This window comes from Paramisgurnus dabryanus, chromosome 1 (genome assembly GCF_030506205.2).
Source record: "Paramisgurnus dabryanus chromosome 1, PD_genome_1.1, whole genome shotgun sequence".
NCBI classification, from domain to species: Eukaryota; Metazoa; Chordata; class Actinopteri; order Cypriniformes; family Cobitidae; genus Paramisgurnus; species Paramisgurnus dabryanus.
Genome location: NC_133337.1, coordinates 45296080 through 45440258, shown reverse-complemented (window position 1 = coordinate 45440258; position 144179 = coordinate 45296080). Strand labels below are relative to the sequence as shown.

Below are 144179 nucleotides of genomic sequence, written 5' to 3'. Positions count from 1 at the left end.
TAAACCTGTGATGGTTTTCTGTGACGGGAAAGAAACGTAAGTCATCAACATCTAATAATTTACGCAAGAGGCACTCGGTAGACGGGGGCTTGTTTGCCCGGGCCGACAGCATCAAGTTTCTGTCATGATAACACATTGACCCCAGGGGATCTTATGAAAAACTTTCCATAATTTTACTCAAAGTCAACGAAAATCGAGCAGGACCAAAACATTTTACAGCTGATCGCTGTGAAAAACATAAAGCAATGACGTCAAGTATAACCACAGCAATGACAGTGTTCTTAATATCACAAAGTAAGTGTTTTGATTAATGACATTAATGTTTATATTTTTAATTAGTGTGTACAACTAGTCAACTAAATGAATATAACATGGCAAAGATGAATGCACATTTATATAGGCGATTGATTCAATAAATTTATAGCATTTTGAATAAAAACTTGTCATGGATTTATTGCATTTTGTGGAAAAAATAATCCGTTTTTATAATAAATCTTTGAAAATCAAGATATGGATTTGAATTTTTTATGTTTTTATAACCTAAAGATGCTATGTGAAAGTTTGTAACAGAAAATAGTGGTTTTCATCTTGACACTTTCTTGGTATAGAAAACACATTTTTACCGAAATTTGTCAAAATGGATTTATTGCGTTTTGGAACCAAACTCTTCATATGTTGAAATATATTTACAAAAATGTATTTTTCACCAATATATATTTTGGCCTATTTTTTGCAAGTTTTGAAATATATTTTCTAAAAATAAAATATTTATATTTGCAAAGCTTGAAAACATAACAGGTTTGAAAAAAAGATAATTAAATATATTTTCAACTGCAATAATATACTCAATAATAATTGTATATTTTATACATACATTTTATATTTATACAAACTTTTATACTATGACCAGGAAAAATATTTTTTTGCCATATGAGTTGTAAAATTAACAATTTATCTGTTGCCCCTAAAATTCATTTTGAATAAAAAACGAAAGCCATTAAAAGTGGAGGGATGCGACTCTGTATGTGTGTGCACTTGCTCCTTAGCTACAGTGCGAAAGGTCAGACAAACTGAGATAAACTGTTCTGATTGGTTGTGTTTGTGCCAGTACAATGGCTCAAAAAAATAATAAAAAAACAGTGGGTAGAACTGTTGAACAGCAAGAAGGTCTCCAGTTCGAGCCACGGCTAAAGTCAGGTGGCATTTCTGTGTGGAGTTTAAATATTCTTCCTGTGTCAGTGGGTTTACTTTTCCCATAGGCCAAAAACATGCAATGATTATAGCAATAGATGCTGGAATGGTGTGCAGAATAAAGAAAGAAATATTGTGTCTGCCCCTTTTCCACATTCAGTATGAACAGACAGATTAGCTATAGCTAGAATCATATAGCATCGCGTCTAGTTAGGAAACGGTGTAACCCCCATTTAGACCAGCGACGTTCTTGCTATGTGTTGCCCGTTTTTTTTTAATGAGGATGTGGTTGTCATAAACAAATTAGTACCATCCACTTTAGTTACTGACATGAGATGGATGACGTGAACTCCACTGCTTCGCTCTCCCAGCTAACATGTATAAGCGGCCCGAGCTCGGCTGCCCTGCGGCACCTGCGGCTCAGACTCGGCATCGGCGTGTGTTAACCGGGCCAATTGTGCCCCGCAGCTCGATCTGGCACATGCATTTTTGTTACGGCTGTAAGCTCTGGTTCGATTCATGTTCACCGTAAGTAACCCAGCTCTGGCTGCCCAGCTAGCATGTATAATCGGCCCGAGCTCGGCTGCCCCGCGCTATTGGAGTGTGTTAACCTGGCCGATTGTGCCCCGCAGCTCGATCTGGCACATGCATTTTTGTTACGGCTGTAAGCTCTGGGTCGATTCATGTTCACCGTAAGTAACCCAGCTCTGGCTGTATGATCTGGACCACTTCTGGAAATGACTCAGCTTATGTTAAATCAAGGATGGTTTTAATGGAGGCCAAAGATGTAGGTGACTTTTTTCTTCAACACAAATGTGGATTTGTAACTCCAACTGTTTTAGTCCAAACCGAAGTGTATTTATATAATTTTTTACCCCGAATACAACGCCTTATTCTTTTTTTGAGTTTTAATGGCGGGTTGCAAAGCAAGTTCATAGTTCCATACTGCCACCTACTGTATCGGGTGCACGGCTTGAGGGCTATACAGGGCCGCCGAAACATTAGGTGGCGGTATGCAACTATGAAGTTGCTTCGCAACCCGTCATTAAAACTCAAAAGAAGAAGAAGGTGTTGTATTCGGGGTAAAAATCAAAATAAGAAGGTGCTGTGCACGGGCTCATTTGTCTAGGCATACTATACTGTGTTTGAGGTAAAAAATTTATAAATACTGTTCGGTTTCTCGCTCAAAACGATCGTTTCATTTCGGAGGACATCAATGTGTCGTTACGAGCAGCAGGGTTTAATTTGGATTTGTCTGTGCATGTTTTTTTACGGTCTGAGAGTTTCCAACAGAATGATGTTTCTTGAAAATCTAAGGTAGCAGAAAGTTTTCTGTGATGGTTGGGGTTTGGGTTAGTGGAAGGGGAATGTACAGTTTGTACGGTATAAAATGCATTACGTCTATGGAATGTCCCCACAAAACGTGTGTGTGTGTGTGTGTGTGTGTGTGTCAGAATGTGTGTTCAAGTGAATAAAAAATGCATTAAACATGAAACTAGTCTTCCTTATGCTGTTTTAATTTTAGTTTATGTTGCATTACAGTTGCTTAGCAATTTTAGTATTAACCAAACAATAAAATCAATAAGGTTTATACAAGCCTAAATAAGGAACGGGATTGGAGGGGAGCTTACGTCCTCTCACTCGGGGTTCTGCAATCGGGCCGCGTTAAAACCGAGTGCTCGGGACGCGTTATAACCGAGTGCTCGGACGTGTGTTCGGGCCACGTTATAACCGAGTGCTCGGGCCGCGTTAAAACCGAGTGCTCGGCCGTGTGTTCGGGCCGCGTTAAAACTGAGCGCTCACAGAGCAATTGGACCTAGATTCATGCCGAGGATCGGCCGACTGTTCCAGCTTTAATCGTTCCGCTTTCGGCCCGCACAATTTTTGCTAGCTGGGCTCTTAGTCGACCCCGAAAGTTACTCATCAAAGTTAAACTTTTTGCTGGACACACCCACTTCCTGTCCCCGGACACTTTTGCTCATGTCGCCAGAAATTGCCAAGGTTCTTTTGAAATGAATGAGAACATAACGCTCTGGTAGAGTTTTCTCCTGTAAAATATAACCAATGTCTCACATATCTCATTTATTACTACAGATTTTCGGATCTGAAGATTGCCAATCTTCAAAAGTCTGTAAACAAAACCAGAGATTCAAATAGGAAAATCTCATTTATGTCTCTTTTTATTTCTTATAAGATTTTAATGAAACAAAATAACATCTGAGACATAATGAAAAATATTTTCAAAGGGCAATAAAATGTTCATCTGAAGGCAGGGCAAATAATGCAACATTTGCATGACCTTTATAAAAAAATAAAAAGTAACCATTGGACAGATTTAATTTACACATCTGGCTTGCAAACCCTTTCTGGCAGTTTCCACTCTCATAGAGATACAGTGTGTTATTAAACAGATATATCAGAGGAAACCAAGCAATAGACTGTTTATTTCCAATAAATATGACCCAAATTTAATCTTGTTTTTTTAATCATTGTTCATCTGAGCCTGATTTAAGCTTGATAGTTGCCACTATTCTGCACAAACACCACACTTTTTAGACTGGCTTACTGCAACAGAAAGGTATTCTGCCCATAATGATGTAATAATTAAAACCATATGCCATTATTAATGTCTGTCTAACTCACAATTAATAGAACGGATGAACCCTGATGGTTAACTGCAGACGTATTAGTATAAAGATGATCAGTAGATGTCATTCAAAACCCGTGCTCGGTTGCCATGGAAATGCCATCAGATGCTGTGTCTGGTTCATTAAAAGTTTTCCTGGAAATGAAGATGAATTGGCTTTGTTCTTTAACAATGCCACCTATGGACTATGAAGGCTACCCGAAGAGTAACCAGCATGTTCATTTCTTCCCAGACTCTGCAGATTCAGCAGTCCTGCAATGAGCCTCTTACCTGAGATCAGTGATGCCGGGCAAAACAGGAAAAGCTCATAACACAGCCACTTTGTACCCCGCATGATGGGATGGCAGGTTTTAAAAAAATAGGATGTGCCATTGGCAATGTTCTGCGGTCTAGAGGAACAGAGGTGGTCCATATGGAAACATGGAAAGAAAATATTGCAGAAAAACATTGTTGACATGTCAATAAAAGATTTATATAGAAATATAAAGCAAATAATACATTTACAGTTCAAAATGTAAAAAGATACAGTTTATATATACAGTAAATGTTTTAATTCATCAATGCAACAAAAAGTCATTAGATAGTAAAGCATCTCAGAGTTTTAGTGTTGTATGTGTATCAGTTTTCTGACTGTTTAATATGGCCTAATTGAGAAAACACTTTTCACATCGTTTGACAAATGCACAACAGAACCGTGTAGTAAAATATGGCGTACTATTGAATTTTAATAAGCACCCTTGAGCCTTAGACAGTAGTCATAAAACACCTCTAAATGATGAAAGCGGTTTTTACAAAGATAAGTGCTTTTCCAGTTGTCAGCTGGGTAAAAATAGTTTGTGTGCTGAAGGTTCAAATGTGTACCTGGACCAAATCCACAGTTTTCTGTTTAGACTGGGCAGCTGTGTTTTGATCTGACTGGTTTAGTTTTCCTGTTTGTCGAGAGATTGCCATACAGTTATTATCAGACTTTATAAACACAATGCATCACTTTCCAAAGCTATTTCGAAAGAAATTTTTTATTTAACCAGACAATCTGGGCAAGACATATGGTTTAATTTTTTAGTTACATCCCACTGAGCAACCATGCTTTTCTATCTGCTTGTCAACTACAAGTGACAGTTGTGGTATTGTAATCATAAAACGCTTTTTTGGATAAATATGTATTGTTCAAGAATGATTATATAATAGCAGGTACTATTTTTTAGCTTTTCTCAAATGGTTATTTTGTTAATTTCTTTTAATTAAATAAATTATTTAATTATAATTTGGTACTCATTGTCAGGGGCGTCGGACTGGGGGTAAAACCAGTACTGATTACCATTGCCCCAAAGGAAGAGAGGGCCCTTGAAAAGTCTGAAATATATTATGGGGTGGGGCATGGGGGCCCATCAGGACTGCCTATGCATAGGGCCCGAGATCTTGTGCAACGCCCCTGCTCATTGTCATGGACCACAAGATGTTTCAGGCCATAACAATATCATATTTTCTGTAAAAAGTCTCTTATATAGCTAAAAATCATGACTGCAGTGGTGGCTTGTGACTGCTCACCCGAGGGGCCCAAATTCAAAATAAGTGTCTGGAGTGTCATGTTTGTTGCTTGCATTTTCACAATATGTGTTTGTTGCGTCATGTGAACCATGTGCATCACGTGTTTTGTTAAAATAAGTGCCTGCTGCACACGCGTCAAAACCATTTATACACGCAAGATACTCCACTAACAGTAAATTTTGTTTTCGCATGAAATTATGTGAATATTTGGCAAACAGGTTCGTCTTTTTTATCATAAACCCTTTAGACGTGTCTGCAGCAGGCATTTATTTTGACAAGACACGTGATGCACATAGGTTCACTCGAAGTGCCAAACACATATTTTGAAATAAGGAACCACACACATGACGGGCTACATACATGTTGTGACGTACTTCGCATCGAGCGCCCTTGAAAAAAAGAAGTCACTGGCCGCCACTGGTTGACTGTATGTAACCGAACTGAAAGTAATACAGAGAGAAACACATAAGCCTCTTTCAGACAATAATTCTGGTAAATTAAAATTAATTTACCAGAATAAATTTACCAGTAAATACAAAAATGTGCTTTTCACACACGCTTGTTACATTCCGTATCAATATCAGTATCAAAATATCGGTAAATTCGTTGAGAAAGCGGAAGTTACTTGTGGCGCCGCAAGCTCAGTGTTGTATCTGTAAACAATCCACGTCATTCATATCCACCGTCCATATTTTGTTATTTTCACGTCTGTGGTAAACGCTGACGGTCGCAAAGTTGCTCCACTGCATTAGGCAACGACAAACCGAAAATGCATCTTAAACAACAGTACTGTTTGCAGTAGCTTCACGGGGGGCGTGCTAAGGATGTCGGCGGTTCGGCAAGTAGATGGTAAGCTGTTTTACACAACTTTGGTGAAGAAATGTGAACGTAAACTTCAGGTGTGCTCGACTTTCAAGCTGCGCGTGTGTGGAAACTTCCGATCATCTGTATTAAAAATACATTGTTAAATAATTTCTGTGTTGAATAATATTTGTGTTGCATTGGCCCAGAAGACGACATTTTATGACTGTAAATCTGCTAAAGGTAAATTTTGTCAAAACCTTTTGTCAAAATTAACCCTAACCATAGATGGCTGCAAAGCATGGGCTTTTAATATTTGGATACTTCATAACGGCTGTGTGTAGTTCGGATTTAAATTTAGGAAGACGGATTTAGTTAGACTTCCAGCGTTTTGAATCATTAGGTCATTTATTATGAGATTTCTGCGGTTGAAAGAAGGACACTGTATCACATTATGATGGAGTGGCTATACCCAGTAACATTATATTAGCTAGTCTTAGCGGTGTATATATTCCTCACTGCCATTCGTATGCTACAGATCTAAAACATGACAAATGTCTCCATGTGTTTCAGACTCAAGTGTTTCTATAGATTAAGGCAACGTAGTAGAAAACAGATAGCAAAATATATCCTATGATTACCCTATATTTTTTCCTCCTTGGTATTCCGAAGACCTTTAAGAAAACAATATACATTTCAAATAAAGATGAAGGTGAAAGAAAAACAGCATAGGAACGAGATGAATGACCCCTGTGAGTCTTTGCAGTCTGGAACGTAGCAAAGATGGACAACCAGCCATGAGCCCTTCATTCCCAACATTTCTCAGTGTGTTTTTCTAAGTATGCTGCCTACCGATTTATCCCGATCCGTGAAAATCCCCAATGATCACCCCGGCCTGCTGACAGGGCGAGCAAACCGCTCCCTCTCCTTAACCACATCTGAGAAGAGGATTCCTAAGGAGACTCATTTTTAGTATGGACCTGTCGTCAAGCACGGGATGAAAAACACCCACGGGCACTCGCGGCTGCCAGAAATAAATAAGCCGAGCTTATTCAGGAAGAGGAGGGGAGTGTGTGTATGTTGGTAGTTGTCAAAGTCATTTGTCTAGTCACCTGCTGCTAGCGTTAATGTCCTGATGGTGCGCTGTCGCCCGTACGGTTCATACATCTATGCATGACACCACAGGCTTTAATACATACATCAACCTGTTCTGCTTCCTGATTGGCCTGTCATGTAATCAGTCACGGCAGACCTGCAGTGACCTAATGAGGGCTTGACCTCAAGGTCATGATCTTCACTGACCTTTAACATAGCCCTTGGGTTTGGCAAATGATCAGGATGTCCATTTTGTAAGATATATTGAGCTACAAGACAAGATAAATGCATAGAGTTAGTAAGATTAACAAAACTGCTTAATTTAGTTAAATTAAAATTAATTTTTGTGGTGCTTTTCATCTTTTCATTTACGCACTAAACACTATGGGGCGGTTTCCCGGACCAGGATTAGCTTAATCCAGGACTAGGCCTTAGTTTAATTAGGAAATATAACTAGTTTTAACAAACATGCCTTACTAAAAACATTACCTGTTTGCATTTTGAGGTTAAACAAACGGCACTGATGTATTTTAAGATATGTCAGTGCAAGTTGTTTTCAGTTTGGAGAGCTCTTAAAAGTGTTTAAGTCTAGGACTAGTCTAATCCCTGTCCGGGAAACCGCCCCTATATCCAAAATAACTTAAGCCCGGAGTATAGTTTTTTTTATGTGTACGCAAATATGCGCACAGTCGAATGCACAATCTTGCAAATTATAGTTTATTTGATTCATACGTGTACACAGACGTTTAACGCAGGTGCATTGCGACAAAATGCAATGCATACTCTGGGCAACATCCTACACTGTAAAAAATACTTTGCTGCCTTAAAATTTTTTGTTGAATCAACTTGGATTTACAAGTCAGATCAACTTACTATTATTTATCTTGACTAGAGATGAGTTGCTATAACTACAGGTGAGTTGTTATAACTTATAAATTTAAGTTGACTTTTCTCAACTATATTTTATAAGTTGTGACAACTAATTTCTGTTGACATGACTTGTAAATCTGCGTTGATTTAACAAAGAATTTTAAGGCAGCAAAGTTTTTTTACAGTGTACATTCTCCTGTAGGCACATGGGGTACCCCGTCTCAAGAAATTATGTACCTATAGTCACGTAACTTTTTTTTATTCTTTTTAGTTATACTGTCACGATTTTCTGTTTATGTGTCATTGTCACATATTGGTTACTCAACTGTTTTTTGCATTTTCTCACCATTGTTGCTTCGGTTTAGGGTTAGATTTACATAAAATTACATCCTTACTCAAACCCAACTCTAACCCTAACACCTGGCGACAATAATTTAAAAAGCAGAAAATATAAAAAATAAAAAAATAGTATAAACCAATACTTAAAGTGACATCCTAACGCAAACACCAAATCTAACCATAAACCAAAGCGATCATGGTTTGAAAATAGGAAAAAGCAGTTGAGTAACCAATACTTCACAATGACACATAAACAGAAATTTGTGATACGATCACGAAAAACTCGGAAATCCGTGACAGTATCACAAATAAGAATAAAAAAATTACATGACTATAGGTACATAATTTCGTGAGACCGGGCTGACATGCGCGACCCACGCGTTCAATGTATGTGGGCTTTCAATGTGCACTCTTACCGTGGGTTCACACCAGCGTTTAAGGCGTCAAAATCGTGTCTACCACGTCTAGTTTGCCGCTTGAGCAGTTTGAATGCGTCTAGATTGAAGTAGACGCTTGGAAAAAGCAAGCATTTGCGCGTCAGAGGCGAAATCCGCTTCTTGTGGGAGGGGCAAGTGCTATGCGGTTGTCTGTTTGCAAGATGGCTGATGTTGATTGTGCATTCATCTCGAGAGAGTTACCGGTTTGTATTTGGTCACCTTACTATAGCGGGAAAATAGTTTAAAAAACGGCAGGAATGCCGTGGGTCGATAAACGTGACGTGACTCAAAAGTGAACTGTGTATTTACAACTTACCAGGTTGCCCAATGTCCTCACTGACTCTCTTCCAAGCGAGGTCCTTTTTATTCCTGTCTCTAGATATAAGAAATAAGAACTTGTGTCGTAAAGCTCCGGATGACTGCTCAGGGACAATATCAAGCGTTCCTCCATGATGAATGAGTGACTCCGGCCGGGGCTGCCGCCACAGCAGCATCAGGATCCTGATTGGTTAACACAGCGCGCAAATCCGCCAAAGTTAAAATTTTTCAACTTCAATTCACATCAAAAGCAAAATGGACCCAAAACTATCATGCCGTGCTAAAGGCCTCATTCGCACCGCGAGACCTCCAGACATGCGTCAACGCATCTTCACATTGACTTAACATCGAAATCACTCGCGCTTGACGCCTCTACTGCGGCTGGTGTGAATGAACCATATTGATGACAAAAATTGGGTCACATGCATGGTACGTGGACCCTCACATACCCGTAAAAAATGGACCCTACTTTGACTTTAACAGTGCTTTTAAGTTATCTGTGTTCCCATATCAAACCTATGACCTTTTGCGCTGCTTCCGCAAAGCTCTACTAGCTGGGCTACATTTTACAATAACATTATATAGATTTTATTTTATATATTGCTTTTAAAAGAAAGCTGCCCTGCTATAGCTAAACCCATGAACACAAACACATTTTTCTAAATGCAATCTCGTGTAAATGCTACCTTAATAACTGCACACAATTGGGGTCTTAAGATCCCAAAACCAGCCTAATTATTTATGGGTTTCTTAAGACCAATTAGGTGGATATCCAGACAACTAACCAAAAATATTTCGTTTTGAATTCCACTACATGCTAAAGATTTACTGTGATGCCACTAAAGTCTATCAGAGTAACCACTGTATAACTCCATAAGGAGCCTTTGGTTTTGGCCACATTATCCTGACAAACTATTTGAGCTCATGTCACTGTCTCCAAATTGTTCCAGTAAATTCCAGCTTTCTAAAAAGTTTCATGCATCTCCTGGCAGACTAGCCGTCTCTCGGAAACCAGACAAAGCTACAGCCTTAATTATTCCAGACACCCTATTTGACTAAGTTATACTGCTGGACAAAAAATACCTCTTAATTACATAATAATGAGAAGCCCTGCTGTCACAGACGATGAGGGACTAGACTTCATCCCTAGATCCGCTTACGGAAAACCCTACGCATCAAAGACATATTAGTGGTTCTGGCTCTGTCCGCTTTCAGGAATACAGCATCAAAATGTTGTTTCTCCGTGAGATGGATTAGACTAGTGCACGGATAATTTGTCTCTTTCTATTTGTTTTGATACTCTGAATATCCTTAGTGATACAGAGATGGAAACGAGTCAAGAACAACATTTTTGTGTCATTAAATGATCATTAAAATATTCCTTCCACCCCCAAAGATTAAAATATAGTTCATATGTAGGTTTCTGTTTTGTAAGGAAAAGCTGCTTTGTATTTTCAATGTATTTTTAATAGAACTTCACGGATAAATGAAAACAAATCTGATTTTGTTGATGGCACCACAGGAGCATAGTTACATGACTTTAAATAACAACTGTCTTCAGCTGTAAAGGGAGCAAAATATTTAAGGCAATATACAGTATTGCAAAGGTTTATGCAGTATATGCATATAAGTATTATACTGTCATATAAAAATGGTTTAAAAAATGGTCCCTAGTTGTCACTGGGGTTAAAGTATCAGTAACACCTAAAAAAAATAAGTTTTTTTCAACTTATATGTTTAAGTAAAAATACTTTAAGTGAAAAATTTAAGTTGAACATTATTTCATAAAATGTAATTACACTAAATATTAGGACCTTTTTAAAGGGTACTGCCCCAGTCAGTGGTGGCGGTTCTAGGATTTTTCTGTAAGAGGGGCCATTAATGTTACATGTTAATGGCCACATGTTACATTCAGGGGCCAAGTACAGGGTACATTCAAGCACACAAAATAATTTATTCAGTATGGTGCGAATACATTTTGGCAGTCATTCCTTTATCAAACGCTCTAATAAAAAATGAGCCAGGAAAGTTAAAAAGTAAAAAGCACCCGCCCGCCATCCGTTGATTGGGCGATGCAAGGCGCGGAATATCAGCAGTGAACTCCATCTCCGATCGGCGCACAGGGACAAAAATAAATAAATAGCCTAAATTAAACGCACAAATTACGTAGCCTGCACTGATGTCATCCTGATTTACCACTTTGTAAAACTTATTCCAGGCAACCCTTTTCTGACCTTCAATTTCCTTTGTTTTAATTATAAAGGGTGCTTAAAATGAAGCCTCAAAATGTGTCCTTATTTCTCAGCGCTGTTAAAGGAATAGTCCATTTTCTTAAAAAGAAAAATCCAGATAATTTGCTCACCACCATGTCATCCAAAATGTTGATGTCTTTCTTTGTTCAGTTGAGAAGAAATTATGTTTTTTGAGGAAAACATTGCAGGATTTTTCTCATTTTAATGGACTTTAATGGACACCAACACGTAACACTTAACTCAACACGTGATGTCTTGGTTACAGATGTAACCCTCGTTCCCTGAAGGAGGGAACGGAGACGTCACGTCGTGACCGACGAATTGGGAACTCGCTTAAAGAGACCAATCTGCTTCGAATACTACTAAAACGCCAATGAACTTGGCATTGAGATATTTGCATAATGCTGGCGCCGCCCCGCCAGATGCGTATATAAGCAGCAGGTGCAAATAGGGAAATTAGCTTCTTTTTCGCTGAGAAAGCCGGAAAGTGTGACCGGCCGTAACAGCAGGTGGCAGCAGCTGTGGCGACGGGACGTGACGTCTCCGTTCCCTCCTTCAGGGAACGAGGGTTACATCCGTAACCGAGACGTTCCCTTTCAGTCGGTCACTACGACGACACGTCGTGACCGACGAATTGGGAATCCCTACCAAAACGCCACTAAGGGCTGACCTCTTCCAGTGTCTGCAGAAAAACCCTCCAATCCCCTTAGGGAATGGAGAAATAGGATAGGGCAGAAAGGCCGGGCACTAGATGTTCCTTTAACCCCACAGAAGTGCCGGCGACTGGGAAGCGCCCTACCTGAGCGGGATAGGAACGCTGCGGAAGCCACCGCCCCTCTTAAGGGCTAATGGTGGACGATAAGAATAAAGACAGCCATGGCTGTGTAAGCAGAGCAGTGCTCTGCTAAGGGAAACGTGGGCTGGTAGGATTAACCCCACGGAAGAATACTCACAAAGAAACCCGGTGGGACACAATGTGGAGCCCGAGCCAGACACGTAGGTTCGCGAGGATACAGCTAGTGAAAGGCTGACAGCCAATGCTCCGCAACAAAGGCTGCCAAGGCAGCGGAGGAAGAACAATTCAAACCATTACGCATTTTTGCTCTGAAGGCCTTCCATACTGACACAGTAATGACGCATCAGTTGGAGGCTGCAAGCCGACCTGCGAGACTGCTCTCCATGCTCCCCTTGGTGAGGAAAGAACACGAGAGGATACGGACTCGATACGAACACTGTAGAATCTAATGAACGTATTAGGTGTCGCCAAACCAGCAGCTCTGCAGATGTCTGTTAGCGAGGAACCACGAGCGAGAGCCCAAGATGAGGCAACACTCCGTGTGGAGTGCGCTCTCAAATTAAAGGGGCAAGGAATACCCTGAAGATTATAAGCCAGGGCGATAGTATCAACTATCCAATGAGACATCCTCTGCTTAGTGACAGCTTTCCCTTTCTGCTGGCCACCATAACAAACAAAGAGCTGGTCTGAGGTCCTGAGGCTTTGCGTGCGGTCCACGTAGAATCGCAGTACGCGTACGAGGCACAACAAAGCCATGGTTGGGTCTGCCTCCTCTGGGGGCAGCGCTTGCAAGCTCACCACCTGATCTCTGAAGGGAGTGGTGGGAACTTTTGGCACGTAGCCTGTTCTGGGCCTCAATGTTACACTCGAGGCAGCAGGACCAAACTGAAGGCACGAATCGTCAACCGAGAATGCATGTAAATCCCCTACTCTCTTCACTGAGGCCAATGCTAGCAGGGTCAGAGCTTTCATTGACAAAAGCTTCAGACTTGCAGACTGCAAAGGCTCGAAGGGGGGGGCCTGAAGGGCTTTCAGCACCATGGACAGGTCCCAGGGAGGAATAGAAGGAGGGCGCGAGGGGTTTAGCCTACGAGCGCCTCTTAAAAATCTAATAACCAAATCATGCTGGCCAACTGATCTGCCGTTGATAAGTGAGTGATGAGCAGAAATAGCAGCGATATCAACTTTAATGGTGGAGGGTGACAGCCTACTGTCTAACCTATGTTGAAGATATAAAAGCACGATGTTAATAGGGCATTCTCTGGGGTCCTCGCGTTGCAAAGAGCACCAGGTGACGAAAAGGTTCCATTTAAACGCGTAAGCCCGTCTTGTGGACGGAGCTCGTGCCGCGTCGATTGTGTTAGATACCGCTTGTGGTAAATCACCTAAACCTTGCGCGTGCTCAACGACCACACATGGAGATCCCACAGGTCGGGGCGCGGGTGCCATAATGTGCCCCCTCCTTGAGAAAGAAGGTCCTTCCTCAGGGGAATCCGCCAGGGAGGGGCTGTCGCGAGGAGCATTAGTTCTGGAAACCAATTCCTGCTCGTCCAGTATGGGGCGACCAGTAAAAGGCTCTCCTCGTCCTGCCTGACTTTGCACAGTGTCTGTGCGATTAACTTCACTGGGGGGAATGCGTATTTGCGCATCCCCCGAGGCCAGCTGTGTGCCAATGCGTCCACGCCGAGGCTGCCCTCGGTTAGTGAATAAAATAGGCGACAGAGGGTATCGTCCGGCGACACAAACAGATCTATTGGCGCACGACCGAACTTCTTCCAAATTAGCTGGACCGTCTGGGGGTGGAGTCGCCATTCGCCGGGGCGCGCAGCTCGAGAAAGCGCGTCTGCCACTGTATTGAGCGAGCCCGGAATGTAAATGGCACGAAGGGACCTCAGATGCTTCTGACTCCAAAGGAGGAGATGACGAGCGAGATGCGACAGGTGACGGGAGCGCAAACCACCTTGACGGTTGATATACGCAATGGTCGCAGTGTTGTCGGTGCGTACTAGTACATCCTTCCCTCGCATCTCCGTAGCGAAGCGTACAAGTCCCAGATATACTGCCCAAAACTCTCGGCAATTGATATGCCAGTGCAACTGTGCCTGTGTCGGACGCATCTGTGTGTACAACAGCATGCCGAGAGATCTGTCTCATGGACACACCGGCCCTGAGAAAAGCGGGGTCCGACCACGGGGGGAATGTTAGGCGACACGCAGGTGTAATAGCTACACGATGGATGCCGGCGCGCCACGCTCTCCTCGGGACTCGATCGTGAAGCCAACGCTGAAGCGGTCTCATATGGAGCAGTCCGAGTTGTGTCACGGCCGCTGCTGCTGCCATATGCCCCAGGAGCTTCTGAAATTGTTTCAGCGGGACCGCATTCTTCCCTCGAAATGAACCGAGGCAAGTCAGAATTGACTGGACGCGCTCTTCTGTCAAACGCGCCGATAAATCGATCGAGTCCAGTTCCATACCGAGAAAAGAGATCCTCTGCGTGGGGCAGAGTTTGCTCTTTTCCCAGTTGACCCGAAGACCCAAACGGGCAAGATGCCGAAGCGTTAAATCTCTGTGCTCGCAAAGCGTCCGCCGAGAATGCGCTATTATAAGCCAATCGTCGAGGTAAGCCAATATGCGAACACCGCTCTCTCTAAGGGGTTTTAACGCCGCCTCCACTACTTTCGTGAACACACGGGGAGAGAGAGACAGCCCGAACGGTAAAACTTTGTACTGGTATGCCCGGCCCTCGAACGCAAACCGGAGAAACGGTCTGTGACGAGGGAGAATGGACACATGGAAGTACGCGTCTTTCAGGTCTATTGCCGCAAACCAATCTTGGGGGCGAATTGAATTGAATATTTGCTTCGGTGTTATCATCCTGAAAGACCTCCTCTGCAGAAATTTGTTCAGAACGCGCAAATCCAAGATCGGTCGTAGCCCACCGCTCAGACTCCTCAGGACATCCGCTGGCGATAGAGGAGAGGGAGGAAGAGCATGTGAATGCCCGCTCACATCTCTCTCGATCCTCTGGAGACCTGGAGAAGGAATAGGAATGCACTCTTTTTGTGGTTTTGTGGGTGCCGGCTGAGAAGCCGGCGGAACAGAAACAAAACGAAACCAAAGATTCTCCACCCGGCCCTCTACCGGTGGAGGGAGCGGTGCCATCACCGTCTCCCGTAGAGTGATCCCATCCAAATCCAGGTCGCCCGTCTCAGGGCCGCTTCGATTTCCGTTTGCAACGGGAAGCGGGTGGGGCGGGCGGGGCGGGCTGCCGACGGCTGTTCCCCCTCCGTGGCCTGGAAGATGTTCTAGCGGGGGGGGGTGGAGGCAGCCGCCGGAGGGCGCCCTCGGCGAGGAGCAGACGGGGCAGCCGGCGCTGGAGGGCGAGATGCAGGTCGCTTGCGCCGGGGCATGATCTGAGCGATCGCCTCCGTCTGCTTCTTGGCGGCGGAGAACTGCTGGGCGAAAGACTCCACCGACTCACCGAATAGACCAGCCTGGGACACTGGAGCATCCAAGAACTTGTTCTTCTCCGCATTCAACATGTCCGCCAGACATAGCCATAAGTGGCGTTCCTGGACCACCATCGTGGACATGGCACGACCAATCGCCTGTGCTGTCACCTTCGTTGCGCAAAAAGCCAGATCAGTGGCAGCTCCGAAAGGACAGGCGAGTCGTGTCCTCCCTCGTGCAGATCCCTCAAGGCCTTCGCTTGGTGAACCTGCAGCAACGCCATTGCGTGCAGGGCTGAAGCCGCCTCTCCACATGCCTGGTGGGCAGCGCCCGTTAAACCTGACGACTGTCTGCAAGCACGAGAGGGGAGGGTTGGGCGGTCCTTCCAGGAGGGAGCGGTGGCCGGACACAGTTACATCGCGACCGCACGCTCCACGGGGGGGATCCCCGTATAACCCTTAGCGGCTCCGCTGGTGAGGGAGGTGAGGGGGAGGGCTGAAACGGCTGTAATCTGGTAGAAAACGGCGACTTCCAGGTTCTAGTCAGCTCCTCGTGCACCTCGGGGAAGAATGGTACCGGCGGAGAGGGTTGTGAAACCCGGGCAGCTCCACAGATCCAATCATCCAGGAGGGACGGCTAGGGCTGAGGGGGGTTAACCCACTCTAATCCTACGGTCTCCGCCGCTCGAGCGAGCACGGCCACCATCTCTGGATCGAACTCCGGCATCCCAACCCGACCAGAGGGAGGAAGGGCGTCGGGGTCCACGTCAGGGGGAGGAGGCCCACCCTCGGATGCTGCGGCTTCTGTGGATTCGGAAGGCGGCACAACAGATTCTAGAGACATCGTAGAACACGACGCTGAAGTCTCCATTGGCACATCAACCGGCTGTGGATGAGGAGGCTGAGAGCAGGAGGACGAATCCCCCGACCGGCTCAGCACAGTGATGCGGAGGTCGTCTTTTGAGAGCTTCATAGCCGCCCCGTGGCGGCGCTCAGCACTCGCATGACGAGGGTTGCATTTTCCCGAAGGAAAGACAACCGTCTCCGCAAATCCACAAGGGACATGTTCTCGCAGTGAGAACACTTACCCCCAGCAAACGCTGCCTCAGCGTGCTCGATGCCCAAGCACGAAAGACAACGCTCGTGACCGTTTTTCAGACCCATGTACTTGCCGCACCCAAGATCGCACGGACGAAAAGCCATCCTGAAAAGGACGCTGATCTCCGGATATACGAGAGAGTGGCTGCCTTTAACAAGGCACAAAGCTCTCTCGTATCACTCTTTTAGGGAAATTCACTCAGATGCTCAGTTGATGATGCGCACAGGGAAGGCAACGCACACACTAAACTCAAAACAAACAAACAGATGCAGAGCCGTGGAATAAGCGAAGCGTCCGCTGTGCTACTGCCAGTCCAACCAACTTCAGCAATCGAATCCCAACAGAGTAAAGTAGCTTCTCAGTAGCAGATACTGCCGGCTTTCGAAGCGATAAAAAGCTAATTTCCCTATTTGCACCTGCTGCCTATATACGCACCTGGCGGGGCGGCGCCAGCATTATGCAAATATCTCAATGCCAAGTTCATTGGCGTTTTAGTAGTATTCGAAGCAGATTGGTCTCTCTAAGCGAGTTCCCAATTCGTCGGTCACGACGTGACGTCGTAGTGACCGACTGAAAGGGAACAGTTTTTTTTCAACAGAGTTTCAAAGGACTATAAACCCAAACGAGGCATAAGGGTCTTATCTAGCAAAACGATTTTCATTTTTGACAAGAAAAATAACAAATATAAACTTTTAAACCACAACTTCTCATCTAGATTCAGTCCTGAAAGCGTCAGCGTGACCTCATGCAATACGTCATGACGTCAAGAGGTCACAGAGGACGAACGCGAAACTCCGCCCCAGTGTTTACATGTGTGTTGGAAGAGGACCGTTCCGACGTTGTTGTATGTGGAATGATACTAATTAATGTCTTTTTGTCAGTTTATTGTTTACAATGGTCCGCAAATGTGCGTTTTATATATGTAACACGTGACCTCCCTACGTCACTACGCATTTACGTTAGGTCGCGCTGGACCGGTTCTAGACGAGAAATTGTGGTTTAAAAGTGTATATTTGTTATTTTTCTTGTCAAAAATGAAAATCGTTTCGCTAGATAAGACCCTTATGCCTCGTTTGGGATCGTTTATAGTCCTTTGAAACAAAAAAACTGTTACGTGTTGAGTTAAGTGTTGGTGTCGATTAAAGTCCATTAAAATGAGAAAAATCCTGCAATGTTTTTCTCAAAAAACATAATTTCTTCTCGACTGAACAAAGAAAGACATCAACATTTTGGATGACATGGTGGTGAGTAAATTATCTGAATTTTTCTTTTAACAAAATTGACTAATCCTTTAAGTCTAGAACGAATGGACCCTTAACAGCCGAGGCTATCGCAAGATTTATTGCACGCATGCAATGGCTGCATATAAAGGCTGGATATTCTAAAGTAAACAATTAAAACCTTTATTAAATAAAAGTGTGTATTTATTAGAAAACTTTTTCTTGTCACTGTTTTAGTATTAAAGTTATGTTTGTGTTAATATCATTCTGTTTATGTTGGGTATATTTCTAAGGTTAATTAATTTGATATACTGTTGAATGGTTTAATCTACATCAACGTGTCATATTTTCTAAAATAAATTAATAATTTTCTGATTACATGTTTATTTTAATAAGTCAGTTAAGTAAGTTAACTAAGAAACTTTGCTAGCGCTATCTTAGCAAAAACATGTAAGCCACTAAACTTTTTGGCCATGTTAACAAATTTAGCTGTAGTTCAGCTAAAATATTGTCAAAATCAAACGTATGGTTTAAATAGACCAAGAAAATGTTCATATTAAACTCAGCCATTAGTGAAAAAAAAATAACGTTGCGGTTTTTGCAAAAAAAATTATATTTCCTCATAATACACAGCTTCTTTGCAATAGCTGTCAATAGAGATAAGTCCCAGATTACAATGTTACAGTATATCTACCAACTATAGCAAAGGAATGTGCTAACAAGCCGAACCCTGGACCACTTTAGTTTAAATATACAAACACTGCAAATAAAATGGAAAAATATTTAAGATGTGTAGTTTGGATAATGTATTCTCAACCTCTAATGTAAGCTCCTGCAGTTAAAAAGGCATGAAAAGTACAATGCTCAAGAATTTAAACTGCTGCTGCAGACCAGACCGGCTGTGAGACTCAATAGTGTCTAATTAGTTACCATTTTACAAAGCTGCTGTTGAATGTCTAATGGACCCCATGAGATGTTCTCCCTTCATGCCTTCCACAGCTTGTCAAAAGTGTTACAAGTTCCATCGGTCTCTTGGGTAAACTTCAGTCCTGAGCTGTGGCCTTCTCAAGTTCATTCTGAAGCATGTTCTCCATCATCTACTCTTCATCTTAAACCAATTAGTCTCCTTGACTGTAACCATTGGCTACTGAATTTGTCCAATGAAAAGGCCGGCACCCACCTGTCGCGTCCAGCTGTTGGAGGACAAGAAAGTTATCTGGTCATGTGAGAAGCATGTCTTATGAAAATGAAATCAAACAGACAAGCGAAGCCTCTGTGCAGTCTTCTCTGATTCCCCCATGTGGGATTTGAAATGTGCGTGCTGTATGGTGATCCACGCTTAGAGAGACAGATATGTTCTTCTTCTACTGTTTGTTTTAGTTTGTCACATATAATTACTGGTCTGAGAGGAGATGAGTTTACAGTGAGACACATGAATGATTTTCTGGTGTCGCTTTTCACACAAAGCGGCCTCACTCAGCTGTCTTTATCAATGCTTTTCCCATAATGCACCAGTGAGACCCGTTGGCACCTGTTGATTTAAAATCAGCGTTATAGTGGAGTAATGGGCACTGTACATGTAGAATGTGTTTAAGACCTCACACACGAATGTTTTCAAAAGGTCTGTTGTCATTGCATATTGTATGATTTTGACTACAAAAAGTCAATGTTGAACAGCAGGACATCCATTTTTCTGACAAGTTTAGAGTGAATATAACGTTATTGTATGCACTGCAAAAAATGACTTTCTTACTTAATTTTTTTTTCTAATAACTTACAGAGCACCTATTTTAAGATTCACGCTTTTAAACATCCTTTGGTGTGTAAATGTGTATAAGTACATGTTAATGATATGCAAAAGGTACAAACCTTAAAGTAAACGATGACGCCAGTTATCGTCTCCAACGTAAATCTCTTTTCTTGGACTACAACAAACACACGGATTGTAACACACAACAGTTTACTTCCTGGAGACCAACATTATTATAATTTCTCCCACTTTGACTCATAGCCTGTAAGTTAACTCTTTCCCCGCCAGTGTTTTTTTTTAAAAATTGACAGCCAGCATCAAAATTTTTCATGATTTTCACAAAAATTGCCTTCCAGAAAATGTTCTGAAAGATATAAAATTATTATTATAATTAATTATTAATTATATAAACATACAATATATCAAATGAAAGAACAGACCCTCTGCTTTCAAACTAATAAACAAACAAACAAAAAACTTTCATCCAACCTTCATTTGTTCTCTTTTTATAACCTCTCAGATATGGGTACTGTAGGTTTCTTCTAAAACACCAAATTTTAAGCAAAAAGCTGAGATAATTACATTTTTGTAAAGGTCTTTTGATAGAGATCAGATGCAGAGCGTTTATCGAAACTTACACGGACATACAGCTGTTTGCCATAGGGAGATACTTCGATTTTATAAGTTGCACATAATAGTGCTATTGTGGAAAGCTGGAAATACTCGTGATTGGCAAGGAAGCAGTTTAATTGACGAGTTAACTTGTCAATGGCGGAGAGAGAGTTAACTCCTGGCAGCATTGCATTGTGCGTAAATCTTTTTTTAAACATGGTAAGGAGCGTCACATTTCCAGATGACGTCAGAGGTATTCAGATCAACACTGCAAAAAATGATTTTCAAGAAAAAATTGTCTTAGTATTTTTTTATTGTTTTCAGTAAAAATATCTAAAAATTCTTAAATTAAGATGCTTTTTCTTGATGAGCAAAAAGACCCAAGAAAATAAGTTTAGTTTTTAGACCAAAAATATCAAATTTAAGTGATTTTTTGCATAAATCAAGCAAAAAAATCTGCCAATGGGATAAGCAAAAAAATCTTGAACGTTTTTCTGAAACACTAAAATCAAGAAAAATTCAAACAAAATGTGCTTACCCCATTGGCAGATTTTTTTGCTTGTTTTATGCACAAAAATCACTTAAATTTGATATTTTGGTCTAAAAACTAGAATTATTTTCTTGGGTCGTTTTGCTCATCAAGAAAAAGTATCTTAATTTAAATTTTTTTTGATATGTTTACTGAAAACAAGACAAAAATACTAAGACAATTTTTCTTGAAAATATTTTTTTGCAGTGAATTGCAATGTACAGATTAGCTGGCCAATCACGGACACATGCTTTTTAAATCCGTGCGTTTCAGGAAAAGACTAAAATCTGTAGCAACAAAAATGTACGGTATGTGGAAAATAATGCAAAACCATGCAAAAACATTGTATTAAAAAAAAACACAAAATAACGTTGTTTTTTTAGCAATGAAATAGGTGCTCTTAAAAAATCTTACATTATAATGTATTTACTTGATGAGCAAAATGACCTAAGAAAATAAGTCAGTAAAATGTAAGTAAATTTGTGTTTAAACAAGCAACAAAAAATTGCCGGTGGGATAAGAAAAAATTCGTGAACTTTTTTCTTAAACACATAAGAAATTTTCAAGAAAACATATCTCACCCCATTGGCGGATATTTTTGCTTGTTTTAAGCACAAAATCACTTAAATTGTATATTGTTTGTCTTAAAACTATACTTTTTTTTCTGAGGTCATTTTGCTAATCAAGAAAATACATCTTGATTTAAGAATGTGAGAAAGTGAGAAAGTCTTTTTTTTTTGCAGTGTGTTAGTGTAAACACTAGTATAGTTAAAGTTATCATATCATAATAGTGTAAACGACCCTTTTATTCTGAATTGGGTTTTCATCCATCAGACTACAGTAGTTGTTTTGGTCATTGTTTAGTTACAAAAACCAACATGGCACTTATGAGAATGGGCATTTTGCCCAAAGTTTATAGACACCCGCTGATCATCGTTTATTTTTTCCTCCGGTCCGTCTGTATGTTTTACAGGTTAATAAGTAATGCAAGACAGAAAGAAAAATGCCCTGTAAGAGGTACCTGTTCTATAAATCTTGGTAAAATCCTATGTTATGAGACAGGCTGTAAATGACTTATGAAATATCTCCTGCACTTTTTGCTTTAATGCAAAGAAGGCCACGTCCTACTAAAAGTCTGTTCCTGCCTGACTTTTGCGGGAAGACTAATAAATGTAGGACCGGGAACAAATTAGCATGCAGTGTTTTAACTGATCTTACAGTATATTTACAATATATATCTTGGATCTTATTTGTTATAAACTGCAGACTATTATAAATGTCTTCATTTAGTTTCTCACTCTCCCAGACAAAAACAAATGAATATGATATATTGGCCAAACTAAATAAACAGTAATGCTGTACAGTAATATTTTTATAATGTGCAAACGTCCTTCCTTGTCTGGGCATAGCACAGTTTATAAATTTCAGCAATCTGTGGCGAAAACCGCAGACCCAAAATCAACAGGATTAGAAGTAGCGGGGAAACACGAACTTACAGAGTAAGCTGGCATGAATCGTACCACTAATATTTAAATGTCACCTACAGTAATTTTGCATAAGTAGGATTTGCTTATGTATTCGAAATGTAATTTGCTGATGTGATTTATGGCCCCACAAGATACAAGTTTAAGCTATAGCTTCAGTGAATATTGAACAATTTTTAATATATCAAAACAACAAAGAACACACTCCTCCTCTGAATAACACACAAGGCCCATATGTTTGACATTTGCAGATGAATGGATAAAATTCATAACATCTTTCTTCAAAACTTAACTATCCTCGATTTAATACCTTCCCACAGAATGCATGAGGAAGTGGACTATTGGCTGTCTGTGGGCAGGGGCTGCATTTCATTTGGTCCAGGATGTGGTTTTTAATGACCCAGCTGGATATAAGCAGTTGTCTACTGTAGTTTCAATGTGATGCACCGGTGTCTGTGGTGGGTCGAGGGAGTGGAGAGGTGTTAAAAGGCCTACACATACTGTAGCGTGACGCTCGCCCTTTTGGAAAAAAAATGCACAGGGAATGGGTAGAAACCAGAGGGGGAATCCTTTCATGCAACATGCAAGTCACATACAGTTAGTTTGGTAATAATGGCATGTTTTTGTGCTGCTTTTCAGTCACAAGACTTGGAAAGCCCTAAAAGCAAAACTGGCTAAGTAGCAGCATTTCAATTGGATTTGTTGGAAAGCGTAGTTGTTTCAAAAAAAAAAAAAAATGACATGAATATGAAATGTATACTGACTCTTTCGCTCTCACTCTTTGCATTGAAGCAGGTGATAATGTGAGCACTCGAATGCGCCTAATGAACAACAGAGCCGCAGTTTCAGTGAGTTCCAACAAATGACTAAAAATGTAAACAATCCAATTGTTCAAATTGTTTGGAAATTACACTTTGCCATTGCTCAAGATTGCAAAAACTTCAATCGAAAACATATGCCGTTTGAGATCTGCCATTATGGTGTAATGTTTCCAGTACACATCTTATCGGGGCAAAGCCTGAACTTTTTGAAAAAAATAGAAATTAAAAGCTCGCTGAACTGCTGTGGTTCATCAGCATTGATGGATTTTCAGGGGGAGAGGACTTTAATAGAACCTATAGAGAACTAAAACACTCCTAAAACACAGAAAGCTCTTTTACATATGAACACACTGTCAAATGTTTGCACATAACTGACCAAACTTATGTGTCTCATCATGATCATGTGTCCAGGATACACAAGAACTTCTGAAGCATCTAAGAATGCACCTCGTGAAGTAACGAAGTTATCAAAATATGTACCTCAGCTGTAAGTGTGTGTGTATGGGGGGGGGGGGGGAACAATACATAATCTCACGGAAAGTCGGGTTATAGTCACAAAAAAAATTATTAATATATTTGTGTCCATGGCATGAAATTCAGCTTTTTTGTGCCTTGAGCACGAATGTCGTTTTTGTGCAGGCGCACACATTTCTTTAAATGGTTTTTTTGTGTCCGTGGCACTATTTTCTTTTTCATGTAATTTTTTATGTATTGTTTTCTCATTGTTTTTTTCCTATTTTCTTTCCATTGTCACTTGGGATTAGAATCACTTTCTGTTAAATTTACTGACATCCTTACAGCGCATTCACACGGGGCGTCAGCGTTAACGCTTCCCATTCACTTTTAATGGGTGATGTCATGCGTTGCCGAACTGAATTGTGGATGCGCCGCGTCGGTGCCGTTGCTCGCGGCAGAAGTTGAACATTTCTCAACTTTTCAAGCGGCAACGCGTGCGTCAGCCAATCAGATCGCCTTATGCAAATAACATAGGCAGAGCCAGCCAATTACGTTTATGGAAGAACGGAGCATGTGTAGCGGCCACTGTGATTGGCTGTTGGCCACGCTTCAGACAAGCCTTCCGTTAAGCGTTTACGCTTACGCCCCGTGAGAATGCGCCGTTTCCAAACCTCAACTCTAACCCCAACTCCAGGCAAGAATAGTTTTAAAAGTGACGAAAAACATCTAGAAACCAATATATAAAAGTACATCCTAACCCAAACCCCAAATCTAACCCCAAGCGACAATGATTTAAAAATAGCGGAAAAAATGAGAAAACGATACATAAAATGACATGAAAAAGAAAGTCGTACCACGGACACGAAAAACTATTTATAGAAATTAGTGCGACTGACACAAAAAAAATAATTGAAAAATTTTGAATATAACACGACTTTCCGTGAGATCATGTTGTCATTTACTCACCCTCAGGATATTCATCAGTACTGATATTTCTCCTGTGCAGAAAACTGAGGAATATTCCCACATCTCTAATGGTGCATTCAGACCAGCCGCAGTAGAGGCGGTAGTTGAACGCTTCAACATTTTGAGTTAACTCGCTTCATTCGCGCGTGAAATTCTAGTCATGGGAGGGGCTTCTGCGACTCCGCTGAGATGCCGCTCGCTTCCTGTAATCACGTCACTATTACAGCAAGGTCCTGATTGGTTACCCACGGCACTGAAATCCGCCAAAGTTTAGATTTTTCAACTCACGCATTTCCCTTGGCAACACTTAATTCGCAAGAAATGCGCTATTCGCACCGTAGGATGCCTATTCGCGTCTTTGCATTGACTTAACATGTAAATCACTCGTGCTTATGCATCTGGTGTGAACCCTGCAGTAAGCAATGAGGTCTTTGAAGCTGTGTTGTATCGTGAATAAGTCACGAAGGACATTTTTAGGCATGCCATTAAGCTGTGACTTATGATACAGCACTATCCTTGAGTACCTTACTGATTTGATGAAACGGCAAATAGTAAAGTAAAAAATAGGTAACTTTATAAGGTAAAATCACTAAAAGTCTTCCTTCCGCTGGAAAAAATAGTGTCTGACCGACTATGAACAGCAACAGAATGTTTCATACGTTGCTAAGGATGCTGTGATACACAGAATCAATGGGTGGAGCGGTCCTAGCTGTGTTTTATCATAAATACAGTGTATGGTGTGGAATGATAAACGGTAACGCTAAGTAAAAACAGACAGATTTTTTATTTTTGCATGAGCTGTTCCTTTAAGAAATTATTAGATTAGCTCAGGTCCTTGTATGCTACATTGTCCATCAGCAGGGTTAAAGGAACTTGACACTGTGTCCATTATACATGTCAGGGAAAGGTAAATTGATGACTCATTTTATCAGAGGAAGCCTAAAATATAAGCATTTATCTGTAGGCCCCTGCTATATGTGTGACCGATCCCTATAGTCATTGAAAACGACAGAGACGACAAGCTCAAAGGACGGGCCAAAACCATGGATGAGTGATGGGAGGCCCAACCAATTGGAGCCCCCTGCTTTTGACATAAGTACCTGTTTGAATCCCAAAACTCTTTTCATAATTCTCATCTTTAGACCTTCACTTCAGTGTAGAAAGGTGAATATTAAAACTGATGGTTATTTTAAGTAAATAAACAGATGAAATGCAATTGGCTAGCATTAAGAAAGGACATGAGTGTGTGTGTTTTTGGAGATACCATACTAAAATATCTCAGCGGGAGAGATGGTGGCCCTCTTCTCAAATTCTGACACAAGTGCCATCACTGTCATCAGCTTGTTTTGATTTCATTTTATCTCTCAGCGGTGCCATTGTAGGCCATTTGGGCCTCTCCAGTTACAGGAGCCCTTCCTGCATTGTTTCCATGGGAAACTGGGGACCGCCAATCCACAATATGAATGTACATAAGTAGACGCATAAAACCATGCCTAGAAGATTCAGAACCATTTGTCTCTATCTTCAAATAGCATCAGAGGCTTAGTAAAGAGCTTTACAATCCTTAAAGGAGTGTTGTACAAAGTCTTTGCGACTATTTCCTAGAGATTTTTGGAACTGTTTTTCTAACTACATAATATGTTGTGATGTGTGTGTAAAACTAGCCAAGTAAGATGAATGTAGCTATAAGTACGTTATTTACTAGAACATTTACAAAGCTCTTGTATTCAATGTCAGCGCTTTAATAGGCTGGGTGTCATGTTCCCACACTCATGTGCCCTCTGCATGGGCAGATTAAGGAAAATGGACCCGAACATTGTTTGTCTGATCAGTTTAATTGGAGAACTTGAAGGTGTTAACCTACATTAGCATGTCTAGTCAGAGGGATTAGGAGAGGGATCAAGCACATTTATAGCTAATGGTGCTGCTTTGTCAGGTTAGCAGAGTGTAGTATAGCCAGACGGGGATAAATCCGCATTAAAACAAAAATGCTATTCAAAGCACAACACTGAGACAGTTTATACCCACAGACTATAAATCTGAATTTTTAAACAGATCCATCTAGTGTATTTAAAGATGCAATGCATATCGCAATCTCTATTTGAAATATTTTATATCTTTACGTAGATTAAAGCAAATGATGTCAAACTGACATTTCCTATAAAAAAAGTTATAAAAGGTATGGATTGTGGCTATGTATTGTTAAATATTTTTAAAACATTTAGCAACTTTTATTTGCTTACGCATTGTTAGCATCGCATTTTTTATATTTGGGTCAATGACATGACATTCATTATTTTGTGTCCGTATGGTTCAATTAAATGTAAAAGGGTTCAAATTTAAAAATAAATTTGCTGATAACTTGCATGCATTCTCTTTTTAGACCAAGTCTAAAATTTCTGTTTTTATTTTATTTTGAATGATGGTGTAAATGTGGTGTAACCGGTCTGTGTCAACTGATGTAACTATTTTTTTTTAATGAAAATATAAATATATTAACAAAAAATGTGGAATAAATATAATCATCTAGTTTGGTGTAATATGATTTTTTTTACATACATTTTTACATAATTTATCAAATATTATTTAGAAAATAGAACTGTTTTCATCATATGTCAGAACAAATATTACAAAAACGCATAAAAATTTACATTTAGAAATAACTAATACAATTTACAATTATTATATATATTTTATAGGCTATATATTTTTATATATATATGATGATGATTACGCTTACATGTCATCAAGGTGGATAAAATATTTAATATTTCTTACTCTTTGGCACAATTGGCGTTTACACCATTTGACATTTTCAGGTCCATTCAGTCTTAACTTTAATAAAAATGGTGCAAATTTAATTTCTTATTGCATACAATTAACATAAATACACTATGTGCATTGAAATAAACCTGCTGCATGCTTTTAAAACAAGTTTTTAAAAAGATTTTTGAATTTCACATCTTGCCAAACCGTGTTTGTCACTGACCCATTTAGAGATATTTATTTTTATATTATTGGGTTCAAACCCAGTGAACACACAAACTGATAAATATGTACATCAAATGCACTGTGATTCGCAAAAGTATCTGTGAAATGCATAAATGTAAAAGTTTGTAAATTTCTCTGCATGCATAAATGTAAAAGTTTGCCAAAAAAAGAAGTTCAACAAAAGAATTCATGGGCTGCATGGGTAATAATGTTAAAGAAAATGTTTCTAAATATCTGATGTTTCAGCTTTTCATTTAATGCCTTAATAAATCTCAGCATATCAAATAGCAAACATAAAGCATATTCAAACATATGAGTATAAAAGTTCACTCGAAACTGAATTTGAATATAGGTGATGCATCAACATACAAGAGCTGTTGTAATTAACTCAAAGAACCAGAACAAATGGCAATGGCTTCTGTTGCCAGACAGCTGCCAACTCCCCCTGGCAACAAGAGTCACATAAACATGTGAAGGTCACAGTCACTGGAGAGTGGCCTCTTCAGTGCCTATGTATCCCAGCATGCATTGCCCCATGGTGCCCAAAACCCTGTGACCTTTCAAGATGGCAGCTGAGAAAGATGAAAGGGTTTGCATGACAGGTCAGTTAAGATAAACAGGTCTCCTGTGACGTTTTTGCTTTAACCCAACTTTTCTTGAAGACACCGCTGTGACCGCTTGTGAATAGATGACGTGAAATAGCCGGCTGCATGTTTACTTTTGAAAGTGATGCATTGTCAGTCAAAGCTCTAAGATGTTCTGTTATCTTAAAACATTTTGTACCCTTCAGTAACAGTTATTCTGGATCCTAAATTCATTTTAAAATTGTGTAGATGCCATTATTTTTACCTTATAGACACTTGATCTGAAATACTGTAAGAAAGAGTAAACACTGAAGCGAATCCCTCTAAAACATTAATAATGCATGTTTACAAATCCTCAACTTCCAAAGGAGTCCACAACTACACAAAGCCACATTTTCAGCATCAGCAAGCATTAGATGATGGTTCAAAGTCATTCTGAAGACACAGGGTTCACACAGAGGTGATGGCTCATTCAGTCACGTGGATGAAGAACAGTATGATGTCAAAATAAAGCAGGTGGCAAAAGAAGACAAAAGTACCCAAAGTCTACTTGCATGTCTGATCTGAAGAAGTATATAGACATAAAGAAAGATGCACATATCTTCTTGAAATGTACAACTTGTATGGTCATTTTAAAGAATGCATGAATAAATCTGAGACCAAAATCTCTGGCTAATGTTCGCTAAAGTGGAAAACAGATAAACATTGTTTGTCCCGCCAATGCATTTTGTGGATGGTTATTGTGTTAGTATTCCCGAGATAAAATATAGTTAAAGAGTCAAAAAATACATTGGACATATGTTACTGTGACTCACAATCAGCGTTTGGACAGTAGGTATGTTTCCATTGCAGATTTGCGCAAAACTTTAGCGTTATTTTCTAAATGTTGACTTGCGAAATAATAATTTCCGTTAATCAGAAACATATTTTTTCTCTCTCGTGATAAGTCATTCTAAACATCATGTTGAATGAGAATTTACTTATATCATATCGACAACACTTTGCATAATTTTTTACCGAAGGAGACATAAGCGTATTATCCAAACATTAATGCCAAGGAACAGAGGCGTCAGTTTGTGTTGAAAAGTGGTGGGGACAAAAGATCAGATGAAAAAAAACATTACAGCAGGACGGGAAAAATTTTAAATAACGGCGCATCAAAAATGGGCATAGTGTAGGCCCAGTCAACAAAACAAAAATAGTCAGCATAAAACCCTCAACAATGTCAACTACTGCGCATATAACTGCAACACCAGCTCAACCGAACAGTGCCAAAGCACCATACTGTAGAAAACAGCAGCACGTTAAGTCAATGATTACAATGAAATTCATTACATATGTAAAAGAAAACACACCATAAGCACACAACGCAACATATGTGTCCCTGCACCACAAAACCAGTCGTACACTGAAAAAAATGATTTTCAAGAAATTGTTTTTGTCTTGTTTTCAGTAAAAATATCCCAAAATTCTTAAATTAAGATGTTTTTTTTTTGATGAGCAAAATGACCTAAGAAAATAAGTATAGTTTAAGGCCAAAAATGTCAAATTTAAGTGATTTTGTGCATAAAACAAGCAAAAAAATCTGCCAATGGGGTAAGCAAAAAAATCTTCAACATTTTTCTTAAACACTAAATTTAAGAAAAAAAAAATGCTTACATTGGCAGATTTTTTTTGCTTGTTTTATGCACAAAATCACTTAAATTTGATATTTTTGGTCTAAAACTAGATTTTTTCTCATCAAGAAAAAGCATCTAAATTTAAGAATTTTGGGATATTTTTATTGAAAACAAGACAAAAATACTAAGAATTTTTTCTTGAAAATCTGACTCTCTTTCTTAGTCTTTTTGTCCTGTTTTCAGTAAAAATATCTATAAATTCTTAAATCAAGATGTATTTTCTTGATGAGCAAAATGACATAAGAAAATAAGTCTAATTTTTAGACAAAAACTATACAATTTGAGTGATTTTGTGCTTAAAACAAGCAAAAATATCTGCCAATGGGGTGAGAAAATTTTGCTTAAATTAAGTGTTTAAGAAAAAATTTATCTTATTTTTAGAATTTTTTCTCACCCCATTGGCAGATATTTTTGCTTGTTTTAAGCACAAATTCACTTAAATTGTATATTTTTTGTCTAAAAACTAGACTTATTTTCTTAGTTAATTTTGCGCATCAAGAAAAAGCATCTTGATTTAAGAATTTTTTGATATTTCTACTGAAAACAAGACAAAATTACTAAGTAAGAAAGTCATTTTTGCAGTCTAAGCTGCACAGGCATTGCTTGATATTTAAGAACATTTTAACCAAATGCTTTCAAAAAGTGGTGGGGACAAAATCAGCCATTTCAAAGAGTGGTGGGGACATGTCCCCAGCGTCCCCAGTGTAAATGACACCTATGCCAAGGAAAGCCCCTTATTCTTAGGAGCGCCAACATATAGTTGTTTCTTGGAGGTAATAATACACCATTTCAAAATTAAAAGAGATGTAGGAGTGTTATCCAAACATTATTGGCAAGGAAAGCCTCTTATACTTGGGAGCAGACCTGTATTGAAGTGTTTCTGGGAGGTTTTAGTACATACCGCGTCATCTTCAAATATTAATTATGTGACAAATTACATCAGGTGACCTGAAAATGCGAATAAACCGTTTCCATTGCAGTTTTGCAAAATTCACCTTTACCGAATTGAACAAAAAACTACCTCATGTGTGCGTAAAAACGTGGGAGTTTTTGCAAAATGTATGTTTCCATTGGCCGTATTTTCAATTTCCAATGTCAATTTGCACAATTTAAAGGGTATTGGAAACGCAGCTACTGATACAAGCCAAACTCAGACAAGCTTGAATCTGCCAGATGTGCCTTGTTAACCCAGATCACTGACATTCATAAATGTATGGATAGTTTTGACAGGTTAAAAAGGTGTGCTGAAAAGCCAACAAACATTTAACGGCTAAAAAAGACGGCCAATAGGTGCATTTATGAGTTAACCATTAATGTAAAAATTTTCAGTGTTTTTCACCTCTGGGTTTGAATTTTAATACTCTAATAAATGTCATCACCGCAAAATACAACAGTTTACATATATCTGCCTAAAATCACATCCACATGGGATGAAAGCTTTAGACCAAACATGATGGAGGGCCATCAATCACACCGATACAAGAAACTCCCCAAGAAAACCTTGAAAATTCCTTTCCCTCTCTGTAATGGACGTCCTGAATAAAGATCCCAGCCATTGAATTGAAAAAAGAAACAAACTTACACTGTATTACCACATATGGTTTAGTACTGTGTGGAAAAAAGCAAAGGACAAGGGATTAATTCTGCTGAAGAGCAGGTGGTTGGGGAGTTCAAAGTATCCAAAGATGAGGCAGTGTTTTCTTTAGCACGGCACTCTGCTTGGCTTGCTGGTTTCCATTTTTTTTCTCTTTTACTGTTCTGTGGGACCTTGTTCTTCAGTCAGGAGTGGCGTTATTATCGGTAAAGTGCTTTTAAATCCACTGCTGCTCAGCACCAGGATGTCTTCAGCAGGATAATCCCACAGGATAGACATCCGTTACCAGTCTATGGATCCATCTCATGCCTGCCATGTTTTTAACAGCTGGAAAAGCAGTTCGGAATTTAAGATCCATAGAACGGAGTTGAACACCCTCTTTGTCCTTACAAAGGTTTATTGTAACTTAAAGTACTGTATTTTTATTTTCATGAATATTTCATAAAGCAGAGTAAAAACATTTAAAGCGTGCAGAAAATATTTGTCTTGGTTTCCAGTATAAATAGTCTATCCAAATATGCTTATGACTATTGAAACATGCACACCACTACAAAACATCTGTGGGGAAAACAAAAAAGTAGTTTTGACACTGATGAACAATTCTTTCATTGAAAAACATCCCAAGAAATGTATTAAAACTTTTTAAATGTAAAATTAGTCTGCCTTTGGCTTGCCAACCATCTAACAAACAGACATTTCTTACTACAGGGTAAGCATGAATTAAATGAGCTCTTTGATTCAAACAAGAATAAAACTCAAAATGTGTAAGCTTACTAATAAAGTTATTGCTCTTAAAAAATAAACTATGAAAATTCATGAAGCAAATTTATTGAAACAGCTACTTGATGAAGTACGGGCTTGGGTACCTGTTATGGAGGATTAATGACACAGCTGAGGGCCATATTAAATTCATCTGTCTGCAATGCTAAAGACATGGCTGTACTGCTATGATTTATTTCAAATTTTTCGGATTGAACAGCTTGGCCCTGCAGTTTCAAACTGTGATTACATGGGTATTTATTATTTACTGTCAGTTCTACTCTTATATCGGCCCATGTGCGTTCAAAAGAAAAACATATTGCACATTTTTACAATACATCTCCTATGTAAATGTGCCAGATTTAGCCAGCCTACAAATTTTAATCTGCAGTCCCAAATACAGTCAACACTTTTAGCTATATGTCATTTTTAAATAATGATTTTTTCCTGTAAAATGCACATTTATACACTGTAAAATGAAATTCATATGAGCACATTTTTTACAATAACTCAAGCTAAGTTATATAAATTATAGCAAGTCATTTTGAGTTAAAATAACAAGTTGACATGACTTTCACAGACACTTTGATTTAACATAAAAAATGTTAACGTTGTAAATCTTGACGTCTTGACGTCAGATCATTGTTGGGTTTTGACGTCAGACCAACATTGGATTTTGATGTCAGACCATCGTTGGGTTTTGACGTCAGACCAACATTGGATTTTCATGTCAGATCATCATTGGGTTTTGGTGTCAGACCAACGTTGGTTCTTGACATCAGATCATCGTTGGGTTTTGACGTCAGATCATCGTTGGGTTTTGGTGTCAGATCATCGTTGAGTTTTGGTGTCAGATCATCATTGGGTTTTGGTGTTAGACCACCGTTGGGTCTTGTCGTCAGATCATCGTTGGGTGTTTGTGTCAGACCACTGTTGGGTCTTGATGTCAGATCATCGTTGGGTTTTGACGTCAGATCATCGTTGGGTTTTGGTGTCAGACCAACGTTGGGTCTTGTCGTCAGATCATCGTTGAGTTTTGGTGTCAGATCATCATTGGGTTTTGGTGTCAGACCACCGTTGGGTCTTGTCGTCAGATCATCATTGGGTGTTTGTGTCAGACCACTGTTGGGTCTTGATGTCAGATCATCGTTGGGTTTTGGTGTCAGACCAACACTGGATTTTGACGTCAGACCAACGTTGGGTTTTGATGTCAGATCATCACTGGGTTTTGGTGTCAGACCAACATTGGATTTTGACGTCAGACCAACGATGGATTTTGACGTCAGATCATCGTTGGGTTTTTGTGTCAGACCACCATTGGATTTTGACGTCAGACCAACGTTGGATTTTGACGTCAGATCATCGTTGGGTTTTTGTGTCAGACCACCGTTGGATTTTGACGTCAGATCATCATTGGGTTTTGGTGTCAGACCAACATTGGATTTTGACGTCAGACCAACGATGGATTTTGACGTCAGACCAACGTTGGATTTTGACGTCAGATCATCGTTGGGTTTTTGTGTCAGACCACCGTTGGATTTTGACGTCAGATCATCATTGGGTTTTGGTGTCAGACCAACATTGGATTTTGACGTCAGACCAACGTTGGATTTTGACGTCAGATCATCGTTGGGTTTTTGTGTCAGACCACCGTTGGATTTTGACGTCAGATCATCGTTGGGTTTTGGTGTCAGACCAACTTTGGGTTTTGATGTCAAGACCCAAGTTTTATTGTAATAAACTTGAAAATAACTTACTACACTTGCAGGGAATCTACAGGTAAGTACAAAACGAATCAGCACAAAACAGCAAACATAAGGGCATTAGGGTGACCAGACGTCCCGAAAAATTTGGGACCGTCCCGAAATCTAAGCTGCTGTCCCAAATCCCGAATGTGTTCAAAAAATACTTATACGTATTATATATATATGTAAATGCATATGTTATATTAATAAAAATATGTTTAGTTCAGTAACTTCAGTTTGAATTTCATTATCTTTTATTATTAAATAAAATAAAGAAAACTATTATTGGATGATCTAACTATTATTGTATGAAGTATAAAATACTTCTATATGTATTATATCAATTTATTTATATGCATATGTACTTATATTTATATGATTGGTTCAGTTTGAAATTCATGATCTTTTATTATTAAATAAAATAAATTAATTAAACTATTATTGGATGATCCTCCACGACTTTCTGAATTTTATCAGTGTTTTACATTCACAGGATAAGAATGTAAGTGCACTTTTGAACCATAGGGGGCAGTATACACAAGCATAAGTGGGAATAGGCTGTATTAGAGGTAATAAAATCCCTTGAATTCTTGCAGATCTGCGTGTTTGAATACTGTTTGTTACTGTAGTATCATATAGATAGAGAATTTCATATATTTGTCAATTTAATAAAATGTCAATATAAAACATTGGGGCATGCTGAACTGCAATATAATGTTCACCCGTAGGCCCAACAATGCTAACATAAATTTTAAATTAGCCTACATTTATTCTTTCTCATTCTTATGATATTAATATGTAAAAAGCACATATTGTGGATTTGCACTATGGAGTACAAATCACTTTTGGAGGAGAAATATGTAATCCAAATGCATAGATGTTTTCTTCGGATATAAAAAATGTCCATCACGAGATGATTGGTTTTTGAAAAATGTTGTCTTTTTGTGATCCTTGTTTACTCATACAGTACATACGTCAACTCCCAGAGGAAACAATCCTTCAAGTATATAAAATATTGTGTGTTTTGATTCTCTCATGGTTTTGAATGCAGGGTGTTGATGAAAAGAGCCTGAGGTTGAGCTCTTGTACACGACTCACTGATATGAATGCTGTAATTGCATTTAGCTTTTTACGTCCACTTTTGGCTTCAAAGAGCAAAACCTAATTTTACAAGATCATGTTGTATCTTTTCCCACTTTTGCACTTAAAGGGCAATAATAGAAGGTTTGTGGCCTTAGGGAACCAGTCTCCGTTTTTCTTGTTTTAAGTATCTTTCTGACATGATTTATGACTCTGTATGGGGTTATTTTCTGTTTACATTAATATGCAAACAATGTTTTTGTATTGATGGCATTTAAATAGCCTCTTCGATCTCTCTTTTTCTAAATTAGCCAAAAGCAGAGGTTTCTCTAACTCTATAAAGGATGCACATCATCACTGTTCCAGGACAGAAATAGTGCTTAATAATGAAAGATGTATATTGAGGTAGCTTGTAATTATATGCCACAGCAGACAATTAGGTGCCTCCCAAAAAAAGCACTGACTTTTAATAGCAGACAGCTTTCTATCTGTCTGCCTGTCTGAACCCAATTTGCATTTTTGCATTTGACAGACACCTAAGTGCATTACAAACTATACATTTTAAGAGTATGTGTGTTCCCTGGGACCCATGACCTTGCTAATGCAATATTGAGCTCCAGAAATAGTCTCAGTGCGAGCTGAACAGGTTGTGCTTAATACAACAAAGACTGACAGCCATTTGTTAATGCTCGACCAATAGAGAAAAAGTGTCTGGTTACAGTCCTCTTTGGCACTGCTGCTCAGACTGTACCTGTCCATGTCAGCAGGCTGCTTCACTGACAGCTCAATAGGCTCCTTATTCCCCCTGCTATCAGCTTACAGCTGGTAATTACACACAATCATGTAGGATCAGAAATGTGTGCATGAGTAGTCCAGTGTAACATCTGCTGTCCCGGTGTGCTGCTCAGCTAGTGCACTTAGAAGTGAGACAGCTGTGCCTTATACACAGAGTGAAGTGATGGCAAAGGTAGTATAAATATTGACTCTTGAATGCAGGTCAGTTTTGGAGGAAAAAAATCGCTATTGCATCTGTTTGTCTTTCATTGTACCTGAAATAAGGCCGGATAAACTATGAGTATCTTAAAAAGAATGTTTTTTTTTAAGGTTAGTAGACATTTTTAGTTTGCAGTATAATCATTTGCAGAATAAAAGTTTTTGTTTACATCATATATGTGTGTGTGTGTGTGTTGTGTATAATAATTATGTTTATATAAATAAATACACACACATTTTAAGAGATATTTACATGTGTATACATTTTTATATTTATATTATAAATATAAACACGTAAAGGTGTAGCGGAGGATTTTCTCGAATTTTAGAAAAGAACCGCCTTCTCCACTTTTTAAAAAAATGCAATTGCGCAACTGATTGACAACTAGGAGGACAAATAGTCTAGATGATCCACCCGAAAAAAGAAAATCCTCCGCAATACATTTAATATACATATATATTTTTTTAAAGGGACACTACACTTTTTTGGAAAATATACTAACTAAGAGTTAAACACTTAATTTTAATCGTTTTGGAATTTATTCAGCTGATCTCCGGGTCTGGCTGTACCACTTTTAGCATAGCTAAGCATAATCCATTGAATCTGATTAGACCATTAGCATCACGCTAAAAACAAAAAAAGCTATTTTTCTTATATAAAACCTTGACTATTCTGTAGTCACATCATGTACTAAGACCGACAGAAAATTAAAAGTTGTGATTTTCTAGGCAGATATGGCTAGGAACTATACTCTCATTCCGGCGTAATAATCAAGAACTTTGCTGCTGTAACATGGCTGCAGCAGGCGTAGTGATATTACGTAGCAGCCGAAAATACTCCCCTGCCATTGAAAGTTACTAAGGGGAGTATTTTCGGCTGCTGCGTAATATCATTATAGTATCTTAGTACACTTGTAACTACAGAAGAGTCAAGTTTTAAATAGGAAAAATAATCAAACTCTTTGGTTATTTTTAGCATGATGCTAATGGTCTAATCAGATTCAATGGATTATGCTAAGCTATGCTAAAAGTAGTACCGCCAGACCCGGATATCAGCTGAATGGTTCCAAAAAGGTAAAAATCTAATGTTTAACTCTAGGGGAGCTGGATAATAAGCATATTTTCAAAAAAAGTGGAGTGCCCTTTAAAATTATACATTCATGTGTGTGTATTTATATATACATAATTATTAAGGGCGATTTATAGTCGTGCGTAGGTCCTACGCCGTAGCTGTTAAAATTTTTAACAGCGCGCCAGATCTACGCGGACTGCAAACGCTGTGATTGGTCCACCAGAACCCCTCCCGTCAGGTACAAAAAACTGTGTCATAGGTATTTCCGTTTGTGACGGTGAAAACAAAGATGAGCCAAGTTGAGAAGTGATTTAACTCAAACTGCATCAAAAGTCGCTGTTTATTTACTTCCATCTTTGCTGGTCTTCTCAAATTATACACAACAAGTTGCTGTTTCTTCTTCGTTTGTGGGTTAACTTGCTTAGCTTCTTCTTCTGTGACTTCTTCTGCTGCTACTGTGGTTACACGCGTGATTACTGCCTACCAGCGGTCTGCGGGTGTGTTTGCACGTCGACGCGGACGGCGACGCAAAAGCATAAATGAAAACCGACGTGGAACCTACGCCGTCGGGGCTACGCCATAATAGGACCAACGCACGACTATAAATCACCCTTTATACACAATACACGCACACATATATGATGTAAACAAAAACTTTTATTTTGCAAACGATTAGTTGCGATTAATCGTTATGCAGCACTATACACTTTATATTCACACATTTGGCAATTACTTTTATCCAAAGTGACCTACTGTATAATGCATATACATTTATTAACAGCATGTGTGTTTCAAACCCATGACCTTGAGATTTGTCTAGTACTGTACTTTGGCCATTTGTATGTTTGTGTTAGGAGGTGTCAGAGGGCTTGGCAAAGTCTCAGGTTTTATTTTCATACCATATTTGCTTTTTAAATTAGTATCTGTCCATGGATCCACAACACAAGCGATTGAAACCTACCATCCCTAACAGACTAGACAGGGCTAAACCTTAAATCTGTCTGACAGAATAAAAAATCACAGCTTCCTCATCTATGAGATTATATCAAGAATTCTAGCAAAATGTAACCAGTGAAGCTGTATACTGTCAACCAAAGAGCAAGCTAGCTCCCTCCTCTCTGTTTTGGCTCTGTGTTGTAGATTTGATTTGGAAATTATGTGGAAGAGGAGAGGGGTGGGGTGATGAGAGAGCATAATTACATAGAGAAGCACATGAACAAGTACGCCGTCACTTCGGTCGCCACAAAACAGAGGCGGGGCCCTGTCAACCCTCTCTGCTACCAGAAATCTCTATAGATCATGCAGATCTAGTCAGCGACCACAAATGACGTACAAATGGAGTAGGAAAAAGTGGGATGTGAGGTCTACAGAAGTCTTGATGTGCTCTCTTCTGTAGTATCTCTACATATTTTCCAAAATTATTTGTGCATAGGCATTATAGGCACGTGCCTATGTTAGCATGTCAGGGGGAGATTAGGGATGTATAGTAATAGTTATTATGATTATTTATTGCTATTAATATCAATATTTTACAATTATACAATTACTATATACATGTAAATTAATATATAAATATAAATTCCCATGAACTGTATATTATTTTAGTATGCATGTGTATATATATATATAGATGGATAGATAGATGGATAGACTAAAAATGGTCTTTTTAGAGATCTGAAAGAACAGCATGGAGACACACAGACTGACAATCACACCCAGCAGGCAACTTTTGGCCTTGACCGCTCGCAAAACGGGACATCTCATTGAGTAATGGCGGCAACTCCATTTCACGCTCGCTATGAATCCGAGAGTATGGCGACAAGAGACGGTTCCTGGCTGTGACGGATAGACATGTTGTGCTTTTTCCAAATGTCTGGCACAGGAAAATTCACAACTTTTACTCTTTAGAAGCTCTGTGATTTATTTGTTTGTTCCTATTATATTTTTGCATTATTTTCTGGTAATGAACATTGTAATTTTTGCCCTTAAGTTGTCATAAAGGAGATGTGAGATTTATTAGGCTTACTACATATAATTATTACTGACATATATGTTTTAGAGAGTCCCAGGATTTGTAAACTACAGCAAAATACAAGAAATCATTTTGGCTAGTTGTCAACTCTACGCTTTTATTTAAACTCTGTGTAAGTAATTTCAGAGAAATGTATTCATGAAACACATTACAAAGGCTACTGTATGCAGTACTGAATTGAGGAGTTACACCATTAAAATGTTTTTCAACATTTCTGTGTTCAAGGTTATTTGGGCAGGGCTAAAACGGTGGCTCAATGATGCACTGAAGCCACCAAGCATGGCCCCACCTCTAAGAGCGCACTCATATTATCCAAACCAAACCATGCCCCATCGCAATTGTCCCCCCTCCCTACTCCCCCAGATGCACGCACTCACACTGTACTTTTATCGATCTGAGCCCGGGCACGCTTTCGTCATAAGAGACGATTGGTCTGAGAGAATTGTCACTAGAGTACCAGAGTCATCGCTATAATGTAAAAGATTAGCTTTACCTTCATGCTAGCCTGCGCTGTCTCGAGCAAACATGTTGTCATCTGTGCTCTGCTGTAAGATGAAAAACATCCACAGGTTGAGAATCAGGAACACCATACCAGTTTTTTCCAGCCTTCGCGATGCGCACGTTCACATATATGCTTAAATGCAACTGAAAAATGAGGCTCAGCGGAGCGCGTCGACCGACGCGACGGGTGTTTGTACAGAAACTGTCATATTATATATCTGGTGGCCAATTTTAATTTTGCAGCAGACTGAGAAATAACGTTAAATGTATGGGGATGTACAACGACGCTCTCACTTGTATGATGTCACAGCAGTAGGCAGCGCAAATATAACGACACACCTATAATCCCTACCACTTTGAAGTGTTACTAAACTCAATGGAAAAGCTAACCAAGTCAAAGTGAGTTGAGCTGACCCGACCTGACCCAAACCAAACCGTAAGATACTATGCAATGGAAAAGCGCCCTTCAATCCAATCACATTGCTTAGTTGAGCTGTCGTGTGTGCAGTGTAGACATTCACGCAAACCAGCTGTGCGCATAATAAGATGTTAAGGAAGGCAGATGAAGGTAAGTGGTCAATTGATGTCTCTCTGGCACGATTAGCGATCACACTGCACCTGAGCCCAAGTGAACCTCGCTTCAGCCCACCTCTGCAACCCAACCAGGGCGCGATTAACCAATCCGCTCTCGGGTGCGGTACAGAACGATAACATTAGTCAAACGAACCAGGCTTTGAAAGAGATGCCGTGGTGTCAGCACTGACAACGGACACACCCCAGCATTTGAAAGCAGAGAATCCTGACTATTATTTTAAGATTTTAAAGGAGCCATGTTCTTTTTTAAGATGTCAAATAAATCTTTGGTGTCCCCAGAGCACATATGTGAAGTTTTAGCTCAAAACACCATATAAATAATTTATTATAGCATGCTTAAATTTCCACTTTGTAAGTGTGAGCAAAAATGTGCCGTGGGGGGTGTCCTTTAAAATGCAAATGAGCCAATGAAATTCAAACACTGATCACAATGATGGTGGTTTGTTGCAATGAAAACTCAATTGTGCTTTTCTCTGCTCTAAATGGCAGTGCCGTGGTTGGATAGTGCAGATTAAAGGGTGGTATTATTATAATAAGAGCTTCTTATAAAATCATAAGGAGAGCCACATTTCAACGACCTATTTTTTCATGTGCTTGTAGAGAATGGTTTACCAAAACTACGTTACTGGGTTGATCTTTTTCACATTTTCTAGGTTGATGGAAGCACTGGGGACCCAATCATAGCACTTCAAAAGTCCGATTTTCATGCCATGGCCCCTTTAAAAATTTATTTTTGAATTTGTATAATTTCCCTGGGATGTTAATAATACATTTTTCTGTGGTTTAACAAACTGAAAACATTTAATATCGGACAATAGTACACAGACTTTAAAGCTTGCGTTTAAACCAACCCATTCTCACCAAAAAGCGTACAAAGACACGCAGTGTGATTATCGTGCAATAGATACACCAAATTCCGATTTTGCGTGCATATGATTCGCCAGTCCTTCCCATTAACTTATATGGCTAATCGTTTCATGTCGTTATATTTATTGTTTTCTCATTTGTTTTCTGTTTTTTTTTTACCATTTTCGCTTGGGTTTAGGGTTAGAGAACCTTTTTGTTATATAAAAATGACATCCTAACCCAAACCCCAACTCTAACCCCAACTCCAAGCGACCATGGCTTAAATCTAGACAAAAACATAGAGAAACCTGTATATTAAATAACCTACTTAAACAAATCTGAAATCTAACCCTAAACCCAAGCGAAAATGGTTTAAAAAACAGAAAACAAATGAGAAAACAATAAATAAAACGACACGAAACGATTCGCCATATAAGTGAATGGGAAGGACTGGTGTATCATATGCACGCAAAATCGGAATTTGCCGTATCTATTGCACGATAATCACACTGCTTGTCATTTGTACGCATCTTGGTGAGAACGGGTAGGTTTAAACAGTATAAGGATAATTTAAATGTCAGAAAATATAACATAATATTTCATAAATGTTTTTGTAGAAAGAACTGTGAGCCTTCATTTATTATTTATAGAACTGAAGCTTGGGATTTCTATGCATTTTTCCAGAATTGTGCTTTTTTAGACTCTCTTGCTGTCTTTAGCTCCCTGGATTTCCAGGTAGTCTGTATTGGAAGTCTTTCCAATGTTTTTTGGCCAACCAGTTGTCCAGCGTGATACCTGGAGGCCCTCCAGATACATCAGCTTGGCTCAGACCTCAGTCTCATACATTCATTGTTTTACTGCATCATAAAAGAAGACATCTTTAAATTATTACAGTGAATACGCCAATTCAGTTTTTTCTTATTTCAGTAAATTTTTTAGCAGACGTGCTTGCACTGCTGGTAGCTTGTCGCACCATCTGCCCCACCTCTAGTTTTCTTGAGCATCAAAATAACACTTTCTCAATTTCAGATGACACGTTGCTCCATGTCCTGTTTTGTCTTGGAGGGGGTCATTATGACTCTGCTGGCCATGTAATGTAATGATAACGTTTTACCGACTCTGTGGACCAGAGCGAAAACAGAGTTCAGAGACGCCCGTTTTCATTTGGGGCCGGGTGGAGGCTCTGCGTTTGAGGAAATGATGGTTATCACGACACCTCCGAGACAATGATATTATGACGGTGGAGACGCTGGACTAGAGCTGATGACATCTCTGGGTGGCTGAGTCCTGTCATCAGGTCCAGGGGTGCTGACTATGTTAGTAATGGGTCTCTGCTCTCTGGTGTGGCCAAGATTGAAACATTTCAGGAGGTTAATAACCTCTGTGAAACCAAATCTATAGTTGTTCAAACGCAACTATTCCTCAAAACATCTGTGAAAATCTTTTCGATTCGACTTAGTGGATTTTATGCAGCTTCAGCACGGTCGTGTCACTTGATCCCATAGACATCTGAAGGACAAGATGTTCTGTTTAAAGAGTAATGCTTTCAATATGGCCATTAAATTTTCACTTGCTGTACTGTACCAACAAGCAGTAACAGTGAATGCTAAGATGTAAATAGATGAATTCAGGTTCTGGAAATTGCACTCGGCATTTCTTTATTCCACCGACAAAAGCTATAAAGTAAAAAATATCCAGTTTAGATACAGACTACTTCATCTTTGGCGATGAGAGGTTCTGTTCATCCACAGCGAAATTGAAACTCATTCAGCAGGTGGTACGTTTCATGTCAGGCTCCTTCCTGTATGATGCGTTCATCATAAATTCTGGTGCCTGTTGTTTTTCCACGGTCGGGTCCCTGCTTGTGTGGCTCTAATGAAGAGTAATTTGCTTTCAGCTTCTTTGTCTTTGTGGTAAGGGATTCTGCGTGAGGCTGGCTCCTCCATCCCTCGTCCTAAAGCACTTCCACATGCTTTGGCTCTGTGGAGCAGACTGCAGGCATCGTGCCAGTGCGAGGTCCACCCTGAACTTGGCCTTTGGCCACCTGTAACCCAAAGGGTTTTGAACCACACCACCCTGAATTTTTTTCAGCGTGACCACAGGTATGCAGACTCCATGTCACTGGCACCCACATACCCCCACCCGGTTTATGCAAAGGACCACGCTGGGAGTGAGGAAAGAATATGCTGAATAGCACTAATGTGTCTATTCATTACCTAAGGGTTTGTAATTCAAGAAAATTCCTGGCATTGGGAGATGATGATTATCATCATCTTCTAGTGAACTTGATATTTATGTCCTATATGTGCATTCGGTAGAAAGGGAAGGGGATGCAGCCATTCATACGCACTTGGTGATTTTTGTTTTACTTTTTTATTTTATTAAATGTATGCATTTGGCAGTGCTCCTGTATGTATCTCTAGTGGTAAAAAGATCATGGGTTGAAGACAGGGAACACACATTTACTGATAAAAATGTATACCTTATAATGTTTGTAAGTTATAAGTTACTTTGCCAAATGCGTAAATGTAAATACAGAGGCTTTTATCCAAGGCAACTTACAGTACATTCAAACTATACATTTTATCATTAACTGCGGTTCATAGAAATTGAATCCATGATCTATACACTATGTGCTGCCAAAAATCAGCTTATAATTCAAACCTGTTGTCATGTGTTTACATGCAAATCACAAACCGGCTATGCAAAAACAGCTTTGGAGATTTGTCAGGTTTCTTGCAGGCAGTGACATCATCAACCTTCAAGTATAGTTCACTATAGTCTTAGTCAAATAAGCAGTCAAAAACCCGGCGGGAAATCTGTCAAAAGCGAAACCTGTTGAACCTGTAAACCTCTCGAGAGCAGATTTGGTTTTGCTTTACTTTACGCTTACTTCCGTTTCTGACGTTTATCTTCTTCATGTGGAGAAATGCACACATGAACAAAAAACAGCAAGAAAGCAGGTCAGGTGTTTGGATGCAACTCGAAAATGGGGTAATGGGCAGAAATCTGTGCTTATTAAATTTTGCTTTATTCGTTTATGACATTTCCTCGACAAAAGAAAACTGTTTACAAGTTTACATGACCTCACGTTATCAAGGGAATATCATTATCATTAAGGGAATACTCAGATAATTTACTCACCCCCATGTCATTCAAGATGTGTTCAGTCAAAAAGAAATTTCAAAAGAAACAACATCCCAGGATTTTTTTCCATATATGCGACTTTAGTGGACCTTAAGTCGATGTTTACAACTTCAAGGGGCTCTAAACAATCCCGACCGAGGCATGAGGGTCTTATTTAGTGAAACAATCATCATTATGAGTAAATGACTATGAGTGATCAGAGTAAATGCACCATTTGTGTCTGTAACGTCTGTTGTAAAATGTCCTTTATAAAACGGCAGTTCTGGTTCTTCATTCTGATTGGTTGAAACGCGTTCTAAGCCGTGTTAAAATACCCTGGTAAACCCACGGTTCAGACTGCATTACATAAGTATCACTGTGCCACTGTTGCTGTGTACTGATTTATGAAAATAAACACCACAGTGTTTAATCATATTTTTAATTTGTATACAATTGCACAATTATGGCGATATCCAGATAACTGTCAATAAATATTGTTGAGTCATATAATCAATAAAGAGAAAACGCTCCCTGAGGAGTTTACCTCAAATTCATATTTCCGCTAACCACTGGGTGGCGATCTTACCCAACTTAAACACTGACGCATTCACTCAACACTAAAAACAGCGTGTTTTGATCAGGCTCTGAATCTGATCTCTTACAAAAGTTTTTCACATAAATGGAATTATCTCCGCTTTTAGCTAAAAAAATCTGAGTGGTGATAAGAGAACAAATGAAGGTAGGATGAAACGTTTTTTTTTATTGTTGTTGTTTGAAAGCAGATGGTCTGTTCTTTCACTTGATATTTTATGTTTATTTAAAGAAGATGATTTTTCTTCAAGGCATGGACATATGCGATGTTTTTTTAAAGTTCATACTCGCTTACAGAAACGCGTTTAAAACAGAAGCTAGACGATGAGGGGATGGGCATCTGAAAACAGTCATCTGAAAACAGCTTTTTATATAACTAATCATTGCAGATGTTTATCTGAGATACTAATTTAGTTTATGATAGTTTATCTAAATGTAGTGCTATCATTTACCCATCAGTTATGTATGTAGGGGTATTTCTGTGGACAATTTATGCTAACAGCTGTTCATAACTCTCTTACAGGTCTGCATCCCTCTCATCAGTACAAAACTATGAAGTGGAAAAACATATTCACACTTTTTGGACATAGTTATATGGTAACATGAGCCACATGAAGTTTACAGCTCTGTTGTTTATCAGTTTCTTATACAAGTTAACTTTTTAAATAGGGTGTGTTCCCAAATAAACTGAAAATGTCCTACTGACCTTCATTTCTATTTTGATTATATTGTTAACTTCTTAATAAACCTCAAACAAACATGTATACATTTGTCCTCACATTCTTTACTGTAGTTCCTTCCTGCCTCATTTTGAAGCTCATTATGCAGCTCATTATGCGAGGCTTTGTTTGCTAGCTGTCAATCAATCCTTCTCGCATACGGCCCCTCTAAACAAAAAGTGTCTTACAATTTCTAAATCAATATATTGGTTTATGTGAATGAGTAGGCAGGATGATTTTCATATCATTTTAAAGAAAAAACTCTAGACTACTAGATTCTGTTCAGGAAAGTCTTGTTAAAACATGTTTAGTATGGGTTTTGTGGACTTATATCAGTGACTTAAAATGTTTGCTTTTTAAAAAACCACGCATAAACATTTTTCTCTCAAAAATACAAACATGTACATACATGTAGCTCATATAAAATTTTAGCCCAGTTTGTGCTGAACACAGTGGTATGAGACACTTGCCATTATTATGTTTTAAAGCAACTGAAAAAATACCAAATGTAAGAGCAACCTCTGACAGTGTCCCAAAATGGTCGGACCCCAGAGGGTTAAACTAAAACTGGGTGGCAACTTAAAAAAAAAATGCTGACGGGGAAAGAATTAAGCATGCTTTCAAGCATATTTGATCATCACTTCAATAGTTGCACGATATAAATGTTAATGTATAAATTAAATTAGATGAATGTTGGTTTATAAAATAAACACCACAGTCTTAAATCATATTTTCATGTCTTTGCCGCGTCTGTGTTGGTTGGGAACTGCGCTCTGTTTTAGTCACACTTGATTCTGAGGAACTACTTTGTTTGGCGGAAGAGTAATATTTGTACTAATATAATTACAACTTATTTGTGTTTTATTTTATGAAATCCCGCTAATGTTATGCATATGAAGTAACCGTTTTATAAAAGCAATAACCCCCGCGAAGCAGTGGGGTTACAGCGCATTTTATAACAGCTAAGGGGGTTTCTCCGCTTCGCGTCGTGTCTAACAATGCCCCTTAGCTGTTATAAAATGTGCTGGTAACCCACTGCTTCTTGGGGCTTATTGCTTTATTCCAATGCGCATAAAGAAATCATCTATTGTCACATGTAGCATAACCTATACTGATTATTTCAGATGTCACTGGAGTGCATGTTTACAAGCATTGAGGAACAAAAAGTGATTAAATGCCTTAAAGATAATTGAGGAGCTCAGATGTAAAACCCTTTAAGTGTGTCTGACATGTGTTCCTGCAAATAAGCATTTTTTTATCATACTCTTAATGGATTCTGCCAAGAAACCAATATTTCTGAGTTGCCTGAGGGTGGGATTAATCGGATTTGAAGTGAAAGTATTTAATGAACGTATAATACATGCCAGGAGCATTCTGTTAATATCATCATCTCATTTTTGACGGAGATGCCATTTAGCAGCTTTTGCATCTGAGCTCCACGATTGCTTTACAATTGCACAATAATTTCTACTTGTGACTTTTATATTGAATGAAGCTTTTGAACAATATACAGTATAGCTTTAAACACAACTGCACTGCAAAAATGACTTTCTTACTTATTTTTTAAGTATTTTTGTCTTGTTTTGAACACTTAATTCAAGAACAATTCAAGAAAAGTTTTCTTGAATAATGGCAGATTTTTGTACAAATTCACTTAGATTGTATCTTTTTTGTAGACTTTTTCTTAGGTCATTATGCACTTCAAAAAAAAAACACATTGATTTAAGCATTTTTAGATATTTGTACTGAAAACAAGACAAAAATAATAAGTAAGAAATTATGTTTAAAAAAGCTTAAGTGGCTTATGTCTTAATTATCAGAAACATAAACATCTCTAAAAGTTTGTCTTATTTAAACCCACAGTGGTTTGTAAACCAAAAGACAAATGTCTGTCCTACACACGAGCACAAACAAACATCTACACTCATTTGCAAGCTAAAACAGATGTGTCTAAATGAACTTTACTTGGCTAGTGTTGCCTAAAAAATGTATCCCAATCCCTTTGTAGTCTGTGTAGGGTCGGAGTCTCTTTAAAAGGATGTTTTAAGCAAATAAGAATAGCTTTTCCTTAACATATAATTTTGACTTCTAATTTTGATTTCATTTGTATTTTTTTAAGCCCGATTTATAGTCGTGCGTCAGTTCGGCGTAGGCTATCCGTAGCCTGTGCGTAGCTCTGCGTATAGCCTGATGTGCACCTCACAAAATTTTTAACAGTGCGTCAGTTCTACGCGGACCGCAAGCGCTGTGATTGGTCCACCAGAACCCCTCCTGTCAGGTAAAAAAACTGCGTCATAGGTATTTCCGTTTGCGATGGTGAAAACAAAGATGGGCCAAGTTGAGGAGTCATTTAACTCAAACTGCAACAAAAGTAGCTGTTTATTTACTTCCATCATTGCTGGTCTTCTCAAATCATACACAACAAGTTGCTGTTTCTTCTTCGTTTGTGGGTTAACTTGCCAAGCTTCTTCTTCTCTGACGGTCGCACTGCTACTGTGGTTACACGCGTGGATACTGCCTACCAGCGGTTGGTGCGTGTGTTTGCACGTCGACGTGGACAACAACGCAAAAGTATCAATGAAAACCGATGCGGAACCTATGCCGTCGCGGCTACGCCGTAGGACCTACGCACAACTATAACAAGCCCTTAAAGTTGTAGCGGAGGATTTTCTCGAATTTTAGAAAAGAACCGCCTTCTCCACTTTTAAAAAAAATGCATCTGCGCAACACTCCTGATTGACAACTAGGACGACCAATATTCTTGATGATCCACCGGGAAAAATAAAATCCTCCGCAATACCTTTAAGTGTCATTTTGAACATTGCTTTCAATTTATAGAGAACTATTGTAATGCAAAACATGTAGAAACCATCCTCCACTTCTGTTACGCCAAACTTCTGCATTTACCCTTCATGATTACGCATCGACACACTAAAATCATGCTGAGCTATTTTCAATCCATGGTTGAAGAAAAAATATGAAGAATTTCCAGGTTGGGTTTGTTGATATTTTGAGCAAGCAGTTTTAATGTGAGATCATGTTAATAGCCATGACATCTGCAGTTACTGTCAGTACAGGCATTACACAGAAAGGAGGCTTTCTTCTTTGAAAAGAGCAATGATAAGAGTAATAAAAACACCATAAGACACAATCTGGAGGTTTTGTAACAGAGATGTTGGAGAAAATTGCTTTGTGAACTTTATGAATGTCTTTGCTCAAATCTTATTTGCTGAAGCCAACACTGCATGTTTGTGAATGACTAAAGGGTCTTGTTCTTTCAAAACCGTTTTGTGTAAATGTCAAAGACTATTACATTTCTAAATATTGTAGTGAATGTTTTATGCTTCAGAGCTGTCACTTTAATGCCAAAGACCTTTATAACGCAAAACACCCGCACGTTAGCTGCTTCTTGTATCAGCATAAGACAGCCCACCCGCTGATCACTAAATGTCTAATGTCTAATAATGACTGCATACAAATATAGAAAAAGATAATCCACTTTGAGCCACAAGAGCCCTTTATAAGAAGAGACAACGAATGGAAAATGTATCTGGGATTTGTCTGGGATAGTTAGAATTTTGGTTCATTCACACTGCCAATGATTTTCCAGAATCTCTACATGCATTAACACACATATTGTAAAGATCCCATAAAGACACGTGTACACGTGACATATTTAAAGTCCTGCACTTGATGGGTTTTTCCACAGCATCTGCAAAAAAATATTTTTTTTATACTTTTTTTTTTGGGGGGGGCATTTTTGCCTTTATTGATAGACAGTAGTTTTGAGAGATGACAGGAAAGTAGAAGGTGGAGAGAGGGGTATGTGATCGTCAAAGGACTTCGAGCCGGGATTCAAACTCAGGTCGCTGGAAGTGCGTTTGCACCATACAGCATGTCGGAGTGCTGCCCACTACACCATCGGCTCCGACATTTATGACAAGATCTTAAGGAGCGTGTGATGCGCTGTTCTGTCATGCCGGTGAATGATCTCAGCTTGAGCATAGATTGTGACGGGCTCCCTGATCTCTGCTTTAGTCCAGTTTGCCAACATTTCTTGTCGTGAATATTAATCTGCATTTAAGTTTGGGAACTAACAGCAAACCACAGATGACAACAGGTTTGGTCGAGACAGGGCAAGCTAGCATGAAGGTAAAGCTAATCTTTTACATTATAGCGATGACGCTGGTAGTGACGATTCTCTCAGGCCAATCAGTGATCTACAGTGTTTTCGCATCACGTTTTGGTATCAGCTCGGGTCGCTTGGAACCCCAACCGAGGTAAAGGCCCCGAAAAGTAAGCCTACCCAAATCAAACCGTAGGGTACTATGCAATGGAAAAGCGCCATTAATGTGATGAAAAATGTTGACCAGAATTTATGCCAGTCGTCAAAAGTTTGGCTGCTTGAGTCTTAACACTTATGTCGTAACCGCAAAACATGAAGCACTGCTGTGCTTGAGAAATCGTACCGACTCGGACTCATCATCAAAACTCAGTTTCTCCCTCCTGTCTTATAAACAAACCACATAGCAGTTTCACTTCAAAAGACTGCAAAATACTTTTTGTCCAGTCATGCATCAACAACAAGAGAACAAAAAAAGAGTATTACTTCAATTATTCTGTGACCAAAATGGGCGATAGACTGTAAGAAGTGATAGATTGTGATATATTAAAATGACATTTCTCATATTTAGCAATGCACTGTTGAATATCATTATCTGCCAGCAGCATTGAAGCGCTGGTGGACATCTGCTCTTGGACCTGCGGTGTCTAACAGTCAATCTTTTTCTGCCCCATTAACCCCCATTATTGGAGGAAGGCCTGGACAACATGTGCACATAAAGATTAGAGACAAGACAACTACTATTTATAGGTAAGATAACTGATACACTGCATCACAAATTATAGTGATGCATAAATAGAATACAGGCTTTTTATGAATTCTAATCATGTTTACACCACTACTCAAATAATGTATTGTGTTTTAAAGCACTCAGTGGCAGAAATTACATTTTACAATGACATTTTGGCGTATAATGGCTATTAGTGCCAAGGATAACTTTAAGGCTTTGAGAGAAAAGTTAAAATCAGTTTTAATAAATCAACCCCAGGGACATTAAAGTGCCTTTATATAATTCAGGAAACACCCACGTGTGTCTCAGTGGAGAACATAGAAAATACTGCGGTTGATGGTTTTACTGTGGTTTTAATCGAATAATGGATTGTGCCACTGTGAAAACAGTTCTGTGAAGGTTTTAAAACAAAGTCAGATGGTAGATTTTAACTCAGGTTTGCTTACTGCCCTATAAAGAACGCTTAGATTGTCAGATTTACTGGACAGTTATTTGAAAAGGCTCCTAAAACTATAAGCACCATATCTGAAAATCATGCTCACTGCTTTATAAATCAATAGAGCTTTCAATGGGATTGACACAAGAACACTGGCTCTTGATAAAGAGCTGAAAGTCTCCAACTGTCTGTTGACAACATCTCTGTGAGTCCATCGCTCCAGGGTAAAATGATTTAAAAACCTTGATAACTGTTATTGGAGACCAGCAAGTCAACTCTAAAAGCAAGAAGAGGTTAAAAGCAAGCCAACAGACTTAGGTTTTTAGGAAAATTGATGTTTGGGTGTAATTTATCGTTTATTTGTTTGGAGTATCTTTGAATCTGCAAAAATTTCACATGAACAATCCATTCTGCTTTCTCTATGTGTCTCTGTCTTGACCTGTTGCTTTTCATCCTTTTTTCTTTTTTTTAAAGATAAAAAATACCTTTTCTGTTTCCTTCCCATTTAGTTTTGTCTCTTGATTTGTTAAAATCAACTTGATATTTAAAGGGCCCATATTATGCAAAATCCACTTTTACAAGGTGTTTGGACATATACTGTACAATGAAATATATCCACCCACCTCTCCTTTTTTTTTATTAAACCAGAGCAGTCTCATTAGACATGCTGTTTTGATTCTCTTGGTTTTGTGATGTCACACAAACAAAGCCCCACCACACCCACTGACTGAGTGGTTAATTACACAAAATCTTTTCTAAATGTGTTTGTTAGCACGTTGTAGCACAAATGTGGCTAAATATACTATTGTCCCAGACTGTATTAACAAGAATTAAAGCTATAAATAATCGAAAGCAGTAGCTCATTTGCATTTAAAGATACACACATGAAGACAGCACTTTTTACTCACGCCCTATTTGGGGCATTTTGGACATGCTATAACAAAAGATCTGTGGGTATTTTGAGCTGAAACTTCACAGACACATTTCATTTATAAAGCATGGGTATGCACAGATTTGATCATAAAGTGTGCGTATGCAAAAATCCACAGCAAAGTCTATATTTATAGAAACTGTCTTTGACATGGAAAAGTGCTTAGCGCCACGTCAGGGTCTGAGCAGACGTACGCACTTTTACTTGTCTGATTGATGCAGGTTTTTGGAAACATAAGCCATTCTTGTTGCTCGAAAAGGTTTAAACATTGACAAGCGCTCTTTTATATGTCTATAACATTGATTAGGCATTGTTTAAAGATGGAGATCTGAAACTGCTCAGCTGCGCCAAGTTCAAGATCATTTGCGATTTATAGATTTCACATTTGAAAGAAAGGGGTACCCGTGTTCTGTGTGTACATTCGTTTTATGAATCACACGTACGCATTGTTGATAAATGCTTGTAAGATCAAATGTAGGATGGTTTCTACGAATCATTTTATAAATGAGGCCCCAGAAATGTATTTCATAATCTTATAAAAATGGGCATAATTTGTGTAATTTGTGTAAATTCACGAATGCCAGAATTAAACTTGTTGCAGAGGAGTACATCATAAAGGTGAATCAAACTTTCTCATGTGATTTCTCAAATCAAATTATCATATTCTCTGTTGAAGGATTTTCAAGACTTTTGGCCACATATGTTTATTTTTGTTTGCATATGTTCTATTTAAATCAAGAATAAATCTTTTATAGTCTTGAATGAATTAGATCCCTAGCTCTAAAATATGTATGTGTTGCATATTCAAAGTTTTAATTAACCCCCCCATTCTTGTGAAATGCTACTAGTCAATAATTTCTGGATGTGAATGTGTCTATTTTAACCTGTCTGTTCTGGGCTGAGAGAGAGAGAGAGAGAGAGAGAGAGAGAGAGAGACAAAGAGAGAGAGGGAGAGAGCGAGAGAGAGAGAGAGAGAGAGAGAGAGAAAGAGAGACAAAGAGAGAGAGAGAGAATGTTGATGTTAAACCAATCAGAAGCACCACTGACTTCTACACTGCAAAAAAAATGATTTTCAAGAAAAAAAAATTCTTAGTATTTTTGTCTTGTTTTCAGTAGAAATATATCAAAAATTCTTAAATTAAGAAGCTTCTTGATGAGCAAAACGACCCAAGAAAATAAGTCTAGTTTTTAGACCAAAAATATAAAATTTGAGTGATTTTGTGCATAAAACGAGCAAAAAAATCTGCCAATGGGGTAAGCAAATTTTTCCTGAATTTTTTGTTTAAGAAAAATGTTCAAGATTTTTTGCTTACCCCATTGGCAGATTTTTTTTTTTTGCTTGTTTTATGCACAAAATCACTTAAATTTGATATTTTTGGTCTAAAAACTAGACTTATCTTCTTGGGTCGTTTTGCTCATCAAGAAAAGCATCTTAATTTAAGAAGTTTTAGCTATTTTTGCTGAAAACAAGACAAAAATACTAAGATTTGTTTTCTTGAAAATCATTTTTTGAGGTTTATAGTAGAAAAAAACTAATACTATTGAAGTAAATGGTGCTGCTGATTTGGTTACAAACATTTTTTTAAATAATATAATTTTTGTTTTGTTTTCTTCGGAACAAAGAAATGTATACATATTTTTTGGGGTGAACTATCCCTTCATTCCCAATTCTTCAACCTAATCTTTAGGACTTCCGTCTACCATGAGAAGCATTACATTACTGATGTTTGTGGTTTCAGAGATTCCAGATATAAAACATGTGCAAATAAAAATAATTTAAACATGTACAACTACAACCTATTTTTTGGTTAAACAAGCATAATCTTTCAATACTGGGTTTTAATTAAGTCAGAGGAACTTGTTGAAGGAATTTTTAGAGAAAATAAGAGTTTAAATTGAAACGTATATTATTATTTCTACACATACATCACCGGATTCTCAGGAACCCCAAACATATAAATAGTACGGTCAGTTTCATCAAAACATGAGGGATAGTAATTTGAATGACTAAAATGAAACTTTGTTTACCCAAAGAGAATAACTTGGTCTCTACAGATGTCATTTTGTCACACAGTCAGAAGTCTAAACAGTCCAGAGATTATTATTCCGATATAGACCATTCCAGTAAATGTGGATATTATCACAATGTTTAATATAAAAGACTTAATTTCAAAGCTCATGGGAAGATGTTGTTAATGTTTGCACTGGGAACACGGTACTAAACCTTTCAATCACAGAGAGTGACAGTTTCACCACAAGAAAGGAAAATGTTTAAAGTGAGTATGGAGTTGATCCAGAATTTTACCAACACCCTACACCCCTGGACACCTACTAGGATGTCAAGAACTCGACTGTTTCTATTCTTTATTTTCCCCATCGAAAAAACACCACACCAACTGTCATTCTCAGGGGCTTTACTGTAACCCAACTATGTAACCTCATAGAGAAAAATAAATTTTTAAGCTTTCCCTTGGTGAAGAAATTATGGGCTGTGTTTTTGTAAGCAGTGTAACCTTGTGCTCCGTTCTTCGTTTGGTAATGTTGTTCCTGTAATGGATGAAATCTGTCTAACAGCTTGTTGTGAAAGCCTGTAATGAATAAAAAAGAGTGCTTGCCAATTAAACAGAAGGGTTTCCCTTTCTTCATGAGCCAAAGTCTCGGAGCAGCCGAGAGGGAGAAGAGTGGTTCAGAGATAAGAGAAGGAATAAGTTATCGTCATTCAATAAACAGCAGGTATAGAAGATATGTTATTGTGACCACATGAAGCTTTGATAAAACTTGACAAGCTGTGTTTAGTAGTAAGCGTTTGCATGGTTTTCCCTGGTCACTCGAGATCTCTGATGTGACTTGAGAAATGTATTGTTTGGCAGAAAAAGTGTTTCCCTAAAACTTTTCAGAGGTCAGTTGAATGAATCTGTCAAGAGTAGAAGGGGAAGTTAGCAATTACAGTCTTAACCCTACACTGTAAAAAATAAATTGTTAGCTCAATGAATTATTTTTTAGTAACTAGTTCCACAGAAATTTTACGTTCACTCAATTTCTGTCACCAAAGTGTTACCTGGATTGATGTTTTTTAGTTGGCCCAAATTTGGCTCAAATATAAAAAAGTATGTTGGCTCAATTAGCTTTATAGTTCATTCAACTAAAATGTTTTAATCAGTTGAATCTTTAAAAACTTACAGCAAAGACTCTGTCAATTAAAATTTAAGTATTCACTCAATGTTTTATGTGTTACTTCAATTAATATTTATTATTTGGGATTTTTTAATAACATTTTTAAATTATTTATCAAATAATTTATGCTGGTGTTGTAAACAAAATAATTAACTTCAGTCACATAAAAACAAAAGCTTTTTATTCACTTATCATACAGACTGAACATACAGAATTAAGTCTTCTTTAAATAGAGGGCATAAAACAGTCCAAAAAGCCTCCAAAGTCAGTCAGAACATCTCCAGGGCCATTTAGGAGACTTTCCTCAGCCAGTCCAAGCGGAGACTGTCTCGCTATGTCTCGGGTCTGCCTCTCACATCATCTCCGCTCTGGTTTGATAAACAGAGGAATATAAACACACACACACACACACACATACATAAATAACATGTTTAATATAATAAAGTTTGACGGTGAAAGACTTTATTCCCTAAATAACGTTAATGTTAGGCCAAATTTCCCTCAGACATCACACATTAAACACTATTGGGCGGTTTTCTCGGACAGGGCTTTTCACTGACTAAAATAACTTACTGACATCTCTTAACATATGAGTGCTATTGTTTTATCTCAAAATGCACGCCAGTATTGTATTATATAAGGTTTGTTTGTAAAAATGTCCCAATTATAATAAAGACCGAGTTCTAAACTCTGTCCGGTAAACCAACCCTATAACGTTATCCAGGCTTTTTATCTTAACTAAAATAGCTCCACTTTACTTCGGTCACATAACATAACACACTTCTAATATATCTTTACAAAAATATAATTACAAAAACGTCGAGTATTTGCGTCTTTGTCAATTAATATATTCTAAAATTAACATTTAATTACAAACACTTACCTGACGTGAACTTGAGGAAACGGCTGACTTGTGTCCTCCCTTGTGTGAATCAGTAAGTGATTCCAGCTGTTGCGTGCGGATTGATCTCAGATGAAATGACCTGTGATCCAGATCCTTCCGAGATAAAACATTTTAAATTTAAAATACACAGACGCACGCGCATACATACATACATACATACATACATGTACACGCGCGAGCACGCGCGCGCGCACACACGCACGCACACGGGTACACACACGGGTATATTTAGAAGTTTTAAGATTGTTATGATATTGGGACTATTTCTCCACTCGCACCTTCAGCTCTGAAGTTCAAATTCGCAGGCAGTACGCAGCCCAGTTATAACAAATGTGAAAGATATGAAATATCATTCAACAGCGATATCATTTAAGTGCAATCCTAAAATATGATTTAAAACATACCGGTAAACCTTTTATTATTAAGTATAAGAAATTAAAATGAATTAAATCGCATGTTTAAACGCCACAGAGATATCAGAGCCAGCAGTCGATTTCTGATGGGCTTGCCGAGGCGAGGCTGCGCTGGGCGGGGTGTAAGCGCTTAAGTGTCTGTGATTTTCTGGAGCTCATCTGGAGCTCTTCTCCGTCCGAAATGTTCCGAGCACATTTTTAAATAGACGCTATCTATATTAACCGACCGCATATTTAAACTTAAAGCACATACATTCACGCCTGAACAAATCTTAAAATTACATTTTGTTACCAAATAACAGTAATATTATGAGCATTTTGTTGTCAGGAAACATAGCTGTCATAAGTCCACATATTGACCAGATTTGTCTTAATTAGTTCAGTCAATATAGCCATTCTGAATGTTGACTGAATTTGGAAATAACCATTCACTTAATGTTTTAAACACAGATTTATCTAGACTTAAAATAATATGTCTACTCAACTAAGCCCAAACAAGAAAATTGGTTCAACTATATATTTTTGCCCTTCCAACATTTCATTAATTGGATTTTTTACAGTGTAGATATAAAGGCCTGCAATAATGCTTATTTCTCCCTCATGCATCAACTTCTGAGTTTAATATTAAAGGCAGATGCACTTATCCAGATCTTATTGAAAATGCCTTCTGGTAAATGCATTGTACAAAATATGCAGCGTTTTTGTCAAATCAATCAAATTCCTATGAAGAGTTCGGTTCCAAAACGCGATAAATGCCTTTTTTTTATTACGGCCCAAATCAGTATTATATCAGGTCAGTATTAAAAAGTAAATTCTTAAATTTAAGCAAAATCTGATATGCGCCATGTTATTCTGTCATCTTTTCTCCCTTTTTTCCCAAAATACAATAAACACCAGTCCTCCTTCCCTGCAGAATGCAATAAATCTGCTCAACCAATCGCAGCGCACCATTCCAAGCATTGTAAACAATAATGGCGTCACTTTGAATACACACATAATCCTAATTTTTCTTGTCTACTTTGTACTTCGTGATCAATAAACAAACAGAAACAAAATATTAATTTTGATGGCATTGATAAACCTGTGGTGGTTTTCTGTGGCGGGGAAGAAACATAAGCCATCAAAATCGAAAAATTTACGTGAGAGGCACTCGGGCGCAGGAAAAATGCCGGCTGTTGCTTGTTCTCACACGACAGCATCAAGCTTTTGTCATGCTAACACGCTGATGCCAGGGGATCTTAAAAAAAACTTTCCATTATTTTACTCGAAGTCAACCAAAATCGAGCAGGACCAAAACATTTTACAGCTGATCGCTGTCAAAAAAGTTCAGCGACGACGTCCCAAGGATGACAGCAGCAATGACAGTGTTATTAATATGACAAAGTAAGTTTTGATTCATTTTTTTTGCCGTTAATGTTTATTTTTTTATTCAGTGTATACCACTAATCAACTAAATTAATATAAAATGGCAAAGATGAATGCACATTTATATATTGATTTAATAGATTTAAAGCATTTTGAAAAAAAATCAGTTTTTATAATAAATCTTTGACAATTAAATTATGGATTTAAATTTTTACCTAAAGATGCTATGTGAACGTTAATAGTCAATAGAAAATAGTGATTTTCATCTTGTCATCTTGTATAGAAAACACATTTTTACAGAAATCAAAGGATTTATTTTATTTTGGAACCAAACTCTTCATATATTTTTTTGTTACTTTAAAAGGGATATTTTACAAGACTTTTTTAAGATGTCACCCAGAGTATGGTTGTGAAGTTCTAGCTCAACATACCATATAGATAATTTATTATAGCATGTTAAAATTGGCACTTTGTAGGTGCGAGGAAAAATTTGTTGTTTTTGGGTGTCCTTTAAAATGCAAATGAGCTGATCTCTGCACTAAATTGCAGTGCCGTGGTTGGATAGTGCAGATTAAGGGGCGGGATGAACCCCTTCTGACATCACAAGGGGAGCCAAATTTCAATGACCTATTTTTTCACATGTTGCAGAGAATTGTTTACCAAAACTAAGTTACACAAGTTTTTCACATTTTCTAGGTTGAGGTAAGCACTGGGGACCCAATTATAGCACCAAAACATGGAAAAAGTCAGATTTTCATGATATGTCTTCTTTAACTTAAATAATTAAACGATTTCGACTTGATTTTGTAAAATATGTCAACGTTTTACAAGCCAAAACATAAAATAGTAGGTTGAGACTTTTTTTTACAGTGTGTGACACCTGATGCAGTTTTACTTTAATATCATTCAAAGCGTTGACTGTAAGTACTTGGGTGGTTAATTCTTCATTGTTACTACTATTTATATATCGTTCTTAATGAATTCAAGTTTTGCATAGTCCAAACTTTCAAGAATCATGCATGCTTTGTGAGATCATCGTAGCCCTTTTATGCAATAAATAACTTCCCTGCACCATAAACTTTGATCCAGGTTAAACCAACAGGTGTTGCATAGAGATGCATGTAGTGCACAGGGAACAGATGTGCTGGATGCTGTAAAGGCCTCTTCCCAACGGAGCAGATGAGTAGTGATTTCATTAGCTTCAGTGCATGGTATATTTAGACAAGTCACTATAAACAGGAACCAGTATGATTCAGCAAACAGACTAATGCGACACAGATGCAGCCAGTGGGCAGGTCGCATCAATCAGTGTTTAAAACCATTGCACATATTTGGATTACTGAGAGAGATGAAGTATCACTTAGTGTTCAGTTATTACGTTTCTTGAAAGACTACATTTTTTAAGATTGCTGTATGTTTATTTAGATGACCAAGTTGACCAATTTGTGGTAAGCAGCTTGACCCGGAATGTCTTGCTGGGTATGTTAGTTAGAGAAGCTGTGCACAAATTCCCAAAACATGTGCCTTCATCCTTTCTACCAGCCCCTAAAAATCTCTTCCAGATCTCCTGTTTGTTCTTCATGCTTTCGCCATTTCTCCCCATGCTTTAAATGATCAGCATGTTTCCCCATTTCCTCCACATGTGCTCCACATACACATGCCCAAATTGTTTTCACAGCCTCCCTCCTCTGCACTCTAGGAATCACAAGTGCCTAGGCCCGAACCTGAGCCCTTCCTCCTCTTCCTCCCCATCTCTCCTCCTCCGGAGTGCTGTTGCAGCTGCAACACAGGCATGGTTTGATTAAAGCTTGTTCATGTTTTTGGCACAGGTTGTTAATGCTCCGCTGTTAACAAACGGCTTGTATTCGGCTGCCAGGGTACATACCCACAACCTGCTCAAAAGATCCCACATCCAGACCTCTCTGCACTCATCCAAACAAGCAGACTCATTCATCCATCATGTCTACTGCTTGAATTTTTATCTGTGGTGCATGGTTTGCTTCTTTTCTCTTGGTCCCATAATCCACTAATTTATTCAGCTGCTTTGCTTTTGTTTTCACATGATTCTCTGGTTCTCTCTCTCTCTCTCTTTTTGTCCGTCTCTGTCTGTTGTTTTGCAATCTCTGTTTGCTCTTATCACATTTGCACACAGACCCCATGACGTCTGGATCGTTCTGGAGGAATGAAAAAAGAACCAATGAGAATGACAGAGAGCATCAGCATTACCACATCTGTTGTAGCGTTGCTGCTGAGGGCTCTAGCACTGCAAAAAAACAATCGTGCTGCATCTAGAAGGAGAGAGAGCGTGCATGTTTGTTCGTAGAGGATGCATGACCTTTTTATATTCTGTTGCAGTTGTGTCGAGACCTGAAATTACACAATCAATAGTTTAACCAATAGATGTTATAGCCAAAGTTTCTTCAAGCAAATCTGTTCTCTTTTGCAAAGTTTGGGAATTTCGAAAATATTCCAAGTTGAAAAACATTTTAGGTCATTTTTATAAACTGTATCACATACAAACATTAGCTTCCTCAGCATCCAACTCATCTTCATCCATGCCACAATTCCCATATATCCATGTGTATTTTCCATGGAAAGTTTCCAAAATTTTGCAACCATACTCTTCGGCCATTTTGGCATCATCTCCAGTCTGCCCTTTTTTTGGTGATTTGCATGCAGTTGGGTAGTTCACAGGAAATGTATGATGTGGTTTAAGTAATCTTGAACTGTTTAAAATAAAAAATCTATTTTTTCTATAAGTACCAAGCTTATGACCTCACATTCACTTTCATTATATTTGTTCATGTGAGTTTCTACAGTGATAAACATTCATTCGACCCCCACCATCTTTCAGCAGTATGTCCTGAGTATGTCTGACATTGCATCTCAGCTGACCTGGCGTCGTAGATATTGAGAATACAGATATGACTGTGATCGGTATAGCAGATTAATGTGAGAATCGATCATAAATCCATTAAGAGAGGGCCGGGGAACGGTTTCGGTTGAGAGATCTAAAGGCAGACTAAACTCCTGGTGTGGATTGAATACGTGCTCCATACTGTGAGTATTATTCATTATATTTCAAATATTTCTTTTCCATGCCGTCAAAGGAATCCGTTCCATGGCGCTTGCTGAAGGTTCGTCTTGAAGCTACTAATAAATCCGCGGTCGAAAAACAGACTGAGAAAATGTTTCTACAGCTGTTCCAAGCTGTGCTGTAAAGTGCGTGCCGGACCCATTTCTAAGCCACTGGATCAACTCTCAACAGCCATGGTCATTCATAAAATACACTTTATACCCTAAGAGCACCAAACCGTCTAGGAAGTTGTCACCACAAAACCATAACAGTATACAGCAGTCAACACTTTGCAATTCATGAGCTGAGAATACAGGGATTCAGGCAGCTATTGATATCACAACAGCATTGCTCAGAATGATTTACTTTACCTATTGGACAGACACTTTTATCCAAAGTGACTTCAAAGACCATTCAAGCTATACATTTTATCAGTGGCAGCCAGTGACTTCTTTTTTCGAGGGCGCACAATGCGAAGTTTGTCACAACATGTATGTAGCCCGTCATGTGTGGTTCGTAATTTCAAAATATGTGTTTGGCGCGTCGAGTGAACCTATGTGCATCACGTGTCTTGTCAAAATAAGAGCCTGCTGCAGATGCGTCTAAAGGGTTTATGATAAAAGAGAAGCTTGCGTTTGCCAGATACTCGCATAATCTCGTGCGCAATCAGAGTTTACTGTTAAGGGAGTGTCTTACGTGTATTTTGTGAATGTGAGCATCTCTTTTATCATAAATGGTTTTGACTCATGTGCAGCAGGCACTTATTTTGACGAAACACGTGATGCACATGGTTCACATGACGCAACAAACACATATTTTGAAAACATGAGCAACACACATGACACTCATATTTTGAATTTGCGCCCCTCGGAAGAGCAGTCACAAGCATTTTATCAGTATGTGTGTTCCATGTGAATCGAACCCCTAATGTTTTGTGCTGCTAATGGAATGCTCTACGTATTGAGCTACTGAAACACAGAATCAGTAGTATAGATAAAAATACAATGACGTTCCTTCTTGATTTATCAGTCACCTGGTGTAAAGAAAAAATAAAACTGATATCCGGAATATACTGAAGCTTTTCAAAGTCCCTTTAGGGGACTACACCACTAGGCAGCCATGTATGTAACACCTCTGGGCAGTTATTTCAGTCATGCAAGACTAAAGTCTTATCTACTAGAATGAGGAAATACAAATATCTCTAATATTACGTGCCAAAAAACAAACAATATATTCTGACCAAATTTGTTTTACTCAAATTGTGCAAAAAACATATTTTTAAGGTCATTTCAGCTACTTCGAATGTGCACAGTTTGGAAACCTCTTGCCTGACACTACAGTGACAGTCTTTATTGATTGAGGATTGGTTCTTTTAACTGGAAGACGGGACTTCCTTCGCTAGAGTTCCCATATTGAGCGTTGCATCATCCCTTGCGTTACATTCACACCGTTAATCCTTCTCATTTACTTTGAATGGGTGACGTCATGCATTGCTGAACTGAATTGTGGATCCGTCGGCATCACGTCACTGCCGTTGCTCACGGCAGAAGTTGAAAATTTCTTAACTTTTCAACGCGTGTGTCAACCAATCAGATCGCCTTTTGCAAAAAAACTAGTGCAGAGCCAGCCAATTACATTTATGCAAGAAAAGAAAACAGAGGAGCATGTGTTGCGGCCACTGTGATTGCCTGTTGGCCACGCTTCAGACATGCCTTCCGTCAAGCATGAATGTTTTATGCCCGTGTAAACGTTCCCTTAAGCCGCATTCACATTACAAACAACAAAGTGGCTCTGTGTCGCTCGTCTCTTTCAAAGAGGTCGTTAGGAGGCGTTCCTAAATCTGGTTGTCATAAAAAAATGAGTAACGTCTAGTCCAGTAACAGACGAGAGACGGATGACGTGAACTCCCTTGCTTCGTGCTAAGTGTTAGTCGCTCAAGAAAGTCACTCATCATTTGCATAAAGTTTAACTTTTCTTAACTTTGTCTCACGACTGGACCCACTCCATCCGGTCTCCCAAGAGTCACTGTCACTCGTGTCGTCGAAAGTCTCCAAGCTTCCATTGAAATCAGTGAGATTGCAACACACATTAGAGTTTAAATCAGCTCAACTTTATGGTAATAAACTATAAAGTGGTTTGGCGGCAACCAAACGGAAGGCGGACACCAATAGAAGTCCTCCACTTAAGAGGATTCCAGAGAATGCATTCAAGCGTCAGATTGTTCACTACTCTTTATCTATAACAGGGGTGGGCATTCCTGGTCCTGGAGGGCCACTGTCCTGCAAAGTTTAGCTCCAACCATAATCAAAACAGGTGTGTTTGATTAGGGTTGGAGCTAAACTTTGCAGGACAGTGGACCTCCAGGACCAGGAATGCCAAACCCTGATCTAAAACGTCATTGGCAGTTTAGAGATTTTGAATAACCTTGTACATTGGCAAAATAAGGTTGTGAGGATAAAGTAGAAGTGCTTTTTAAAATTCATTCTGATGCTTCATCGAGCGTTCCACACTCTACACTTAGATTTTTACCTCTCTATATTAAAATTAACAATCTTGAACTGCATGAAATGCTCTGAGCCCCAGAAACCCCAGAGCATAACCTACAAAGACAAATTTATGATGGTTTTCCTTAGCGTTACCATAGCAGAAGAATGTGTGTGTTCAAACATAAACATTCAAGGTTTTGTAAAGCTCTGTACTTTCCTGAAAGTTGGAAGCAAAAGTTTAATGTCTATATGTTAAAGAAGCATTTTGGGTTTTTTAACTGACATGCAGTTAAATGGTTTATTGTGTGGGCTGAATCACTTTTTAATGCCTTTAACCATGGCATTTCAAAATGTGGCAGTTCACATTTGTCTCTGATGGCACCCAACAATTTTTAATGGTTTCTGTTTTTGCTATGGTGAGCAGACCTCCAAGATAAAATAGAAGAAATGTGTTTTTTTACTGGTATGTGTGTTTCATGGCTCCAAAGATACCAAAGACTTGAAAATCCCAGTAGAGTAGAAATACTTAGAGTAACCTAAAGGATAACTGCACTTTAAAAAAAAGATAATTTAGATAATTTTCTCACCCCCCAACCCAGTCTCACCCCATTTCGTCAATATTTGACGACACTTGACCATTCGTCATATGTTGACGTGAAGGGTATACCTTTCGCGTCATTTTTTGACGAACTGGGGACTTCAATACTATTACGTCCGTTGCATTCTCTTTCCTATTTTATTACCATTTGCGCGTCGGTTTAGGGTTAGATTTACATAATGACATCCCTACCCAAACCTAACTCTAACCCCAACGCCAGGTGACAACTGTTTCTAACCCCAACGCCAGGTGACAACTGTTTAATTTCGCGTACACTGTTTAATTTCGCGTACACTGTTTAATTTTGCGTAATCTAACCCTAAACCGACGCGCAAATGGTAATAAAATAACGTACGTATTGAAGTCCCCAGTTCGTCAAAAAATGACGCGAAAGGTATACCCTTCACGTCAACATATGACGAATGGTCAAGTGTCGTCAAATATTGACGAAATGGGGTGAGACTGTGTTACACCCCCCTAGATTTTTATGTCTTTCTTTGTTCAGTCGAGAAGAAATTAAGTTTTTGGAGGAAACCAATCCAGGATTTTTCTCCATATAGTGGACTTTAGTGGACCTCAACAATTTACAGTTTCAATGTAGTTTAAAATTGCAATTTCAATGCAGCTTCAAAGGGGTCTAACCAAGGCATAAGGGTCTTATCTAGCTAAAAGATGATAATTTTCGCCATAAAAATAAACTTTTTGTTTTACAAAAGCCGTGTGACTCACCAGCTCGACCTTACGTATTACGTATCACATCGAAAGGTCACGCGTTACATAAATGCACGATTTGCATTCACAGACATTGTTTAAGTAGATGTGTCACACGGGGTTGCTTAATATTTTTTTGTCTTCAAAGTGCTCTGCCGTTATTTCTTCTCAATGCATAATGTTGGACTCTGCTTTCAAGATGTTTCATTCAGGCTACCTGGCACAAACCCTTTAGGAGCTGTCTGAGAAATGCACACACCTTGTTGAAGCATTGCCACTCTTAACATCTGCTCTTCATATGTTTCAGCAAAACTTTTCTCAGCATCTGTTGTTGAGTTGTTTTTGCACACGCATATGTTTTTAAGAATGATCATGTATTTTATATTCCTATGAATCTTGCACCTGTCTCATCAAAAGGAAGATAAAGATACATTATAACCATTAAGGAATAGTTCAAACCAAAATGTAGTTCAGAATTGGAATGTTTGGAACCCCCTTGAACAAAAAAAAAGATAATTTTATTATCTTCACACACAAACAAGTTTTGCACCAATTATCTGATTCACCATTTTACATTTCCTTTGGCGTGTAGGTGTGTTCTAGTACATGTTAACAATATGTAAAAGGTACAAACCCAAAGTAAACCCAAAGATGACGATTATTGTCTCCAACGTAAATCTCTTTTCTTGGAATACAACAAACACACAGATTGTAGGCAACAGTTTACTTCCTGGGATTGGTGATGTAGACAAGACCGACTACTGAGTCCAGATGCCTTATAAAAGTTGGTAATTTAATCCTTTTAAGTCAGTTATACAAAATAGTAAATTCTTAAGACATGCTGACTTAAAGGGATAGTTCGTCCAAAAAATGATATTAAACCCATGATTTACTCACCCCCAAGCTGTCCGAGTTGCATATGTCTATCGTTTTTCAGACAAACACATTTTCGGATATTTTAGAAAATGTTTTAGATTTTCAGTTGATTATGTAATGTTACAGGGTCCACGACCTTCAAGTCCAAATAAAGTGCGTCCATCCTTCACAAAATAAATCCAAACGGCTCCAGGATGATAAACAAAGGTCTTCTGAGGGTAATCCACTCGGTGTTGTTGTAGAAATATCCATATTTAAAACTTTATTAACGAAAATAAATACCTTCCGGTAGCACCGCCATCTTAGACTCCTCTGTATTCAGGAGAGAGTATTGGCGTAGTGTACGCACTTTTCTTAGTGACATATTACAAATTCGGACGGCGGGGGCACAGAGCAGCAGCAGAGTAGCCTCAGTAGGCTGCGTAAGCTCTCATCCTGAATGCGGACGCGACTAAGATGGCGGCGCTACGGGAAGGTAGTTATTAACGTTGATAAAGTTTTAAATATGGATATTTCTACAACAACACCGTGCGGATTACCCTCAGAAGACATTTGTTTATCATCCTGGAGCCGTTTGGATTTATTTTGTGGAGGATCCCACATGGAAAAAACATATATAAACATATATGTTTCAATATAGGTTTTGATATAAGTTTTACATACATGTGACATATATAAAATTGGCCGTTTTCCTATATTATATGTACATATATTTACATATACCGTAAAACTTCAAATAATAGCCCGGGCTTTTATTTTCCCAAACCTATCATCACACCAGGCGTCTAAAAGAGACAGGCGTCTATAAGAGACAGGCTTTTAATTTAATTGTTCCAGCATGACAGCAGGAGATTACCACATATTACGTTTTATTTTTAATTTGAATGTGTTTAACAAATTAGTTCGTGTAATAACAACAGTCTTAAATTATTGGCAGTATAAATAAAGCAAACAAGGATATGTTTTTGTATTGGTTGTTGTGTGAAATCTTACACGGATACAACAGTGCTATTTTCTGATTGGCTATTGTGTACCCTCTTTCTCTTTTTTTTGTATTGGCTCGCTCGACTAGAACTCTAGGGAAGACGGGGTTGATAGAGAGAGAGAGCAGTGCGGCCAGATACATTTTGGGCGCTGCAGCATATTAAATATGATAAATAGTGTTTCTGCGCGAGAAATACAATGTGTGGCGGGAGTGCATACATGACAAAAGACTGAAAGCCCGGCTATTATCAGCGGCCTCAAAACACTACCGGCCCACCGGCAAAAGTCCCGTCTCTCCCGATTGCCACTTCGCTACTGTCATCATCACTTCAATCCTTGCGACGAAGCTTGTTGTGTTGTCATAGTGATGAGTAATGGAACGACTGCGTCTGTCACGTGACATCTACCGGTAAGCAAAAAAAAACTTTAGCGTGTTCAATCTGCACCATAGAACTGTCTTAAACAGACTATCTGACGGGTTTTAGAAGATTAAATACAACCCGAAACTAAAAAACAGACCAGGCCTTTATTTGAGACAGGCGTTTATTTACCCAAACCTGTCGTCACACCAGGCGTCTAAAAGAGACAGGCGTCTATTTGGGACTCGGCTATTATTTGAAGTTTTACGGTATGCACATATATGTTAACCTATATATTGGTAAAATTGTTAAAATCTGTAGCTGCTAATAAATTAAACATAAATAAAGGTCCAACCAATGACAGTCTGCACCTGCAGGAGCCAGGATTCAAACCTCCAACCTTCCAATCACAAAAAAAGCAATCCCACACATCACTGCTGGGATTTGAACACCCAACCTTCCGATCATTAGACAACTCACTTTACCATCTGCGCTACTGTCGCTGTTAAATAACACTGAACAGTAGCTGTTAAATTAAACCATTTTGTTATACATGTCCTAGACAGATCTTGTAAATGTTTTAAATGTGCAGACATCATAACTTTATTTAATAATTCACATAATTTATGGCCTGTATATGCACATATATGCACCTCAATTTTGCATATATGCAGCATATATATTATCATATATGGACATATATGCTGTATATGTGCAATATATATGTGCATATAAGCTGCATATAGGTTTCATATATGCACATATATCCACATATAGGTTCTTTCCATGTGGGATGGATGCACTTTTTTTGGACTTGAAGGTCGTGGACTATGGGTGGACCCCGTAACATTACATTTAATCAACTGAAAGATCTAAAACATTTTCTAAAATATCCGAAAATGTGTTTGTCTGAAAAACGATGGACATATGCAACTCGGACAGCTTGGGGGTGAGTAAATCATGGGTTTAATATCATTTTTGGCCGAGCTATCCCTTTAAGATACTGTCTTACTTAGTGGCTATTCATGCAGCTGCCCACTGGTGTACAAGCTTTAACCAGACCATTTTTAATCATGGTCCACCAGCAAGGTCAGCATAAACCTGTCTGAACCAGCATGGAGAAGTACAGTCAGTGTACGCAAGCTGCTCTTTTCAGCAGGACACTTTCTGGCTGTTTCAGATGTGTCGGCCAACCCTTTGCTCATTTTACATACAACTCCATTTGCAAGTAAAAGTGTCCTTGAACACTGACACTAAATCCAACCTTGTATGTAACCAAAGACTAATCTTTCCCTAGTTCAGTTTCACTCGTCTCATACATACCACTGTCAATGACTGGTTAGCCCAATGCTTTTTTCTGCTGTTATTCAGATGTTATTGCTTCCACAGGAAGACATCCCACTTTTACATGATTGATGACATTTCTGCCCAGACGAAAATGTTATTGTTGAAGGGTTGCTCCTCTAATCCTCAATTTGAGTACCAACTTTGTCTGAGATGTTTCTTCTAAAAATCCTTAGGAGAACATTTTGTTTACATAAAGAATTTTAGAGGTCACAAATAAATGCATAGTGCGAAACTACTCTGAGATCATTTGTGACCCTGGACCACAAAACCATTCATAAGTTGCCACAGTATATTTGTAGCAATAGCCAAAAATACATTGTATGGGTCAAAATTATCTATTTTTATGCCAATAATCACTAGGATATTAAGTAAAGATCATATTCCAAGATTATATTTTGTAGATTTCCTGCCGTAACTATATCAAAAAATTATTTATCATTAGTAATATGTGTTGCTAAGGACTTTATTACCCTGTGTTCACACCAGCCGGAGTAGAGGCGGCAAAAATGCGCAATTCGCGCGTAGTCGGATGCTTAAACATTTTGAGTTTACTCGCTTCATTGAAATTCTAGTAATTTGAGACATTCACACGGATATTCGCGTCATGGGAGGGGCTTCTGCGACTCTGCTCGCTCCCTGTAATTACGTCACTACTAGAGGAAGCTCCTGATTGGTTAATGTGTCGTGAATATCTGCCAAAGTTTAAATTTTTCAACTCGCGGCAACACTCAATTCGAGCGGAACGCGTCCGCAGGATGCCTATTCGCATCTTTGCATTGACTTAACATGTAAATCAGTCGCACTTGCCATCTCTTCCGCGTCTGGTGTGAATGCCACATTAGGACAACTTTAAAGGAGATTTTCTCATTTTTTGCACCCTCAGATTCCATATTTTCTGGAAAATTGTCATATCCTTACAAACCATACATCAATGGAAATCTAAATGAATCAACTTTTAGATAAATACATCTCAATTTCAAAAAATTAACCCATTTGACAGTTTTATGTTATAATAAAGAAATATTTGGACGTTTGATTGAAGGCAAATCTAGGCATAAGACATTGTTGAGACACATGTAATATTTCTCTGGTCTTTTTTCAAAAGAATAATTTTTATAACAGAAGATGTAAGCAAAAGTCTAATTTAAGATATTGAGATATTAATGAAATTTCCTTTTTATTTCCTTTTTTCAAGATTTTATTAGTTAAAATGGCACCACTTAAACCATTCCCAGTACCATTCAACTATAAGATTGCTCCGTGTGTCCAGAGGCGAGTGCTTTTAAAATGGATCTGCTACTATTCAGCTAAAGCCCTCTGAAATACATCCTATATACGACCCATCAGATTGACAAAAAGCAAAGCCTTAAAACGGAGCTGGACTGGCCTGGTGATCCAGAATCAGGAGCAGGGAAAGGTTAAAAGCGCCTGAGCCACACAGAGACATTCTTCAAGGGCGGAATAATGGGATCAAGGCTTCCATAACTCTCATGAAGAGCCAATCCTCCCTCGATTTGCCTGGTTAGGCCTCAAAGGGGAAGTCTGTGTGTCAGTGAAGGCTGGGTTGAGATTTTAACGGCTTGCTGCTTTTTTTTGGCCTGAAACTCGATTTCCATGGTGTGCTGGAGAGGACACGATTTGAGACCAGCAAATAAAGCCCTTTTAATATGGGCCATATAACCTGCTCTGGCATGAAGAGATATAGCTGCGATTGAAGTGGCTGAAATAGTCATCTCTCCAATGAATACGAAGAAATCACGCAAGGTTTTCGGCATGGATCACGTAAGGTCCAGATTAGTTATTTTTCACACTGTTATCTTCTTTTAATAAATTGAGAGACATGATCTCAAGTGTAAATATTTAAAGAGATTTCAGGGTGAGCACAACCATCATTTTAACATCATTTCTAACCAGTATGACTTTCTTACACTTTTACACTGTCAGAGAAAATGGTCCCTTGCTCTCACTAGCGTGGTACCCTTTCAAAAACTACATCATTTCATCTAAAGAGTTCATATTAGTAACCAATGTATTCATATCGGTACCTACATGATAAACATTAGGACCTTTAAAGGAAAACAGCACCGTTTTTCAATATTTTGCTATGTTCTTACCTCAACTTAGACAAATTAATCCATACCTATCATTTTTCAATGCGTGCACTTAATCTTTGTACAGCGCATCGTGAATGTGTTAGCATTTAGACTAGCCCCATTCAGTCCTTAGGATCCAAACAGGGATGAATTTAGAAGCCACCAAACACTTTCATGTTTTCCCTATTTAAAGACTGTTACATGAGTAGTTACACGAGTAAGTATGGTGGCACAAAATAAAAGGTGGCAATTTTTAAGCAGATAAAAAATAAGAACTATATTGTATGACGGAAGAGCACTTAGTTGGCCGCACTTTGACCTCAGGTGAAGTAATATTGACAAAGTTTGAGCAAGAGGGGGAGTAGTCAGGAGTGATGATGTTACTGCGCACTGAAGTTGAAGTGCAGCAAACTAAGTGCTCTTCCGCCATACAATATAGTTCTAATTTTTGTCTGCTTAAAAAATCACCAAGTTTTATTTTGTGTTAACATACTTACTTGTGTAACTACTCATGTAACAGTCTTTAAATAGGGAAAACATGGAAGTGTTTGGTGGCTTCTAAATGCATCCCCGTTTGGATACTAAGGAATAAATGGGGCTAGGCTAAATGCTAACACTTCACGACGTGCTGTACAATGATCAAGGGCATGCATTGAGAAAAGATAGGCATGTATTAATTTGTCTAAGTTAAGGTAAGAACATAGTAAAATATTGAAAAACTGTGGTGTTTTCCTTTAAATCTGAGTACTGTCCCAGTGATAGGTTGGGACAAATTTTGACCATTTCTTCTGACAGTGTATTTAAAATGTTGTAGTTACTCTTTCGCATACAATATTGAATGGTGAATTAAGTTGTCAGTCCCTATCATTCTGTTTAACGTCTACATGTCGTTCAGGTTTGTAATGGCATAATACTTTTCATGCTGTAAAAATATAGAAATATTTGGGTCTCAGAAGATTTATTACTCTTTCCATCCTATTTCTGTCTAGGAGTTTTGTGTTATTTGTGGCTTTTCTGTCCCGTTGGTTGATATATAGCTCACACCTTACAATTTTTCATTTTAAATTTCCCAAACTTGTTGAGTGATCGAAAACAACTCCTCCTCTTGTCATGATTCATATCAGCATCTTGTTTGGCCTTCGTTCTGGATTGCTGTTCCCCAGGCAAAGTCGAGCTGCGGGCCTGAAATACTGCCTGAGAAAGTCCAGACAGAGTCGCCATGATAGACAAACTATGAGAACATGTGGGCCCGTTTGGTGACACCGTGCCAACAAAAGTCACCCTGGACTACTGTATTCATGTGATGATGGTTGACATCACCTCACCTCAGAACCTCAGGAAAGACCCCATTTGTACCTTATTGGCATTTGTTGCTACTTTAGACCCTCATTTGTCATAGTGGTCCCAGGTGTTGTACACAATAGAGGGGGCAGGATTTAAGATTTAAGTGCGGTCGGTCCGCTAAACATGGAAGATGGAGAGCCAAAGGCCCAGCAGGCGTGTCAGACTTCCGCTGTTGAAAGAAGTCATAGCGTGTTGCTCATTATGACAAGCTGTTTCAGTAATATGGGCCAGAGAGAGCTTAAACAAACACAGACTCTCTCTAACCTGGAGGTTAGAAGCGGTGGCGTGCTCGCTCTGTGCAAAATGTCCAAGTAATTGATTTAAAACATTTTTCTCCTATGAAGAAGAAGAACCCCAGCCTTCATTGCTGACCGCCCATATTTAGATTTCTGGGTTTTAAGGGAAGTCAAGTGTGCCAGTTGCAATACAGATATGTTGTCCTAAAACACATGAAATATAATTAATAAGTTAAAGTCAACATAGTTTTGACTATGATAATTTTTGATCATTTTTCTGAGTAACAAGATATTCAATGTGAAAAATGGAGCATGAAACCATTTTGGATCCTAACAAATGCTGTAGGTGAGCTCCAGAATGAAGTGCTTTGAGGCAAAGGGCTAATAAAGTATAACAGTTTTTTTACTTAAACAAGAAATTAAGAAAGTTAATGAAGTCATTAAAAAGTAATAGGGTCCATTTGGAGTTCATGTTCACTTTAAACTTCTCGAAATCGATACTGATGGATTTCAACTGATAAAATGCGCGACAGAGCAATTACTGTACAGCCCGTTCTGGTGACGCTCGCCTTTCATCGGCTCCTCTTGAGCGAATCCCAGCGTTGCTGCTAATTAAAAGGGCTCTATTGTGCTGATCTGATCCTTCTTTTCACCTCACCTTGGATCAGGTGACGCCAACACGGGAGAAAGGGAATGAGGGACCAGCGATGTGAGACGAAGCTAGCATGTCCCCAGGGTGATCCTGGTTTCCCACCTGGACTGGATATCTGACCCAGGTAGATGCACATGCATGCCATCACGCATACTTGGATCATGTTACTTACATCACCTTCAGCTAAAGTACACTGTCAGAAAAAAGAAACTGTATGTAGCCTTAGGTACAAATGTGTATACATTTGGTACCATGCACCTTTGAGATAATAATATGAACGCTTAATGTGCAAAGGTGTATTTTTTGAAAGGGTACCGCCCTAGTGACAGCTAAGGATCATTTTTTGTAAAAAAAATTCTGAAAATGTAGGGGTTACGGGTAAACACTGTTATGACACATTCCCAATTAATTAAAGAGCACCTATTTCATAGCTAAAAAACAATGTTATTTTGTGTATTTGTATAATACAATGTGTTTGAATTTTTCGTAGCTTCAGGTTTCCCTGTCTTCCTGAAACACACGGATTTTGTACAAAACTGACCCTGATACGTTGTGATTGGCCTTAATACCTCAGACGTCAGCTGGAAATGTGACGCTCCTTACCATGTTTGAAAGATTTGTGCACAATGCAATGCTAACAGGAGTTAACTTACAGGCTGTGAGTCCAAGCGGGAGGAATTATGATAATGTCGGTCTTCTCTACATCACCAATCGCAGAAAGTAAACTGTTGCCTACAATCTGTGTGTTTGTTGTAGTCCAAGAAAAGAGATTTACGTTGGAGATGATAACTCGTGTCATCATTTTCTTTTGAGTTTGTACCTTTTGCATATCATTTACATGTATTAACACACACTTACAAACCAAAGGAAATGTAAAATCATGAATCGGACCATTGGTGCTCTTCAATCATTTATTGCGGCGTGTGGTGTTTGTAAAACTCACCCTTTTATGTGCATATCCATAATGAAGCATTTGTAAAAGGCTTTGTTTGCTGTAGCTTGAGGTTAGTCACCAAAATACAGCAACATTATTGATGTCGCACCGCAACGGCCAGTCGATCTATCTGTAATTGTACATTACGTCTTATTGTAATTCCACAATGTACTCCATAAATAAATATGTCGTGTAACTCATGTAAATGTCTCAGAAAAACCTGGAGCTAAACAATGGCGCATTTCAGCCCAAAGCTTAACGTGAAGTGACTGAGTGAACCTACCTGGCAACCATTGACTCAACAGACAGCTCAGACGTAATGTACCCTGTTTACACTGTCGACCCGTTTGAAATGCATTAATCATAGAGAGCGCGAGGCTGAGAAAACCCAGGCCTGTGAAAAAATAACAAACTGTCATACCTGTTGTATTTATAAGGGGACTGGGTCTTTTAAGACTCCTACCAGCAGCATTTGTCATTGCGGGAAAAAAAAAAAAAAATGAGGAAGTGACACATTATGGAGAAAAATGACTTCATAACTCAAAGGATTTACTTAGGAGACAATGCCATTACATCTTTTGAGTTACTATACTGTACAACTCGGATGTAATGACATTGTCAATCCGTTTTTTTAGGGAGTTAAAATCTTAAAACAAAATTGAAAATGCAAGACTAGGATGCCATGTGTCATTTTAGGCTTCAAAAATGTGGTTAAAAGTCCCCCATCTGCTGCCCCTATGGGCTCTCAATACAGACTCAATACAGGTCAAGAAATGGTCCCTAGCTCTCACCGGGGCAGTACCCTTAAAAAGGTCCTAATATGTATCATTTAAGTACAGATGTATACATTCAGTATCAGTATGTACATTTGGGGTACTATTATTCACCCTTTGGTACGAATATGTACCTCAGGGGCACTAATATGAACTCTTTAGGTGCAAATGTGTACTTTTTGAAAGTAAAGGGACCATTTTTTACCTTTTTTTTGACAGTGCACCTGTCACCTTCATACATTACCTGACAGGGAGCTAAGGGTACCAAAAGGAAAACGCTGATATTGAAGATAGCTTATTTATTGTGATTTCCTTTGGCATTGGTTATAGGAACAGGAAAACACATAAGAACAGGGTGGCAAATTGAGATTATTCAGCCTGGTCTCACTATTAACATGTAAGTTTAAAAAACACAAAACATATTTTTTGTATGTTTAAAGCGTACAATATAGAAGTGTTTGCAACATTTAATTGTAGCATTATTACGTTTTTACAGCTACAAAATGTAAAACATTTTTAAACCTTTCGTACCTTAAAGATTGCTGTATAATTTACCTTTAACCTTTTTTTCGATAATGTTACCACCCTTACCCTACCTCAAACCTTACCCTAATCCCAAACAAAAGAATTTATCACAATAACTTATTTAGTTTCTCTCTGTCAAGGCGTGCATTTTGAATTTCAAACATACATCGACTGAGAGACGGAAATGTCGCAAATCTGTGACGTAGCACGCAAGAGCCAATGAGTGTTTGATATCACTGCCATGTGCCATGTGTCAAAAAGCTTCTTATGGTGCAATGTTTGAATTCAAATTCATAATCAACACAAGATTTGACGTTTAAGGTCACTGATGAGAACTGGGATCAAGATCGCTGGATGAACAGCTGAATTTGGATCTGTTCCTTGCAATCGTATGAATGTTAAAGATGTGGATTACAGCAAATTAATAAAATTAACATCTTTTGTGTTTATTACATCTTTTATCATTTCTGTTTTGTTTTGGAAAAATGCATTTTTGGGTGTCATGGCAAACAAACTAAATATTAAAAACTGGTTCAAGACTGATCTCACGGAAAGTCGTGTTATAGTTTACGAAAAAATTTGATTCAAATTCATAATCAACGCAAGATTTGACGTTTACGGTCGCTGATGAGAACTGGGATCAAGATTTTTCGTGACTGTAACAAAGACTATAACACAACTTTCTGTGAGATCATGTTGGTTAAATGATTACAGAAATATTATTCATTCTAGGCTTTAAATGTGTAGTCATTATGAAATTCTCTAAAATCCATGAACATTTTGTTAAATGAGTAAACTCAAATAAGTAAAAAAATGACTGAAAACATGTCATTAATATGAGTAAAAAACGTCAATGCCCGCAATTATTAATTTATTTATAAATGTATAAATAGACATACTTACAAATTTGTTCGTCTGTAAAGGTACATTCACAGTAGCAGTAGCAGTAGCAGAGTGACGCGATCTCATAGATTTCAACGGAAGCTCTGTGGCATCTGGCAACATGAGTAACATATGACCGTTGATGGCTGGATGGGCGTGTCCAGTCGCATGTCAAAGTTGAGAAATGTTTAACTTTATGCAAATTATGAACGACATTCTGGAGCGACTACCAATGAGAACAAATCAGTTAAGTTCACGTCATCCGCATCTCGTCTAGAGTGGACAGTACTCATTATGACAACCAGATATAGAAACGCCTCTTTTGAAAGAGATGAGCGACACACAGCCACAAAGTCGTTTAATGTAAATGTACCTTGAAGCTGTTAATACGTAAATAATTAACATATTAGTCCTGTCAAAACGTCGATATAATACTTTTCAGTGTTTTTTAAAACATAATGTATGTGTGGTGCAAGCAAACACACTTATGTAAAAATACATATGTAATCACGTTGAATAATTAGACTCCCAGGCCTTTTATTTCTTTCCCTCTCGCTTTTTCAAAAACAAACACTTTCTTATAGTCTTTTAACTTCTCAATAGAGGTGTATTGATGCACTTTTGCTGCTCGAGTTGAATTTATAAACTCCCACATTTTCCTAACCACACACGACCTTCCCCACTTCAGCCTGATTTATCCAGGCAAAATGTGCAAAATCCCAATAAATCCAGAGCAAGCTAATTTTCCTCATCGTTTTTCTCCTAAGTGAGTGTGGTCCTTTACCATAACCGAACGAGTGCAGTATTTAGGTGGCGAGCTCTTTATCAGCCGTTGGTTCTCCCAGCAGTGCATGCGGTCGTCCAGTGTCATAAATAATTCCCGCCTGTGTCACTGACTTTGTCCCGCGTCTGTTTGCGTGTCATGTCTTAGCACGGCACTTTGGCACTCGGACGATGTTAAATATTTATCGTCTTCATCATCACTTGCTTTGCTTGACTGACCTGTGTTGTTCACGTGTGTGTGTTAGTGCATTTTTAATTGTGTGTGTGGTTTTCAGCCTGCGCGTGTGTGGTAATGTTTGAAGGTTCTGCCCTTTGTAATGAGAAGACTGACACACTGAGCGTTTCATTAATTTATAAACCAAACAACCCGCCCACTGAACGAACAAACGTGTCCATTACTTATTTAAACCATTTGTTGCAGGCCACCAAGAAACAAGACAGTACGCTAGTCTCACGCGGAGCTCCCTTACTGTCCATTTAAAAGGGTTGGTGCTCACTTCACTTGAGGACAAAGCGTTTAATATCGCAGGCATTTATTTTGACTTCTGGGTGTGTTTAAATATTTGTGGGTTCATTAGCAAGTATTCATAAGTCATCCTTAAATTCTACAGATTGGATTAAAAATTAGTGGTTGAGCTCAACAGCTTAGAAAAAAATAGTACGAAACCCAACCTGTGGTATTTCGTTTTACTCTGTGTCAAATTAACACTCAGTTTAGGTTGATTATAAACGCTGTCAGATTCCAACCTGACTATGGAGACTCTTTAAACAAACATATGGAGTGGATTGACGGCACTCGAGGGAGCGTAGAGGACAGAGAAAGAGATTCCTCAAGAAAACTAAAACAAACAGAAATCCAGGGGGGTGTTAGAGAGCTTCGCTTTAAAAGTGCAATTGTCTGTCAGGAGCCTTAAAGTTCACTTTTACGGGCTAAATTGCTTCATTCATTATATTAAAAGTATGCTTCCCCCACCATGATATTAGCAGGTTTTAGCAAATTTGTCCTTGGAAACGCACCTTGTCAGCAAAGAAAGGGACATGTGAGAAAGGGAGAGATAAGGGTTAGATTAAAAATTCAATTCTTCCTCAAGCAGTTGTTGTGGTTGCCAGTGCTTGTGCACTTCATCCATGTCTTACCGTTGTGGTTTCCAGTTGTGCTAAACAGACAGCCGATACCCAGCCAAATTAGCCTATGTGCTCACTGAAGACCAAACTCCCAACAGGCTTGCATAATCCACAAAATAATAAACCAACAGCGAGAAGCATCTTCTGGAGCGCTTCAAGCATCCGGCAACCGTCTGGCGTAAAGGAGAAACAGAGATAAGCTGAGACAATGAGACTGAATGGAGTGGAACAGATAGGAGAGAAGCCAAGGGCTGGAAAGTGCAGGAAGATGAGGGATGGGGACATGGTTTTTATTGTTTAACATCATGTTATTTATATTGCAAAAAAAACATAATAGTAGCACATAAGGTAGGACACAAGGACATAATAAAAAATATGACGAAATTAATATATTTAAAGGACAAGTTCGGTATTTTACACTTAAAGCCCTGTTTTCAGATTGTTTAAGATGAAATAGAACGGTTTTGACTGAAATTTCGACATATGCGGCTGCCCCGAGAAATTTCGGATGTTTGTTTTTCACCTCCCATCTCTACAATGGGTGTATACTGTAGGTGCACTGGAACAATCCTTCCTAAAATGCATTAAACTTTCGTTTACAAAGACGTGAAACTCACCGAGTGGTCAGGGGTGTTCACTGATATGCTCACACAAAAATCGCTGCAAAAGATGCTTTCCAACAGGTGTTTTAGCATTCGTTGTAAACTTGTGGCCTATTTTTCCAAACGCCTCACACCCGTACATTCTTCCTCTGAGAGCTTGAATAATAAACACTCCAGCCCAGGTGGTGGCGCTAATCCGCCTTTGCCAATTGCAAGAATAGAAACAAAGTTCCCAGCGCGGAGTAATACCGTACCTCACAGCACATCTAATACAAGTCAATGGAGTTGGACAAAACTACGATAAAACCTGTTGGAATGCGTCTTTTGCAGCGATTTTTGTGTGAGCATACCAGTGAACACCCCTGACCACTCGGTGAGTTTCACATCTTTGTAAATGAAAGTTTAATGCATTTTAGGAAGGATTGTTCCTGTGCACCTATAAAGCCATTATAGAGGTGGGAGGTGATACAAAAAACATCCGAAAATTCTCGGGTCAGCATCATATGTCGAAATTTCAGTCAAAAGCGTTCTATTTCATCATAAACAATCTGAAAACAGGGCTTTAAGTGTAAAATATCGAACTTGTCCTTTAAAGGGAAGTGTTTCTGAAAACTGACACGTTATTTTTGATTTTCAGACAGATTTCTGAAATACTCCTGTCATTGTTTGGCTAAACAGATGTGCTAGGATCATCAGCAGGTTGGATCACAGAGATCACACTGTTTAAACTTTACGTACCAATGCACTGTCAAAAAAAAGTTACAAAACCATACCGTTTCTTTACCGTCAAAGGTAGCTTTTTGTACCTTTATGGATATACAACATATTGAAATGACCTTTTGGGGTACAATATTATACCCTAAGGACCAATTGTGTTCCTTTAAGGAACAAGTTTGTACCAGTGAAATGTAAGGGGTACAAACCATTTAATGGTACCTTTAAAGATACAAAATGGGTCATTAAGGTACAGTAATGTACACCAACAGGTACCGCATTTTATTATGTTATTGTTAAGTTACAAAACCAACATGATCTCACAGAAAGATGTGTTATAGTCATGAAAATTCTAATTAATTTATTTGTGTCTATGGCACAAAAATCAGCTTTTTTTCATTGCCTTAAGCACGAATGTCTTTTCATGTCATTTTATGTATTGTTTTCTGTTTTTTTCCCCCTATTTTTAAATCATTGTTGCTTGGGGTTTTGGTTAGGATGTACTTTTATGTATTGGTTTCAACATGTTTTTCTTTCGCTTTTAAAACTATTCTCACCTGGAGTTGGGGTTTGAGTTGTTGTTTAGGTTAGGATGTCTAAAAATGTAACAGAAAATGATTCTAAAAAGAAAGTTGTGTATTGTTTTCTCTTTTTCTTCCCTATTTTTAAATCATTGTCGCTTGGGCTTGGGGTGATGTACTTTTTTGTATTGGTTTCAACATGTTTTTCTTCCGCTTTTAAAATTATTCTCACCTGGAGTTGGGGTTAGAGTTGAGGTTTGGGTTAGGATGTCTAAAAATTTAACAGAAAGTGATTCTAGCCCAACCCCAAGTGACAATGGTAAGAAAATAGGAAAAAGAACAATGACAAAACAATGCATAAAATGACATGAAAAATAAATTTGTGCGCCTGATACGAAAAAGATATTCAGGCTCAAGGCACGAATAAAGCTGAATTTCATGCCATAAACACGAACAAATTAATCAAATTTTATAACACGACTATACGTGAGATCAGTCTGTATGTTACCTTATGGTACCACCCCAGTGACAGAAAAGGTATTTTTTTTTACCTTTTTTCTAACTGTGTTTTATCTGTGTTTTATTGTCTGTCCTCAAAGTTGTTGAATTGGTTTGAAATGTGGGGGGTGTTGAAGTATTAACTGTACATATTTTTTCATTTTATGTATAATTATATGTAAAAAAAAGAGAGGGGGTTGTAATTGCTAGTTTAGATAATTAGGGTGGTTACCTCCCCATAAACCTGTCTGTCCTTATTAAGCTAGAATAGGAAACTGAATGGATAATGGATAAAAGACATTACAATAAGGTTGTATTTGTTAACATGAGTAAATGCATTAGCTAATATGAACGATATATTGTAGTTTTTTAGCATTTATTCAATACAATTGTTCATATTAGTTCATAGTGCATTAACTAATGGTAGTTACAACTTTTGATTTATAAAATGCATTAGTAAATGCTAAAATTAACACGAAATAAGATTAATAAATGCTATAGAAGTATTATTCATTGTTAGTTCATGTATGTCATAACTAATGTTAAAAAACACAACCTTATTGTAAAGTGTTACCAAATGTATTTTAACATAACAAAATAAAATCATATTTCAGCTTTAACAATCATTTTATTTATTAAACAGTCAAATATAATGTTTTTAAGAAATTCTTCCATTAAAAATCCATAATCTGCATTACATTAATGACTAATATTTCAAAATTTTTAAATTTAATTGCTGAATTAAAATAAAATCTGAATGTGTCACTTTGAGACAAAGTCTCTCTTACACACAAAGCAGACAGCTTTGTGAAGTGGACCTTGGCGAGAAAAAGACAGGAAATGACATCATATGTCACACGGTGGACCATATTCCTGACTTGAGATATTTTTTGAAATTAGATTGTTGTCTTGTCTTCCAACCAAATATTGTCAATAATTGTAAAGAAAACAATATGTGTACGTTTTTGTCCACATGGAGGTTTTACATAAGGCATTGGTTCGAAATTGCTTTTCCTCCACTCACGCAAAAGTGAAAAGAGGTATTTGTGGAGATTTTTCAAAATAGGTCAACTGTATGTGTACATATATTTAAAATAAATAACTTTACATTTAAAAAATACACTTATTTATCTTTAAATTTTGCAAAAGTATTTAAGCATCTAGCATTTTCCACATCAAATATGGCAGGAATAGTTTGATCTCCAACCACATACACACAGTGGATAATTCACAGTTTACGGTCCCATTGAGAGATAATGCATAGAGGACTTCTCTTTAGCTTAAGTAAGCAGAGTTTCTCTTCAATACATGGCTTTTAAATGTATAAATATACAAATAACCACATTAAACCACTTTGGGGATTTTGCACGGACCTGTCCTGAAGCTGGTGAGGTCACATTGAGGTTATTTCTCCCTTGTCTTTCACATGGTCTTAGTTGTTCAATATAAATCATCAGTCATCCTCCCAGCCAAATTTCCTGCCAGTCATCTGGTAGAACTTTATGTTAAAAGGCCTGTAAAAGTCTCTAAGTCTTTGCACCACCTCAGGGTCAATGTTTGGGTGGGTCCGCCCTTTGGTTTTGCCCAGGCAATGGGGTTTGCTGCTGCCCTCTGCCTTCTTAAGACAAGGAAAGCCCTTGGTCTGATTGAAGTAAAAGTGTTTGTCTGTGATGATTCTTTTCAGGCCCAGGAAGTCTTGCACACGGCCCAGCTCCCCGGCCGGGTCGGTGATCAGACGCTCTCCGCTCACGAACAGAATCTGGCGCATTGGGAAAAACTGCAGCCAGTTATCCAGGTGCTTGGCGTAGATGCCGATCTGAATGGCGCTCCACGAGGTGTCAATCAACCCTGTAGTTCTGTTTTTGAACGCCAGGCTCTCAAAAGTGGGAATGTCAGGTTTCTTGGACAATGTCTGTGTGTAGTCGGAGATGGCTCGTGTGACGGGGTCCCGGACCACCACGATCACCTTGGTGTCGCGGGACATGGCATAGATCCGGGCCGGGGCCTCACTCGTCACAAAGTAGCTTGGGGTTTTCTCCATGGTGATCTGGCCCTCCAGGGTCTTAGGCATCAGGTCTCTGTACAGAAAGACAAAAGATAGAAAGTAAATTCAATGATTCATACTTAGTCTATACTTGCTAGGTTTGAACTTAACTCTCCTTCATTGATGTATTTGATTGTAAGGGTGCGGCCACACTACACTTTAAACATGCAAATTATTTTTCGGACTTTGCTGCGAATACAGACGGAAAGCGCTTCGTCCATCTTTGCTTTTCAGTAAAGAAAGGTTACACTGCGAAGTACAGATTTTCTGCTGGTCACGGCTACACTTGAAATGAATTCGCAGGTCAGAGCTCACCAGACTTTGGTACGCAGCGGAATGCAAAATATCTTCGCACAAGCTTGCATTTCGATGTGACATAATCACACCTATAAAAAATGAAGTCAATGGAACGAAAACTGTAGTGTGACCGGCTCTTCATCTAAATCACCCAAGCTTTGTTCCACCTTCAAATCAGCATCAAACACTCAAAATTGTTGTCAAAGTTGACCTCTGTTTATGTCTAAGGGGATGTACACACCAGAAGCGCGTTTAACTATTAGTCGGTAATACAGGTGTTGGTCATATAATAAGAATATCCGGCTGAAACCGATGTCTTGCATACATCTGTGAGTAGTGGTTCTAGAAACACTGACTCCAGCTGCAGTCCACTCTTTGTGAATCTCCCCCACATTTTTCAATGTGTTTTGTTTCACAATCCTCTCCAGGGTGCGGTTATCCCTATTGCTTGTACACTTTTTGCTACCACATCTTTTCCTTCCCTTCGCCTCTCTATTAATGTGCTTGGACCCAGAGCTCTGTGAACAGCCAGCCTCTTTTGCAATTGCCTTTTGTGTTTTCCCCATGATTGTGTAGCATACAGAACTTGAGTGAAGGACCATTTAAAGGCCTTTGCAGGTCCAGCTCCAACACACCTATCTGTAATTATTAAGCAACCCTGAACACCTTGATTAGCTGCTTCATCTGTGTTCGATTGGGGTTGGAACTAAAATCTGCAGGACGGTAGCCCTCCAGGAACAGGATTGGGCACCCCTGATCTAGAGCGAGGAACGTGATGCTTTGCGTATGGTGTACACACCCCATATGAAGGAGAATGCATTTCTAATAGGCTTTTAGTACAATAGTGAACCCTATAAGGGATTTATGAAGCCTCTATTAAAACATTGACCAATGGCCCCATGATTACATGAGCAGAAACATAAAAGAATCAGATTTGAAGAGCAATTATAGAAAATATTTGAATACCAAAATAACTCTAGAAAAGATGATTTATTGTCAAAATAGTCAATTATGTTCATAGACTTACTACACACATACTGCCATGCTAACTTTAAGATATTTTAGCCAGCCAGCAGGAGCTGCCATAATATTTAGCTTGCGTTTTTTCACCCTTTCTTTCTCTGGGGGTTTGCTTTGCATTCTGGCTGTGTTGGGCATTGAAGATGAAGAAAAAGTCTAATCTGTTTGTCCATGGCAGTCTTTTTCTCCCTCTCACTCACTCTATCCTTCCAGTGCTCTTCAATGCCTTCAGGACAGTGACCTGATCCAAAGAGGATAAAAGCAGTGGATTAATGATTTACAGCGCTCTACTTCACCATTTAGAAGCTCATAAGGCCTGTTCACTTTAAATTCAGTCCAAGTGCAAAATGCAGCCCTCAATTATTTATCTTCCTCCACCGGGGGGTTTATGTTCTGACAAAATGGCCTACTCTAACCCTCGTGGTGGTTTATAGGCCATAATAGCACTAGTGGTCTGCGGTCAGCAGGTTCAGATTCATTCCACGATGGCCATTCAGGTCATCCCGAAATATGCTTCCATTTGTATTACTCATCATATGCCATTGCAAAACCATGCCACGTGATAAAAATGCACACATTAGCTTTCCAGCATGTAGTATTGATGTGTCTATGTAGTGTTGGTGTGCTATGCAGCTAGTCAGATGAAATTCCAAGTTCTTTACTTAGTTTCTATAACTATCATTAATTATCTGAATCAGTTAGGTGACGGTGTAGTCTAGTGATACAAGAAGTCTCACATGGTTATAAGTCTCAAAACAATATCAGCGAGAGAAACTAAGAAACAAGGAGGCTTGGGAAAACGAGAAGACATGATGGACAACCCTCAAAGTCTTAATGCTCTCTTAGGACTCGTATAAAAGGGAGTATGCTGAAAAATTTTCCTCCATCCCCTGGCAGGGGAAAGTGAGTCTCTCTAACAGATGTTTATTGGCAGTGTAAATGATGTAACACTTGAAGTAGCTTTGCCTCCGAGTACATCTGATTTACGGTCCCTTTCAGAGCAACGTTTGATGTCTTCTTCATGCCGTAAGAGTATGACTCCCTGTACACGCATTCGGGCATTTAATACAGGCGGAAAACCGCAGCCTTTAAACACATCCGGATCATTGCAGGGTCTGACACGTACCGATCCAACCACGAAGAATATCATCCAAACGCTTGGTCTCGCATTTAGACAACGCACTTTAAGCAAATCCAGTTAATGATGTGTAGATTGGATCTTGCCATGAAACGCATGAACAACTCCGGGAATTTTTTTTATTGCTTTTTAAAAGGCGGTATGATAGATTTAAACTTATATCATGACTTGATTGATAATGTATGTTTTTTCTGACACACCCATTTCAGCGAACTTGACTGACAAGCTGATGAGTTGAATTCTGGACAGATGTCCAAAATGTGCAATACCTGGCGTTTTATTGCACCAGACGAGCAGGACTAAAAAAATGTGCTTGATGCCCCTAGGGACGGATAAAGGGTGGGTTGAATCAAATGGACGGTAATCACAAAAGACACGAGGGTACCCAGGCCACACTGCCGTCGAGTCATGACTCCCAGTAGAGAGGAAAAAAGCCCATAAATATCTCCCACAACGCTATAGTGGCATCCTGAGCAGATAATCGTCATCTAATTGACTCAATATTTCTTCCCTTGGTCCGACAGACTTTCATCCTCTAGATTTCCATCCTCACTCATCATTTTTTCAACCGGTGAACTCCAGGGTGAAGGGGTGAAAGGAACTTGTCTGTGATTTAAAGCCACTATTAAGTCAGTGTGTTTGGAAATAACACTGCTGGCCCACAAACAGGGTGCATGAGAACACGTACCAAAGCACCAAATGCAAGTACATTTTGGCTTTGTTTATTAAAAAGATAAAACATTCTAGATGGCTGATAGGTTTTATAAAGAAGTACAAAAACAAATGATTTTCTGACTGTTACTGATGTTAGTTATGCATAAGTTAAATTATGCATAATTTAAATCGAAATCGATCGAAATTAAGATAAAAAATGGAATTGTCGATGCTGCCACACCCCCATGTCACGTCCGGTCGGCTTGCCATGTGGGAAAAGAAAATGCACTCAAATGTTGAGTGCTGCAAGTCAACCTCCTCGAACTTAAGCCCGATTTATAGTCGTGCGTAGGTTCTACGCCGTAGCCTGTGCGTAGCTTTTAACAGCGCGTCAGATCTACGCGGACCACAAGCGCTGTGATTGGTCCACCAGAACCCCTCCCATCAGGTAAAAAACTGCATAATAGTTACTTCCGTTTGTGACGGTGAAAACCAAGATGAGCCAAGTTGAGGAGTGATTTAACTCAAATTTAACGCAACAAAAGTCACTGTTTATTTACTTCCATCACTGCTGGTCTTCTCAAATCATACACAACAAGCTGCTGTTTCTTCTTCGTTTGTGGGTTAACTTGCCAAGCTGCTTCTTCTCTGACGGTCGCACTGCTACTGTGGTTACACGCGTGGACACTGCCTACCAGCGGTGTGCGCGTGTTTGCACGTCGACTCGGAGGACGACGCAAAAGTATAAATGAAAACCTACGCGGAACCTACGCCGTAGGACCTACGCACAACTATAACGAGCCCTTTAGCTAGCTTCAGCCAGTTAAAGATAGCATGGCAGATGCAGGAGACACCACGTGAGCTGTTCTTTACATGGGAAACAAAAAAACAGCAAGTGCCTTTCGCCTTCAGCTGAACTGAATGGGCACGCGTGCACAGCAGACCGGCGCTGCGACAGGACCGGTCGTTTCTCTGAACTGAGATCTGTTTATGTTTCACAACAACTTATTTCAGTTGGTTAAGAGTTATGAAAACAGCATTTAAACATGACTTATTGGGGTATAGTCTCACAATCTTGTCTGATGGTAATAAAAGCGCGTTTTTAAGGTGCAAATTACTGAGAGATGTTCATCTGACAGGAAGTTTCGTTTTATGGTAATGCAGGACTGTAAGTGGGCGGGGCTTTATCAATGTGACCTCACATTGATACAAGAATCAAAACGGCATTTCTAATGAGACTGCTTTGGTTTAATGGGGATTAAAAAACATGGAGCGGGTCGATTTTTTTCATTGTAGGGTGGTTGTGTTCACACACTGCCAACAAACATTGGGCCCTATCTTGCACCCAGCACAATTGACTTTGTCAGTGACGCATATATCATTCGTATTTTGCACCGGCGCACAGCAGGTTTTTCCCTCCACAGACGCACGTCGGCAAACTAGGGAATGAACTTGCGCTCCCTGGGCAGTTCAGCGCAAAAAAGGAGGCGTGTTCCGGCACAAATCATACCTAATGCTATTTTGCTGTTTCAAAAAAAAATTGCGCCACTGACCAGAAAAAACTAGTCTAAAGTCAGTGGCGCGTTGCGCGTTGTTCATTATGCTATTTTAAGGGCACATGCTTGACCATAATGTATAGCGTGCACAACGTGCACCAATTTGCTTATCTAATCTACACAGATGCAACAGTTATTTTTGCAACTCATAAATTGTTACAATAAAAAATATTAACACATGAGATAAGGGGAATCATAGTGGTGAGCATTGTGGTGATAGTTTTTATTTATTTTGTGTGGCTGCGTTAAAAAATTATCATGCAAATAATGATTAAAATATTTTCATAAGTTTGTTTTGTGGCTGTATTAAGTTTATTTTATGTAAATAATAATTAAAATGTTTTCATAAGAAACCTTAATGTATATGAACTTGATTTGCAAGTGTGCTTTGGGGTTGGACTGCTTGCGTTTCTTGGCTTTCAGCTGTGAGGGTGGACGCAGCGATGTCCTCTGCTGGCGTCAGGTCATGTGTAGAGGCAGATCCACCTCCCGTTACACGGCGTGCCCGATTTATGCTGGCAAGCTTGGGATTCCCCCGTCTCCTGACATCATTGTAGCTCTTGTGGCGCAACGTCCTGGGGATGCCATCTGATGAGACAATTGTGGCCATTTCCTCCCACGCCTGTTAAACCTACGCTGATTTGGGCGGGTTTCTCCTAACCCCATACAAAACAACTTCTCTGTCTTTGACTGCTCTTACAAGAACGTCGGTCTCCTCGGCTGTGAACCGCTCCTGGCGTGCACCTGGTAAATCAGTCATAATTATAGCAACCCGCCATAGAACTTGCGCACTTGCGTTTAAAGGGAATGTTGGATGACGTTCTGATTGGTTTATTTGACGTTACGCCCAAACCACACCTATGAATAATGAACCTACTTCAGACCAACCCCTTATTGATTTGCGCCTGGCGCAAGAGTTATTTCTCCCGCCGGGAAAATAGCAACAGTGCCCAAGATCCGCCCACAAAGCCACTTGCGCTTTGCGCTTCGCACTTGCGTTTCAGATCGTTAAAATAGGGCCCATTATGTCCAGACACCTTGTAAAAGTGGATTTTGCATAATAGGTGCCCTTTAAGTACAGATCATATTCCAATTTCCTACCATAAATCTATCAACAAATGTATTTATCATTATGTGTTGTTAAGGACTTCATTTGGACTTTAGATTTTTTGCACCCTCAGATTCTAGATTTTCAAATAGTTGTATCTCACTTTTGGCCAATTTACTGTAAATACGCATTCATATTTCTGTCCAGAAACTTCATTAAAGATTAACGGGTGTGACACAAAGTACATTTTGCACCCTGACCACAAGTGTCTGGCTTTATGACCCCTTTAGTCATACACAGTCGCAGTGGTTCACCTGCCCTGAGGCGGCCAAGGCGTTATGATCTGTGACAGGTATGTGAGTGCTGATCATTGCTGACGGACCACAGCGCAGGTGAGTGAGATAATGTTGGAAAAAATGTCTGGGTTTCCACTCTGAGATCACTCAACCATCAAGTAAGCTCTGGCTTTTGAGGAAGGCCATGGCATAGGGATCATATGTAAATGTATTGTCTGTGACATGTGTATGTGTGTGAGCTGCTGCTATAAGCCATCCACATAGTTTAGAAGTTGTGATTGTGTTTTTTGTGCTTTAAAGTAAAAATTTAAATGGTATTATTCTTTACAGAACATTTTATATTTATGCATTTGGTAGATGTTTTTTTGCATTCAATCTATACATTTATTTTTTGTACTCTGGCATCTTACCAATGTGACCCGTGCTGGCAAAATGAGTTGGAATGAGCAATTTTTCAAAAATGAGTTATTTATATTTTGTTATTCTCTATTACAACCTCGAAACAAGCAAAGTCAATTTTGAGAAAAGTTGAATTAAATATTTTTGATGGAAAAAAATAAAAAATTTAAAGCATCCCTACCTTAAAATCACTGCTAAAACTAATAGATTTGGAAAAAACTAAGAGATTTTGAAAAAACTAATAACCCTAAACCGAAGCATCAATGGTTTGAAAATTTGACAAAACAGTTGAGTAACAAATATGTGACCAGTCACGGAAAGTAGGGACACAAGTCGGATCTGGGCATTTTGAGTTATTCAAAGTGCAGTTTCTAAGCTTTCCAATGATGTGTAACACATGGAAATCTGATAAGATTTGGAGAAGTTGTGGCCATTTGAATGTAACACATTCAAGAAAGAGAATGCCGAGAAATTTGAGAAAGAAGAGTTAGCACTTTTACCTGGCTGGAGAGACAATAGGGCTCATTTACATCTCATTTAGCTAGACCATGAGTTACAGATGTTCTAGCATCATATGTTGTATTTTATGACAGAAGTCCGGATGAAAAACAAACAGAACTTTTTACCTTTGTGGGTATCACAAGTTGAATCCAGTCTGTTTCAAATGTGTGAATAATCCAATGACCATTTTTGTCCACAAATGCGTATAATCCGTGAAATATAGATATATAGTCTATTGTTTACATCGGATTTCGCATGACCGTCTGGTAATAGAATATAATATACAATCTGAGGACTATTTACATCGTAAAAAAACAACTAACAGAAGTGATACGTAACTAAGAACGTTTCGGAAAACACGTATTAGCGATAAGGTACAGCTTAAGGTACAACTTAAGAACGACGTAACGTTAAGGTAGTTTCGGAGAACGCAGCCCTGTTTTCTTACAATATACTACTCAAAATTTCATGGTCAGCTGAAAATATGGTGATTCAGATTGATTTAAGAATAACAAAAAGTAAGAGTGCATTATATTAAATAGTATAAAAGCTTTGGAATTCAAGGAGAACAGCTGCAGGCTATTCTGGTAAATGTCCCGAAAGGTTTTCCATATTTCATTTCATATAGCTGGACAAAACTATAGGGACGTATTTCTAAGTAAGACTAAATAAGAGAGATGAAAGTTTTAAACAAATGCCTCATTTCATGACATATTCAAGAATGCGCGCACACACACAAGGATCTTTTACAGGGACCTTATGGTATTAATTCACTGATCTAAACTCCTGCCGTAATCCAATAAAATCTAATTTGGGCATTCGAGCAAAGTTTCCAGACCTGACACACGCTGTGCTTTATTCAAACCACAGTCAGACTGATCCGGTGCAGGAAAAATTCATACCAACAGAAAGTTACACACATGGGCAATGTTCTTTTACTGTAAGCCTGTACAGTAATGTTGGGGAATTTCCCATTGCATCAGGAAAAAGTAAACAACTAATTATTTTTACTAACAAAAATTTACTGTTTATTCCATTTCATCAAAAAAGATGAAAAGAGAGTTACTGCAATGGGCGAGCAGGTGTTTTCATATCCTTTATTTTCATCTTTATTTTTACTTCTGCACAATTTTGTAAATTTGTCATAGAGTTTGCTTTACTGTCTGTTCTTATAAATTTATCAGCAGCATTTTAGTCTCTTGTCCCAAATTCACTGCGTAAAAGAGGTGAAATAAGCTGTTAGGGTGGCAACCTTCTTGTAAATAATTCACAATAGAAAGATGGAGAGAAAGCACACTCATAGTCAACAGAGGTCGAACGCACCATTATCACCACATGCACTCCAGAACGTAGCGTTACAAGAGGGGAATCTTTAATGTTGCGTTTGCTTTGAGGGAAAACTCTAACCGCTCCCTCTGATCCTACTGGCGGCTAAACTGGGGTGCGGATTGAAAAGTGAATGCTTGAAATGAGCTGAGTGCCACTGACATTTGTGGATTTAAAGTCCTGATATCCCACCCGCTGTAGTCACAGAAACAGACGTAATGGCACGAGTTACGACTCAATGTGCCTGTGTGTGTCCTGGACTTCTTGATCTGCTCAAAGGCAGCAAGTTGGACCCAGAAATGCATGCTTAGAAAAATTTTACGGTAAAATAGTCTTCAATAAGTGTAATAAATCATTGCATGTATATGTGATCACAGCTGAGTGTGATATTGTGATGACTGAATGCTGTATGTGCATGTGCATGGTAGGATGTGATGCTTGGGTTTTGATTTGAAACATTTCAACATGGCATCTACACTGTCAGAATAAATAGTTAAAAATGGTCAGAATCTGTCCTTGGGACAGTACCATTAGACCCAAATAATGTATGCATTTGGCACCAATATGTGCCTCAATGGTACTTATATGAACTCTTTAGGTGCACAGGTGTACCATCTCTTGACTTTTTTTCTGAACCATTTTTGGTTCCTCAAATAACCACTTCTTTTATACATTTTTATAATCGAAAGAACCTTTTGTGAAACAGAAAGGTTCTTCAGATGTTAACAGGTTCTATATGGAACCATTCAGCCAAAAATGGTTCTTCTATGCTATGGCATTGTGAAGCACTTTTATTTTTTTGTACATTTTTTATTATTCTACTGACCCATTTGTTTCTTAGTTGCTTTGAGGTGGAATCAGAAGCTTTTAGATCACATCCAGTGACAAAGGTAGTTTGTATAAGACAGCATTTTTCTTCACATACAGTATCTCAATCGCTCAGAAACACTCAAAGCAAAGTCAAGAGGATCTCAAGAGCTTCTGAGAGATAAGACACTTCGACAATCAATTCAGATTTTCCAGATCGATTCGATTCACAAGCTATCAAATCGATTCGATTCTCGATTCAATGTTCAATTCTGGTTTTTATGCTCGATTCTCGATTCAACTCGATGAATATAGATTTAATACAAATACTATATTAATAAAAAGAACAGTGAACAGCAGGTTACAAAGGGTAATTCATAAAATCGATGAAGCACCTGAAACCGCCATTTTAAGCACTGAATGAATGAATGACAGGTTCGCCTCTCTCTCCTAGATAACATTGCGCAAGGCACAATAGAGGGTGACATCTAGTGAAGAAGACTAGTAATTCGATTAACGTTAATCTTTTGTTCACTGTTTGCAGAAATAAATATGAAAGAAAAAAAATCGATTCTGCTCTTTGAGAATCGATTCTGAATCGACCAGGTTTAAAAAAAAACGATTAATCGAAAAATCGATTTTTTTGCCCAGCCCTAGTTATTATAGTTTATAAAGTTTAAAATATAAATATTTTTCATACAATATTGCATTGATTTCCCGCAAAAGACTTTTATTAACCCTTTGGAGCTGTGTGGATTACTTCTTTAAAGGATGGATGCACTTTTAGGGGCTTCAAAGTCAGAATGATCCCTGTTTTTTCCCAATAAAAGCTTTGAAAAGCAAGGACATTTATTAAAGATGATGGACATATGTATCTCGGTTGCTTGAGGGCGAGTAAATCACGGGGTATTTTTTGGGATGAGTATCACTTTATGTACATTTTAGCTGATTTCGGAACTGAGCCATATTATATTTTTTAATGCAGTAGGCATTCTTCATGTGCCATCACCTGGAGTAAAATCCCAGATGATCTTGTGATGCTTTATTTCCACCAAGGTTAAAGTTTCAGGAGATCAAAAGAAGGTTGGTATGCCTTTGGAATCTGTTCTCATCATGTGTTATACATACAGTTCATAATAAAGTTGCCAGCCAACTTGTAACTCAAGTTTTATTTACTCACCAAAGCCAGTTTTTGAGCACACTTGGCAACCGACGAGAATTAATTTAAGACCCTGCTTGGCTGTTTAATAAAAGTCAGCACTGCATAGTTTACACCTCAATGTACTAAATACAGGCTATGTGTTGCATTGCTGAGCCGTGCAGAGATTTGTTAGCATTAAACAGCCTATTCCTCAGTCTGTCTTCTTTACTGTAAGCTGTTTAAAGTCACCGATTCAGTGGCTGATTCATTCTTTCTGCCAGGCCTAAATGTGATACCTCAGGAGGTTTCTGGGGATGCATTACTGATCTGAGTGTTTGTGCGAAATGTTGTGGGTATCAGAGAGGTCCATAAAGTTTGTCTTTTACCGATATTAGGGCAGAGAAATATTAGACACAAAAATCTATGAGTATGAAGGCAAAAGGAATGAAAACCCTGTCCTCTGCACACCTTTTGATCTTTAAATTGTATTGGTATATGCTGAAAATAAAATGAACTAAGATTAATAAATGTTATACAGTAGAAGTATTGTTCATTGTTAGCTATACATTAACTAATGTTTACAAATACAACCTTGTGTAAAGTGTAATCAAAATATTAAAATATTTTACGTGTTTATGTGCGAATGTCTCCAAAAAGACTGCCTTATATTCAGGGCACAACCTCTTGTTTTGAGTGGATTAATGACACTTTTTTCATGGCTTCTTTTTGACTTCAATGAATACAATTAAATAAATAAATAAATAAATAAATGCATAATGAAATAACCCACACTTGCCTTATTCTGTATTCTGATCTCATGCCAAAACTAAGAAACACACGTGCAGACAGTATGTCCCTCTGTATTCATTACACATGTGGCAACCATGCACTGTGTTAAGCCTGGCACTTGTACAGAAAACCCCGCAGGTACTTCCCCACTGACAATGGGAAGTCGACTTTCAGACGGTTGGGCTGTGTTTGTTTGGTTTGCATGTTATAAAAAGCACAAAGGATTCACTCCACATGTCAGTTTTTACTGTTAATTGTGACGGTGTGATTGAAATAGTTTTTATTAAGTTTATTTTACATCAAAGGCACGGAAAGATGTTTTATGTTCAGGGTGCTATATGGCCGTAACCAGCCAGTACATATCCCAGTTAAGTAGTCAGTAGTACTCTGGCTTCAGTGTAAAATTCCAAGCTCTGAGCCCTCTCCTCGGACAGCATGCCAAATATGCTTTATTATTGTATTTTTCATAATGCAAACAGTTAAAAATTTACAGAGGTTCCCTGATACTTGCCTCTGCATTTTAACCTCTCTGTCTATACATATGCAAGATGAAGAATGCATGTAATATTGCTTAAAATAAAGCAAATAAAGTATTTATATATTCATGATTACAAATTTAAATGTGCAGTTTAAAAATAGACATGCTTTAAATTGGTTGCACTTGAAGCTATTGTAACATAACTGTGCCATTTCTACTTCTTAGGACCAGCTACTGTATGTAGCAGGATTCTCTGAGGGAGAGAGAGAAACATCAGGACTGCTATAAATCAAGTTGTGCCCGACTGACATGAACAAGCTCCTCTGTGTTCAGACTCCTCTCCTTAGTGCATGACTTCGGTAACACGGCTATAAATTAAATTTTGCACCTTTCACTGTGTAATATAGACCAGCGGTTCGGAAATCAATGCCCTGTGACTGTGTAATCGGCATGTTCACTGTTCACTGCCAATCCGATGAAATACAGTTGCCCTTTGTCACTGCAGAGAAACCCAAGTAAAAACCTGGTGTAAATTTGGTTTTTTAATAAAAGGGGGCGTGCTTGTGTGTACCAGCGAATGTCGAAAAAAAGCGTATCTGTTTCTGGCACCTGTAGAACAGCAGCTAGGTAAAGAAAGACAACCATTGTTCTTTTTAGGTGTGAATATTGTCTCTTATATCTACAATAAATTAGATTGCATGGGTGATTTGCATGCTATTTTATGCATACCTAATGCATGCATATACGCATATTTATGTAGAACAATAATATGCAAATTGTGTAAAAATTCAGCCAAATATAAAACTTCTGTCATAATTTATTCACCCCCAGACCTATATGACTTTGGGCACAAATAATATTTTTTTATTAACTAGTTCTCATATGCACGTTTTGTCACGAAACACACAGGAAACAATAAAATTCACTGTTTGAACGCTGATCTGTATGTTTACATTAATATGCAAAGCATCAATCACTAAAGAAACGCAACGTATTGTTTTCTTGTTTGTTCAGAAGACATTTGAAGAGTTTGGTCCCAAAATATAATAAATCCATTAAGACTAATTTGGGTAAAAATGTGTTTCTATACCAGGAAAGTGACAAGATGAAAACCACTATTATCTGTTACAAACGTTCATAGCATATTATTTTTCCCGCAAAATGCAATAAATCCATGGCAAGTATTTTTCCCCAAAATGCTATAAATCTATTGAATCAATATATAAATGTGCATTCATATTTGCCATGTTATATTAATTTAGTTGACTAGAGGTATACACTGATAAAAAAAATATTAATGACATTAAAACCACTTAACTGTCACTGTTCCTGTAGAGGAACACCTAGGTTTACTTCAATATTTTGGATGTAAATGTTTATTGAATCATGACAAACTATATATTTTTGGAAAGGTCTAAGCCTCTAGAATACATATTTCAGCAGTGTTTTATAAAATAAATTATGTAGGGAGAGTAATTGATTCAATTTTAAAGAGAGTGCGCCTCAAAACATTTATGTACTGCTAAATGGCATTGTCCCACCGGTGGGATGCCTACAATTACTTCAGTGTTTTGCATATTAATTCTTATCCAATCATGACAAACTGTATATCAATGGAAAGCTCTAAGAGTGTAGTTTTCATTTGTCATCATCATTTTGGGAAAATATTGACATAGTGTGAGTCATTTTCTAAAAGGTCACGGGCCCTCAAGCGGGCCCACATTGTTTTTACATATTTATAACACTAATACCCTATCCTAAACCTAAAAATCTTGACAAACTATATCTTTGGAAAGCTCTAAGAGTGTAGTTTTCATATTTCATCACAATTTTTGGAAAATTATGACGTAGTCAGAGTCAGTTTCTAAAATGTCACGGGCCACAGGTGGACCCAATTTGTTTTTACATATGTATAGCACTAATACCCTGTTCTAAACCTAAAATATCTTGACAAACTATATATCTTTGGAAAGCTCTTAGAGTGTAGTTTTCATATTTCATCAAAATTTTGGGAAAGAAATGACGTAGTGAGAGTCAATTTCTAAAAGGTCACAGGCCAACATGTAGGCCCAATTTGTTTTTACATATGTCTAGCACTAAACCCCTACTGTAAACCTAAAAAATCTTGATAAACTATATATCACTGGAAAGCTCTCAGAATGTAGTTTTTATATTTCAAGGTCATCTGATGATAGAAATAATGTAGTGACAGTTTTTAGATACATGACCCCACCCCCCATAGGAATGCATATTAATTTTATATATTCATAATTCTAATATCATATTATAAATCTTCAAAAATGTTGACAAACTATATATCATTGGAAAGCTCAAAGAATGTAGTTTTCATATTTCAAAACGTTTTAGCAGTTATAATAATGCACTGACAGTATTTCATCAATTTGTGACAAGAGTATGCAGCAAACCGTTGACATCTAGTGGCCGTTGTTGGTAAAACCACTAAAAGTGTTACACAAACCTCATTTTTTGTGATTTTAACTTAAAATTTGGATCACAACTGCTTGACACATATGGCCTCATGTTTACATTATTACTTTTGTGAAACATTTTCATTTTTATAATTTTATTTATCAAATTAATATGTTATTGCATTATTTTTAATTATTATAATAAATTTAAACTGCTATAACAATTTTTCTGTTAAATATTTTCACATCCAGAAACATCAGTGAAAAACCTTACATTGTCTTCTTTAAAACAAGACCAAGATTTGTCTTTTAGACCAAAAAATGCCAAAGTTATATTAATTTGAAGCTACACATCAACTTTTCACCCCCCACTCAAAAGGGTGGAGTGACAGGTAAGTGGTTAACCAAACACTTCCTTTGTCATATTAATAACACTGTCATTACTGCGGTCATCCTTGGGATTTCTTCACTGAACATTTTTGACAGCGATCAGCTGTAAAATATTTTGGTCCTGCTCGATTTTCGTTGACTTCGAATAAAATAATGAAAAGTTTTTCATAAGATCCCCTGGGGTCAATGTGTTAGCATGATAGAAGCTTGATGCTGTCGTGTGAGAACAAGCAGCAGCCGGCATTTTTCTTCGCCCGACTGCCTCTCACGTAAATTATTCGATTTTGATGGCTTACGTTTCTTCCCCGCCACAGAAAACCACCCCAGGTTTATCAATGCCATTTAAATTACTATTTTGTTTTTGTTTGTCTGTTGATCACAAAGTACAAAGCAGATGAGGAAAACTAGGATTCAGTGTGTATTCAAAGCAACGCCATTACTGTTAACAATGCGTGGAATGGTGCGCTGTGATTGGTTGAGCAGATTTATTGCATTCTGCAGAGAAGCAGGACTGGCGTTTGTTGCGGTTTGGAAAAAAAGAATGAAAAGATGACACAATAACCGGATTTTGTGTAAAATGAAGAATCGACTTTTTAATACTGACCTAATACAATACTTGATTTTTTATTTATTTATCGCGTTTTATTTATTACCCCACTGAAGTCATCTGGATTACTATGAAGATGGATTATGTGATTTTTGTTTGTGTTCATCTGTAGAAAGAAGTCATACACATCTGGGATGGCATGTGGGTGCGTAAATGATGAGAATTTTCATATTCGTCTGAATAGCCTGTCTCAAACACAATACTGCATGCATACTATCTGGGGTCATTCTGGTCATCGTATTTTGCAATAGTCAGCAGTTTAATTCATTTTTATTAGACTACAGACACTTCAATGTCTGCACAACTTTTATTGAGCTATTTAGGCAAGCTTCTATGAGCCGAAGGAGGGAGAAACTGGGCAATGCGGTATGGGCTGGGAGATGATAAAAGAAAAAATGAAAGCTTAGGGATGAACCATCAAGAATTTTGCGGAAGAGTGAAGAGTAAAGCTGATTACAGCGAGTCTGCTCTCTCTCTCTCTCTCTTTCTCTACCGGTTGTCTCAAACTTTCTTCTTTTACTTTAAGTTGTAATCTTTATTTCTTTCATTTTCTGCTCTCTCATCAGCCTCCCCTAAACTTTGCTCTCTCTCTCTCTTTCTCTCTTTCTTTCTCTCTCTCTCCATCTCTTCCTTTCTTCCTGAGCTCCTTCCACATGATTATGCCTGATTCTGTTCTTCATTGAGTTTCTGTTCCTCATCAATTCTCCCTCTATTTCCATAATACTTTGAGCCCTGCTAACACAAAAGACTCCCATCCTGTTCTGCCTGTCATGATGCCAAGCTGCAGCGAGAGACAGAGCAGCCGTATGCTCATAACTCTTCCCTGTGCTGCTATGGCTTCGCTGCTTAGATTAGCATGTTTACAATTGCAATTTCATCCCGTTTGAATATAAACTTATTACGAAGCTTGCAAGGCAACACTGTATTGAAATTGCTGAAACAATCAGGTTAGGGTTTGTTAGTCTCGCAACAAACCTTAAGATGCTTTTTGCATCTTAAACTTAAAGAGGGGGTTTCCCAGACAGGTATTAAACTAGTCCTAGACTAAAATAAATGTAAAAGCTGTCCAAACTGAAAACAACTTGCACTGACCTATCTTAACATACATTGGTGCCCTTTGCTTAGCCTCAAAATGCACACAAGTAATGTTTTTAGTAAGGCATGTTTGTTAAAACTAGTTATATTAAAGGAATAGTCTACTAATTTTCAATATTAAACTATGTTATTACCTTAACTAAGAAGAGTTGATACATCCCTCTATCATCTGTGTGCGTGCACATAAGCGCTGGGGCGCGCTGCGACACTTCGATTGCATTTAGCTTAGCCCCATTCATTCAATGGTACCACTCAGAGATAAAGTTAGAAGTGACCAAACACATCAACGTTTTTCCTATTTAAGACGAGTAGTTATACGAGCAAGTTTGGTGGTACAAAATAAAACGTAGCGCTTTTCTAAGCGGATTTAAAAGAGGAACTATATTGTATGGCGTAATAGCACGTTTGGGAGTACTTCAACTCGCCTGAAAAGTCCGCTCCCCTTCTCCCTCTCATAATGGGAGAGGGAGGGTGTTACTGCGCTGAGTCGAAGTACTCCCATAAGTATAAGTATAAATATGTCAAAACCGTTCTATTTCATCATAAAAAAAATCTGCAAAAATTGTAAAATACCGAACTTGGTAAAATGGAGTTATCACGTTTTGGAACCAAACTCTTCAAAAATATTAATCCACATTAATAGTTCAAAATGAATTAGTGCAGCACTATTATACAATAACAATAAAAAAATCTAGATACATATAGACCGTTTCAGCAGTAACAACATAAACAAGCGGCTGTCGCGGTCCGCACGTAACTTCCGGTAAACTCCGCTAAGAATAAATAACAACAAAGTTCTTTAAACGTAGTTTATTTATATAACAAGCAAAAAAACAACACATAGATTACCTAGGAAACCAAAACATTTGTTATTTTCGACGAGGCATTCGTTCAAGAGATCAGTTTAGTAACTAGTTAAACCATTAAAAAAAAACGAAACCGGAAGTAAGGTTCGGATCCAGACGTGTATCACGTGCGTCCGATGAATCCGTCTATATTTTCCATCTAAAGTTCACAATCAAATAACCACCAGTGTGTGTCCCACAAGGTGGTTTGCTTTAAATATTTGATAGGATTTTGTCCCTTTCTTTCACATATTGGGCGTAACAAGTAACATGCCTCATAATAACATGTTAGCAAGCTCATTTATCCGAGCGAGGTAAAGGGAGTGAAGCAGCAGGGCTGGAAAATGGGAAAAGGAGTGGGTTAATGTGCCATTTCCATTTCGGAGGCCTTCTTTGCATTAGCCATTAAGTAAATAGCCCAAGGAAAAATGGAGCGGCACGCTTTCCGTTTACAACCGTGGACGGCGGGGCAATTGCGAGGCACAGGTGAATGTAAAGTAGAAAGAGAAAGCTATCTGCAGCGGCTGTATTAGTTAGGCTAATATATGAGAAAATTGAAATGGAGTAAGAAACATAAATAGTTGATGGAGAAGACGATGAAGAAAGCCATTGTAGTTTGTAATGGTGAATGAACTGATTTGAAAGGCAAGTAGACCGTGCCGCGGTCGGACTGGGCTCGAACCCAGATTCAACAGAACCGAAAAATATGCGGTGAACCGGGATTAAAAGAAATATGTGCCCTTGGAGGATAGACGCATGTACAACTACGTCCTGAAGGTTAGAGTAGAAACAGGCCTTGTATGGATGGAGGGCGTTATTGAGGGTGTTGTGAAAAGCTGTCAGCAATGGTTAGATTTCTATTCGGCACTGTTGTTTAAATGAAGAGGAATGGATTACAGACTGACTTTAACAAAGGATCTATTGAACACTCAACCTTTGTTTTTATACAAATGGAAAGATTGATTTGATAGAGTGACTGTGTTTGTAAAATCAGCCATGTTTGCAAATAAGAAAAACAATGGGAGCTTTTAAGCTTTGAATGTTGGCAAGGGTCATGCAGTGTATGAAAATGAAAGTTGATGATTTAAACACAAACTGATCGCTATATAACAGCTGCTGTCTGTGTAAATGATGGCACTTCTTATTTCTTTACAAACAAGTCTGCCGTGTATTTATTCACAATAATACTGCCATATTCAGCAGCCAGACATAAGTCTGAGTTATCTCTCTTATTACTAATGTGCTTATTCCAAAAAAAATAACTCTGACGGATTGTCACACACACAGGCACACTCCTCGCACACCCATCATGAAAGTGATAACGAATGAATAGTTGTCTACGTGTTGCAGAGTAATGCATATGGGGGGAGGAGGTGTTGGGGGTGAGGTGTCACCTAATCAATCAGCAGGACTTTACGCGATTTTTCATACCGATGCAATCGCGCTCCGAAGCACATTAGCATTACGCGAGAGTGCTGAGGGAAGATAATGTGTGAACGTTCGGCAGAGAAGATGCCGTGCTTGAATAACAGATGCCATGTACATACCAAACAGAGTCTATGAATTAAAAGAGAGCGGGGAAATGCCGATTAGATAATGAAGTAGATTGTAATGAGGTGCATACTGTAAATCACTTAACGTAAAATGTTTTGCCGAAATATATACAGTATAAAATGTGCATTAGCCGCATTCATTCTCTCAACGATTTAACGTGCAGTATGTATTTGCCATTTGATTTGCATATGCATTAGCAACAGCCTTATGAGCATTACGATGCATGGAAGTTAAAGTGAATGCGGATGGTAATTTAGCTTACGCTTTTATATGGCAGATTAAAAACAAGCAGAATCATGTTTTTCTCGCAATTATGCTGCATGCGACACCACCAGCGGCAGCTCTCAGTGCAGCAGTTATAAGTAGCTTACCATCAGCATGCATGTTAGTGTGAGAAAGCCTCTTGAGATGCTTGTGACCCTGCATCAGTACCACATAGCTCCACAAAGACCAATCACATCTATTTGCTTTTATTAGACAGCAGTGGAGAGGACAAGAAATCATATGGGAGAAAGAGGAGGAACAGGGGGCGGGACTCAAACTCAGGTCATCTGAAGAGCACAGACCATGATGCTACTTGGTATAAATACGGCTCAAAGCAGAAATTGGTACAGGTGGGAAACACATATGACTTACCATCAGTGTAAACTCACATCTAAATGGTTTTGCATATAAATACATGCATGTACTGATTGCATTTTAGAGATAGATTTGACATATTTTATAAGAATGTAAATACAGTGGTGCATTCCCATCCAAAAATCACACAGTAAATCCATTATATGATGACATTACTATTGGATATTAGATTTTATTATTTAACTTAAGATTATTATGATTATTGCATAATAATTTAAAATCAAATGTTTCTTAACAATGTACATTACAGCTGTTTTCCACCAGCACACACATAATTTATCTCTATAATAAAACGTATCACAGTATTATTAACACGTATATTTCATCACTTGCAGTTGTGTAGACTAAGCACATTCTTGGATTTTCTAACAAAACATACAGAGCGGCCTTCTTCCCCCAATCCTCTAGCCAGGTTTACATTTCTCCAAATTTCACATTTACATTCATGCATTTGGCAGACACTACGAAGCGACCTACAGTGCATATGATCTATACATTTTTCATCAATATGTCAAGTGGTTAGAGAGTTGGGCTTGCAGCACGAAGGTTGCCAGTTCGAGTCTCATAGCACAGAAAAATACAAATATGAGTCAGAATGAGCAAATTGAGGTATTCATATTTTGACATTCTCCATTAAATTTTTTTTTTAAATGTTTGTTCAATGATGTATGCTTTGTTGGAATCAGCAAAGTGTCAGCAAAGTCAGTTTTGAGAAAAATCAAGTTAAATATTCAAAAAGTACATGACCGCATCCATATCTTAAAATCATTGGTAAAACGAATAGATTTAGCACACACAAAGTCAAAAACAATACTATAAGAAAAATATATGTTCAACTTTTGTCAACTTGTTTGACATTGAGACAGACGCTTTAAGATCTACTGTAATGCAAGGATCTAATATATATATAATGTTACACATCAGATATTTTTTTTCAACAGTTAATCAAATAGTCACTAAAGAGATAAGAGATCTGCGTAAATTCTTGTCAAAACAGATATTTTTAAACATAAATTCTCTGTATATGTGTATATATCTGCAAATAATATACAATTTAAGTAAAATTGTCCTTAAAACAAGCACAATTATCTGCCAATGGGGTGAGAAAAAAAATTGTGAAATAAGATTTCTTTTTTCTTAAACACTTAATTCAAGTAAAATTTTCTCACCCCATTGGCAGATATTTTTGCTTGTTTTAAGCAAAAATTCACTTAAATTGTATATTTTTTGTCTAAAAACTAGTATTATTTTCTTAGGTCATTTTGCTCATCAAGAAAATACATCTTGATTTAAGAATTTTTAGATATTTCTACTGAAAACAAGACAAAAATACTAAGTAAGAAAGTCATTTTTTGCAGTGTATAATTTCTTTTGGCCATGGCTCCAAATAAGAAGTATGCGTTCCAAATTTTGTTTTGCTGAATACAAAAGGAAAATATTTTGAAGAATGATACTATGGAAGTAAATGGTGCCAGAGATCTGTTTGGCTATTATCTTTTCATAATAACTTCGTTTGTGTTCAGCAGAACAAAAAAATTTATACATGTTTAGAACAATGTGCAGATAAATTAATAATCACAGAGTTTAAATGTTTTTGGTGAATTATCCCTTAAATCGCAGTTGCTTTCCTGTTGCTGCAACCTCTCCTCCCCCATTCCCAACAGCGGAGGTTATTAAGTATCTCGGGTCCTGACCTGGCCGGATGTCAGTGCATGGACTTGTGGGATTGCTGTGTACTGCTTATACAAGAGCGACATTAGGTGTGGTGGGAGAGCCTGAAGTCTCATTTGTGTTAATAAAATGTCTCAAAATAGTTTGCGTAATGGAATTATGGCTGTCGCAGAGACTCTTGGGGACATCAATTAAGACGATAAAGTAATGAAAATAAATCACCCACAATGGGCCTGTGTATACAGTAAACACCGGGAGGAAACAGGAAGTGATCTTAGTGAGAGATTTAAAACGACGACATAAATCTCAGTGATGCGGTATTGCGTACTCCTAAGTTGTTTTCCCAAAGGTCTCTCGCTCGGAACAAAAGGAAGATTTGAAACTTCCTCCCCAAAGATAAGATGACGAAAAGCAATGTATGCTTCCAAAAGACCATGGCTAAAAATAACTCGAGTTATGTGAGTTTAAAAGACTTATGTGGACAAGACATTTGGATTGATCATAGCTGATGATTCTGAAGTTTCTGACAGTTTGGCTTGTAATTTCTTCTTGCCCTTCTGCTGTAATGCTTGCTATTCTGTGCGTGTATATCTGAATGAGTACATTTATGAGATTTTGAGTGTACATAATTAACAAATATAATTTAGACTAAGTACGTTGTGTCTTCTTTGCCAAAAAATATTCAAGCAAGATAAATTAATTGATAAAATTAATTCAGAAGCAAAATAAATATTCAAAAAATATCTAACAAATTGTTTGTCAACAAACAAAAATAATACCATAATTTAAGAAACATAATTAAAAATAAAGTTTTGAATATTTGTATGTAAATTAATATTTTTTATTCATGCTTTAATATTTTTGTTGAAAAAAAAACGGCAAATATATGACCCTGCCTATGAAATCCAAACTAAAGTCTTATAATCTAATTGGAGCAAAGCTCAATTCAGCCTGATCTCTCGAGAATTTGTACGTAGAGTTGGCTAATTTGTATGATTTCGTACGAAGTGAATTATTCAAAAATGCACAATTAGATTTTTTTATATTTATATAAAATATATTATATATCTCATTTTTAAAGGAGGTGGCGCTTAGTGGCATTTGCATCTGACCTCCTATATACAATATATAGGAGATGTTCTGGTAACAAGTATTAACTACTTGTATCAGCCAGAAATGGAGGAAACGTCAGTACTTAAGACAGTAGCTTAAGGGTGTGTCTCTCAAGAGGATGAAGGAATGAGAGATTTGAAGAAGCTCAGAACCATCAGTAGTTCTCATGGTGTCTTGTTACAGAGGATGTCATTAAAATCTCTTATCCTGTCTCATCTGTCCAAGCTTTTTGAAATATGCTGTCAAAAGAATGACATAGACCATGCACAAGTATTGTATATCTGAGAGTTATTAAATGTTTAGGGTTTGTAGCTGAGGTCGCGAAGAGGTCGTACAAGTCAGAGGTTTCCATGTGACCTTTGTTTGACTCCAACTTAAGGAAAAACGGTTCAAATAAATATGATTCATGTGGGTCAAACAATTTGCAAATCGCAAAATAGACAAATGTCCAATGTTTTCTTGTAAATGAGCAATTTTTATCAGGCTGTTATGTTCAGGTTCAGTAATTTCACTTTAATGGCAATAAAAAGGTTAGTAGAATTAAAATATTTAACTCATGGGTATTTAACAAAAACAAACTTGTTTCCCAATTCCACCACATCTCTCGCAGTGGCGGCCGGTAACTTCTTTTTTCGATGGGGCCTGATGCTAAGTTCGTCACAACATTTCAACATGTCTCTTTTATCATAAACAGTTTTGATGCGCTTATTTTGACAAAACACGTGATGCACACAGGATCACTCGACGCGCAGAACACATATTTTGAAAACACAAGCAACACACATGACACTCCGAACACATATTTTGAATTTGCGCCCCTCGGATGAGCAGTCACGAGCCGCCACTGCTCTTTAGTGACGTCTTTTTTGAATAAAAGTAAAAATTCAGTCAATATCACTAATATGTTCGGTAAAACTCTTGCACCTTGGCGTATGCCTGCCCTTGTTCATCCAATTCTTCCCCGCACTTAGAGGACTTGAAAAATCTGTGTGGATTCTGGCAACAAACAGGTATTCCTGAATGGCCCGAGGCCGGGATTAAGCCTATCTGATGAACATATAATACATACGAGTGCATTCGTCAATGCCATTATCTAATTTTTCAGAGAAGAATGTTGCCATCTCAGTTGCCTGGCCACACACTGAATCCAAAAAAGTTTTCACTTTATTGCAATTCATTTAATACATTTTGTACTTTCTAGACTAGGGCTGCAACTAGCGACTATTTTAATAATCGATTAATCTGTCGATTATTTGTTCGATTAATCGATGAATCGGATAAAAAACAAAAAACCAGAAAAGCATTCATTTCGAATCCCTTATTCAAAACAGAACTAAAATCTTTAGAAATTGCACAAACATGTTGCTCCTTGAACACACCTGAGCTGTTACAATAACAATAAAATAAAATAAAAATGGACCAACACAAAAAAATAAACATGTATGCTTTACATCTGCCAAATATATAGACTTTTTTATGATGCATTTCCCATCAAGAAGCCTCTCTTGATGGGATCAAAAAGATAGTATACGAGTACACTCTCAGAAATAAAAGTACAAAAGTTGTAACTGGACAGTACCCTTTCAAAAAGGTACACCTTTGTACCCAAAAAGTGCATATTAGTACTTCAAAAGTACATATTGGCAGTTCAAAGATACATATTTGTACCTAAATGGTACATATTAGGACCTTTTATAAAGGGTACTGCTCCAGTGACAACTTTGTACCTTATATTTGACTTTATGTGTTTTCTCATTTGTTAAAACTGTTCCATGAACATTTGGCCACATAAATGCGTCTTGTGAAAACGGAAACTGCGTCTTCTACTCCCGCGCAAAATGCAAATACACCATTCGTTACTTCGCCTTAAAAAATGTAAGACGATGTTTATGCAACAAAAGCACTTTTTTATGTTTTATGTTTATGCACTTACTGTATGTTTTACTGTATGTTGGGCCGGGTACGCGCGTCTCCTTGCTCGTCATGAGCTGGAGCGCGCAGTACAGAACAGCAGGAGAGTGACGGCGCGATGATTTAACATACAGGTCCATGACGGGGAAAAGCGTTCATACAACTCTCTCTCAACATTTTATTTCTTTCTTTAATATCATTGAAGTTTGTCATTGAAGTTTTTCATTCGTTCTAGAAACTTTTTTTACTCGCTGTCGTCGCTCCATAAAGCATAAGTGTGTCGTCTTTGTTTGTTTAACTCTTTGCCGGCTAACTTCCAGGTGACGCGCTTACGTTTGGAAGGAGTAAAACACTGACATGTGGTTTTCCTCTACCTTTGCTGTTTTTTATCTTTTCTCCGCCGCCCTGTCTTTTCTCCGCCCTGTCTATGAGGCGCCAAACTCTGCAAGCAACAGTGCGCGAGAGAGACCGACGCTCCGTCCCAAACCGCATACTTCCATACTATAAAGTATGCGAAAAGCACTACTTCTCGTACTCTTTGCCTACTATATAGTATGGAATTACTATATAGCGCTTAACTGAAGTTTTTCCTTTTTTTTTAATTAAACGTCTCTGCGTCACGCGACACAACGAATCGATTATGAAATTCGTTGCCAACACTTTTAGTAAACGATTTTTTATCGATTTAATCGATTCGTTGTTGCAGCCCTATTCTAGACTTTTTCAGTCTTTTTGGATTTAGTGTGCGGCCAGCAATTATCAAATTTTTGTGACGTTTTGCTGCTTTTGCATCTAAGCTCTTTATTTATTCACTCTCAATGTCTTTTAAAATCTCTATGCGACTCTTTTGTGGAGCACAAAACGAGATATTTTTGAGCCAGTGTTGTTTGGCTAGGAACGTTCTTCAAATTATCTTTATTTGTGTTCTGGAGAAGCAATAAACTTGAAAAGATTTGGAAAGACATGAAGGTGTGTAGATGATGAAAGAATTTTCATTTTTTTAAGTAAGAAACGTCTCGGTTACGGATGTAACCCTCGTTCCCTGAAGGAGGGAACGGAGACGTCACGTCGTGACCGACGAATTGGGAACTCGCTTAGAGAGACCAATCTGCTTCGTATACTACTAAAACGCCAATGAACTTGGCATTGAGATATTTGCATAATGCTGGCGCCGCCCCGCCAGGTGCGTATATAAGCAGCAGGTGCAAATAGGGAAATTAGCTTCTTTTCGCTGAGAAAGCCGGAAAGTGTGACCGGCCGTAACAGCAGGTGGCAGCACCTGTGGCGACGGGACGTGACGTCTCCGTTCCCTCCTTCAGGGAACGAGGGTTACATCCGTAACCGAGACGTTCCCTTTCAGTCGGTCACTACGACGTCACGTCGTGACCGACGAATTGGGAATCCCTATCAAAACGCCACTAGGGGCTGACCTCTTCCAGTGACTGCGTAAAAGCCCTCCGGTTCCACTTAAGGAGGAGGAGGTAGGTTTTAAGGCAGAAGGCCGGGCACTAGATGTTCCTTTAACCCCACAGAAGTGCCAGCGACTGGGAAGCGCCCTACCTGAGCGGGATAGGAACGCTGCGGAAGCCACCACCCGTCTTAAGGGCTAATGGTGGGCGAAAGTCAACCGTAGTTGAGGAAAAAAGACAGCCGTGGCTGTGTAAGCAAAGCAGTGCTCTGCTAAGGGAAACGTGGGCTGGTAGGATTAACCCCACGGAAAAATACTCACAAAGGAACCCGGTGGGACACAATGTGGAGCCCGAGCCAGACACGTAGGTTCGCGAGGATACAGCTAGTGAAAGGCTGACAGCCAATGCTCCGCAACAAAGGCTGCCAAGGCAGCGGAGGAAGAACAATTCAAACCATTACGCATTTTTGTTCTGAAGGCCTTCCATACTGACACAGTTATAAAGCATCAGTTGGAGGCTGCAAGCCGACCTGCGAGACTGTTCTCCGTGCTCCCCCTGGTGAGGAAAGAACACGAGAGGATACAGGCTCGATACGAACACTGTAAAATCTAATGAACGTATTAGGTGTCGCCCAACCAGCAGCTCTACAGATGTCTGTTAGCGAGGAACCACGAGCTAAAGCCCAAGATGAGGCAACACTCCGTGTGGAGTGCGCTCTCAAATTAAAGGGGCAAGGAATACCCTGAAGATTATAAGCCAGGGCGATAGTATCAACTATCCAAAGAGACATCCTCTGCTTAGTGACAGCTTTCCCTTTCTGCTGGCCACCATAACAAACAAAGAGCTGGTCTGAGGTCCTGAGGCTTTGCGTGCGAACCACGTAGAGTCGCAGTGCGCGTACGGGGCACAACAAAGCCAAGGTTGGGTCTGCGTCCTCCGGGGGCAGCGCTTGCAAGCTCACCACCTTATCTCTGAAGGGAGTGGTGGGAACTTTGGGCACGTAGCCTGGTCTGGGTCTCAGTGAGACAGCAGGACCAAACTAAAGCACGAATCGTCAACAGAGAATGCATGTAAATCCCCTACTCTCTTCATGGAGGCCAATGCTATCAGGGTCAGAGTTTTCATTGATAAAAACATCAGACTCGTAGACTGCAAAGGCTCAAAAGGGAGACCTGAAGGCTTCAGCACCATGGACAGGTCTCAGGCGGAAAGAGGGAGGGCGCGAGGGGTTTAGCCTACGAGCGCCTCTTAAAATGTAATAATTAAATCATGCTGGCCAACTGATCTGCCGTTGATAAGTGAGTGATAAGCAGAAATAGCGGCGATATCAACTTTAATGGCGGAGGGACAGCCTACCATCTAACCTATGTTAAAGATATAAAAGCACAATGTTAATGGGCATTCTCTGGGGTCCTCGCGTTTGCGAAGAGCACCGGGTGACGAAAAAGGTTTCATTAAGCGCGTAAGCCCGTCTTGTGGACGGTGCTCGAACCGCGTCGATGGTGTTAGATACCGCTTGCGATAAATCACCTAAACCTTGCGCGCGCTCAACGACCATACATGGAAATCCCACAGGTCGGGGCGCGGGTGCCATAATGTGCCCCTTCCTGAGAAAGAAAGTCTTTCCTCAGGGGAAATCGTCAGGGAGGGGCTGTCGCGAGGAGCATTAACTCTGAAAACCCATTCCTGGTAGTCCAGTACGGGCGACTAATAAAAAGGCTCTCCTCGTCCTGCCTGACTTTGCACAGTGTCTGCGCAATAAAGCTCACTGGAAGGAATGCGTATTTACGCACCCCCCGCGGCCAGCTGTGTGCCAACGCATCCACGCCGAGGCTGCCCTCGGTTAGTGAATAAAATAGGCGACAGTGGGTATCGTCCGGCGACGCAAACATATCCATCTACGCACAACCGAACTTCTTCCCATTTAGCTGGACCGTCTGGAGGTGGAGTCGCCATTCGCCGGGGGCGCAGCTCGGGAAGCGCGTCTGCCGCTGAATTGAGCGAACCCGGGATGTAAATGGCACGAAGGGACCTCAGATGCTTCTGACTCCAAAGGAGGAGATGACGAGCGAGATGCGACAGGTGACGAGAGCGCAAAACCGCCTTAACGGTAAATAACGCAACAGTCGCAATGTTATTGGTGTCGGCTAATACATCCTTCCCTCGCATCTCCATAGCGGAGCGTACAAGTCCCAGATATACAGCGCACCGCTCGCGGCAGTTGGGGTGCTATGCACACCCCTGAGACTGCAAGCCCGTCATACGTGGCTGATCATCCCGTGCTGAGGGCATTGCAATATACAGAATGCCAGGAGACCCCTCAGGGGCATATCTTCTATCGGAAATGCCGGGTCTACCACGGGGAAAAATTGAAATGACACGCAGGTGCAATGTTTACACGGTGTATGTCGGTGTGCCACGCTCTCCTCGAGACTCGATCGTAAGCCAACGCTGAAGCGGTCTCATATGAAGCAGCTCGGGCGGCGTCACAGCCGCAGCATGCTGTCATATGTCCAGGAGCTTCTGAAATTGTTTCAGAGGGACTGCGTACTTCCCTCGAATTAAACCGAGGCAAGTCAGAACTGACTGGTTGCGCGCTCTTGTTAACACGCCAACTAGTCGATCGAGTCTTATTTCCATACTGAGAAAAAGGATCCTCTGCACGGGGCAAAGTTGCTCTTTCCCAGTCGACCTGAAGACTTAAACGAGCGAGATGCCGAAGCATTAACTCTCTGTGTTCGCGCACGTCTGCCAAGAACGGGCTATTATAAGTCGACGTAGAAAAAAGCAGAATGCGAACAACGCTCTCTCTCTGACATTTTAATGCCGTGACTAGCACATGGAGACACGGAGAGAGAGAGACAGCTCGAATGGTGTACTTAGTATTAATATGCCCACCCCACGACGCAGAGCGAAAAACGGCCTAAAGCGAGGGGAGATGGACACATAAAGTACACGTCTTACAGGTCTAAGGCTGCAAACCGATCTGAATATTGAAATACGAGCCTCGGCGTTATCATCCAAAAAGAACATCTTCGTAGAGCCGGTGCGTAAATCAAATCGATCGTAACCCGCCGCGTATTTTGGGTACTATGAGATAAGGCTGGAAAAACCCTACCATCATCATCATCTCGGTAAGAGGGACCGGCTCGAACATCCTTCGCCAACAGGATATCGACTTTTGCACGCAGTACATGTGCATCGGACGCTTTCACCACAGTGAAACGAAAGCCCGAATTTTGGGGTGTGCCGGATTCGTAACCGAGGCGGATCGTGCGTAAAACCCAACGAAACGGGCTGGGAACTGAAGCCAAGCACCCAGGCACCGTACGAGGAGAAATAACGACACTACCGAAGTACCCGCGGTGGGGCAGCGAAGCGAGACAGGTGGGACTGCCGGTGCGTCTGCTGTGACAGCATAAACATCTACAGTATGTGTGTGTGACACTGACCTGGGCCCGCTGAGGGTAACGGTCGTCTGGTCTCCTCTACGGAGAGTGCAGACTCCGATGAGGGTGCTGGTGGTCCGGTCTCCTCAGCGGAGAGCTCGGACTCCTCAGGTCACCCGCTGGCGATAGAGGAGAGGTAGGGGAGCTGGTGTGTACCCGCTCACGGCTCTCTCGATCCTCCGGAGACCTAGAGAGGGAAGAGGAATGCACTCTTATGTGTGGTTAAGTGGGTACCGGCCGAACAGCCGGTGGAACATATGCAAACCAAGGATTTTCCACCCGACCCTCTATCGGGGGAAGGAGCTCCATCTCCTGAAGAGTGATCCTCTGCCAATCCGGGTCGCCCTTCACTGGCCACTTAAACTCCCGAATTTCACGGGAAGCGGCTAAGCGGGCGGGGCGAGCTGCTGACGACCGGTTCCCCTGCGCTGCCGAGATGGGGTCCGAGGAGGGGAACGGAGGTGGTCGCCGCAGGACGCCGACGGCGAGAGGCAGACTGAGGAGCCGGCGTGGTGGACCAAGGGCAGCTCTCTTCCGCCGGGGCGTGACCTAGGAGATCGCCTCAGTCTGCGCAGCGGAGCTGTACGACTCCCCTGGCTCGCCGAAGAGGCCGGTCTGTGAGACAGGAGCATTCAAGTTGTTCTCGTCTGCGTCCGTCATGTCAGCCAGACACAGCCAAAGGTGGCGATCTTGAACCACTGTGGTGGACATCGCACGACTGAAGGTCGCGGCCTCCCTCGTAAATCCTTGGTGAGCCTGCAGCAACGTTATTGCGTGCAGGGCCGAAGCCGCCTCTCCGGCATGCCTGATGGGCAGCGTCCGTAACCGGACGACTGTCTACAAACACGGGAGGGAAGGGTTGGGTGGTCCCTCCAGGAACGCATCCCGCTCCACTGAAGGGGTCCCCGCCCTTAGCGGCTCCGTTGGTGAGGGAGGTGAGGGGTGAAAGCTGAACGGCCGGACGGCCGCAATCACGTCAGCTCTTCGTGCCGTCGGGAAAGAAAGGCACAGGAGGAGAGGACCGAGAGGCCCGAACAGCTCCGAAGTACCAATCATGTGGGCGGGACGGTTCGGGCGGAGAGGGGTTAACCTTTCCAACTCTACCGTCTCCGCCGCTCGAGCGGGCACGGCCGCCATCTCCGGAACGACTCTGCCTCGGAGGAAAAATGGACACCCCTCTGATGCTGCAGAAGTGACGGGACCAGAAGGAGGTCCAATGGATTCGGCAGACATCGTAGAACACGACTCTGCAGTCTCCACCGGAGCCTCAACCGGCTGAGGATGAGAAGGCCGGTAGGTGGAGGACGCATCCTCCGTCCTACTCAGCGTAGTGACGCGAAGGGCGCCCTGCGAGCGCTTGACAGCCGCACCATGGCGGCGTCAGCACTGCAAAGGCGCGGACAGCGTTCCCGTAGAAACGACAGTCGTCTCCGCAATCCAAGAGGGTTATGCTCTCACAGAGAGAACAGAAACTCTCCACGAACGCAGCCCCGGAGTGCTCGATGCCTGAGCACGAAGACAGTGCTCGTGACCGTCACTGGAACCCTTATACTTCTCGCATCCAAGATCGCACGGCGAAAAGCTATCCTGAAAAGGACGCTGATCTCCGCATATACGAGAGAGTGGCTGCCTTTAAAAAGACACAGAGCTCTCACGTATCACTCTTTTAGGGAAATCACTCTTTAGGTGCTCAGCTGATGATGCGCACAGGGAAGGCAACGCACACACTAAACTCAAAACAAAAAAGATGCAGAGCCGTGGAATACTGCGAGCGTCCGCTGTGTTAGTACTGCTTGTCAATCAACTTCAGCAACCGTTCCCAGAAGAGCAGAGAGTAGCTTCTCAGTAGCAGATAAAGCCGGCTTTCGAAGCGAAAAAGCTAATTTCCCTATTTGCACCTGCTGCTTATATACGCACCTGGCGGGGCGGCGCCAGCATTATGCAAATATCTCAATGCCAAGTTCATTGGCGTTTTAGTAGTATACGAAGCAGATTGGTCTCTCTAAGCGAGTTCCCAATTCGTCGGTCACGACGTGACGTCGTAGTGACCGACTGAAAGGGAACATTAATTGTTCTTGATTAATTCTTCCCCTAGGCATTGCACTGTTTTTCAACAAATACAGCCTCCTTTTCATTTTGTTGAGAGTCTAATTGATGCCCGCAATGAAAATAAATGTTCATCGTAGTATGTACGAGAAAGCAAAACATTGGAGGAAGTGATTCTCGTCCATCATTCGGACACGTCGTTTTGTAAGAGTTCCTCTAGACTGTTTAATGAAGAGACAGGTCTGGTTACATTAGCAATTACAAGTGTTTCGGTTTGGGACTCATTAAATTACTTGAGCTCGTCTGAGGACTCTGTGGTTACAAGATTCATTGGTAGATGTTCGGAGGTGTAGTTTATCTTTATGCAAAAGAGCTGAGCTCTGCCAGTGGGCTTCATTCATTTCACTTGGCTGCCAGAGAGGGACGATCTCTCCCAATGACTGATCTGTCTGCTCGCAGCACCTAGCCGAAATGTAGGGTAGCTTACGTCTTCCTGTCGCAGCTGAACGTACATACTTTATTGTATATACTGGCATATAACTTTGATGCCGAACATATGCTGTGCACATAGATGGGTTGTGTTATCCATCTAGATTGTGAATTATAAGCAAAAGAATATCTGGCCCGAAACGAGTCCAGGAAAATGTGTGGAATGTCTCCACAGGGAACTATAGAGGTTTATAAATCACAACCAAAATCATCACTTGAATACAAAATCAAGCATTTTACACAACATAAATCCATTTTATATTCAGACTGACAGCCCGGCTATACTTCACTTTATACGCATATGTGAAGGTTAGCGTACGGTGCACGTAATGCAAATTTCGTATAGTACACGCATACTGTACGCGCCAGATTTTTGTAACCGCACATACTTTGCATACAGGAGTACGTATATAGGCCAGGAGAGGTATTGCAATTTGTCACAATGCACATTCATCGAATGCCTTTGTACGCGTTTGAGTCAAATGAATTATACTTTGCATTCGACTTTGGTATGTTCACGTACACTGTAAAAAAAATTCAGTAGAAATTACAATGTTATTGCAGCTTGCCTGTAATTTACCGTAGATTTAAATTTATGTTATTTACTGGTAAGAGTTTGTTCAAATTTAAATAAATTTTAAATATTAAAAAGTCTTTATCTTTACAGAATAAAAGTATACAATAACAGCCTCATGCAAAGCATTCTGGGAACCAGAAATCATCATCAACCTTTTTCTGTTTTTTGCTTCAGATTTTGTTTTTCCAGAAGGTTTTGCTTGATGCTGTGTTTTTAGTTTTACTATGTAAAGACAAAGACTTGTAAATGTTTAATGTTCATTTAACTTTGAATAAAATGTTGGCAGTAAAAAAACATAAATTTAAATCTACGGTAAGTTACCGGCAACCCAGCTGCAATTTCTACGGAATTTTTTCACAGTGTATGCGTAAAAATGAAGTATACTTGGGCCTTTACACCTTAAAGGATTAGTCCATTTCGTTAAAAAAAAAATGAATTTACTCACTATCATGTCATCCAAAATGTTGATGTCTTTCTTTGTTCAGTCGAGAAGTTTTTGAGGAAAACATTCCAAGATATTTCTCACTTTAATGGACTTTAATGGACCCCAACCGTTCACAGTTTTAATGCAGTTTAAAATTGCATTTTCAAAGGACTCTAAATTATCCCAAACGAGGCATAAGGGTCTTATCTAGCGAAACGATTGTCTTTTTGGCAAGAAAAATAAAAAATATGCACTTTTAAACCACAACTTCTCTTCTTCCTCCTCCTGTGTGACGCACCAGCCCGACCTCACGTAATTGCGTAATGACGTCGAAAGGTCATGTGTTACATATATGAAACGCACATTTGCGGACCATTTTAAACAATCAACTGACACAAAGACATTAATTAGTATCATTCCACATACAACAACTTCGGACTTTCCTCTTTCTCCAAACTTGTAAACACTGGGGCGTAGTTTCGATACGTCATCTGTGACCTCTTGACGTGATGAAGTATTACATGAGGTCGCGCTGGTGCGTCACACGACCGGAGGAAGACGAGAAGTTGTGGTTTAAAAGTGGATATTTTTTATTTTTCTTGTCAAAAATGACAATCGTTTCGCCAGATAAGACCCTTATGCCTCGTTTGAGATCGTTTAGAGTCCTTTGAAACTGCAATTTTAAACTGCATTAAAACTGTTAAGTGTTGGGGTCCATTAAAGTCCATTAAAATGAGAAAAATCCTGGAATGTTTTCCTCAAACATTTTGGATGACATGGTGGTGAGTAAATGTAATCCTTTAAACATCTAAATATTTTTGATTGCCCCATACGCAGCCTTTGCTGTCTGCACACTATTTGTTTATAGACAGTACCCACCTAAGACATTTCACCACATTAATACTCAAAGCTTACAGTAGTATTCATATTACAATATAGCTTTTTACCACAAGTGTAATAAATCTGTTAAGTGCTGGTCTTTCTCGCTCTGTTTTGCCTGTTTATGTGGGATTTCGGCCGAGTCGTGCTGAGGTTGCCAGCCCTCAAGTGTCTGTTACTGGGGTTGTGGTATGTGAAAGTGTTCTTGTGTGTTTTTGGAACACAGGATTAGACTGCAACTGCCATAATACATTTCCCAAATTCATTTCTGAAGTCCAAACAATACGGCTAAACACGAACACATCAGTGGCTGACAATGAAATCAATCTGTGCATATCTTAACCGCAGACTGTGAATTACGTTTCCTGCCAGTTGAAATTTAACAGAAATATGACAGGGCTATTGTACGGTACTCTACCGTTGTTTATTCTCATTCATGTTTTATTATAATTGATAACGTCTCAATACTGTATAATTATGAGATTGTACACAGCAAAATCACCAGTGTTAAATTTACACTGCTGGTGTTTAATGGTACCACCAGACCTGGTGGTACCCATATATACACCAAGAGTGTACATTTAACACTGGTGAATTTGCTGTGTAGAAACTGCTTCTACACATGCTAAAATGGATCCATTTGTTGATATCTGAAATAATTATTAAAGAACTACAAAGGTACAAACGGTTATTTTATGTATAATAAACATCATAATACAGTATCAATCCTTAAAAGTGATTTACTTCATAAAATCATCCTACAAAATGCAAAGATCGTTCTGTGAAAATATAACCTTGATATATTTAATATTAACTGAGTAAGGTCATGTCAAAGATTGAAGATGTGAAATCAGTGATTAAAATCAAACTTTGATGCCCCTAATCTCATCCTGGATTTCACAGATAGGGTTTAGACGTTGCAAAGTTGTTTTTAACAGCTAGAAATCACTAATAATTGTGAGACTGAACCACAAAACCAGTCATACGTAGCATGGGTTCACTGAAAAAAAATGATTCATTCAATTAAATAATTTTTTTTAAGGTAAGTGGTTGCAATCAATTTATTTAAGCTACATTTAAACAAAGGTTTTTTGTTTTGTTTTGCCTTTCAATTTTTTTTTTAAATGTAGCTTAAATAAATTGATTGCAACCACTTACCTTAAAAATTGGATTAAATTGAATGAATAATTTTTTTTCAGTGTATATTTGTCGGAATAGCCAACAATACGTACATTCTATGGGTCAAAATTATAGATTTTTTTATGCCAGAATCATTGGGCTATTAAAGAGCACCAATGGTCCGATTCACGATTTTACATTTCCTTTGGTGTGTATTAGTACATGTTAACGATATGCAAAAGTTACAAACCCCAAAGTAAACGATAATGCGAGTTATAATTTCCAACGTAAATTTATTTTCTTGGACTACAACAAACAAACGGATTGTAGGCAACAGTTTACTTCCTGGGATTTATGATGTTTTAAAGACCGACATCATCATAATTCCTCCCGCTTGGACTCACAGCCTGTAAGTTAACTCCTGTTAGCATTGCATTGTGCGCATATCTTTCAAACATGTTAAGGAGCGTCACATTTTCAGTTGATGTCGGAGGTATTTAGACCAATCACAACGTACAGATTAGCTGGCCAATCAGGGAAACAGAGCTTTTCTAATTTGTGCGTTCCAGGAAGACAGTAAAATCTGGAGCTACAAAAATGTACGGTATCTGGAAAATAATGTGTTTTTTAACCATTAACCACGCAAACACATTGTATTATACCAAATACACAAAATAACATTGTTTTTAGCAATGAAATAGGTTCTCTTTAAGTAAATATCATTTTCCATGAAGATATTTTGTGAAACTTCCTGCCGTAAATGTATAAAAAGCGTATTAAGTAGTAATATGTCTTTAAACTTCATTTGGGCAACTTGTAAGTCGATTTTACCAATATTTTAATTTGTGGACCCTCACATTCCAGATTTTGGGACAATTATTGACCTATCCTAACAAACCGTACAAAAATTCTTACTGATCTTGTGCCGTACATCTCTCAAACCAGTACAAACGTCAAAATCTTACGTGCCTTTGAATGAGGAGATTTCTGCAGGTCTGGGAGTGAGTGGGTTAAACTGACCAACATCCAAATATTTATTTTTCTTGGCCCAGGTTTCTCTTTCTCTCTGTCTTGTTTTCACTGTGATTCACGATGGCAAAGGGACACCACAGGTTTGGCATGGATTGTACTGCTGGCGTGGGTCACAGGACACCCATCGTGTTAAACGCTTAACAATAACAACCACATCAACGCTAGTGCAAACTAACAATTTTAAAGTGCTCTTATAATATATCAAATGTGGTTGAGGAACAAAGTGTGCCGAAGACGCAGGAAATAGACTACTTACGTGTACGCTTGGCATTTCAAAAGAGATCTTTGTGCTACTGTAACTGGAATAAGTGGTTACAGTGGGTGGTTACAGTATTTTGGGTCTGCACTTTATTTTCACCAACGGCTTTGGATAACATTATTAATTATTATTATTATTAAAACCATTACAGAACGATGGGGAATGAAAATTCTGTCTTCATGTACTCACCTTTACGTCATTTCAAACCCATATTCATACTTTCCTCTAGTAACACTAGATATTTTAAAGAATGTTAATGTTTTAAATCAATACAGTGTTTGTAAAAAGGATTTAAGGCTATCAGTCCTTAACAATCTGCTTAACATCTCCTTTTATATTACACAGTATTAAATTGGTTTTCATTTTTGGGGGAACTAACCCAAGGATAGCAAAAATGTGAAGTGAGGGCTTCCTCTATTTTACGGTTTCCTGAATCTCTCTTACGGCTGTCTTTGGATGGAAAATTGCTCTTTCCCTTTCCCGTGATAAAGCTGTTGCCTGTGTGCAGGGAAAGTGAAATTTATCTTGTGACAGAGAGGGTTTATTTCACCATTCCGCCCCATTGAGGCCCGTAACACATCTATGCTCTTGTTATGCATCATTTACACACAACACCCCCTCTCCCTCTTTGTTTCTCCACCCGATTGCTTCTGTACCTTCTTTGGCTGGCTATAGCACCAGCATATCTCACACATGAGATTGATGCATTGCAGTTTAGTTCACAGACAACAGCCACTTATATTGGCAAGACCCCCTTTGAATCGTTCATGCAGGCTCTACACAGATTTAAACCCATATATGTTTCTACTGCCAAGTGTTGGGTTTACTATTTCAACTTCTTTCTGATAGTATAACAATGTTTTACCACTTTCAATGTTTGTCTTTTTTTGTATTTGGATAAATACAGTTCTGGACCTGTTAATGTATACCCAACTGGGCTTGTTGCATTACTTAACAGTCATTTTACAGGTGTAGAGGATTGAATTAAGATTTTGTGATAGTGTTTTAGTTGTTTTTCCTCCACAATATCCAAAAACTTTCAGATGCTGTACATGTATTTGGTAGTCACTGTATTGTGTTGCAGCATATTTGCATACATTTGAATTCTTCTTCCAGAATGCTTCCTGTCTCGGTTTCTCATTTCACCTAAAATCACCAAATCTCATTTTTTTTCATTTTATCATTGTGAATCTGCTTTCTAAAAAAAATCTCTCTGTCCAGCTTTTAAGGGCTTTTCACATTTCACGTCTTTTGCACGCACAAGTTTATTTTAACATGGTCACCATGCGCTGCAACACATTTTTCCAGGCGTTAAAAATATTACAATTTTTGAGAATGCAGCGTCCGAAGGTCATGTGACAATAACCAACCTATCAGCTTCATGCTTTACTCTAAAAACAAACGGTGCTATATAGCACCAAAAGTGGTTCTTTGCTCGTAATCATAGAAGAACCGTTTTTAGTGCCATATAGCACCGGTGAAGCACCGGTGAAGCACCTGTGTAGAACCATATAGTGCTATGTAGAACCAAATGTGGTGCTATAGTGGTGCTATATGGCCCCTATATGGTTCTACACAGGTGCTTCACCGGTGCTTCACCGGTGCTATATGGCACTAAAAACGGTTCTTCTATGGTTACGATTCAAATCAACAGTTTTGTTTTTTTAGAGTGTGTATCATGTAAACATCATATCATTCAGATTCAGTGGCGGCTGATGACTTCTTTTTTGAGGGCCCACGATGCAAAGCTCGGCACAACATGTATTTAGCCAGTCGTGTCATTTCAAACATATGTGCATCACGTGTCATGTCAAAATAAGTTTATGATAAAAGTGACGCTTGCGTTTGCCAGATACTCGCTTAAAGGATTAGTCAATTTTCTTTAAAATAAATCCAGATAATTTACTCACCACCATGTCATCCAAAATGTTGATGTCTTTTTTTGTTCAGTCGAGAAGAAATTATGTTTTTTGAGGAAAACATTCCAGGATTTTTCTAATTTTAATGGACTTTAATGGACCCCAACACTTAACAGTTTTAATGCAGTTTAAAATTGCAGTTTCAAAGGACTCTAAACGATCCCAAATGAGGCATAAGGGTTTTATCTAGCGAAACGATTGTCATTTTTGGCAAGAAAAATAAAAAATATGCACTTTTAAACCACAACTTCTCGTCTTCCTCCGGCTGTGTAACGTGCCAGCGCGACCTCATGTAATACGTCATCACGTCAAGAGGCCACATGATGATGTATGCGAAACTATGCCCCAGTGTTTACAAGTTTGGAGAAAGAGCACCGTTCAGACGTTGTTGTATGTTGAATGATACTAATTAATGTCTTTGTGTCAGTTTATTGTTTAAAATTGTCAGCAAATGTGCGTTTCATATATGTAACACGTGACCTTTCCACGTCATTACACAATTACGTGAGGTCGCACTGGAGCGTCACACAGCCGGAGGAAGAAGAGAAGTTGTGGTTTAAAAGTCCTTTTTTTATTTTTCTTGCCAAAAATGACAATTGTTTCGCTAGATAAGACCCTTATGCCTCGTTTGGGATCATTTAGAGTTCTTTGAAACTGCAATGTTAAACTGCATTAAAACTGTTTTGGGGTCCATTGAAGTCCATTAAAATGAGAAAAATCCTGGAATGTTTTTCTCAAAAAACACAATTTATTCTCGACTGAACAAAGAAAGACATCAACATTTTGGATGACATGGTGGTAAGTAAATTATCTGGATTTTTTTTTTAAGAAAATTGATTAATCCTTTAATCTCATGTGTAATCAGAGTTTAGTTTTAAGTGAGTGTCTTGCGATTATTTTGTGAACGTGAGCATCTCTTTTATCATAACTGGTTTCGACGAGTGTGCAGCAGGCACTTATTTTGACAAGACACATGATGCACCAGCTTCACATATTGTATTCGCGCCCCTCGGAAAAGCAGTCACCAGCTGGCGAAGTCTGTTCAGAGTTGTACGATCTGTCAAGCGGCTATTATTTTGACACAAATAGAAAAAACTACGCAGGGAGACGCATTACTGAATCTATGGAGAGTGTGGTTCAGGGTTGCTTAGCAGAAACGCAACTGCCTGAGTGCTTTGGAAAGAAGGAGGAAAGTGGCGTGGTCACGTTTTCCGTGAATGCTTAAGACACGGTCCCTTAATTGTGCAGGTGTTTTTTCTGTACTTTTTTGTTGTGCCACACAGCACAAAAAAGTAACCATCACTGCAGCTAAATATAGTGCCTGAATGTTTTCTGTGGATCAAAGCTTGCACAAATCGAACAACATAAACACTTGGTGACACTTGACTTGTGAGTAACTGATCCCTCGCATTCCCATCTGCATCACTTTCATGGCGGAAAGTTCAAAGGCTTTACGGATATCTCCTGCCCTATAGGTCCCTATGACCTGCAAATTCCCTGTGCCATTAAATCCCAATTTTCTCAGACTTAAGTGGCCTTGCTGAGATGTGTTGAGGTTGCGTGGTATCTGTGGCAGGTGAAGGCATCAGGTGTGTGTGTGGGTATGTGTGTGTTAGTGAATGTGTTTGTGTGTGGACTGAGGTGTCTGGGGAGAAGTCTACACCTGCTCTCCTCTCTCTTCAGTGTCCACTGGGGTCTGGATTCCCAGAATGCCTTTCAGGCAGCTGTTGACAGCCAGCACTGTACCCCGGCCCCTCAAACGGCCCTGGGGATCAGCTGCTTAAGACAGCGCTTGCTTGTGTGTATGCATGTATTCGGGAAGGGTTAACACAATGTGTTTTCTGGTGAGAAGGTCATAAGACACTTCTTTTAAGTGTGTCTGCATGTTTGGGTGTGTGTGTGTGGTGAGGGGCTTAAAAAGTGGTGATACTGTGTGTGTGCGCTTAGGACTACATTTCTGCACATTTATCCAATGCAACTTACAGTACATGACATGATATGAATTTTATCTGTACTGTATGTTTAAATTCATCAGTTTATGTTTTCCTTAGGGATCAAGCCCACAACATGACGTGCTGCTAACATAATGCTCTTCCATTCAAGCAACAGTGCTCAGTCAAGCACATACTAAAATATTGCAATGAATTTAGATCCCATTGTGTTTATTTGCTTATTAATTTATTTGTGCAATTATATAATTTTGCATATAAAGCAGCAGGTGAAAGACACCAAGTTCTTTATACAGTAGTTCTCCTCTACCTTTACAGATGAGTTAACTGACCTCTTACACCCCTAACATGACCTACATTAAAGGTCTGAATCCTCCTCTGACCAACTTCTGTACTCACACACACAAAACGCAAGCACATTTATATTCCCGGTCTCTTCTTGTAAATAACAGAGTTCAAACTTGGCTTAAATTTTAGTTGCTGGTATCTGGCTCCTAAAGTAAATACAGTTCTGTTCAGTTATGTCCAACTAAATAACAGGCTCGTACTGTATGGTTAGAACCAAACTTCTCTTCTTTGTTACTTGAATTCTGCTTTATTTGTTCTCCTTCCACATTCCCTGTCTTTCCTATAGGTTTAGGGCCCTATAAAATCTGTTTTATTTTTTCCCAAATTCTGTCTTATTTTTTCCAAAATTCCGTTTTGTCCGTTTTAATTTTTGGCAATATTTTTTTACCCTGTACTGTTATTTTAGTCATAAAAAGAGTGTGACTTTAATGTTAATGATTAAAATGTACACACACATCGGTCAGATGTGAGCGCGTGCACGTGATAGAGGTGCAGTGAGATGAGAGAGTGAACGGAATGTTGACAAAACTTACAAAATGACAGTACTCCGGTCACATAAAAGTCACGGTGCTTAGCGTCGAATTTCTTAATTTTTCGCTGACGAAAGCAGAGTCATGGAGAGCCGTTTTGCCATGGTATCAGTGTTTTGGAGGGAGTGTCGCCCCGATCTGCTTCCCCCGGTCTGCATTTCCCCAGACATACGTTCTTCTCCCATACAAAAACAGAATTTTATTCAAAATATGTATAATTCCACGAAATTCCGTGTTAACACTAGATTCCGTGTTAATTTGCCAATTCCGCGATTCCGTCCGCGATTCCGTGATCGCGGAAATTTTAGGGCCCTATAGGTTGCTGGTGAGGCCAAGGATTATCCGACTGCCCTACGCCAAAGACGGAAAGCAGGGAGAGGCATTTAAATGACACAAACACTTGCACGGTAGGTTGAACAAGCTACACAATCAGAACTCGTTATATATTTCTTAAGGAGGGACTTCATAGAACAAGGAAGACATCAGCCCGTTTTTAGGACAGTGAAAACAGCGCTATAGAGATGAGTAAATTGTGTTAAAAAATAATGCGTTTTTTTACACATGAAGCATGAACACATGTTATATTGCGCACTGTAAACACAATCAAAGCTTCAAAAACACAGAAAGAACAGGACCATTAAAGGGAACGGTACCCAAATGTGAAAATTAAACAAGGCAAAAAATTACTTTCTTACTTAGTATTTTTGTCCTGTTCTTAGTAGAAATATCTAATAATTCTTAAATTAAGGTGATTTTTCTTGATGAGCAAAATGACCTAAGAAAATAAGTCTAGTTTTTAGACAAAAAAATATACAATTTAAGTGAATTATGTGCTTAAAACAAGTAAATATATATATATATATATATATATATATGTATGTACCAATATGTACCTTTGAAATACTGATATGCATTTTTGAGGTGCTAAAAAGCTCTCTTTGGTCCCAGTATGTACCTCTGAGGTATTAAAATGAAATCCCTAAGTGCAAAGCTTTACATTTTGAAAGGGTACAGCCCCAGTGACAGAAAAGGTACAGTTTTGTACCTTTATTTCTGACAGTGTATATATATATATATATATATATATATATATATATATATATATATTATAATGGGTGAGTAAAAATCTTGAAATAAGTTTTCTTTTTTCTTACACACTTAATTCAAGCAAAATTTTCTCACCCCATTAGCAGAATTTTTTGCTTGTTTTAAGCCCAAATTCACTTAAATTGTATATTTTTTTGTCTAAAAACTAAACTTATTATCTGTGATTTAAGTAATTTCAAATGTGATGAGTTGCTGTAACTTAATACATTTCATTAAACTTTATTTTATAAGATACAACAGCTAAAAAAAATCTAAGTTGAAATGACTTGTAAAACCAAGTTGATTATACTTAAACATTTTTTACAGTAACTCACCTCTGTTATAATGGACTAACCTACATTGAATCCTGGTTGCCTTAATTTTGTACGTAATCAAATAGGATTTGCAAGTCATTTCAGCTTATTATTTTATTATCTTGATGAGTTGCTGTAACTTAGAAAAATGTTTAACTTAAACTTATTTTAAGTTACAGCAACTCCTCACTAGTAAAAAATTCAAGTTGATTATATGGTCATATGCTTATGGTGACAAAATTATTAGCAAGCAGAAGCATGATCAGAAGCACCAACAACTTCTTAATGACTTTAATTCTGTTTCAATAGGACTGGATAAGGAACCTTTGCCCTGTGATATTAAGGTACATTAAACTTTCAAAAAACATCTGAGTGACCAAAACAAATCAGAATCAGCAAAATCATTAATACCTCATAAACAAATTGTCCATCAAATAACAGAAGTGAGAGGTGCTGTTCACCTTTACTAATGATGTCACTGGAGTTATCTAAGTGTTTTAGGATATTTGTAATTATGTTGTCATCCTGTTAACAATTCACTGAACTGAAATGAACTGTATAAAAACGGCAGAACGAGACGAGTGTCTAACTGTGTATTTGTGGTAACTTGAGCAAACATGTCACAGCAGTGCCCTTAGCCAAACCAGATCAAAGCCCTACAAACACACACACACACACACACACACACACACACACACACACACACACACACACACACACACACACACACACACACGTACACATAAACACAGTGGTCTCTTTGTTCAGTGTGATCTCATGTCCCAGCTGGCTTCTGTCATCCTAACACTACAACATTACAGTACAACGTGCCCTCAGGCTGGCTCAGGTAGAAAAGTCTATAATGATCTAATAAAGCAAATGCAGGTGTGTGTATGTGAGGTTGTGTGGACAGGTGAATGAAATATCCCTATGTAGTAGGTAATGTCTCAGCTGCATACAGTCTTACAAAAAGGGTCTTTTTGGGTGTTTTTTTCCACACTGTTTTACTGTATATAGTTCCTGAGATGACTACATGGCCCTTCAGGATGATCTCATTTGTGTTCACAGGTATTTACACAAGGGTAGAACTGGCACCTGTAGCGCTTTTCAGCACGATCCGTTAAAAGTCAGGTGGGTGTAAACCTCTGAATATATAACGAAAATTGGTGTAAATTGTTATTATTTTTCTTCTAGGAAAACATGTGTATATTTTCTATAGCTTCTAAAGGGCATTACTAAAATAAAAAACAACATATGGGGAGTTTGGTTCCAAAACGCGATAAATGCCATTAAAAAAATGTCACCAAAATCAGTATTAAAAAGTAAATTGTTAATTTTACACAAAATCCGACATACGCTATGTTATTCTGTCATCTTTTCTCCCTTTTTCACAAAACACAATAAACGCGAGTCCTCATTCTCTGCAGAATGCAATAAATCTGCTCAACAAATCAAATGTGTTGCTTTCTGTGAACATTTCTCATGTGAAATAATTTGGTGTACATTATGTACAAATACCTGATGTTCTTAATGTTACATTACAGGTTCATCACAACAGCATTTTGGTTTCTATGTTCTCAAAAGCAACAGTAAATTAACAGATTTGTAAATAACTACGAATCACACACAACATTTCCACAGGTTCTCCAGAAAGTCCAATAACATCTGTGAATAGCCATGTGTCTAACATTTCTTTTTTTTCTGATGGGAAAAACAGCCTTTCCAAGTCATACCCAATACTAATGTTTGGAGGAACTAGGAATTGAGTTTTCTTCTTGGGGTGTAAATCGGACAGTTCATTACAATGCAATACAAAATCGATTTTCTCCGCCAACGATGCAATTTTTTTTTTATGAAACATGAAGCGCTTTTTCGATGTGATTTTAGTTCGATCCGATTCGATTAATTTATTGGTGTTACGTGCCTAGTTAAGCAGTTACATTTTTACTTACAAATGCAACCAAAATATATAACATGAACATTTAATTAAACTCTTTAAAAATGGCACAATCTCTGTCCCAATTGGAAAATTTACAACAACAAACTAACAAAAATAAACTTTTTTTAAATAATGAAAAAAATAAATGATGAGTCACATCAACAGTCAAAGTCTTTCAGTATTTTCTAACAAAATTTGCAATAGTGACAATCACTAAGGTAGTTTTAGAAAAAAAAATGTTAAATTGAAAAGTAAATTAATATAAATATAAGCTGTTAAACTTAAGCATTTGATCTGTCACACGACATCAGATCTAACAGCGAAACAAGTGCTGCAGTGGTCTCTTTTAAGAGATTTTAAACTGCGTTTTGCATAGACAATTTCACCTGCTGTGATAATCACATGCTCATCTTCCGTCTCTTTCGCTGTGTTTTCACTACTACAACCGCTTTGTTGCTGGACCGCATTCACTTGCTGACGCTAGCAGATAAAAAAATAAACAAAAATGTGCGCTTTGGTGAAAATGCATAGATAAACATTACGTCAAGTAATGAGGACGTGGAGAGTGTCAAAATAAAGGTACCGCATATCGATTTTTATCTGTGGCATCAGTGCATCGGATCGTTAGAAATAAAGCTGATGTATCGATCCATATCGATGTATCATTACACTCCTATTTACTTTTTTTAATTAAAATTTCAGCTTAGGAGAAAAATGAGAATCAATTTCAAGTCCTAGAGAAATTCATACATATGTGACCTTAGAATATCTTTCCAAATTTTCTGGCCTGAATTTTAAAGAGGGATTCAGTGTACACTAGTTTGAATGACTGTGCTTTGATATGCGTTCCTTGAATCCACTTGAGAGAAGTCCTTACCGCAGGGGCCACAGACAGGGAAGAGTGCAAAGAAAACACTCAAAGACACCTACATTCACACTTAAACCCACTTAAACTCTTCAGATCTACAATAACATTTTCTTGCATATAGTACACCATAATATAAACTAAATCATTTATAAACAGGTTCAGTGAATAGGATTATAAAATGTTCTTGCTCACTGGCATTGCACTTGAAGAAGCATCACCTCTTTGCACAAATTGAGAAATATAACAGCGTGTTGCTTGTGTTTTATTTAATGAAACTATAATTTTTATTAACAACATTAAGAAAATAGCCATAAGGTATACTTCATTAGTCTAACTAAGCAGTGTACACTTATGTAAGTAAATTTTATTTACATAACTGCCCTACAATCTGAGAATCATAGGATATCTATGGGAGGAACAGTAAAATATAAAATCACGCTTTTTTGCGGTTTAATGTCAGATGACCCATTCTGAAGTTCTTTATCGACTCTCATGTCTAGTTCTTCAATAAGTAAAGCACACCCTTGGTCTCAGCAGGTTGCTGGGAGAGTAATTTTATGAGCCTTGAATGTACCGGACTCTAGTTTAAGTAAAGACCTCTCATTACATCGAGTCTTTCAGATGATCCTATTCTGCATTTGGAGACCAGATTTCCATAACAAAGGACCTTGGGGTTTTAGTGGAGCTGTCTTAGCAAAAGACCAAGGAACGTTTTGTGTAAGTTAGTGAGCTGATGAACTCTGTCTCTTTCATTGGTAGCCCAAATAATAAGGCTGTGTCTTTTATAATGTTATATAATCTAATATGCCATAAATTACCTTACACAGGTGTTCTTATCTGGTTTTACTATTGAGATTTATACTGCAGAAACGACGCTGATATTGCTAGTAGCACACATACAGCCTTGCAATGTCTTCCTCATTGCCTAGCTTTGTTAATTGACAAAGAAATATAACATCAATCCTCATTAAAGATTTGCACTTTTTAAATTCAAATTTATAGCACTAAATAAAACAACAATGAAGACCATAGTGCTGTACAAACAATAGGCCCATAAGAAAAAGACAACTTTTTAACCAAATTACTTCATCTCATATTTTCAGTCAAGCTCAAATACGTGCACGTAAATGTTTCAGGCTCTTTCCACCATCGATGTGACCAAAGCTGAATTGATCCCACACACACACACATATAACATTCCCACAGAGAAGAAAAGTTGTGTGATTCTTTCACAGTCTACATATCAGCAATTACGACCTTCATCCCTGCAGATGGAAGTCTCTGTGTTTAAACATTCACAGCCCGGTCTGAAAAGAGTCACATAATTCCAGCAAATTGGACACAGTGATTAGTGAAGGGAGAGAAAAAAACAGAGCCCATTCATAACTTAAGCGGTCGAGAGAAACACAATTATCCCCAGAGGCTTTGACAAAGGCTGAGAATTTATGCCGCAAAAGTAATTTTATGTTTGTTTTCTTTAGTTTTAAGACCTTTGCACAGATCCATCAAAATGTTGCGCCTTGTACGTAAATTCAGAACATGTCTTTCAGGTCTCTGCGTTTGGGGAAAAAATACTGGGAGAGAAATAGTTGGCCACTAGTTAATGTTTGATTTTTTCCTGTCTCGTGGAAAGTTGACACCCACCCACAGTTGTGTTTAAGCTCAAGTTGAATGCACGTCTTGAAGCGGGATCTGTTAGCTCATTTATTCCATTCACACCGGAATATTACCTGACAGACGGCACTCAAACACATTTGTTATTCATAGACGTACATTAGTAATCTTGCACCTAGAGACTGTTCTTTCTAGTACCATTGATGTTGCAGTTGTTTATTTATATTTTTTTTCCTGGTAATTTTAACTTCAGGACTACTCTCTTTCTAAGGGAGGGGTGTTTGTTAGGACGAGGCCAGTTATCAGAGTCTTGTGTCGCGTTCCCAAGATTCCTGGCAACTCTTTTGCATGGGATCCTCATGGATGTAACAAAGCACAAAGGATGAATAGCAATTTAGAAAGGTGTGAAAGACTGATGGAAGAAAAAGAGAGTGCGTGTTTGTGAAAGAGAGATTTATTTATGTACTTTATATGTCTGTTTATTTTTGTCCCATTTTCTTTTAAGGCATAATCCTAAAATTACAGAGTTAAAGGGATAGTTCACCCCAAAATGAAAATTATGTCATCATTTACTCAGCTCTAAAGGGCTCTAAATGATCCCAAACGAGGCATAAGTGTCTTATATAGCGAAATGATAGTTTTTTAAACACAACTTCTCGTCTTGCAGTAGCCGTGTGATATGCCATGGCGACCCTACGTAATTGCGTAAGCACATCGAAAGTTCATGCATGATGTATGCAAAACAACCGCTCCAGTGTTTACAAGTTTGGAGAAAAAGGACCGTTTCGAGGTTGTTGTATGTAGAATGATATTAATTAATGTCTTTGTGTCAGTTTATTGTTTAAAATCTTAAAATGATTTGATACTGGAATGTTTTTTTTTTTCTCAAAAAACTTAACTTCATCTAGACTAAACAAATAAAGACATAAACAACTTGGATAACATGGGAGTGAGTATATTATCAGGATTTAATTTTTATGAAAGTGGAGTAATCCTTTAAGGCGAGTTTGTCATTGCACTTTTAAATTATCCCAGTATGTTAGCTAAACCTGTTGCTAAAATATACCTGTGGAGACTGACAGGTAACCTTTCACTACAACCATAATCCCTCCTAATAACAGAGTTGTAATGTCTGATATGCCCCATTACACAGACAAGCTTGTGTTAAACTCTAGCATCAGCCTGAAGATAAATGAATGAAACACACACACACACACACACACACACACACACACACACACACACACACACACACACACACACACACACACACACACACACAATCCAAAAACCCAGAGACATAAAAACATTTCCTGAATTGTACATACATGCACTTTAATAAGTGTCTATTTTTAAAGACTAAAATTCCGCTCCTCAATTATATATATTAATATAGGCTTTTATAAAAACACCCCAATATGAGTTCATAACAAGTTTTAAAGCATATCTTAATTTTGATTTCATTTAAATAATTTGTAATAATTACCAAAGCATAATAATATTACTCTTAAATAAGTAATTCTTTAGAATTACTTTCTTTATTCTATTTCTTTTTACTTCTATTAATCTTTATTATTCATTTTTCTATTTTATAAACAGACAATAAATAAATTTTATTCTAAATACATAATATTTTCAGCATAACTGAAGTTTATTTTTGTGTGGACATTTACTGAAGATGCTTAGTTTAAACCTACTTTTTGAACAGCTTTCTCAAAACCTGATCTAAAACACCCAGATCCAAAAAAAGTTATTAATAAAAAATAATACATTTAGTGCTCTTATTGTTACTATTACTATTGTTAGGAAAACTATTACATTAATTTCAATTATCTTTTAAATAAAATGACCACTGTTATGCTTTAGCTTGGTTTATTTTCACCAAATAGCAGAAAAAATATAGTTACCTATTTAAATATTTAATATATTGATAAGTTTTTAAGCTGTTGTAGACGCTGACTAAGCACATCATCATAGATTCTATATAGTTCACGTGTATCTTACCTGTACCAGGCCAGTCCGTTGTCATAGTTACGGTCGAAGAAGTGCGGCTCCGCTCCGACAGCGCGGATATCTGGATGCACGCGCAGAAACTCCAGCAGCGCGCGCGTCCCGCCTTTCTTCACGCCGATGATGATCGCCTGAGGCAGCTTCTTACTGCCCTCACCCAACGAACTTAATTTACCTGAAAAATACGAACCTCCAGCCTCTAAATCAACATCCAGAGTGTTGAACACCTGCTTATTTGCCTCAACTACAGGTAAATCTTCATCGACACCACTGAGGCGATTGATCAAGTTGTCGCGCTTCATCACGGACGTCCATTTCTGAAGAAGTCTCTTTTTCTTCAACGACTCAAAATCTTTTATTTCCGAGACGTGTAATACCTCGACCGGATCGGTATGTCTTCTGTCAGTGGGTATACATGTCCCGCATCGGTCCGCGAGGCAGTGTAAAAAGTATAACGATGCAAGTATTGACAGAAACATGACTGCCAATGTCTTAAAGATGCTCTTGGACGGAGGGTCCGAAAAGACGCGGCTAAATGCCATGTCGGTTCACGGGTGGCACGAGTTGAAAAGATAGCCATGCTAGACTGGCATCATCCAGTGTTGCCATCAAAAAAATAAGGCAGAGTTTAGACCTCAAAGGTGGATTAACTTATCGCAAGCACTGCTCTTCAGTATAACGATAAACATTCGCGCGCATCTGTGAAGCTTTATAGTCTGTTTTTAATGAACTGATAATGTTGAATGAATGAGTATAAATTCCCGCAGGATGTTTAGTTCTGTAATCCAAATTTAAAGAGTTGAAAAAAAGAGAACCCTACATGTAACTCCAGCATGTAAAAAAGCCAAATAAGAAATGCTGTTAATACTAATGTTCAATCCATTTGTTGCTCCGAAATTATTTGTGAAATTCTGATAAACTTCAATTCCACAAGTAGCCCTCGCACACGTGTGCCCTGTATCTAATGCTGCGTTCCAGGCAACCTGTAACCCGTAAGTCACGACTTCAAAACCACGACTCACGACTCTGAACTGGGAGTTCATCGATCTAGTACGAGTTCACGGGTGGGAAGTCACGGGTTTGACGGCCGTTCCAGTGCACTTTCACCGGTAGATGGTTGTAAAAACACGGGTTACAGGCTGCCTGGAACACATAAGGTCGTGAGTCGTGGTTTTGAAGTCGTAACTCACGAGTTTAAAAACCTGCCTGGAACGCAGCATAACTTCAGAATGACATCACTAAAAGTGATGGGCATGCTGTGGTCCAATCAGATTCCAACGTCATGTGCCGAGCGTACTTAATTTGCATGGAGGTAACCAATGAGGTGCAGGTTGGGCAGGACAGACTCCACCCACCTGTCATGCTAGGTGAAGAACGGTCACGCTCGTGTTCAAAGCTAATGTCACTCTCAGCTCCTGTGGCTGCAGCTAAACAAATGCAGGTTTACACTTTACGTGGATAGTTTGTAGAATTATCATCAATAGTACATTTTTAACAGCAACTGCACTGTTAGACTCCAGTATCTAAAATATATTGGATCTTAAAGGGATAGTTCACCCAAAAAGAATTTACTCGCTCTCATGTTGTTACAAACCTGTATACATATTTTTCTTCTGAGGAACATGAAGGAAGATATTTTGAGGAATGTTTGCAAACCGTTTGTAAGCCCCATTCACTGCCATAGTAGGAAAAAGAATAGGCTACTATGGAAGTTAATGGGGCTCACGAACGGTTTGGTTACAAACATTCCTCAAAATATCTTCTTTCGTTTTCATCAAAACAAATACATTTATACAGGTTTGTAACAACATGAAAGAATTTTCATTTTTGGATCAACTAATCCTATAAAAAAATGTTTTGCAGTAAATCCTTTACAAAATATAATTAGGAATCTGGTTTTATGATTTATGAGGAAATATATATAAAGCTTCATCTAATCAGATAAAGATTTAATAAACCAACGGATATTGGAAAATTTGGGTATGAAATTGATATGTTTAATCTCGTAGGAACAAATCTATCTGCTGTGTCTGTGTGTTTACACAGTACTTGTAATGATTTAATAAGATTATTTTAGGGAGGCAATACTGCATAACTAAAGCTATAAAAATGATTTCCAGGGTGTGTGTACGTCATCATTTGGATAAATAAGAGAGTTAGGAAACACATGCTTGTTTGTCCCAATGTCTTTCAGCAGTTTTTATTACTTTTGCATTAATCGGTAGATCAGTATGTCAGCAAATTTCAGAAACCTTTGGCTGTTCTTATTGCTAATGTCACCTAATCTGTCATTCTGCACATTCAAATTACACAACAACCTCAGTGCTGTTAGGCCACCTAGGACGACCATCCCTTTTTCCTGTTGTTACCATATTCTTTTTCACTTTTAATAGGAACACAGCATGGTGAAATAAAAGTAAAAGCAGCACATTATTTCTTTACAAGTGAACAAGAACAGAACCAAATGTTTCACATCTGCTCCTGTAGTTTGTGCCATTACCATGAGAAAGGCAAAGGAGTGTTTCAATGCAGCACAGCCCACTGCTTCAGAATAGAGATGGAGACCTCAGTCAAAACACTGGCTTGCTTGTGCCAGATGTCCTTGTGATGAAGACACAATGCTGGGGCTGACTCGCATTTAACAAATCACACCCTGGCCTTTTCGGCCTTTCCGGGAGAAAGAGGAGGCAACGACCATAACCGGGCCATCCCCCTGTGATGCCCTTTGGGTCAAATGTTTTTACACCATTATCGGTTTTATAATAAAGGAATGTGTGGAGATAGATGTCCACGCATACAGGGAGAGAGAGGGTCAGTGTTGCTGAGTGAACAGATCAGTCCACTGAGAGTCCTCGAAAGAGGATTGTTGTGGCACAGGCATTTAGTCAAAAGGTCAACATTTTCATTGCACAATTTCTTGCTAGTGTTTGTATATTTCTGGGTCCTGCTTTTCTCTCTTTGCAGTTTTGTTACTGCAACTTTTGTGCAAGTATGTGCTTTTCGTTTTCTTAACGCAGACTGCATACTGTAATTACACCACAGCCTTTGATTTAAATAAAAAACAAGGGCATAGTCTATATACAAATAATAGATATCCCACTCTGAACTTTTCTGTTTAACACAGAGTGCCCAGAATCGCAAAGTAAGCTCGAGGGTTTACAATAAATAATTGCAAGCATCTGCTGTCATTTGTTTCGAGAGTTAAGATATGCCCATTATTTAGTTGTTTTAGCCTATTCTAAAATTGCAGAAATGTGAATAAAAATGCAGTACAGATGTTTATGAGGTAAACTGTTGACTTATTTCCTTATTTGTGATTACAGGATCACAATGCTTTTACGGTTGGCAAGCGTAACCTCAAGTAAACAAGAAGACCTGTTATGGATCAGAGTGTGAATCTTAGGCAACAACAACAAGCTGTGGGGCACGTTTTCTCTGGACAGCTTTATTGTACGGATTTGGGACATCTCAGCATGAGAGAGACATCTTTATGGGCAATATTGTCTAAGAAATACTGGCAGGTAATGTAGCTTAGTCACAGAACCACAGAAGAAACACAGAAGGGCATGTAAGGTAACAATATGTGCTTGCTTATACATAACATAGGAGTACTCCTGTTCCAAAAATGTTAAAACTGGTGTAAAATGATTGGTGGATCTATAATTGATATTTTAGCACATTCACATGAAGTAAATATATAGTGCATTTTGTAAAATATTTATTTCTTAAATAGCACGATTGAGACAGTTTCTTCACCTGGGTTTTTAAAGCCACTGGACAGGAAACAAACAGAGTTCAGACGTGCAAGCAAAGTGTTGTTTTTTCCAGCACTGAAGACTTAGGGCTTTCATTCTGAAGCATGGAAATGCAAATAAATCCTGCTTTAATAAAATTAAGAGTCTGACTTGAGGTAATGCTTGAACGTTTCGTGTAAGATTAGCCAGAAAAGAACTGCCGAGGTTTATTAGCACAGAGAATAGGTAACACAGATCTTCAATATGTGTTTTTGCCAGTGGCGGCCGGTGACTTCTTTTTCGAAGGAGCTCAAAGCGAAGTTCGTCACAACATGTATGTAGCCCGTAATGTGTGTGGTTCCTTTTTTCAAAATGTGTTCTGCGTGTGTCTTGTCAAAATAAGTGCCTGGTGCAGATGCGTCTAAAAGGTTTATGATAAAAGAGACGCTCGCGTTTGCCAGATACTCTCATAATCTCATGCATAATCAGAGTTTGGTGTTAAGTGAGTGTCTTGCGTGTATTTTGTGAACACGAGCGTCTCTTTTATCATAAACGGTTTTGACACGTGTCAATCAGGCACTTATTTTGACAAAACACGTGATGCACACAGGATCTCTCGACGCACAGAACACTTATTTTGAATTAGTGCCCCTTGGATGAGCAGTCACAAGCTGCCACTGGTTCTTGCAGCTCAGTTGGTATAGCATTGCGTTAGCCAGAGGTTTGATCCCCAGCGGAAATATATAATGATTTAAAAAATATAAAGACTGAATGCACTGTAAGATGCTTTGGGTTTAAAGCACCCACCAAATGCATAAATATAAATGTGTTATTAAAAAATGTCATGGCGGTACTGATGACACATTACATCCTCTAAGACAGTGTTTCCAAACCAGGGGGCCGGGGCCCACAGTGGGGCCTCAAGATGACTTAAAATTATTTATCATTGGGCAAAACAAGCACTAAAATAAGCTAAAATTAACATGTTTCTTATTTTTTTGGCCATTTCAGTAGCGAATATACCTCTGTCTAGTAATTCCAAGCTCTAGTTGATTTTATTTGGAAAAAAATTGTGTGAGTGGAGGGCCTTCAAATATTGTTGTGGGCAACTAGGGGGCCCTAAAGTGAAAAAGGTTGGGAACCACAGCTCAGGGTTCACACCAGATGCGATGGAGGCGTCAAGCTTTGTGAGAGTGATTTACATGTTAAGTCAATGCAAAGACGCGAATAGGCATCCTTAGGCGTGAATGGTGCGGAATGCCCGTATGGTGCGTTCCACGCAAATTAAACGTTGCCGCAGGACACGTGCGAGTTGAAAAATCTGAACTTTGGCGGATTTCCGCACCGTGTTAACCAATCAGGACCTGTAGTAGTGACGTGATTACATTCTTGAATGACTAGAATTTCAGGCGCGAATTTCAGGCGCGAATTTCATGCGCGAATAAAGCAAGTAAACGCAAAATGTTCAAGCGTCCAACTACGTGTGAATAGTGCCGCCTTTATCGCAGCTGCCACCGTAAGAGGCAGCAAGACTTAATCCAACTTGGTTTTACTGGCATAATTGAAAGTTATCATGTGGAAAAAAATATCAGAAGAAACTTTAAAATATCCAAACAAAACTAGGGAAACCTGATACACGCTCTTTATCCATTCTACAAAGTGTTTTTCAAGGAATTATATTGAAACTTGCTAAAATTTTTTCCAAACCAACACAATGCTCTGTCAAGACAGTTTCTCACGTACACATACATTGATCACGCTAACGGGCCAGGCTTTGGAGATGAGTCTTGCAGCTACCCCATGTGAGTCTCCTCTGTTAAAGAGTTCCTCTTAGAAGAGGACTTAGTCATTAGATTGATTGCTTTTCTTACATAAACAAATGTCTGCCGCATTCCCTTCCTGACCTCCCTGTTACTCTGCTGAAGGACCAGAAATGTGCCACATATCAGGAGTGCTGAGACCCAAACTAGCTCACAGAGTTCATTAAAGACCAATCGGTAACTTTATTAAAAAGCATTATGGAAATGTGAATCCTCTGTTGAGTATTTCAGACCCTTTTAAGAACTTATCGCATTAAATTCTTATACAAATTATACAGTTAGCTCTAAATGTAAAGTCCCACTTCCCATGGACAAAATATTGGAATGCCCCATCTATGAAACATGTTTGCCTATTCCAGTATTACAAAACAAATTTATACTTTACCATACAACACCAGTTTGAAAAAATTTTGTTCGTTGCAACAGTTTGGAAGGGACTACTTCTGTCTACTTCTCATTGATAGGTTTGGGTGATGATTGTTTGGCTCAAAGCCTGCAAGTCATACTAAATGTGTTCAAGTCTGAGCTTTATGCAGCCAGTCAATTATTTTCACACTAGACTAAATTAATAATTTCTTTATAAACCTTGCTTATTTACTCACTCTCATGTTGTTACAAACCTGTATAAATTAATTTGTTCTGCTAAACTTAAAAGAAAACCGTTTGGTTACAAAGATTTCTCAAAAGATCTTCCTTTGTGTTGAATAGAACAAAGAAATCCATATAGGTTTGTAACAAATTCTCAGTTTTTGGTGAAAAGTTGTTTTTTGCTTGTGCATTTATCAACATTTCGCCTTTAAGAGTGACTGTGCATAGATTTAATCCATTCCAGCACTTGGTTTTACTGCATTCCCCTAAAATGATTTTGAGCCGTGCCAGATGTCATTATTCTCATGCTGATGTGTTAGAATGTAAATGAAAAAACCACAAATGGAGGGACAATCTATTCTAATATCCGCTGATTGACACGTTTACTGATTTCTCTGAAAAGTCTGTTTGCAATAGGTTGAAGGCAGTAGCATCTCTTTATTGTTGCCTAAAACCCAAATATGAGTATCTGTGTATACATTGCACTGTGAAAAGAACAGTAATGGCTTGAACAAACTGTCTCTAAAACAATAAACCAGGATCAAAACTGGTCCCCAGGCACCTTAGCAACCATCCTGGCCACCATTAAGGGTTTTGCACAGGCCAACAAATAGAGTTTTGGTGTCGGAGAGCTTTGGTGCATGGTTCCAGATTCGCTTAAGGCACTCTTATACTGTATGTTTGCACTGTGCTTATGGTTTATAGCTCTATAGTTGTAATAACAGGGCAGGCGTGCACTTACTCCAGGTACAAAAGAGCAGTCTTTTAGGTGAAATAGTGCCAGTAGGTCACTTAAAGTCACTGAAAGCTTCTCCATAGGTGTTATGCTTGTTTCTAAGTACACATAAGATTCTAGATGAAATACGGAGTGCTTTTTTTGTCTGCATTTTATCTTTTCCCATGTGATAATGGTCTGAAGCATTTCAGGTGTAGATGAATTTGGTTCAGTTTCGCACACAGTTTGTCATCTGGGTTATTGTTTAAAGCAGTCCAAGTCCAGAAACCATTCATCTTCCTTAAATTTATAGAGCATGGAAATCCTGCCACTGAATCGTGGAACTTTTTTATGATAGCTGAATAGAGAAATAACTGCTTTTTGGCACTCATTGACTTGCTGATCCTCTGTTTGACATATAAAAAATGTTTAGTACTAATTGTGTTTGTATTCGCAACAGCACTGTTTGTACAAGCATCTCAGATTCCAAAATGCCAAAATAAAAGCTTAAAAAAGATCAGGGGGGATACAGGCTGCCAAACCAGCAAATATGCAGAATATAACTTATTTATTTTAACCCGAGTAAGAGCACAATGATACTTTTATAATACTTTCTGATAGATATCAATAATCATTTGCTACCAGTCACTAGCATTTTTCATTCTTACGCATGAGCTTCCACCCGCGATGATATTTGCACATCACAGGAAGATCTGACCCGATCAAATGGAAAATGTGTAATGAACACTATTTGTTAATGTCAGAGTCTACCCTAATGCCATTAACCAGGACACAAGCAGAGCTCCCATTTATACAGTTAGCATTTTTTTTACGAGACCCCAAATCTATAATTAAATTTCTGCTATCCATGACTTGTTAATGTTTGCCAGACCGTGAAAGATACCTTGTTAGCCACACTGCATAATCAAAGAGTGATAAAAATTAGACCAGTTTTGCATGTGAGGAAAGGTTGAGGAAGGTGGCAATATGTGCATGTAGTTCCTGCTCTTTTGGCTTGTTCACAAAGCTAAATATAAAGGGAATACAACTATTTTTAATGCCAAATGTATGACGCTAACTCATGCTTGAACTCACTCATGCAAAATATATACATTGGCTAATTTAATTGTACCATTTATTTCACATTGACATTAACATTGTGCTGTTTGTACTCTAGAGTCAATGTTTTTTAGCCTTTAAAAAAGAAAATATGTCACCGTACCACAATAAGAAGAACTGCTCTATTTGGAAAATTGTTCTGAATTCCACTTATCATTTTGTTTTAGAGAAGTTATCATGCATTGTTTCGAATTATTGCGGCTAAACAAACTGGAGCATTGACCTATTTAAGGAATTGTCTTGTCTTATGATATACTGTAAGATGCGTCTCCAACATGGTTAAACATTTCTGTGAGTGCCTAAATAGTCTGGGTAATCTCTGAAGTGCCATGTTGTTAAAGGTGGCGCTGATGGAGACATGTTTTGTTTGCTTTAGGACAGCAGTGTAATTGATGCTCTGCAAAATTGTGCTGACCTGATGGCTCATTGAACATTGTTTTTAACCAAGAAATTACAGTCTGGTGAAGACTTAAAGGCGACAGACTCTATTTAGTGACTCTGGGTGGGGTGTTGCTTGATAAAGCTTTGAAGCTATGGGTTACACAAGAGATATAGGTTGTGTGTTTGTATGAGTGTGGTCTGACTGATAAGCTATCTGTGAATTACTAATTGCAGACAAATATTTTGTTACCTGTTCACCACATTCTTAGCATAGTCTAATATTTTCTTCCCCTTAGTTCAACATAATTAAGTGGTTATCCAGTGCGTTTTTGTATTCTATTTTTTAGCTTGACATGTTTTAAAGGTTAAAGCTGTTTACATTATAATATATGCAGAAACAATTATTTGATTTTTGTCACCATGGCCTAGATGAGAAAAATAAATAACTTATTAGTGTTCCTTTTTCTATTTGATTCATGTGGTGCTTTTTCTTTGATCGTGAATTTCTCATTAGTAATTATGAGACTTGATTTTAATGAACACTCGTCTTTGCATGTTATAATTATTATAATTTTTTTAACATTTCAGATAGGTATTTGGTTTTGAAGTGGTTTGGGAAGTGATTGTAATTGTCATACAATCAAAGATATTGTATATAACAAGATTGAGCACTGGTATTGCTATAAATAAGGCACAATGCAACGCTCAATATGGCTATTCAACAATTCCTGCCTTCAATCGATAATGACTGATGATTCTCTGGGGGAGGTGCTCTATACCGAGTCACATGTGGCCCTGCCAACCGTGTACATGCTTCATGCGTTTCAGTAGCTGAAATCATAGACATTATATACGTAGACGCCTCATGACGTGCTGGACCATAATGCAGCGTCGCCGGCATATTGGTTGGGTCTCTTTACTTTACGCTAGCACTAGAGCCAATCGGAGTCAATGGAGATCAAGCAACTATGCCTGTATTTTGTGCAGTATTTTATGTTATGGTTGCAATAACCAGCGCAGTATTAATACCATAGTGCATGGCATTATCTTTGGGAAGTAAGATTGAACAATAATTTTGGTTATTTTACCATTTATAATATTATGTCATTACGTGTAACCCAACCGTGGGAAAATGCGGTAAAAATTTGGGGAGTTATGATTATTGTAGTTGGGGATACACCTTCCTCAGTAGAAATAAATGTGGGGGGGTGCATTGGTCGCCCATCCAAGATGGCGGCCGCACTATTACGTCAACTCTAATATGCAGCGTCAGTTTATGACGCGTCTACTGTATATAATGTATATGGCTGAAATGAGCTTATTTTATGTGATAAGTCAAATGTCTATGGAAAAAAATAATAGGCTTTTTTCTTTCCCCATGCATGACTAAAATCACTTCCCGAAGGCATTGCAAAAATGGCCGCCTAGTGGCTCAACTTCAATAAACGGCCATTACACCCTTAAGATTTTATTCAGCAAAGCTACACTCTTTCATATCATTAAAAAGACTTCACGTTAAGAACACAGTAAAGACATAATTTTCAAAATTTACGGTTTTAGCAGTAAATTTTAACTAAAGCGACTTACAGTACAGCGCATTATAAAGTATATGTTTCCCTGTGGATCAAACCCATGATTATTTATGCTGCTAACACAATGCTTTACCAATTTAATGACAGAAACACTGTGGGATTTACTGTAGGATGTCCAATATTGCTTTATCATAAAACTTAAAGATTTTGTTTACTGCACTTCAGTGCATTGGTCTTAATGGCATTCCAGCAGATACACTAAACTCTCCTGTCGTCCCTCACAATTTATCCTGTATTGCACATATGTTAACAGAGTACAAATGAGGGGTCTAAGGAAAAAAATTACTGCAACTGCACATCTGGATGAGTAGTTAAGTGGAGCATCCCCCTCCCAAACCTCTTCACACCAAGTTCACATTCATAAAAACATTGAGACAGGCACACAAACATGATAATGGATGGCATAAAGCCAACCCTCTCCCACACACTCACATCTAATCTCTTTCTCTCAATCTTTCACCTTTTGCTACACAAACATTTATACACACTTCTGTTTTCCAACTCTCCTCCCTAAAACTCCAAGTGACAAGAGCATTCCTCTCTCCCTTCTCTTCCGCTAACAAAAAAATTCCTCCCCTGTACAAAAAAGAGCATATATAGCAACCTCGCTGCTCATGTTACCACCCCTGGGAGAAGCAGGTGATAAAATAGTACTCCGGCCAGTCAGCTCATCCTCCTACAACTCTTCTAATGAGCACAGAAAAAGGGAGAGCTGGGACAGAGATCGGACTCATTTCCTTTGAGCACACTAATTATCCAAGATGATTTACACATTTGTTTACTTGGGAATTTGAAGGGAGGATAGCTCGGGGCACCGGTGTGAGGCTCTCATCGAATACTCAGTTGTCTTTAGAGGTTAGCAAGTTCCAGCAAAACCCCTTGACTGCTCCAAATTGCTTTCGCTGGCTTTTCCGACAGTACAGGTGTCATAAAATGGGCCTTTCCACAAAGACAGAGAAAGAAAATATATTATTTAATGAGAAAAATTCCATATCGCTGTTTGATGCTAAACTCCCTCCTCCCGTCGTTGACGTGTCAGTGCTACCTCATTTCGACGGCGCGATAGGAAATACAGGGTTTGACACGACTAATTTAGACCCAGGCTTTTATGACACCCCGAATGTATTACCTCGCCCTGGCGTAATAATAATGGAGAAGCATCAATCAAATGGAGCCTGTGCACACATTGTGCAATAAAGCTTATCTCAGACTGCCACAGTCTGTCTGACACAGCCTAGCTCGGTGACAATGAGTCTGTGTGCACCTCTCTGGCATCAGCTCAGTTAACACGGCATAAATATGCAGTTTAAGGGTCAATGACATTTTAATAAGCTTTAGGCTGACAGATCGAGCCTTGCTGTTTGAGCAAGTTTAGCTACACAATGCAATGAGGGCGTACATGGTGGATTTCAAATAAGTTGCCTCCGTGCTCATTAAATAATATGGAAGTAACAAAAACAATGGGGTCTCAGAATAGAGCCGCTTTTATTATTTAATTATTTTATTATTATTATTATTATAGATATTGTAAACTATGTATGTGTTCTGCTCTTCAATGAAACATTCCTAATCTCAAATATTTACAAATACATTACAAAGGCCTGCTTTTTTGTAGGAAAGTTGTTTAAGATAGCTTAAAGAATATCTAAAAAATAACCAAAGAGTTTCAATATTTTTCCTATTTAAAACTTGACCCTTCTGTAGTTACATCGTGTACTAAGACTGATAGAAAATTAAAAGTTGCGATTTTCTAGGCCGATATTACTAGGAACTACATTCTGGTGAAATAATCAAAACAAAGTAGTTCCCTTGGTTACTTTCAAAGCAGGGGACTATTTTCGGGCACTGCGTAATATCAATGCGCCTCCTGCAGCCATGTTACGGCAGCTAGGTCCTTGATTATTAAGCCAGAATGAGAGTATAGTTCCTAGCCATATCTGCCTAGAAAATCACAACTTTTATTTTTCAGTTGGTCTTAGTACACAATGTAACTACAGAAGAGTCAAGTTTTGGATAGGAAAAATATTAAAACTCTTTGGTTATTTTTGAGCGCAATGCTAATGGTCTAATCAGAATTAATGGATTATGCTAAGCTATGCTAAAAGCGGTACCGCCAGACCCGGAGATCAGCTGAATAGAACAGAACTTTTATTTTGTTTTTATAATTACAGACTGGGGGTAAGGAGAATTGACCATGGTGGGTTTGAAGAGAAATGTTACGCATGTTCACACAGCATACACACTGCTGGCTGATGGGTTTTTTCCATGTAAGAGTTTAAACCACATTTTTTCCTATACTTACAATCGCATACCTTTAAGCATACATCTTTGCCTTCATTTGTCCTTGAATGTTTCTTTTCTCTCCAGCCATTGTGCTGAGACGGGTGAAGTCATCATTGGCGAACACCTGGAAGTCTCTTGAGCTCATGTCATAGTGTGTTTAGATGAGACATAGGCTATATAGGTGTGTTGGCTGAAAGCTCTCGGCGTAGCAGGAGATGACCTATTTGTTCAAGCTGATTAATGTCCACGCTTGCTGAAGTCGGGTTTAAATGTGGTGGTTTGTACGGCTGCCTGCTGATAAGTACAGGTCTGCTCTTTTCAGACTACATTAGCATGCCTTTCGTTGACAAATGTTATTCATTGGAGGCAAAATGAGCGCATGATTTTGATCAGCGGGCCATTCGTAATCTTCCTTAATGCAATTATTTTGTTGATGTTCTGGCCCCAGAGTCACAAATAATGGCAGCTTTCACGTTCCCAGTTTTGACAGCTATGTCAAACCCCATCGCACGGGATTGTCTTTGGGCATGAGGGTTGAGTCCTCGTGTCAATCAACTTTAATTGTTGCCATGATGGGGTCAGAAACCCCCTGGCATGTGGAGGCAGTCAGACTGGTCTGCAAAGACTCCAGCTGAGCTAGAACAACATTGGCTTCAAACAAGCATGCTTTCTGTAACGCATAGCTATGTGGCTTCCAAAGGTGAATTCTCTTTAACCTCCATAATAACTTGGCTATTATTTACACTGAAATCGATCTAAACTGGCACTAAACACTGTTTATTTATTAAACACACATCAGGGATGAATGCAACTAGTGTCATTAGTCTAGAGATTTGCCCACTTTTCACCCACTCTCCCTCCCTTTTTAAGCAGCAAACATCTCAACGTGTATATTTAGGCCAGATAAAGAATAAAGAGTTTATACCGATTTAAGTAGATAGACAGAATGAAAAGACATAGTGGCTCCAGTCATAATAGCTGGGGATAATGGTGATCCTCTTGATTTTAGCCTGGGGTACATCCTCATCCTGGTATGGCATCATATACATTCTGATCACATGACCTGTTAGATTAGTTATGTATCACACTGCACATTACACGAATGGTTGGCTCACGAGAAGACTGTGTTTGTGTCTGTGGTTGTAGTTTAACACCCTGTGCCAAGAAAAATCGAATACCGGACAACTCAGTCTAGTGATGCATAACGATTAATCGCAATTAATCTACAGCAGAATAAAAGTTTTTGTTTACATCATATATGTGTGTGAACTGAAACTTAAACATGTCTTAAATATTTACATACATCTGTGTATTTATCTATAAAAAGTTATTATACACAGTTCAAACACATATATGATGTAAACAAAAACTTTTATTCTGCTATAGATTAATCGCGATTAATCGCTATGCATCCCATTCGATCACATGGGATTGTGATCACATGACATGTTAGATAAGTTATGTCTCACACTGCACATTACACGAATGGTTGGCTTACAGCAAGACTGTGTTTGTGTCTGTGGTTATAGTTTAACACCCCGTTCCAATGAAAATCGAATACCGGACAACTCAGTCAAGGTACATCCTAGGGATGCATAACGATTAATTGTGATTAATCTATAGCAGAATAAAAGTTTTTGTTTACATCATATATGTGTGTGTGAACTGTGAATAATAATTATGTATGTATAAATATGCAGACATGCATGTATAATTTTAAGAAAGAAAATATATTTATATATTAAGTATTTATATATTAAATAATATATAAATATAAAAGTGTATATACACACGTGAACATTTCTTAAATATATACATGCATGTGTTTGTATTTATCTATACACTGTTATTATACAAAGTTCACACACACATATATGATGTAAACAAAAACTTTTATTCTGCTATAGATTAATCGCGATTAATTATTATGCATCCCTATCCTCATCCTAGTATGGCATCATATAGCCTACGTTCTGATCACATGACCTGTTAGATTAGTTATGTCTCACACTGCACATTACATGAATGGTTGGCCCATGATAAGACTTCTGTATGTTTGTATGTTTGTGCCTGTGGTTGTAGTTTAACACCCCGTGCCCAGAAAAATCAAATACCGGACAACTCAGTCAAGGCCGAGAGCATTCCAACCATACCCGAC

General features: G+C 38.8%; 1 protein-coding gene and 1 long non-coding RNA gene across 2 annotated transcripts; both read right to left on the bottom strand.

The window, feature by feature from the left end:
- Positions 1–55139: 55139 nt before the first annotated feature.
- On the bottom strand, positions 55140–55999 carry LOC135744655 (uncharacterized). Its single transcript, XR_012337936.1, has 2 exons — positions 55864–55999; positions 55140–55348 (listed from the first exon to the last, which is right to left on the bottom strand). It is a non-coding gene; the product is annotated as an uncharacterized lncRNA (long non-coding RNA).
- A 24523-nt stretch (positions 56000–80522) lies between these two features.
- On the bottom strand, positions 80523–130766 carry LOC135744551 (heparan sulfate glucosamine 3-O-sulfotransferase 3A1). The gene is made up of 2 exons (XM_065262761.2): positions 129784–130766; positions 80523–81859 (listed from the first exon to the last, which is right to left on the bottom strand). Exons 1-2 carry the CDS (start codon positions 130329–130331, stop codon positions 81235–81237), a joined length of 1173 nt encoding a protein of 390 aa, XP_065118833.2. The 5' UTR covers positions 130332–130766; the 3' UTR covers positions 80523–81234.
- Positions 130767–144179: the final 13413 nt, after the last annotated feature.

What these genes read in the sequence shown, in the direction of transcription:
- LOC135744551 (XM_065262761.2), bottom strand. Translation starts at nt 130,331, where the DNA reads ATGGCATTTAGCCGCGTCTTTTCGGACCCTCCGTCCAAGAGCATCTTT. An exon ending in AACGGACTGGCCTGGTACAG is followed by an intron (nt 81,860 to 129,783) that starts GTAAGATACACG and finishes CTTTCTGTACAG; the next exon opens with AGACCTGATGCCTAAGACCC.